The 144179-nt window shown below is 40.0% G+C and overlaps 4 protein-coding genes across 4 annotated transcripts in view; 2 read left to right on the forward strand and 2 right to left on the reverse strand.

Annotated features, from left to right (window-relative positions):
- Positions 1–23426: 23426 nt before the first annotated feature.
- LOC114649106 (protein transport protein Sec24C-like) lies at positions 23427–86844 on the forward strand. Its single transcript, XM_028798544.2, has 21 exons — positions 23427–23647; positions 25427–25676; positions 31744–31859; positions 32311–32385; positions 39625–39736; positions 41071–41198; positions 45246–45384; positions 51987–52120; positions 53434–53549; positions 61864–62055; positions 64739–64832; positions 70237–70344; positions 72446–72613; positions 73144–73234; positions 75055–75203; positions 75303–75441; positions 75581–75702; positions 79717–79896; positions 81434–81619; positions 82058–82147; positions 86688–86844. The coding sequence occupies exons 1-21, from the start codon at positions 23645–23647 to the stop codon at positions 86826–86828; spliced, it is 2733 nt and encodes a 910-aa protein (XP_028654377.2). The 5' UTR covers positions 23427–23644; the 3' UTR covers positions 86829–86844.
- Positions 86845–94818: 7974 nt separating this feature from the next.
- mrps24 (mitochondrial ribosomal protein S24) lies at positions 94819–103294 on the reverse strand. Its single transcript, XM_028798557.2, has 4 exons — positions 103078–103294; positions 102687–102767; positions 95818–95929; positions 94819–95252 (listed from the first exon to the last, which is right to left on the reverse strand). Exons 1-4 carry the CDS (start codon positions 103117–103119, stop codon positions 94969–94971), a joined length of 519 nt encoding a protein of 172 aa, XP_028654390.1. The 5' UTR covers positions 103120–103294; the 3' UTR covers positions 94819–94968.
- A 5130-nt stretch (positions 103295–108424) lies between these two features.
- On the forward strand, positions 108425–133767 carry nudcd3 (NudC domain containing 3). The gene is made up of 6 exons (XM_028798569.2): positions 108425–108759; positions 121174–121502; positions 123937–124069; positions 127941–128084; positions 129579–129767; positions 130283–133767. The coding sequence occupies exons 1-6, from the start codon at positions 108562–108564 to the stop codon at positions 130391–130393; spliced, it is 1104 nt and encodes a 367-aa protein (XP_028654402.1). The 5' UTR covers positions 108425–108561; the 3' UTR covers positions 130394–133767.
- Positions 133768–143556: 9789 nt separating this feature from the next.
- The window catches only part of zgc:65851 (uncharacterized protein LOC321113 homolog), a 30638-nt gene continuing 30015 nt past the window's right edge, over positions 143557–144179 (reverse strand). The window contains exon 4 of the mRNA XM_028798582.2: positions 143557–144179. This exon is cut by the window's right edge and continues 3711 nt beyond it. The gene's annotated coding sequence lies outside the window, so the exon portion shown is untranslated.

Consider the following 144179-nt stretch of genomic DNA (forward strand, 5'->3'; position numbering starts at 1 on the left):
CAAAGCTGTGTAGCATTTGTGTCAATCCAACAGAGCTGCCTAATCTGTGGCTGGATGGCTATTTTTAGAAAGTGATATCAGTCAAAAACTGGATGACAGAATTTCCTTTGGTCATGCTACCTATCATCTTTTAGTTATGTTAAGCTAATTATGACATACAACAAAGTTCCCAAGCTCCTATTTTACATTTTCTGTCATGATTATAAGCACTTGTTAGTTTATCTAGGCTTTTACTTTGCTCTGGTGATTGTAATTACTCTCTGCTCCAGAGGTTGGCGCTGTGTCCTAATGCCTGGTCTTTTCCTCCCTCTGCAGACCAGCTGATTGACGGCTGTAAATCTCTGAAGTCACCTCTGGAACTACTGTTGAAAAGACATTCTTTGCAATTATTGCTTGTATGTCTATTTTTCAATTATATGGGGCCACTATGTGGTGCCTCAACTCTTTATAGTGGTCTGTCTTATCTCTAACAACATATACATTCTAACAGATAATAGCACTTGTTTTTAATGCTTGCTTTATATGTGCAAATTTTTCCCAGAATTCTTTCTATTTGCATAATTGTATCCCAGAATGCAACACTCTTTTAAAACACATTGTTATTCCTGTCAATTTGTTTAGCTGCTGGTTCAAAAGAGGAACCGATCTAACTCCCAATTGGCCCTGGCCCCCTCTCGCTGACTGTTGTGCCTTGTCTTCAGCAGCTTCACCCTCCTGTCTCCTGACAGCAGGATGTCATTAGTCCTTGTGATCTGTGAGCTAACTGTCAGGGCTAATTGTCATATGCCTGCATGTGGTTTTCAATAAACCTTTTTGCAAAACTCTTGTTGAAATCCACTTAATCACAAGTAATATACTGCAGTAGTTTTTCCATGTGAACTCCATAATATAGTTATAGTCTTGGCTCTAATTTTATCCTTATTACAATAGTCTTCTCCAGAAACAATGGACTCAAGGCATTAAAAGCCCTGGACAGGTTGGCAGTCCATTACTGGGCAGATTTACACACAGGAGTCAATTTACATACGGATGTGGGAGAACATGAAAACTCCACATAGACAACAATCAGTCATGGACATCAACACAGAACACCGGATCAAAGATGCAGCTCTGCTACTCAGTGCACCATCATGTAGCCTAAAAGTCACTATAAAAATAAATATAAATATCCTTTTGAGCTCTGGTGATCCTTAGAGCTATATTGTTCCAAGTAGGATTACACCTAGTAAATTAGTTGAAGGGCAGAGGCCAGACAAGACCGACCAGAAACATCGGACAGTGAAGAGTTTGCTTCCAGAACACTTTTGGGTGCATCTTATGAATTTTGGCTTACTGATATCTTTCACAGAGTTTTCCATCAGTCTAATCCATATTACTAACCGAGAATAAACCAGATATGGACGCAGGTACACGGCGATGGGACCATGAGACGTACTGCGCAGGTGCCTACAGCACGCGTCTCATAAACCGCAAGAGAAGTCTTATCCACTGTGAACGAAGGAGTCACGGCCCAAAAACGAAAGAGCTCAAGTAACGTGAATGAGAAATGAAGCAACAACGCGCCCATAGCTAACAACTAACGACACAGACACACAAAAAAGAGGATTCTGCGCTGCACCCCAGAGTCAAACGGAAGAGGCTAAGGAGGCCCCACAGGTCCACAAAGATAGTACGGAAGGCGCGGGAAAGTACGAAAGGCACAGGCGTCCAAAACGCGCTTCTGAATAGGACATGAAGCAACAACGCGCCACGAACTCTTCGTATTAAATGTACGGCATCCTCACACGTCCAAACCATATAGCATATGTGAATCACATTACAGTGATGCATTATTAACAGTACAACCACAGAAAACGCTCCGTATTAACAGTAAGTGCAATTATCCATATTACTAACGGTAGACAATGGATAACTAATGGAGTCACAGTCATGGCTCCAAAACGATCCAGCTCAACTAACAGAGCTACAAAAGCGAGCCCGCATGGATAAAAACAATAGACGTAGGCACCTACAACGCGCATCCGAAACCGCGGAAGCAAAACTGTCTCGGCTCCAAAACCAAACAGCTCCGCATGAACAAATACAATGTACATAGACGCCTACAACGCGCGTCAGAAACTGCGGAAGCAAAGCAGGCACGGGTTCAAAACGAAAGACCACAAATGACGGAGATACAAACACGAGCCCGCCTGGATATAATCAATGAACGCAGGCGCCTACAGCGCGCATCTGAAATGCCGCAAGCAATGCAGGCACATATCGCATACATTCATCAATGTATTTCGGGTTACGCCGACAATAATCTCTTTCAAATCTATTTCGGGTTACCCAAGACCAGGGGTTGGCGAGCGAAGCCCCCTAGTTTTTATCTGAACAAATATACATTAAACATATTAAATTATTGAGACAAGTTTACCACTTATTTGGGGTTTTTTTCAAAACAGTTCCATCTGCTGCAACAGAGTGATTAAAGGTGAAAACATCACCTTTAAAATTTTCTATCATATACCATTTTATTGTAACCACCTATTTTTTTGATTTGATAGAAACACCCAAAGGATTTAAAGAGCGGTGTGGATCTCACAAGGGTCCTGAGTACTGTTGTCATATTTCTCGCTTGCACTCACTACCTCTCTTTCTCACACACACAGAGGTCAGTGTGACTTCATCATGTTAAGTGAGCTATATGGGCCACCCACCTACAGGAGTTCAAAGGTGAACACCACCACCATCACACCTAACAGAAAACTAGCTCCCAGCATACGTCTTGTGGACCTTGTTAAATCAAATTAACAGACAACAACAAGAGCCGGTTTCACTAGACATCTAATTTTTTCAAATGCTTTGTGTCCTGAAATTCTTTGATGATTATGATAGACAGCTTCAAGCTGATCACTAACTTAATTTCAGATTGACTGTATAGAGTAGGATTTTGGAGAAACAATTCTTATTGGATAGATAGATAGATAGATAGATAGATAGATAGATAGATAGATAGATAGATAGATAGATAGATAGATAGATAGATAGATAGATAGATAGATAGATAGATAGATAGATAGATAGATAGATAGATAGATAGATGTACCTGAATGTTTTCCTTAATCTTGGTGTCAGTTGTTTATGGAGACATTTGTCTCAAATATCAAAATCTTTCATCTTCTTGGTTCATATCTTTCACAAAATTTTCCTTCAGTCTAATTTTTATCTGAACAAATACACATTAAACATATTAAATTATTGAGACAAGTTTACCACTTATTTGTTTTTTTCAAAACAGTTCCATCTGCTGCAACAGAGTGATTTTGAAACACTGACAGTAAAGGAGCCAGAATTCAGACTGAACAGAACTGAATAAAGTCTGATTCACTTCTATGCAACCAAACATCTTAGTAGGGTTAATCGGTCTCTCTTTGTCTCTCTTTAGCGTTCAGCAGTGATGTGCAAAATTGAATTGAATTCACAGTGGAACTCAATGTTTCATTTCACTTACAGCCAACTTCAAGCTATTCATACAAGAAGAATGGTGCTTAGCTCCTTTCTGGAAGTGCTATTGTAATAATAATAACAATAATAATAATACATTTGATTTATATAGCGCCTTTCCCATGCTCAAGGCACTTACAGAATATAAGAAAGAATGGCAGGGTATACAGTATATAGCATTGTACAAACCAGATAAATAAATAAAGAAGATTACGACAGTGAATTTAGAGAAAAAAAAAAAAAACAGACAACATAATTGATGGTCTCGCACACACACACACACACACACACAGGTTACATGAGCATCTTGACAGAGAGATAAACTGAGAGAAGGGTAATAAAGTCAGGTAGAGCTAAAAGCCTTCCTGAACAGATGTGTTTTGAGTTGTTTTTTAAAAAAATTCATGGAGTCAGCTGACCTGATTAATTTTGGTAGGTCATTCCAGAGTCTGGGCGCTATACAGCTGAAGGCCCTGTCACCCATGGAGTGTAGATTAGTGAGGGGCACACCAACATTGCCAAAATCAGATGACCTTAGTGATTGGACAGGCACATAGTGATGGAGAAGGTCACTGATGTAGTTTGGCGTGAGGTTATTTAAGGCTTTGTAGGTTATTAGTAGGATTTTATATTCGATTCTGTAGGACACAGGGAGCCAGAGAAGGCGGAACAGGATGGGTGTGACATGCTCGCTGCTGCTGGTTCGAGTAAGGACTCTTGCAGCTGAGTTTTGAATAAGCTGGAGCTGTGATATAAGATTAGAAGGGGCACCTGCCAGTAGGGAATTACAATAATCGATGCGGGATGTGATAAAAGCATGGACAAGTTTCTCAGCATTAGAGAAGGAGAGGAAGGAGTGAACACGGAATATGTTATGGAGGTGAAAGTAAGAAAGTTTCTTAATGTGATTTATGTTGGCGGAATAAGAGAGGAAGGAATCAAAAATGACACCAAGATTCTTTGCAGTAGAGGCAGGTCTGATGAGATCACCGCCAAGATAGACTGGGAACGAGCTCATTTTATTAATTTGCCTTTTAGTCCCATACATCTCCTTGTCATTTAGTATTTAAATAAAGATTTCTAGAAAAAAAATTCACTGAAAGTATGCATGGTTTCATCTAGGATAAGGTGTTTGCTAGGTAGCAATAAGGGGGGTTGTCAGTGGTGACTTTCCGTGTAATGAATTTTCCTTCAAAGAAAGTGCAATAATGTGCACAGTAGTATGTTTAGTTTGTCTTTGTATAGGAAATATCCAGCATTTCATATTTTTTTAAAACGTACAGCACTGTTCCGCGGTGATGTGAATAATAAGCATACATAGAACTGATTTCACCAGTGAGGTATGGATTACATGCTTTATGTAGCCACAGAAACAAATGCAGGCAAACATGGAAGTGTAAACACTTTAGATAGATAGATAGATAGATAGATAGATAGATAGATAGATAGATAGATAGATAGATAGATAGATAGATAGATAGATAGATAGATAGATAGATAGATAGATAGATAGATAGATAGATAGATAGATAGATAGATAGATACTTTAGGAGCCATATTCCTTGTTTGCCATTAAAAAAAAGTTTAAAACCCATTTCACACAATCCCCAAATTGCCTATGAAAACAACTTTAGTGTCAGTTTTTTGAAACTGCATGCAGATCAAAACTTGCTCGTTTCGCTCATCACTACTCTGGAGTTTGCCACAGACTGGATATAGAGACACTCAATATCTTCTAGCTGGGGAACATACAATTGGAAGTTGTATAATTGGGCAAGAGGACCACCTCAATGTGACACGGCAGTGAAGAAAACAGTTTTTGCATGTTTTTGAAAGATTGAATGAAAAAATGTATTTTATAATGTGTGGTGGATTGCCGGTTTCCCATTCCGGCCCTCACCCCCAGGCCACCAGGAGGAGCTCTCCCAACAGCGTAGACGTGCCCCGAATTCCAGCAGGGCCTCATGGACTATGTAGTTTCTACACACAGCCCTGCTGGATAACTTGTGGGCCACCTGGCGTCGCTGTAGGGGGGCTCGTGGGCTCTTATGTGCCCTATAACCTGGGGGTACGTCATCATCACGTGACAGGAAGAAACGACGTGCTCCCAGGTTGAGGAAAAGGACTGTTTATCCTGACCTGGAAGGAATAAGGAACTGTGGACTGTTGGACAGGAACACCTCCGGGTCAGGGTGTATAAAAGGACTGTGGGAAAGCCCAGACACTGAGCTGAGCTGGGAGGTAGGAGGGATAAGTGTCTGGGCGAGGAGGAAAGAGAATTGTATTGAGAGTTTATTGTGTATGAATAGTGTGGTGTGGAGAGTGCTTGGTGCACGTTGTAATTATAATAAAGAGTCTTGGACTTTTACCTGGTGTCTAGAGTGGTACCTGAGGGTTCGAGAGGTGGAGTAATACCTCTACTGCAACAAATGATACAATAGTCTACCAGGAAATGCCTTGATACAGAAAGATGGATCTGAATGTGAATGATGACTTATTATTGCTATTGTAATAACTGTGGTAATTCTCTATTGTCTCTGTTATCAAAAAATAGTTTTTGATTACAATGTTGCTGGTAGTTGTCCTTATTACCAGATCACCTTGGACCAAAGGTTAGTAACTGACTTTGCAGTCATACAACCAGATCTGAGTTCACATCAGCTAGATGTAAAGAGGGGTTCCGAACACTTTAAATGATCTCAAACTTAGGTGGGGCCTGAATTGGAGAGATGGAGTGTTTTCTGGACAGACATGGAACACCCAAACGTGAAGTGATGGTCCCCTCAGTAAAACAACCACATGTCTCTGTTTAACATGATCTCAGTGCTCCAAGCAGAAGACCACTCTGAATGAAGGCTGTCATCAGTCTATATCATGGCAGGCAAAACTGCAGAGAGACATCAAGATAAAGAGAGAAACCTTCGATGCAAGATATGCAGAAGGATCTCTGGATTTGTTTGAAAACTCTTGAATTGAGGTAGTTGGAGTGAGGCTTTTGTGTTTGAAGAGCTTGGTGAGGCCATGGAGAATCATCTTTAGGCAGTCTAGGAGTTTCTGGTAAACCATCTGAAACCTCTGGAAGGGTAGGGGGCATAGTGCCCACAAAAGAATCCTTAAGAGTTGCTGCAGTCAGAGAAAGCTTACCATGTTCACAATCACCAAAACAACTAAATTAAAAGGGGTGAAAACTTAAAACATGAATAAAACAGCTGGACAGTATCCATCCATCCATTTTCGAAACCATCTAACCCATCCACTCATTTTCTGAAGCTTTTTTTTTGGAAGGTATTGCTTTTAGCTAACAAATCTGTAATCATGAACAAAAATAAAAAATAAATACAACACTGTGTTGTGCAGCAAAGGTAGGGGCTGGTAAAGAGAGAGATTAGTTGATGTCACTACAAAGAGCTCCAGTTACAGTGTTCAGAAATGGTCTCTGTCCGACTGACTAATGAAGTTCTCCTATTTGCTCACATCAGCAAGGAGATGGCTTTAAAGCCAGATGTTTCAGGGTCACGAGTGATCACCAGCAGTTCACTACAGTGCAAATCTTCGAACTGAGATGCTTCATGGTGTGAGTCCACATCAATGCACTTGTTAATGAGGATGGGATTTACAATGTGGACTTGTAGAGTGTAATGCTGATGCTACGCAGAAAAAGAGGAGGTTCAGAGAGAGAGAGACAAAAAGAGATCAGCTGATGTCACCAAGAAGTGATCCACTCACATTTTTCAGTAATGGTTTCTGCATAAACGAATATTGGGGTTCTCCTGTTAGCTCATGCTACAAGGAGGTCATTTCTGACCCAGAAGTTGTAGGTTTGCGGCTGACCACCAGCGGTTTACCACAGTTCAGATCTTCAAGCTGAGATGCTTCATGGTGTGAGTACATGACAATTCAAACAACATGCAAAATGTATATATATACTGTATATTGTCACACACGTGCACATGGGAGGCAGCTAAATGGACCAAAAGAAGGTAATTCCACACCAGGGTGGTGGGGTGCATTAAATCTTTCTCTTTTATTTCTGCAGACACGGGAAATTCTGCCTGATTCAGGCCTGATGATGTCACTTCTGGTTCCAGACCCAACAACATCACTTTCCGGTTCTGGCCCCAAGGATGCCACTTCCGTTTGCTCCCCCAAGAACATAACTTCCGGAATCAGGCCTCAATTACATCACTTCCACCTGCCTGCTTTAAATACAACTTCCTCTGTAACTTCAGTTCTGTTTTGGACTCAACTCTATACACATCTGGGCAACCTATTTTGCCTTTTTGATGCCAGGCTTCAAGTATACAGGTGGCTGCCCCAAACCTTTTTTCTGTGTGTTGAGGCTATTTATTTCACAATATAAACAAATTTATTTTAAAAGGCAGTAATAGATCTATAAAATTTAAAACTGATTATATGCTTTGTCTTTAACATTCCAACCAGATAACTAAGGAATCAAACATTCAGCTAACAAAGTACTACAAGATAATTGATAATTTAAAAAAAAAAAAAAAATTATTAAAAAAAAAAAAAAATTATAATTGAAACAGAGAGAGAAGAAAACAAAACTCCCCTTAAAAGTGTGCTTTGAGAAGGTAAACCTCTAAAATTTCAAGATTCTTTACAATAACAAAGACAGAGTCTTAGGTCAAAAGTATATCAACTCCTCTCTAGATATAATCCAATACACTATACTACTGTACATAATGTAATCCACTATTGTCTGAGAATTACATATTGTAAATATCTGGCACTATGTCTGTTAGCACCAGGGACGTGCGGTCAGAGGAGGCAAGTGAGGAAGAGCCTCACCTGTTATCAAGAAAAGTAAAAAAAATACAGAAAATATATTTGTCCACTGGTCTGTGCTATAAATTTGTTTTCTGTATGAGTCTAATAATTTTGATCACTTTTATAGCCACAATCGCTGCATTTGCACATTGCCTGTTCCAATACAGGGGAGAAACGCGAGGTGCAGCAGCAAAGATACGGGCCTCACCTCAGACTGGGCCTCACCTCAGACAGTGCTCTCCCTCACACACGGGGTTGATACTTGAAATTGGCGCATGCCTGTTGCTGTCTTTCTCTGTGTGTGTGTGTGACATATTTAGTGCTGCTGATTGGACATAAAACTGCAGTGAGAAGACACAAGGAGAAGCAGACAGTACCGTGGCGCCCTGAAGGGAGCACATGTGAGCCTAAGAGGTGCTTGTTGCTGCTGCTCTTCTACACAGAGGCTCTCGGCACCAATAAGTTAGCAATATCATCTGTTTATTTTTATTTTTTGTTCCGACTGACTGCCAAAATAGAAGATTGACTTTTAAAACTAAAGGAAAATAAGGTGGACTTTTACAAGAAAATGACTGAGATTTTCGCAGAGAAGGATAGGTGCATGGACTTCATTTATTGCTGTTCTCTTTCCAGTTTTCTGTAGTGGCGATCTATACCACCACCACCACCACCTGATCAAAGCACTGCGCAGTCCCTACATTGATGGATTGAAGGTCAGAGGTCCACATGACCCTCATCATCTAATTCTTCCACGTGAAGCCTGAAAACCATGAGGATTGATTGAAATCATTTATGTCAGGTAGAATACCCAGTAGGGTCTGGGTGGTCTTGTGGCCTCAGAACCCCTGCACATTTTGTTTTTTTTCTCTCCAGCCCTCTGGAGTTTATTTTTTTTTTATTTTCTGCCCTCCCTGGCCATTGGACCTTTCTTTGATATTTTTTCTTTTTTCTTTCTTCATCTTGTAAAGCACTTTGAGCTACATCTTTTGTATGAAAATGTGCTATACAAATAAATATTGTTGTTGAGGTGTAGAAACATCTCAATGATGCTCAATGGAATGAGTTGCACCTGAGCCAGATTTCAAGGGTCATGGGAAAGGATCTAAAAGTTGTGTCAATGGGATATTTCAGCTTTTTATTTTGAATAAATTTGCAAAAACTTCTAAAATACTATTTTTGCTTTGTCTTTATGGGGTACTGAGTATTGCTTGATGAGGAAAAAAATGAATTTAAATGATTTTAGCATAAGGCTGCAACACAGAAAATGTGAAAAAGTGAAGGGGCCTGAATGTTTATGAAGGTATTGTATGAAGGGTAATATAATAATAATAATAGTAATTCAGTACATTTATATAGCGCTTTTCTCAGAACTCAAAGAGCTAAAATGTAGCCTAAGCCTTTCCTAGTAACACAAGGAAGGAAACAACTCTGGACAGAATAAGGCCACATCAGACTTTGCAATACATGTATTTTGCTAGAGAGCCAGTTCTTTGTGTTCGAAATGAAGAGGCCATAGCCCTGACCCCTCTGCCACTGTGTCAGTCACCAATTTTTTCACCTGTATTATTATCATTCTTTAATTTAATATTATTTATTGTATCAGTATGCTGCTGCTGAAGAATGTGAATTTCCCATTCGGATTAATAAAGTATCTATCTATCTATCTATCTATCAATACAATGTCTGCCATATTTAGCAGTGGCCATTATTTGTGAAATTGTGCATTTCATCTCATTTATCCAGAAACATTTTACTGACTTTTATCTATCTATATTATAATTCAGTCAGGAAATCTTCAATGTTTTCAAGACATTCAGTACCTTTGAAAAACCTCCTCATGTCCATTTGAAGCTGCAAGCATGAAAATAAATGGGAACGAATGCCTACAAAAGGCAGTGGGGAATGCCTAGCCTTACAGCAAATTATGAGCCACAGCTGGAGAGTTTTCATTGAAGCTAATTTTTAAGCATATTGAGGAGAAAATTTATTAAATGTAGTATGGGGTTACAGACAACAGGGTGGTATAGAAAATCTTGTGAGAATCTGTCCCTTCATTCCAATCCTGCTAGGATCCCCCAGGATTTTAAAACGTTTTCCACTATTATAGTAAAGCTCAGCCGTGGAAAAGCACAGGGGCTAAATGGAGGGCCAGAGGTTGGAAACAATGTGTGTGCTGCAGGGGTGTGAGCTACTAACCCCCCAATCCTACTCCCCCCCCCCCCATTCCCCCCAGTGAAAGCATACACTTTTTTTTTCCTTTTTTAGCAAGTGGTCTACAGTGTTTGTTCAGCAGCCAACACACAATGGAGTAATCCTCCTTCAGGCTTGGGCACAGGCTTATCCACCCCTGTAGCTCATCTCAGATTTCTCCCAGGGGCCACTTCAGTCTGCCCACTCAGTCACCTCCTGCAGGCTTGGGAGTTAATAGGGCTGAAAGTATGTTTTAATTAGATGTCAGGGTTTAATCTCAGGATCACTGCTCAGCTGAAGTTATATAGAAAGTAGATGGGCCCCATTCGTTTCCTACATGGGTGGGGTCAGTCAGCAGTAGGATTCAAAGAAATGGCAATTTAGACTTTTAATTAAAGAAATTCTCCAGGCATAGCACTTTATGAATGGACAGACATGTACTAATCTGAAACATTTGCTCAATATAATTTGTTCAAAATTGAAAAACCAAAAATATCATTTCAGGGCAGTCACTAGTCATCACCATTTCTGTGAAGTTATGTTTTTTTACAGCCTGCCAACACACTGAATCAAAATTAACTGCTGAGCCTAATAATGAAATTTAATGCTTTGAATTTTCTAATCTCATATGGGAAATAGTCACTTAATAATCAGGGCAGTGATGAACTCTGGTGAGGACTGACAGCTATTACATATTTTGACTTAGTAAAGTACCAATGACAGTCTTATTGGACTGTGCTATAAATTCCACAAAATCCTGTTATAAAGAAAAATGTTATAATTAGTGGCTTTTATAATATAATCAAAGTCCTTTATATGGACAGTAGGGAGCCACTTCAATCACCATCAGCGTGCAGCACCCACCTGGATGATACAACAACAGCCATTCTTGTGTCAGTACGCTCACCGCACATTAGCTAATTGGGTAGTTAGGGGCTGAGAGAGATAGTGAGACCATAAGAGACGGGATGATTAGGGGCCAGAATGACTAAGCCGTGGTAGGCAATGTAGCCAGCACATCGGGGTACACCCTACTTTTTTCAAAAGATGCTCAGGGGTCTTTTATGACCACAGAGAGTCAGGACCTCAGTTTTGTGTTTCATCTGAAGGATGGCATCACATTTTACAGCACTGTGTCCCTGTCACTGCACTCGGGCATTGGAATCCACACCCTGACCAGGTAAGCACACCTGATGGCCTCCCCAACACCTCTTCCAGAAGCAACCCAAACTTTTCCAAGGTGGTCTTCCTGGCTGGAAGCAAATCTGCATAGTTTAGGTGGGCTACCTCTTCTGAAGTGCAGGTGGTATGAACCCTAAAGCTCAATGCATTTACTTAAAATACAGAATTTGACAGTACATACAACAACTCATATTCAGTTGTTGTTACTCTGTGTTCTTCGGAGAGTCTTATTTACTTATATTTACTTTTTTCCAAAGTGATTTACAAACTACAACTTCACAGAGCAACAGCTCATTTAACTCCTGTAATCAGAGATGTCAAGTCAAGTCCATTTATTTTAGTGCAGGCTCAGAGTGTTGTAACAAGTTCATAGACAAAATACGATAACAAATGTTGGCGATTACAAAATTCACATACCTAGAATTACATATTATTTAAAAAAAAAACAGCAATCGATTAATACAAAAAGGGTCTTAACAACACATCTATTGATGTTTTTGTTACGACATGGCCAGTTGACAATGAAGGAGAGGGATTAGAAAACCTCTGATCAGGAGCATCCTTGGAGAAAATAAACCTCTGGAGGGTCCGTGGTGAGTAATAACACAAACAAGAGACAGATGAAGGTATTTGCTCAAAATTTCATAGCATGGCAGTGGCAGGGAGGGAGTGAACTAGCAGGCTAGTCCTTAAGCACTAAGCCACACTGAACATTGTACTCTCCCTCCCACGTTCTCCAACTGCCCATCTGTAGGGATTATGGCTCTATTTTATTTTCAGCATGTTTATTTTTGTTTCTCCAGTGAAAGAGATGAGATAACAGCAAAAAACTGCAACATCTTATATAGTGGGTCTCCTATCCATCTTATAAAATACCTTTTATATCCATTGCAGGAGGAGAACGGGCATCCCGGCTGGGAAGGAGGATAAGTTTCTTTCCCGGACAGGAGATCAGAGTGGGAGGACAGATGGATTAGCCATCAGGACGGAAAAATAACCCGGCCAGTATAATATAGTGGATAGACCAAAGGAAGGTGAGAGTCAAGCTGTTCCACCACTCATATGCCAAGTGGCAGTGGTCCTTGTATGTCAGGACACCCACAAGGGTACTTAGAAGCTGGAGTCCAGAAGTGTAGCCCTGTTGAGGTCCATAGGTACCGATAGAGGACACTGTCGGGGGAGGACCTCCTTACTTTCTTTATGGCCCAGAAAGTGTTTCCAGGGAGACTTGGTATGGTGCCATACGCACTCCCGGGTCCGGCTTAAAAGTGTAAGCAGGCAACACTTAACAAGTGGACGAGAGGAGGAAGAATTTGTGAATTTATTGTGTATTTTGGCTCATTTTTGAATTTTTTAAATAAATATCTTTTATTTGAACCCAAACGTGTGCTGGGCATTGCTGAGTCTGAGGTTTGGGGCTTAGTGGCTCCCCCTGGTGACCAAGGAGGTACACTGAAGTAAGCAAAACATACATTCTCTGAAATGATTTTGCAACCCAACAGTTTAGAATAAATCATAGAAACTGCTTTCACAGCTTGGTAAGAAACGTATTTGTTTTGAAAATTGTCAGGGACATTTACATTTGTGTTTACATATAGTCACTTAACAGACGCTTTTATCCAAAAAGACTTACAAGACAGGTCAACATCATGGAGTAACATGTATCTGGAAACTGTTTGGGAACAAGTGTTACAGGACAATGGTACAAAATTGATTTCTACAAGTAAAAAGCTCAAAACAAAATATAAGCTAGTGTGGAAAGCAGCCCGGACACAGACAGGCAGACACCGAATGTTTCAAACCACACACACGTTTATTGTACATACTACTATTTACAGTGTCCAAAAGTACTGCACACACAACCCAGTGCCCCTGCACCAAGCACCCTCAGTCCAGGCCTCTTCCAAAAATGCCTTTCTCTCTGACCGCCTCCACTCCTCTCCTCCGAGCTCTGTCCTCTTCCGCCTGACTCCAGCTGACGAATGGAGGGAGGTGGCCCCTTTAATGACCTCCCAGACGTGCTCCAGGTGCCTCCCAATGAGCTTCCTGTGGCACTTCCTGGTGTGGTGGAAGTGCCGCACAAGCAGCCGGAAGCACCTGTGGCGGAGGTGCTGACATCCAGGGCTTTTCAGGCATCAGGGCACCCTATAGGGTTGAGCTTCCATGTTCTGTTCCCGTGGTCCCCATACCAACCAGGGCGGCTGCTCTATCATGGTCCGGAGGAGGCGTAGTCCCTCTTCCAGTCCTTCCAGGTGTCCCGGCTGGGTACCACACCCAGCCGCTCACCACACTAGTTAGAATTGCCAGATATACAGTATATAAAACCTAACAATTATCACTTAGAAAAATCACCAAACAAGAGAGTCTTCAAACACTTCTTAACACATTGAGAGAGTCAGCAGTTTGGATGGCAGTGGGCACCTCATTCCATCATACATAAAAAAGAGTCAGGAGTGTGATATGATACCATGCAGAGGTGGCATCACTAGACGTTGTTCATCAGCAGATCTTAGTAGTTGAGGAGGAGCACAGGACCTCACAAGTGTCTCCATACACACGGGACGGTTCTCTTTGTTTTACAGTCCCAAACTTTTGGTCTTCATAGTAAACACTGAACCTTTTTCCATACACCTGTTGCATGATTACCACAAAATTCAAAATTGATAATTATTGCCACTGATATTATAATTGTGAATATTAACATTACAATGAAATACATATTTTGTATTGCCAACTGCATCTACTGTATTTTGTACACACATTAGTACAGTAAAACTTCCATATCCATAATTGTGGCGGAGTGGTGGCTCTGAAGCTAGGGATCTGCACTGGCAATCAGAAGGTTGCCGATTCGAATCCCATAAATGCCAAAAAGGGACTCTGCTCTGTTGGGCCCTTAAGCAAGGCCCTTAACCTGCAATTGCTGAATGCTTTGAGTAGTGAAAAAAGCGCTATATAAATGCAAAGAATTATGAATTATTACAAAGCAGAATACTATTTATAAAAATGTTAATGTGAAATTGTTAAACGTTGAAAAATGTAAAACGGTTGATCATAAAATTAGAAATGTTGCAATGAGAATGGGCCATTCAGCTTGACCATCCTATTCATTTCAATTGTCAAAAATTATATCAAGATGAATGTTGAAGGTCACTAAAATCCTACTCTCCACCATTCTGCTTGGTAATTTATTCCATGTGTTGGTAATTTATTACTAACTGTGAAATCTGGACTAAATAAATGTCTAACCAGGTCCCATGTTATTGTTGAATTTAGCATTTAAAATAATATTTTGTTTTTTAGTTTTTACAGTAAAGATAGAGGACTTCCATCCATCCATCCATTTTCCAACCCGCTGAATCCGAACACAGGGTCACGGGGGTCTGCTGGAGCCAATCCCAGCCAACACAGGGCACAAGGCAGGAAACAATCCTGGGCAGGGTGCCAACCCACCGCAGATAGAGGACTTTTAAATTACAAAAATTATTAAATTACAAAATTATGAAAGAGAATTTAATTATAACATGTCATGCATGTGTGTCAGAGAAACTCCTTGCAGGGTAATCTAAGGTTTGCAATACCCTGCCAGGACAAGAGGGGGTGCTATTGCTAATGCCATTGTCTCTTTCCTCCCACAGCACTGAGAAGACGCCCCTTGAGGTAAAGTGACCCTGCCCATTCCAGCTGGAGAACTCTTAAAACTGGACACATGCAAATGACAGTGTCTCATTTGAACCTGGAGATAACAGGGGATGGAGCTCTGCAAGCCAGACCTGCTCTTAATAGCTAACCTTTTTGAGAAGCCAAGAAGCCAGGAAGGCAATTTGTGTTTTGTTATATTTTTCACACTTGTGTGCCTGATTTATTTAAAAGCTGCCAATACAATTAATAGGGGCGTCCCTAGCTGGCACCCTAATACTTCTCTGGCCTCACCAGGCTCTTAGGGGGCCACCCACAAAACACATGGAAAGTAATACAGGCTCAGATATACCATACAGTACATAAAATGTAAAGAATACTGCAAATTATAAGCAAACAAAATGGAAACAAGTACAAACAAAAGAAATATTATGTAACAAAATCACACATACAAGCATTTGAAACCCAGAAAGAGTAGATAGGACAGGAGCTTAACTATTTAACAGAGCCTTTGAAAATTAATCTTTTATTTTATAAAGATTCTGTGACTCTTTTTGCATCTAGATGGGGGTTTTCATGGTATTTCTCCCTCTAGTGGACATTTTTGGAACTATTTAGGATTTAAGATATTTTTGAGACTCCAAGTTCATAACAAGAGCAACCAAGTGCAAACCAATACTCTAACAGGCTAAGGGATCTAAACCTCTTTAGTTTTGAGCAGAGAGGGGAGTATTGAAGTTATGATTCTGTTTTCTCTTTAACTTTTTATTTTACTTCAAGTTCTTTATGTGGGATATTGAAATACATATATAAGGTGTATTCTATGCTGAAAACAACTGTTAACATATTTAAAGTTTAATCAAAACACAATTGTTTTTTCATGGGTGCTGCATTTTGGACTTAGTTGTTGTTGCTAGTCATGTTGCTATGTAGAACAACCAGAGGTCATGACCTGTGATGCTACCATATTAAGGGTTTAAAGGTAAAAGTCACTCACCTCCTGGAAATCTGAAATTGTAGACAGAAACAACTCATCACTGGTGTTATGTTTCAGCCAGGTTCTGTTCTCTGGATTCTCTTTTTGTTTCTGTTTTATGTCTAATTAGTTTACTTTAAATTATTTTTCATATTTTTATGAGAAATGTATTATGCATTTTCTGTTAATATTGTTATATTTACTTTCTGTGTTTTAGATGCTGTTTTCTTTTGATTCTGATGTTCTGTGGGTGTTAACTGAAGAGGTGGGGCCACCCTGACATCATCACCATTGGCCATTGCTGGCTTATATTGCGCTAGGGAAGAGATCTCAGGAGTGGTTCATGGAAGTTTCCAGGAGTCACTTGTGAGTATTGTTTTTTTTTTCTTTTGGATTTCTTGGGTTTCTGATTATTTCCTGCTCTTGTTTCTGGATTCTGATTATGGACTTGCTTTTTAGAAACTTCTTTATTACTCTTCTAAGCATTTTGCTATAAATAAAAGTGTCATAGTAGTTCTTCAGAGTTATGCCACAGTGGAACTATTTTTGGTTCCCAAAAGAACCATTCACATAAAGATTCCAGAAAGAACCATTATTTATTTGGGTCTGTAATAGGTTGCATAAATAGCCACAAATAGCCAACAACAGATCTATAAAATGCCAAATCATTCTTGATTTTAAGAGGACTGTTGCTACCGATAAGGCAGACTAAGTTCAAGTTTTCCCGATCTGTTAGTTTCATGCTTGGTCGCTTACTATGCTTTAAACATTTATTTTTTATGCACATACTAGGTCAGGTCAGGTTGTGAAGTATGCATAGGTACAGCATGTTGCCGCACCCACCACATGACGAAAGAGTTTGGGGTACTGGTTGGCAACCTCACAGGCGGACACGCAGTCCAGTCCCACCCCCTGGAAATGACCATCTATCTGCTGCAGCCAGGTGTTACATGGGCATCTCCTTGACCTGGTCCTATTGCTCGGTTCCTCAACAATGACAATCCTGTGAGCTGGATAACCCTCTCGGAATCGCGCCACATGGTCATAGTGCCGTAACTGACACGCCTTCATAATGCAGGTAATGTGCCTCATTTGGGACTCTATAAGCAACTGCTGGTTTCACACAAAGTCAAACCAGTGGTACCCAAGGATTCTCTGAAGAGACACAGTACTGAAGGAGTCCAGTCTTCCTCTCAGGTCAGTGGATAGCGTCCATGTCTCACAACTATATAGCAAAACAGGAAGCACCAGAACTTTAAAGACTTGGACCTTCATCCTTTTGTAGATGACCCCTGATGCTCTCCCAATCTGTCTACTGACTTCATAGGAAGAGTCACCAGAGACATGAATGTCACTGCCAAGGTAAGAGTAAGTCTCTCCGCAGACAGACACACTGCTGATGGCTGTGCCCAAGAGGTCATTAAAGGCCTGGATCTTGGTTTTTATCAAGGACACTTGCAAGTCCAGACACTCAGACTCCTTGTTCAGTCTCTCAAGAGCCACGATCAGAGCCTCCATTGACTCCGCGAAGATCACAGCATCATAAGGTTATGATCAGTGAATCTTTCTTCACCAACAGATGCCCCATATATTAGGAATGTCTACAAAGTCCAAAAAACCAACTTCATGTGCAAAGAACCCTTCCCAGGATGAAATGGTTCTTTGTCAAGCAATGGTTTTATGAGGAGCCACACAACCCAGTAAAATGCCATTAAGGAACAGCTATTTTTAAGAGTGTAGCCAAAGGTGGTTTATGTTTTTCTTTACCTTGCCAAGCATTTAAGATATTTTGGAACTTTAAAGTCATTTTGAGCTTTAAAAGCCAGCTTCCCCTTTTGAGGGCCAGGTTAGAGGTGAGGCTGTTTTGGACAGGCCAGTTGAGATACTGGCTTACACTGGTGGTTTACTTGAAGGCCTGACAACCTTTTCACTATGAGCCTGACTCCTAACCATTACAGCTAGTATTAATTATTCAGTCTTCTTGGTTTCAGAAAACACGTGTAACATTATTTCAACTATGTTTTTATGTCTTTGTGTAGTGATTTGGCTGTTAGGAGAGATAGAACCGACTTTCAATTTTCAACCTAGCTTTGTTTATCACTTATATTTCATCTCTCGATCCCCATTTAAAAATTACAGCTTCCTTTTCCTCAGAAGGCATTACAGTGGGGAACTAATCTAGGTCTGCATAATTCCAAAAGATGTCGATAAAGCTGATCTGAATGAATGTTGGATCACATACTTGAGGACAGCAATGGCAATTAAGCAGAAGGGCATTTAGGACTGAAGTCAGGAAGCACTTTTTTTTACATATAAAGTTGTGAGAATCTGACACAAACTACCAAGTCATGTAGCTGATGGAGATTAGATATTGTGACAACTTAACTATTAGCATACCAAACCAGCTTAATGGACTGAATGATCTCATTTTGTTGGAGGCCTTGCTAAAATCAGCTCATATGTAGTTACATAGGGGGAAAACCCCTCAAAATTGAAATTCCTCCCCTAGCTAGAGCTGCAGTATGGAGTAAGGAGCAGCTCCAATCAGGGTATACTACACAAATGGTTTTCAAGTTGGGTGACATGAAATTCTTAAATAAATCATAATTTTTAAACCTTGGCTTGGAATTGCCTCATATAGTTTAAATGAAAATTACAACAAAATGCTCTTCAATTGTTACATAAAACCAGTCCTATATCAATGTAGTTCCTAACTACTGCTGCAAACCTCTACCTGAGCAGTAAGCAATTAGAAGGAACACAAACAATCAATCAATAAATAAATAAATGAGGGAAAAGTGGTTCTTTAAAGGATCGTTGTCTACACAATGGCCGAACCAGAGTTTCCATGCTCAACTGTATTTCAATTCCACAGCTCCGTCTCACATTACTCCTGCTCACACCTATGTCTGTTCAAAGTTTCGCACTGCTCCCATGGAGTCTGAAGTGCCAACTCCCTCTCATTCTCCACGTCTTTAAGCCAGTTCATGCCAGGATCAAGACTGGCTGGGAACCAAGTGCCAAGACCAATGGACTTGTTGTTAAACAGAGCATAGCTGAATGTGGTCTTTCTTAACAATCCTGAGATATACATTTTCTAGAATCTACACAAACTGGAGTTTTCATTTCTTTTCCTCCTCCTCTACCAGATGACCAATGATTAATATACTTATATGTTACCAGTGTATGTACAGTATCTTCTTCTTCTTCTTTCGGCTGCTCCCGTTAGGGATTGCCATAGCGGATAATATAATACAACGAGCTGTATATACCCGGCGTTGCCCGGGGCAGAAGTAACCTAATCGGTCAAACACTTACATATATACCAAAGTAAACCTAATCGGTCAAACAGCTTCATATATACAGAAGCGAACCTAATTGGTCAAACAGTTATGCATGTGCAGAATGATTTTACAAACATTATGCGTGTTAACAATCATTAAAAAGAAAAGATTGAGGAACTGTTCTTCTATATGTGATGAAGCCACTAATAAGACAGATTTTTTTCAGGACCCAGCTGTTTCATAACTAAACTACTGCCACCCCAAAGTAATGCCTAATAGTGGTTTTTGGGGTAGCTGTGGAATAAAAAGGGTGTTTTTTAGTCAGTAAGAATCTGACAGTACCCTTCAGTACGGGCTGAAGGGTGCCTATGTAAGATTTTACATCCTTCCCGTATGGAAAAAAAAACATACTAAACTTTTTTTTATCATTACAGATAATCTCAGTCAAATCGAAGTACGCATTCTCAATTTATTTTTATCTAATTTGTAGTTTTTCACAAAGCCATCCCATGCCAATTTGTATGAATAAACTTTTGCTAGAGAGTTAGCAAAAGTTTATTCATGCACATATTTTAATACGGATAATCTATCTCTAATCAAGGTTCTCATTTTCATTCTAATTTAAAATAATAATAGATACTCATTTTTTTCTTCTGTTTTAGAAAAACCAATCTATGCCACCTACGTCTTCGTCAAGTCAGCTTCATCCAGCTTCATTACATATAGAAGAAGAGTTCCTCAATCTTTTCTTTTTAATGATTGTTAACACGCATAATCTTTGTAAAATTATTCTGCACATGCATAACTGTTTGACCAATTAGGTTCGCTTCTGTATATATGAAGCTGTTTCATCGATTAGGTTTGCTTTTGTATTTATGTAACTGTTTGACCAATTAGGTTTGCTTATGTATATAGATTAGCTGTTTGTCCGATTAGGTTCGCTTCTGTATATATGAAGCTGTTTATCCGATTAGGTTCGCTTTTTTTATATATGTAACTGTTTGACCGATTAGGTTTACTTTGGTACATATGTAAGTGTTTGACCGATTAGGTTACTTCTGCCCCGGGCAACGCCGGGTATATACAGCTCGTTTCATATAAATATAAATTATTAAACAGTAAAATCTTCTTCTGTAATTTGCTACCGTGGCAATTTGTGTGTCTGTCCAGGATTTTAAATGACCTGTAGCTCGCAAACCGTTGCACCTATACACTTGAAATGTGGTACACATATAGTACGTCACGTGTACTATCCGCTTTATGGGTGATGATTGTTTTAGTCTTTTTATCTTTATTTTATTTTATTGTACAATCAAGTCCTATCTGCGCACAGCAGGGCAGCCGTGGGCAGATGCGTATGGTGTATTCACTCGATGTTATCGTGCATTGCGCTGTCAGTGGTATTTTGATAAAAGAATTTGAACAACATATAAGAAGCGTATAAATTATTAAACAGTAAAACATTAACATTTAAGAAGTAAAGTTACATTAAGTACTACTGCAGTGCCTTCAGGTATACCTCATTTTTTGTTTGCCCATTACATGCTTAAATGTATACATTTTTTGGTGCACCTACCCGAGAACACGCGACATATAACCGAGCGTGGGAGAAGCATGGATTTTAAACACGCGTTGAGTTGATGTGCTGGTCTCCCTCGTGAAATAACTGGTAATGTTTGACTAAAATCTACAGCGAGTAAAACGACATTAGCTCCTATTTTTTTTTTTACGATCTCTGAGATGTTGCTTTTTTCGGTTCAAGGCTTCATAAGCTCTTTTATGTTGTATGGTGTACTTATCCCAAACCATCATCTTTGAATGTTGCAAGACTTTCGCCTTGTATGTAGATCGGGGTAATTACATTCATTGCATTCCTAGTCTGAATCACAATGTGATCGTATGGGTGGTTACCTGGCACTGTAGGGTTGCCACCCGTCCTATAAAATACGGAATCGTGCCGCGTTTGAGAATGAAATTGCGCGTCCCGTTTTGAATCAATACTGGACGGGATTTATCCCGTATTTTTTTTATCATTTTTTTTTTAAAGCAGCGTCTCATGCAAATCATCCCACACGCATTTTATGAAGATGCCTCCTTTCCTACTTTTGATTGGGTAATACTTGATGTCATCGTTAGTTTGATTGGTGTTTTTAACTGTCCAGTGAGTAGGGCGTGTCTTTCAACCGTAAGCAGATTTTTTGCACTGGTATCACTGACCTCGACGACGGCGACGTTATACGTCAAAAATAAATTACGATAAATGACGATTTTACCGATACTTTATTACGACGGCGGCTACATAGACACGATCAAATAAAAACAAAAAAATCAAATAATCATTCTACATTTTCAAAACGTCGAAAAAACGACGGAATGAAAAAAAGGCCCACCCGACGACCCACCCATTCCATTTTTATATATAAAGATATATTATAATTTACTTAATTTATTAAGCAGGTTTGAATTAGATGAGAACAGGCCATTCAGCCCAACAAAGCCTGACAGTCCTATTCATTTAATTCTTCCAAAATAAAGTCTAGATTTGAAAAATCCTTAAATTCCTACTGTCCCTCATACTACATGGTAATCCATTCCATGTGACAATGGTTCTCCGAGTAAAGAAAAACGTCTTAATGTTTGTGCAAAATTTACCTTTAACAAGTTTCTAACTGTGTCCCCGTGTTCTTGATGAAATCTTTTTAAAATAACAGTCTCGATCCACTGGACTAATTCCCTTCATAATTGTAAAAACTTTAACCATATTACCTCTTAATCTTCTTTTTACTTAAACTGTACAGACTCAGCTTTTTTCATCTTTCTTCATAATTCATCCCCTGTAGGGAATCAGCCTAGTCGCTCTTCTCTGGACCTTTTCTAGTGCTGCTATGTCCTTTAAGTAGCCTGGAGACCAAAACTGCAGACAGTACTCCAGATGAGGCCTCACCAGTGTGTTATAAAGCTGGAGCAGAACCTCCTGGGACTTGTACTCCACATATCAGGGTGCTATATAACCTGATATTCTGTTAGCCTTCTTAATGGCTTCTGAACACTGTCTGGAAGTTGATAGCATTGAGTCCACTGTGACTCCTAAATCCTTCTCAATTTCAATTTTCAGCGCTCCCACTGTATATTCAAACCTATCATTTTTACTTCATATGTGTAATACTTTACATTTACAGTACTTACATTATTTATGCAACATTATTACTAGTCAAAGTCAAAGTGAACTTTATTGTCATCTCAACCATATACAAGTATACAGATAGACGAAATTGCGAAGCTCAGGGTCCACAGTGTAACAACACGACGTGCAAATAATAAATTAAAAATAGAATTCAAATTTAAAATATTATGAGATTTAAAAATAAATGTGTCCAAAGATATTGGTATGATTACATTTTCAAACCTGTTTAATCAAATTTAGGGTCATGATAAACATGGCACAGTCATGTCAGCACAAGGTACAAAGCAAGCAGTAGCCCTGGACTGTGCGCCATTCCATCACAGGGATTTTGTATAAATATACACTGCACATTTTTATAAACTGTATACAGTATAGTGCAAAAATGCAAAAATTAATTGGTTTAAATTCGTATTGGAGTCTAGAACCTACAGTAGATGATAGCAATACTACCTGTGATCATGTATCTGTGGGAAAAATAAAATTGTAAAAAATGAGTTTAAGATTAGACATTTTTAACAGCTGATATTATCTATATGCTAGAATTGTGTTTGTAACTTTTATTTTGCTTTTGATGGGCTGTAAATGGACTCCGCGGAAGTAATATGCTGCATGTACCGTACCAGTGCATTGGAGACAATAAACACAGGGCAATACAACAGCTCGCCAGTAGAGGCGCTCTTCCATAGTGAGTCGCGCGCTTGATGTCACCAAGCAGGCCAGCACTGCGCCAGTCTGTCACTCGCCTTATGCCAATGGTCAAGGACGGCCGTATTGTGTTGTTTTGTGTTTTTGTTTATTGTACTCATTTTATTTAAGGATTTTATAGAAATGGAGTTTCATTTTAAAAATTGTTATGATTATGCATCGTTAATGGCCAGTCTGCGTCGAAGCTGACATCAGAGCATGTATAAATGAATGGTACGTAATTTTAAACATTTACGTTAGTAAGTTGCATTCGAGTTAAAATGTGAAATGAAATGAGGTCAGGAGGGACGATATGCCAGTATTGAGTCCTGGAAGGTGAATGATTCATTTCAGTTGGCACCTGTAGTTCGCGTTCATCGCGGCACAAGGACACCGAGGTTTCCCTGCATCTTGTCTCGACCTTTAGTCCGTCTGTCTGATGCTCAGCACACGAGTCGGAGCGCATCAAAGACACAGCTTTCGTTTAGAAGCATGGCGATGGTGTGAGTTTTGTAAACTGAAATAAATACATCCGTTCACGGCGTGACTCCAGCACTTTGTATAGCACCCATTCTTCAGTCGTCGTGATTGAGCGTGTATGAGAGAAATCAGAATTCGCGAAAACGGACCTTTCGTGTTGTGTTTAGCGCACTGTCTTCAAGGCAGAGCGAACACCACCAGGGCTGAGAGTTACCATTACATCAATCGATTACTGAACACAGGAAATCACCATGAAATGTTGCCTTCAGGTAAACTGTGAAGATTTTTCTTGAAATTAAAGCCGGTCTGCGTAGCATGCTTACGCTTAAAAATATGTCCATTTAATTTGCTCCTAGTGAAGGCTGCATTTTGGAAAGATGATTTCCTTGCGAGAATCAGAGTTTGATACCAGTGCCACCTAGTGTAGTAACGGGCTCACTTGGATAATCTAGGTATACTTAACTGGTAGGCATCTGCTTGGAAATCTCACCCCATAATTCGTTTTCTCCAATAACCATTTACACACGCGTTTAATGTTTTTCAAGTTTAGTTTATTCCAACTGAGCCCAGTGGGGAATCAAAGCCATACTGAGAGCACTGAGCTCATAGAAGGAAGCAAGTGGCAGGCAGCTGGATATGGTGTCACCTGTCTGTTTGGTGAATCTGCCAAATCTGATTTTTCAGAATCAGTGGGAGTCAAGATCACTCCTCTCCAGGAGCAAAGCACAGCATAAAGTAGCAGCGCATCACTTGCTGTCCTCATTTGGGTTGTATGGAGGTGGTGGGGCCTATGTTGGCAACAATTAGCACCAGGCAGGAAACCCACCATGGATGAATATCACAGAGTAAAGGACAATTCTATATTAACATTGTAGCATCCCTTCATTTCCTATCCCAGAGCACTGCACACAATTAAAAAATAATATTAGTACAAAACTTGGTACTTTTCTATTATCATGATGCAAATTGTATTATCGTTTTTATGATTAGGCACCCAAAGGGGACATTAACATTAGGGACCTATAGGTAACTATGCTCCATCCCCACTAACTTTACGGTTAGTATTTGTGTTTGGGATAGACCAGTCTAATAATTTAAAATCCGAAAATGAAGTAACTGGGGCAGCGGCCCCACCGATTTGCGTCACAATAATAGAAAAGTACCCAAAACTCTATTTGGAAGAAAGCACAACAACAAAATGCTTAGTATAAAAACACCATGCAGTTTTTACATGAAAATATAGAAGAATATGCTTTTTTTAAGAAGATTGCATTTTGGTTTGAGTGTATGATGGGGTAGATGTTAACTAGTTCTGCATGGTGAATTTAACAACTTTATATATTATTGAGGCACATGAAAAGCTGGGAGCAGATAATGTGCATTTTGGGGGTTTGTATCAATTGCAAGTTTTAAGTTTCCTTTTTAATAAATTATAATGCTTTTCATTGTGATTGGTTCTTTCCTGCCTCATAAACTGTTATGACTATTAGTCACATTATACATTAAAATATACTTTATTACATTTATTTTCAGACCAGTCTGTATCACCCTTGTGTAGAAATGAGTGACCTACCCCAACAATATCTCCAAAACCAGCAACCATACAGCCATGGTGCCTTTTCACCTCCTTTGCAGCCGATGAACTATGCAATTGAACTTAAAGAAGCCGTGCCCTGGGTGCAGAGTTGGCAAGGTGGACTGACTACACTTTCACCTTCTGGCTACTCACGTCAGGATATGCACACAAATCTCACTTATGACACCAGACCACTCACTGCAAATGGTAAGTTACAGGGTTTTTTTCTAATGTTTCTCTCTATTATATAAAAAAATGTTGGGACGAGACTTTTTCAGAGAGACGAGACATGACATTCTCAGAGAGACACTTTCATGTCCTGCAAGACTAGACTTTGTGCCAAGACGTTTAACCACACCCGGTGCCCGAAATAAAAGACAACGAGTCGATGATAAAGTAGAACGTAAAGATTTAAAAAATGCTGGCGCGATACACATGCAGAGCAGGTTAGAGATAATGGAAGTACAAAAAGTCTTAAAAAAAATTATAGTAAAGATCGCATAACGCAAGCAAACAGAAATTATTACTCAGTGAAATAACGGAACAGTAAAAAGAGATTGAATATATTGTTGGGATTTAAACTTTTGAATACTTGTAGATCATCAAATTCATGTGACCATCAGGGAAAAGTAGTGTTTCTTCTTAATGTAGAGGCATGTCTGGGAGAATTAAAAGATTTGTTGGTTGGTGAAAGTGAAATCCACATACGCCGTCAAATACTTGGGCCACAGAGTTGCACAGATACACAGGAGAATTTAGAGACAGAAACGTAATTCAGACACTTCAAACAAACATAAGTCTCTTTCAGGAGTGAATCGAGCTCCGTGTGTAGATGATAGTTCTATGTCTCAATTAAAAGAACAGAAAATCTTCCTCTTCATAGGGGCGCGCCTCGGGAGCGGGACCCCCAACAGGAGCAGAGGATGTCTGAGGGAGAAGAGAGACAAGGCAGTGAGACAAAAGGACAGCTGCTGTACAGGCTTTTAAATGTTTGAAGCGCTGGAAGAGATGCAGCAGTAGCAGATCGAGCAAACAGGAGGTAAAAAAACCTGTTTGTTTCCCATTGTATTGCCATTTAAGAGGGGGTTTCGGAAGAGTGACCGTGTCTCCTTTGGGATGCGTTCATCCCCCCTTTTCACAACGCGAGCGGCAGAGACGTGAAGTGGCTGGCACGTAGCGCAGGCCGGGGGTGGAGGGGTTGCCGAGCAAAGCAAGCAGAGGGAGAAGCCCCCTAGTTTATGTATACATTTATCTTGTGGAACCACTTATTATGTGCTGTGGACTTTAGGGGTACTCAAGAGCTTATTTCTGAATCCACATGATAACCAAGGACCAAACCGAAGTAACAATAAAAGGGAATTTATTAACAAACAAAGGAATAATTACAAAAGGGAAGGAATTATGAAATACAGCAAGGCAAAAATAACAAAACTTAAGCCTTCCAGGCCTATCTGAGCATTGGAGGATTGAATAATTGAGTGCTTTGCACAAATGGAGCTAGAGTCCATTCTTTGCATGGCTGCCTTCCACTCCTTTTATGAAATGTTAAATGAAAGATCCTTTCTCCATTGTGCCCTGGAATCTTAGAAAGGAAAGGCCTTTAAAATGTTTTTATAAATTGTGGAGATGCTATCTGAGTCTTCGAGACTGATCAATTTTTCTTCTGGAATAGAAATTAGATGGGGCTTTTTAAGGTGAGAGTCAGAATCACTTCAAAGTCATTTAAAGCCCAGATGGAGCCTCTGAGCCGCTCCTCGTGTTCTTCAATGTTTCTCTTATGACGGTGTTGTACTGGGGAAAAGATATGTTGTTACACATGTCAGGTTCAGGATGAGAACTGTACTAATGCATCCCTTCTTGGCCTCAGCCTCACAATGTATTAGCCATTTAACAACACCATTACTAAGAACATATTGTCGATGGATATTTTATAAATCTACAAACCATTATCTACAAACCATTATGTAACATTTCAGCCCAAATACAAAACATTGCCATTGTGTATTTGTTTACATTTCAAGTCAAATGCAAAAGGTTATCAGCCTCATATTGTAACATTGTGACCAAATGCAACAAAATGTCATTTTCTTATCATGTAAAATAGAGAAAAGCCAAGCAAAATGGCACCTTTTATTGGCTAACTAAAAAGATTACAATATGCAAGCTTTCGAGTTGCCTGAAGAAGGGGCCTGAGTTGCTGCGAAAGCTTGCATATTGTAATCTTTTTAGTTAGCCAATAAAAGGTGTCATTTTGCTTGGCTTTTCTCTACATTCATAATTGCTAACACAGTACAACACCCTAGTACTTATCATGTAAAACAAATGTAACAAATAACAAAGTCCTATTTTACTCCACTAATTAACCCAGAATCCACCACTTAGCTTGTGCAGTTTTGAAGTCATTAATGACATCCACAAAACTCACTTGACGTGTGAGCTCCCTTTCAGTGGATAAGATCTCAAAACTGCTTGGCCTTTCTTAGTGTGTTGTTACTTGTTTTCGCATTCAAATGTTAATATAATTTTGACTCACCCAGTATATTCAAGTTCAACCTAAGTAGACAATGGAAAATTTAACATTAACATTAGCTTAAAGGATTTGGCTCCTACAGTGACTGTGGCAGGCAGAGGGACCCTAGTAGCAGGGAGCTAATTTGTATAATGACCCACTCAGGTCAAGTCATCATGCTTTACCATCTTCTGTAGCCACACACAGTTGTTTCTGCCACTCTTGCCAATATTGTTACAATGAATGTCTGTACAGACTGTAATGGGCCTCTGACAAGCCCAGGGCCCCAGACAAGTGCTCCTGTTTATCTCTGCATTGGTGCCCCTGTCAACTGACCAGATTGATTGTGTTCCCCAGTGGGGTTTGGCACACATTGCTTTCTAGAGGTTAGAGGAATTATTATATTACTAACAGCAATATCATGTATTCTTGAGTCTTGTCTGAGTCAAGTCAGCAGTTACCAAAACGGATGCTGCTACCCTTTGAGAAAATGCCATAAAAATAGGAGACTTCATACCATCACATCAGACATTCCACATCTTTTTGTGGCCACTTTGTTCTTATCGTGCTCATGTATTATTTTTTGAGAAGTTTGAATGGAGGTATATCTGGGTGTGATTGTAATCAAGAGCAAAACCCATCAAGACCCCAAAGCATTCCAGGAGTAATGAGGTTATGTAACCAAAAACACAGGGCAAGGGATAACAAAGGAAGAACACACGGACAAAAAGACTGAGGAAGACAAACTCGGCTGCGCCACTGAACCTTGGTACATCCTAACTAGTAAAATGAAAATAAATGCCATATTGTTTAACCTTTCAACTCTTTTCGTTTTTCACTTTGATTTTTAAGTCACTCATCTACCCTGCCAGTTGAGTTTTTTTTTTTGCCCAATTCCCCACTGACTACAGGCTTACTAGCAATGAGCACCTCTTATAGGCCCTTTAACATGTTTTGGAGTTAGGGATGGCTCTAAAATGACCAAGGGTCACCAGACTTCTTCTGGCAGTTACAGAGTAATCATTTTGAATCCCTTCAAAACTACTGGGCCTATTCCACCCGTCCTTGAAGGAGCTCCTCTGATAAATGAAGAGGAAGCCTAGTCTTGCTTCTTACCAGTCATCCTTGTTTTTTCTTGTATTCTAAGTTGCTGCTTATGGTGGTCTCCATTTACCCACACTGGCACCTGGTTAAGCACCCCGTTTGCTATTATGGTTGCCATGGCCTTAAGCTGTTCCAACCCAATTTAAAGGGTCACTCCAATAAAAAAATGATATATTTTAATGTGTTATTTATCTAGTGTAGTTTGTAATGATTACAGAGAAAAAATTTTATTCTCACGTTTTCATGCATAAAGGAAATAACAAGCTTTCTGATATAATAGGCATTGTTGAAGGCCAGCGCAGGACAACAGAAAACAATATCAAGAAGTTCCTGAAAATATTTCATGATATTCATGTCACATAATCCACATGTCAAGTTCTTTGCTCTTAATCTCACAATGTCCAAAACACGTGTATTTTTTACTAAAATAAAATAAAACCTCCTGAAACTGAATGCACTCAGATGTGGATGAGCATTTCAATTGCAGACCTGCCTAATGTCATTTCATTTATATTTTTAAAAAAGTGAGCCGCAACTGGAGTACCTCGAGATTATTTAGCAACTGTACATTTAAACTGCCCTTCTGCTTGTTGAAGCATCTCGGTTTGCACAAGCCTGAGGCGTATCCTCTTCCAGATAATATTGTCACTCACTTTTCTTTAACTTTTGATCTTTAGTTTTACATGTCTCTCAATTCCTGTTTTTTGTTGATGAAACACAGTGTTAGGAAATGAATAAGCTGTTACAATTCAAATGCTCGGACGCGTTTGAACTTATTCTATTTTCTTTCACCAGAGTTTTCTAGAAGTGGTTTATTTAAGAATATTTTGGGGCATTGTGAGCATGTGACTGGATGACTTGACATGTGGATTATGAGACACCAGTAACATATTTTTTCTTGGAATTTTTGTTATTGTTCTGTTTGCTGTTGTCTAATGTTGGTCACCATGGACCCCTATTATATTAGAAACTTGGCTATCTCCATTCTACATGAAACCCTTAGATTAGACATTTTTTTGGACATCAATGCAAACTATATGGGGAAAGTAACATATAAAAAAATACTGTATTATGTTTGGGTGAAGTGTTTTTTAAAGCTGCGTCAGCCAGACAGAAAAATCCATTACATAAGCTACACATGCAGGGTGTAACACACTTCTGTTTTATTTTTTATTTTTCACTCAACCACAGATATTTTTGTTAACAGACAGCCTCTTTAGATTATATTAGATATATTATACTATGTTTATCCTTAAAATATTGTTGAATTAATGTTTCTCAATGTGCACATTACAGATGCCACATGTTGACACTGCTGTGTACTGCACTGTCACTTCATTTTAGTTCCAGTTCTGAAGCCTTTCCACCTTATTTTTATCCTCACTTTGGATTTTCACCCTCTCCATCCTAGGACAAGCTGCCTCTCCAATACGGTTGTGATTGCAGTGCTACCAGCCGAGTATAAGAATATTTAATATATTCTCAAAGCCTCCTACGTTCTCATATGTGACATCTCTCAAGTTCACATCTTGCCCATAAGATAGTTGAGATGAGCCCATGCTTGGGTCTTCGATGATAGCTGTCAGAAGTATGACAAAGAGTTACACAAAACAAAGGTTTGGGGCAGCCACCCGTATATTGTTCCTGGTTGCAATTGGATAGATTCAAGGTACAGATTTATACAGGTTGGAGTCCACAACGGAACTGATTTGCTGGCACAAAGATGGCAGGCTTTAAGGGAGACTGGAGGAAGTGACGTCAATAGAGGGGGCCGGAACCAGAAGTGGTATCATTGGGCCCGAGGCCGAAAGTGACATCATCGGGGGGGCTGGGACCGAAAGTGGTATCATTGAAGCCGGAACCGGAAGTGACATTGTCGGGGCCAGGCAGAATTTCCCATAACTGATCTGCAGAGAAGTGAGAGAAAGTGCTAGTGCACACCGCCGCCCCCTGGTCTGGCATGGAATTACTTTCATTAAAGCCCTTTAGCTTCCTCCCATGTGCACGTGTGTGACACAGCATATCTTTAATATCTTCAATTTAAAAATCCATTTGAAAACTCATAGGAATAAGCCAGGTGCCAAATCTTAACATTAATAATATTAATAATTAAAAAAAAAAGAAAAAGAAAAGAAAGTTAGGTAAGAGAGCTTCTGTAAAAGGCTGCTGCCTGGCAGTATGTGGAGATGATCCCGATGCTATGTGACACGAGTGATGCCTCATCGGCTGTGCTGTGTGCAGTGTTCATTTTCAAATATTAAAAGAAAGTCTGCAGATGTGTAACTAGAATGAAATCAGCACCTTTCCTGGTGAGGATCACAGCAACAGCATATTGAGCTGGACGGACCAGGTCTCCATATCCTCTCTGACTTCTTCCTACACCTTCTGGGTAATTCTGAGATGTTCCCAGGTCATTTGAACAACACACATTTTTAAATAAATTTAAAAATGATAAGAAATTTTCAATAAATAAATCATAGAATATACAGTTATAAACCAAGAAGGCAACAAAGTATAAAATGAAGACCACAACAGTAAGTTGATGGCCACCTTGCATTAAATGAATCAGATCAAAACCTGGCTTTTACCAGAAGGCATTAGAAATTAGAAATTAGACCGGGTGCTGGTTTGAGGACTACTGGTGCTTATTTTCTTTTTTAGGTAATTATGAGCCGTTGCAGGGAACATCCCCAGAGATCCGTGACCATAAGTATGCAGTAAAGGAAAATATTCTACATGGCACCAGTTCAGAACAAGGGGTCATCTGCTCCCAGCAGGTAGGAGAATGGGAAAGTTTTGTGGCAAATCTTACAAATATGTACATGATGATTTCCAAGTGAAGTCGGCAGACATAGAAAACTTTAATTGGACTTCTCAAGGTCTGCTCTTCAAGCTTGTTAATGCTAATGAATTAGGAAAGTTTAGAGCGAAGCTGCTAGACCCTTATAAAGATGAAGAGTCAGTGTGAGACAATAAATGAGCTGAGTTCTATTCAGTCTTAGCAAATAAAGTCTAGTATATAGAACTGTGTTTTTAATGAAAATTAAAAAAAAAAACATTCCAACAGCCTATTTTAAGTTATGTGATTCTAAAAGAGTGGCTTTCCAAGTTTAAGAATATCTAGGGAGGGGTACAATTCTCATTTTGACTCGAATCAGCTTTGAAGTAAATGTGACTGTCATTGCATTTTTTTAAACACATATGGCCGCTGATTCATTTCTGTCCTAGGCTTCTCAACACCAGAGCATTAGCTGTGGTCCCACCTCCAAATATGGTCTGGATCCAGACACAATTCCTGATGTGGTAAGTTGAAGTACCTTTATAATGAAGTGGTTCTTGTAGGTGGTACGTTAGTTAAATTAAAAACAGGATAAGGTCTGTCTGATTTGAGAATTGAGTCTTAGATACACTACAACTTCATTGATTAGGACAAAAGTGTGAACGTTTGATGAATATACTGATGAATGGTAGCAGAAAGTGGAAGAGTTAAAGGTTTATGCGTACATCCAACAGGCGTGAGATGGAACAATTTAAGAAACTACTAATATGACAAATAAAAGTGAAGTTGGTAAGAGGAACCAGGTGGTAGGTATTTCAAACCCTAAGGTTGTGGGTTCAAATCCTGCTACTGACACTGTATGATCACAAGCAAGTCGCTTGACCTACCTGTGCCCCAATTGGAAAACCAAAAGAAATTAAACCAATTGTATCATAAATGTTGTAAGTCACCTTGGATAAAGGCATGAGCCAAATAAGTTAATGTAATGTAATGTAATTTTGGCACTGTGAATAGAATCCAAGAAGAATTATTCCAGGATTGAATCTGGAAATTATATCTGAATGGCTGAAAAATTCATTTAAACCAGTTTCCCAGCCAGATAGGCAGTAGCACCCATATGCAGCTGGATTAGTTAAGAGTCCTTGTGGTGTCTGTCGGAGTTTGTAGCTCCTATTGACCACTCAAGTGGTACTTTTATCAGGGGAAACAAAAGGGAGCTTCGTGGAGGTGGTCCTGCTACTTTCATAGGGCTACGGATGACCAGGAGGTACTTCCTCATTAAATAAGTGTGCCACCAGAAATAGTGCTGGCTCAGGCCTTAACACAATCTGGTGTCTGATATAGGGGAGCTTGGAGTTAGGAGGAAAAGGAGACCAGAGCTCCACAGTGGAGAAGGAGAAGGATGAGGAGAAGGAAGGGGACCAGACATTTGGAAACAGATTTAGAGAAAAGGCTTTAGGCATGTGGACTTTTGTGGCATAAAAAGCACTGCAAATAATGTCAGAAAGGGCACAATATCTGTACAATCAGGGCCAAAGGGACACAGAGTTTATTGTTTTGAATTGTGTTTTCCCATTTGTATTATGTTATCCTCTTTCTTCTTCTTGCAGAACCTGTTTTCCCAATAAATTGTTAGTTTCTGGACCATGTCCAAAGCTCAGAAGTACTCTGTGGAAAAGTCATTCCGCTCTTAGAGTAGACTCAAAGCCAAAACAATGACACAATTACCACAACAACAACCAATCACAACATGAAGTCATTACACACTGGGAAAATTCCGAAGGACAAAACAATGGCAAATATTATGCCGTTACATGAAAAGGGTAATTGGGCAGATCCAAGCAACTATAGGCCAGTAGCTTAACACACATCACAGGTAATCGCATCTTTTGAATATATTGTTGTGAAGCTACTTTCCTCCCCTCCTGTGCTGCTGTTGTTAGTTTATCACCCTCCCAAATCTGTGGTGAATTATCTGTCTGAATCTAATTAACTTCTCACTGTAATCTCATCTCTTTGCCCTCCTGTAATTGTACTTGGTGACATTAATATCCATGTTGATATCAAGTGCTGTCTCACAGCTGAGTTCTTCTCAACTTTGGAATGTTTTAACTTGACACAGCATGTTGATTTCCCCAGTCACACTCAGGGTCATATTCTTGATTTGCTTTGTTCAAATGGTTTGAGTACTGTCTCTGTCTCATGTTCACTTTCTGGTAATTCTGATCATAAGCTCATCGAAAGTAACTTTAGCATCATTACCACTACTTCTGTTGAGAAAAAGGCTGTCTCTTTTTGCTACATTAGGTCTGTTAATTCCGATTTGTTAGCTGCTTCCCTTCTGTCTTCGTCTCTTTCTGGCCTGCATAGTCTTTCCTCTCCTGACAGTATAGTTTCTGTTGATCAAATCTATCACAGTTTCCCCTCTACACCTCAATCACTCACTCATTCTAATCTGCCATCTCCATCATCAAGACTCACTTGTTTCTCACCTGTTCACTCTCTCACCATCTCTGAACTTATTAATAAGTCTAATTCCTCCTCCTGTCTTCTTGATCCTGCCCCCACTACTCTGCTTAGGACATGCTCATCCATAATTAGTATTCCTGTTGCCTCATTGCAAGTTTCGTTTCAGGTTCTGTCCCTACTGCCCTCAAAACTGCTGCAGTTACCCCAATCCTTAAAAACCTGATTTGAATCCTTCTTCTCTCTAATCTCTAATCTCCCGTTTTTGGCTAAGGTGATGGAACACATGGTTGCTACACCACTTCACGCCTTTCTTCTAGACGATACACTGTATGAGCCTTTTCAGTCTGGTTTTTGTACACAGCACATCACTGAGACAGCTCTTTTCCATGTAGTTAATGATCTTCTCCGGTCTGCAGATTGCAGTTCACTTGACCCTTAAACCGCTGGAACCGGCCATAGTCAGTTCCTAATGCAATTTGCCAGCATGCCAGCCAAGTATATTCGGCAATGTACCTTCGTTGAACGCCGCAACTGGCTATAGACGGTTCCCAGTGCAATTTGCCAGCACGCTGGAGCTGATCAGTCAATGCCGCACATTCGTTGAGCAGCCAGCTCATGATCACTGCCGCCCCCTGCAGCATCACTGTCCCTGGGATTCAGCCAATGCACTAGACTAGCCTGCAAGCATCAGCATTGGGCTCTGTCTGCTTGTGTGCAGCCAGTTCAAGCACAGTTGGCTCAGTTATTTACGGAATTTCATCAATGACGTCAGTTGCACCTTGTACAGGTACATATAATAAAAGATTGTTGCAGTAGTTTTTTTTATAGTTTTTATAGTTCATTGGCAGTGTGAAAAATGATCAGTGTTGCAGTAATTGTGATGCTCTTTGTATGAAGAAAATATGCGTTCCATTAAAATTTAACATTTTCTTGGTGAATTGTAACATTTCCTTAAAAAGTGTAGCAAAAAAGTATTTAGCGCCCAGGGTGCATTAACCCTCAAGTATGTGGCAGTTTAAGGGTTAATATTCTCCTCCTTCTTGACTTAAGTGCAGCATTTGACACTGTTAATCATGAAGTCCTCCTCTCATGTCTTTCCACTGTAGGGATCCCTGGCTTACCCCGTCAATGGTTCACATCATATCTTCCTAATAGGCAACAGTTTATCACACTCAGCAGATATAAATCCTTCACCTCACCTGTGTTGCATGGTGTCCCTCAGGATTCAGTCCTTGGGCCATTACTCTTTCTACTTTATATATCCTTCCTTTGGTTCAGATTATTCGTAGACATGGCCTTAACTTCCACTGCTATTTAGACGATATACAGTTATAGAGTATCTTATGCTGCTTTGCAGTAAGGAGACTGTGGAAGATTGTGGGTTCACTTCCTGGTTCCTCCCTGTGTGGATAGCGCTTTGAGTACTGAGAAAAGCGCTATATAAATGTAATGAATTATTATTATCATTATTACACATTCCACTACAGATTCACCTCCCAGGTACACTTGTCAAACCTGCTCCCGTTGTCAGAAATATTGCTGTTTTGTTTGATTCATCACTTTGAGCTACACATTAGGTCTCTTTCCAAAATTCAAGATTCTGCTTCTCACCTTCAAAGCCCTACATAACCTTGCCCCTCTCTACCTCACTCAGCTTCTAGCTCCATACACTTCTTGTCGCTTTCTCAGGTCCTCGAGCAGTAATCTCCTTACTGTGCCACGCACCAGACTCTCCACCCTGGGAGGCAGGTCCTTCAGTGAAACTCTCTTCCTCAGTCTCTCTGAGATCACTCCTCTTTCTCCACCTTTAAATCTCCTCTTCGATGAACTTTTGTCTTCTGTGTGATCTCTCTTTGTTTTTCCTCCCCCTGTGTATGTAAAGTGACCTTGGATTTGTGAAAGGTGCTCTATAAATGCAACTTATTATTATTATTAAAAAGACTGAGCAACAAATGGCAAGAATAGGAGTGTTAGTGAAGCATCAACATAGATTCAAAAGGGGGAATAGGTTGTATTTTACTTACATACCAGAATTTTTGAGGAGGCAACAAAAAGATGAGATCAGAGTATTGTACATGATATTATTTAGCTTGATTTTTAGAATGCATTTTATAAGATAGCATATGAGAGTTTCTGAATGAACCTAAAATAAGTGGGAGTTCATGGTGCTTTTTGTAGATGGATACAGAATTGGCTAAAACATAAGATGCAGTGGGTGATGGTGTAAGGAACCTTATCAGAATTGGTTTATGTTAAGAGTGGTGTCCCTCAGGGGTCAGTGCTAGGGCCACTACTGTTTTTTCTTGTACAGAATGGATCACTCGATCCTAACCAAGCTGGCTCCAACAGGAACCACTCTACTGAGACAGCTCCACTGACTGTTATCAACCAGCCACAGTTACCTAGAGCTATCAAGATGTCGTCAGTGCTGATCTTTTAAGACCTCCCTCTAACCTTGTCATCACCAGGACTGCTTTCAGATGGTTTGAGTCCTACATCTTGGGCAGCTCCCACCTTGTGTCCTGACGAGAAGTGATGTGGAGGACATGCACAGAGGCAACCCAAGGATCAATTCCGGGTCCTCTACTCTTGTCTTTCTGCACCACCTCACTGGGCCCCATTGGTTTCTCATATCAATGCTATGCTGATGATACACAGCTATACCTGTTATTCCTTCCTAAGGACAATGTGGTATCGGCTTGAGTATCTTCATGTCTTGCTAATATTTATATCTGAATGAAGGACCACCGTCTACAGCGCAACCTGGCAAAGACAAAGCTTCTTGTTATCCTGGCCAGACTGTCTGTTTACATCTCCATCTCTGTACAGTGTGGCTCATTGTCACCAATACCTGCTAACTTAGTACAAAACCTTTGGGAGGAGATTGATGAGCACCCATTTTTCTCTTAACACATTTCAACTGTTTCATGTAAATTCACTCAGTATAACATCTGCTGACTCAGACCTTATCTGAATGAGTGTGCAACACAATTCTGGTCCAGGCTTTGGTCTTGTCACGTCTAGATTACTGCAAATCACTACTACAGGAAGACCTGCATGTGTTATCAAGCCACTGGGTATGGTCCAAAATGCAGCAGCCCATTTTGTATTCAACCAGCCAAGATGGATGCCTGCCACTCCTCACTTCACATTGCTAAACTGGCTCCCTATAGCAGCACATATTAAGCTCAAATCCTTGACGCTTGCCCACAGAGTAGTCAATAGGTCAGAACCTGTGTATATGGAAACACTGGTGAGGCGCTGTGCATCTTCTTGCCCACTCAGGTCTGCCAGTGAACAGCATCTGGCAATGCAATTCATGTGTGGTATCAAATCTCAATCCATACTCTTTTCATTTGTAGCTCCTAGTTTGTAGAACAGGCTGCCCACCTACATCTGAAATGCTGACTCCCTCAGTGTGTTAAGAAGCAATTGAAAACCCTACTGCTCCGTGAATTTCTTTCAAATCTCTATATATAAAATTCAACGTCCATCTGTCTGTATGTCTGTCTGCTTTTCACGAGAGAACTACTTAACTTATTTAGATCTGTTTTTTTTTTCTATTATAATTTGCTTGAACATTTCAGTTGATTTTGCGATTTCTCTCATAGTGCTAAGTATTATAGTTGGGTTGTGACACCAATTTAGTCACACGAATCTGAGAGACAGGCTGTGGGCCGAGGAGAGGGGGAGGCAGGACCTCAGGAGTAGAGAGCCGGGCGAGGCCATCCTCACTCACGCTCCAGCCTCCGTTCGAGTCGCTCTACCTCTCGCTACGTGGTGGAGCGTACCTTGCCTCCACTTAGTTAGCGATACCTGTTTGTTCAGCAGACATTATCATCTAGAGATTGTTAAAGAGTAACATTTGACGTTTTTGAGAGAGAGATCACAGCTACGTATGTTTTATTAGATGGTAGCTGCTCATTGGCATTGGCAGAAATATCACGGCCACGTGCTCTTCTCCCCACGCAGGGGACGCTCTCCCATAAGAGCTGAACACGATCAGATACAGTGGCAATGTTTGAAATTGGAGCGTACCTACCTTCCGCTTGGCCAAAGATACCTTGCCAACTATTTACATTTTTGGCAAAGAGATCACAGCTACATTCTCTCCCCTGATAGCAAAACCAAGAATATTGTATATCAGGTGGTCTTTGTGTGAATCACAATGCCCCAGTGCAGTGACGGAGACACTTTTTTTTTATAAGTATGGCACTGCCCTTTAGATACAATGTAAATATGGTCATAAAAGATCCCTGGACATCTTTTGAAAAAGTCGTGTTTTTCCTAATTTCCAGGCTAAATTGCTCATCATGGCCTCATTCACTCCAGTCCCCTAATCATCCCCTGTCTTAATAATTGACTGTCTCTCTCTCTCACTCGTTCACCACCTAATAACTAATGTGTGATGAGCATACTGGTGGGTGCTACACACTGGTGCTGGTTAAAGTGGTTCCCCTTTAACTATGTAGTGAGAAAAGCACTGTATAAATGTAACTAATTATCCATCCATCCATCCATTATCCAACCCGCTATATCCTAACTACAGGGTCACGGGGGTCTGTTGGAGCCAATCCCAGCCAACACAAACCCCGGGCAGGGTGCCAGCCCACCGCAGAACTAATTATTATTATTATTATTATTATTATTAGGTGATGAAAAGTCAATACATGCAAAAATCATGTGCATCATTCATTAGTCAGGTCTTAATCTTAGTTTAATTTTTATGTGCAATATATGTGATAACATAAATATTATGGTAACTGCTATATTTTTATTTATTTATACAAAATACACCTTTGATAGCTGTGTTCTTAGTTGATGTATTGTTTTTAATGTTACATTGTCTTTCTTTAAAACCTGCTGACAAGCAAATTTCCCTTTGGGGACTACAAACTTGAATTCATTTGAATTGAATTGAGTGCTTTAAAAACTAATTGTATTAAATATAGGGATAATTTAGCCAACATAACAAATAGGATGAACTGAACACTCTCATTTTATGGGGAGAATGTACATTTATTTATTAATCCAAAGCAACTTACAACATTTGAGGTGTAATTGGTTACATTTCTTTTCATTTTTTATAATTGGAGTACAGGTAGGTCAAATGACTTGCTCAGGGTCACACAGTGTCAGGATCTGAAACCACAACCTCAAAGTCTGAAGTCCAAAGCCTTAACCACTGGGCCACACTGCCTGCCACTTGGTAGAGAATGTTTCATTGTAATGTTTCTATAAGCTTCCCTGTTGCTGTGCTCTTTATAATTTCTTGATCTCTTTTTCTCCTGTAGGTTCAGGTGTTGGAAAATGACCAAGCAAATTGGGCAACACAGGTGTTCCTGACCAAAGACAGGGGTGCGCTGCCTCCTCTCTCTAGTACAGACTGCACCATTGAGGACGGAGGTATTTAAAAAACAAAAAAAAAAAATTGATTGCCTGAAAATCTCTGAAAGCGCCACTTGGTGGTGCTAACCGTTTGTTTAAAGGATTTGTCACAGCAGACAGTAGGAAAAGCTCTACTCACCCTTTACATTCCATTTCCTCCTCCTGTTTTCCAAGCTTTTCCATACATATATATGATTACATCTTGCCTGAAGAAGGGGCCTAAGTTGCCTCGAAAGCTTTCATACTGTAATCTTTTTAGTTAGCCAATAAAAGGTGTCCTTTTGCTTGACTTCTCACTACATTGACTTGCTATTAAAGTTTCAGACCTCTTAATTATTTCTTTTTTTCCTTAATTAGCAACCAAACAATAATTGGATACAAAACAAGCTAACACATGACTAGATAATGTACATCCATAATATAATATCAGAAAATTAAGAAAGATAAAGATATCGGTAATGTTGATCTGCCCAAAATATTTTGACGGTGCTCTTAGAAAAAAGAAAATGAACAGTTTTTGTAAAAGTCTGGTGTGGCAGAATGAGATCAGTAACAAGCCATGAAATTAAATCCCAGGTTGAATTAACATGTCGAATCAGCTTCTGATTAAGAAACTGGTTGCACTGAAATTCGTTGGATTTGAGGCCGTGACATAGCTGGTCATCTGTTGGCTTCACATCTCATTTTTGTTTGGCTGCCTTTTTGTTTTGTCTTAAACAATTATGCAATTAAAAAAAAATAAAGTGAAATAAGGGCAGCATGGTGGCACAGTGGTAGCGCTGCTGCCTCGCAGTAAGGAGTCCTGGGTTCGCTTCCCGGGTCCTCCCAGCATGGAGTTTGCATGTTCTCCCCGTGTCTGTGTGGGTTTCCTCCAGGTGCTCCGGTTTCCTCCCACAAACCAAAGACATGCAGGTTAGGTGCATTGGCGATCCTAAATTGTCCCTGGTGTGTGTCTTGTGGTGGGCTGGCGTCCTGCCCGGGATTTGTTGGCTGGGATTGGCTCCAGCAGACCCCCATGACCCTGTAGTTAGGTTATAGCGGGATGGATAAGGTGAAATAAGTCTATTAACAGCAGAAATATGGTCACTGAAAGAGAATGTACAGTAAGAACATAGCAGGAAGGAAAACCTGTAGCCACTACAGCTCTCCAGTACTGGAACTGGACACCCCAGTTTAGATAAATCTTAAAATGTTTGTTCTTCTTTGATTGAAATAGTACAAGTAACATAGAATATATTTATAGATGGTATTTTCTTTTACTTTTCCGCTGTATGTTTCTCTCTTTGATTCTTTTACCTATTGGAGGCATAATTACTCACATCAATGTACCGTTCCTTTCATTTATTTCCCAGGTAATGCCAGTCCCCGCTTCATGCGCGTCTCAACTTACACCTTTCCCAGCACCCCTGAAGCAGCCAGAATGGCTCATCTGCCGTTGGCTGCCATAATAAAGCCATTTGCAAGAGTGCCCTTTGGTGAGGTAAGCAAAGACAAAGTTTGTAGTTCAGTTTCACATTCTGTCAATTTATAAATGAAGGACCTGAGCACCTATTTGTATTTTTTACTACATCAATGCTAGTTATGTAAACTCTTAGGTGTTCTACGGAATTTTCTAGCAAAGGCTGGCACATTGTGTTTCATTTTAGATTTATACCCAAATATTACAAGTAAAGCATTCTGAGATTGTAAGGATGTTTCAATGTACCACTCATTTTAAAAAAGCAAAACAATGTGATTAATATACAAATACAAGCATAATAAATTAAATCGTATTTTAAAAGGAACACTGAACAGGGTACCATTGCGGAGCATTATAGTCAAATACCCATATCCACCTTAATAAAAGGATAAGAGTCTGTGTGTCCGTCTGTGTGTCCAGCCATCACAGACTTTAATAGTAAAATTCATTGCAGTTGTCATTACAACAGATGGTGCATCACAAACATTTATACTGCTTTTATAAATCCCATACCCAATGGCATATAACAGAGACATATGCATTGTATGGTGCACTGCAAACATTAATGCTGAGTTGTACGTTGATTATGTATATTTCAACCTGTCTTGAATGAGTAGCACAACTAGCTCACTCATATTAGCCTAATTTAAAGTCACCAAATAACTTAACATGCAGCTGTTTGTAGGTTGGGAGTAAACTGAGATTCCCAGAGAAAATCCACTCAGGTATGGGGAAAACATACAAACACCGCAGAGACAGTGACCTGACCGAAATTCAGACCATTCACCCTGTGGTGTGGGGCAACAGCTTTGAACATTGCATCATCATGCCATCCCAGATGTTATTTTATTGTCTTTCTACTTAAAAATAGCCTCTTATTTCCCTTTAATTCTAGATCAAAGGTTAACCTCTCATCTGTCTTTACAAAGATCTGGCTACTATATAATAGTATTAGTTTGTGACCCTAAAGAGAGGGCAGTCATTTAGTTATTTTATAAGATTTTGGGGGAGCTAACAGCTTAGATTGTTCTTTCTCTCTCTGTCATTCCGAAATTCCCTCTTTCCTTAACAGGAGTCTCCTTGACTTCACCTGGTATCTGAGGGATTAGCAGTACAACAAGCTCTGTAATAAAATATTACACGTAGAATGGATGGCTGGGTGGTTGTGTTTTTTTGCCAAGACTACTGGACTACAAAGTCTCTGGGTGGACTGAATGTTTCCTTATTTGGGTACCTGATGTCTCTTACGTCCTTGGATGTTGCTCTGTTAAAATACTGAGATGAAAACAGTGCTATATCATATAAATAGTAGTTCCCTACTGGGAATAATTTCCTAAGTGTTGCACAAGCTGCAACTCAACATCTCACATTCAGTTCTTTTCAACATTAAAATGCAATGTGCTACGTTGAATTAATAATAATAATAATAATAATAATAATAATAATAATAATAATAATAATAAATTTTATTTATATAGCACCTAGAGTTTCTTGACCAGATATGAGAGATTGTTTACATCTCTCTGACTGACCCTGACAGCTTGACTACAGATCCACATTGTATGGAAAACTCATCAAAATCTTCAAAAGACTTTGTTGGACAGTTATCTTATCAAAAGATCTTGACTATACATTGTTCTCCTCTCCTTCTAAAATTTGGCAGCTAAATGAACCTTAGGCTGGAGAGGTCTGTTAATTTTTTACACTGAAGCGGATCCACTTAAAGGTTTTCCAATGTTGTTATTTGTCCTAGTGTGTATATAAACAAAGGGAACTCCAGTTTCTCTATTACAAACTGCCTGAAGAAGGGGCCTGAGTTGGCTCGAAATCTTGCATATTGTAATCTTTTTATTTAGCCAATAAAAGGTGTAATTTTTGCTTGACTTCTCACCGACTTGTTCTTAAAAAAATCTGTATTTGTCCCATATAACACACAAAAAAAAAAATATATTAAATCCCATTTACAATAAGTAATTTATACCTACATTACACTCTACAAATTACTGCACATAGATCATTGTCAGCTGTAGATTAGTGCAATATTTTTAATTAGCAGTCATGTCAGTTCTAATCAAAACAGACACGAGCTGTAACCAGTCAGATGTCCTGTTATTGTGAAGTTCATGCCTCTGACAAAGTAGCTTCCTTTTCGCAGTGTGGCGAACACTCACCCAGGGGATACTCCAAGTGTTTTAAATATGGCCCTCAGGCAGAGAATGACCTGCTCAGTATCCCCATATAAGAAAGAAGATATTTAAATTCTGCTTTTGTAACATATAGTCTAGCTGTCAATGACACAGATACAAACATTTCTGACTGGTTTTGATTTAAATTTGAGACCTCACCACTGTCACACTTCCCTCGTACATATCCTGTACAACTCTTATGTACTTCTCTGCCACTCCTGACTTCCTCATACAATACCACAACTCCTCTCGAGGCACCCTGTCATATGCTTTCTCCAAGTCCACAAAGACGCAATGCAACTCCTTCTGGCCTTCTCTATACTTCTCCATCAACACCCTCAGGACAAACATCGCATCTGTGGTGCTCTTTCTTGGCATGAACCCATACTGCTGCTCACTAATCATCACCTCACTTCTTAACCTAGCTTCCACTACTCTTTCCCATAACTTCATTCTGTGGCTCGTAAATTGTATCCCTCTGTAGTTACTGCAGTCCTTCACATCCCCCTTATTCTTAAATATCGGTACCAGTACACTTCTTCTCCACTCTTCAGGCATCCTTTCACTTTCAAAGATCCATTAAACAATCTGGTTAAAAACTCCACTGCCATCTCTCCTAAACACCTCCATGCTTCCACAGGTATGTTATCTGGACCAATGGCCTTTCCATTCTTCATCCTCTTCATTGCTGTCCTTACTTCCTCCTTGCTAATCCGTCGCACTTCCTGATTCACTATCTCCACATCATCCAACCTCTTCTCTCTCTTGTTCTCTTCATTCATCAACCTCTCAGAGTACTCTTTCCATCTGCTCAACACACTCTCCTCGCTTGTGAGTATGTTTCCATCTTTATCCTTTATCACTCTAACATGCTGCACGTTTTTCCCAGCTTGGTCCCTCTGTCTAGCCAATCGGTACAGGTCCTTTTCTCCCTCCTTAGTGTCCAACCTTTCATACAACTCATCATACGCCTTTTCTTTAGCCTTCGTCTACAGTATATAATTTGAGTAGCAATGTGGACTTGATGCTGTGGAGATGTCATATGCATGGCAAGTGGTAATCCAGGTGAAGGCAGTAGGTGTCCAGTCTAACACCAGCAATATAGCAGAGAATGTGAAAATATTTTTAAAAATGAATTACAAGAATGAATCCTTATTTAAATCACCATCTCAATCCTGTTTTAGTTCTGGAAGGATCTGGTAATTCTACTGTTATCTGAGTAGAAGTCATTCGACAACCTAGGTGATTCCTCTGTGTAAGAAGTTTTACCTTCCTGTTTCTTCTGTTTCTCCATGTGAGTTTGGTTGCATAGTGGTTAGCATCTCATAGACCTAGATTTTTGGATTCAGAATACTGTTTGAGTAGTGTTTGCATGTTCTCCCGTTGTCCACTCGGAGTTTTCTCTGGGATATCCTTTTCTTCCATGCCCCATACACACATTAGGTTAATTGGCAATGTTTTCCCTTTTCTCCAAATGGAATGGCTCTCCATCCAGGGTTGGTTCCAAAGTAGTGCTTGGTCCTGCTTAGGTAAGCTTCCAGTAACCCTGAAATAGACAAATCAGCTTTGGATGGATGGATGGATGGATGTCATCACTCCACTGTAGTTGCTTCCATTCCTTTAACCGAGAGGGTCGGGATAAATTCCAGCACCAGATCACTTCCTTTCCTTGTATTATCAGAAGCTCTATCCTCTTTTAGGTATTTAAGACATTTGCAAGTTGACTTCAGTAGTATCTGTACTACCTTCCACCAGGATCTACTATAGTTATGCTGCCACAGACCCATAATATGAAGTCACTCATTTAATTTTTTCCATCATGAAGGTGCTGCTTGAATATACTTGACATGTTTGTTTTAGATTCTCTTTCTGTCCTCTGCAGGCACCTCCTGCATTGCTGGTCTCCAGAGAATGGGGTCCTGTGTGCTGCAGTAATTGTGGAGCTGTCATCTGCCCATTCTTTGAGTTTCAAGATTGTGGCCAGAGATTCAGATGCCCCTTTTGCACCTGTATCACCGAAGGTCGGTATGAAATTAATAGTTTTAAATATTTTGCTAATGGAAAGGAAGAGCAAATTAGAAAATTGTGCTTGGGAAAAATAATCAGAATCCTCTGAAAGTGTAAAAATACAGTACATCAATCTCTTATTTATGTTTAAGGTGAAATGGCAGTGAATCAAGAAATGTCTGAAACAGCAAAAGGCAAATACAATGACCATTCTCATATACTTGTGCAGCCGGTGGACAGCAGAAACATTTTTTGTTTATAGCAGTCAGGATGGCTCTTGTAAATTTATTCAGAATTGTTTATTTTATATAACACCTTTCAGGTAATGCACAATAAAACACCATCTCACAGTGCAAAAATAAAGTCAACACAAGAATGAACTGAGCAAAAGGAACGAAGCATGATATTTTTTTTGATAGAATTTATTAATCCTAGAGGGAAAATTGTCTTTTCACGTCACCTTTTAAGGGTCAGAGCACAGAATCAGCCATTGTACTCTGTACAGCATCCCGGAGCAATTTTCAGGTTAAGAGCCTTGCTCAAGGGCCCTGCAGAGTAAGATAGCTTTTGGCAGTAACTGGAACTGAACTGGCAACCTTTCAGATACCAGTGCAGATCCTTAGCCACAGATCCACCACCCCACCCTTGGTGGGCAACCACTCCGCCATATACTAGATAGATAGATAGATAGATAGATAGATAGATAGATAGATAGATAGATAGATAGATAGATAGATAGATAGATAGATAGATAGATAGATAGATAGATAGATAGATAGATAGATAGATAGATAGATAGATAGATATGTATGGAAAACATCACATGACAGTTACCTGAATAAAAAAAAAATAGCTGGACCTGTTTAACATGTTTAGGCTATGTAGACCTAGCATTGTTTCCATGTTCATAAAACAAATTCTCTGAACATTCATATATGAGCTTAAATTTAAAACTTCAGTATTACAGGGTTGTATAAGAAGGCTATTTAATTTATTGAAATAACAAAAAATAAATAAATAAGGGGACTAACAGACTGATTGACCAGCTGACTACATAAGTGGCCTATCTTACAGACAATGCACTTCAAAAAAAACCTTACAGGACTTTCTCTAGTGATGATTATCTTAGCTCTACATTTTATTAGTTCATTGTTCTCTTCTTTCAGGGTTAATTCATCTAAGGTTTATTAATGTTGCTAACATTTGAACAAAAAGGTTGTTAAGATGAAAGAAGAAAATCACTTTGTTGTCCCAATATAAGCTAGAGTATTTTTCAGTTTCTTTGTTTCTTTGACTCTGTACAGAGGAGGGGACACTGGCGCAGGCATGCTGTTGCCGCTCCTCCCTGTTAACAACACTTTTCGTAAAAATTCACCTTAATCCTGCACTTTTTTCCGCTTGTTTTATTTCTTTATTGTACATATAGTACGTGGATGCAGCTGACTCGAATTGTATAGATTTTGATTAATTTTTCCGGACTTTATGGACTTTACCTTGACTGGCAACAACTGAATCTGTGGATCATGGGACGAGACCTACAAACATTTCTTTGTACCTTGGCGATCTAGGAGCCTGGGATGATCTGTCTCCTTGATTATAGTTGCTATGCTGGTTTGCTCTCGATTCATTTTATTGTGCTTTATGACTAAGAACTGATCTGATGTTCACACCCAGCTGGCTTGTGGCTTGTGGGTGATCACTCCTTGAATACCCAGCGTTACTTGTTTGTGGCTGCTTTGTTATTTCCGCTCATCTGTTCCACCCGCCTGTCTCACCGGCTCCGCTGTGCTGTGCTGCTTCTCCACTATCAGATAGGTATAGCTCAGTATCATGCTAAAATACTCTCGTGACAAACTCCTTCATATTAAACAGTTTGTCCAGAGCAAATGGTCTGACAGGAATATCCTAAAAGACACTGGGATTTTGCGGCACCTAAAATATGTACATCGCGGGTCTGCTCAGGAATACGCCGTCCTACTCATGGCCCTGGAAATAGAAGTGTCAGTGTGCCAAATTTACAGTATGTGAAAATAAACTCTGGTCACGGCTCTGTACTAAAAGAAGTCTCATCAACTAATATTGCATTGTTTAATTTGAGAAATCTTAATGGCAAAGCATTGGTGCTGTCAGAATTCATCATTGACACCAAACTTGATATGCTGTGTTTAACGGAGACTTGGCAAAAACTGAATGAATTTACGTCTCTCATGGAGGCGACACCACCTGGTTACACTTTCCTCACAGAGCCTCGTAGCTCAAGACAAGGCAGAGGACTTGTAGTAATTATCAGAGTGGATTTAAACATAAAAAGAATCCCAATTGATTGTCAGTGTTCAGCTCCTTGGTATAATTCAGACTCTATGAAAGCAGCTGGCTGACGCTTTGAGAGAATGTCATGTAAGACTGGCCTCACCGTGTACATCCAGGCATTCTCTGACCACCAAAGAGCTTACAGAGAAGCACTAACTGCTGCCAAGAACACCCATTACGGCAGAATAATAGAAAGTGGCCACGATAACCCAAGGGTTCTGTTCTCTGTAGTTAATAAACTACTCGAACCCGCATCTGGCCCAACTACCTCTTCTACTGAAGTCTGTGAGAAATTCCTCCACTTTTTCCGTAACAAAATTAAAGATCTAAATAATTCATCTAACATAAATACATCATCTGTTTATATCTTTCCCTGTTCCTTCTCTAAGTTCTCACCAGTCACATCTGCATTTGTTAATAACCTGCTTTGTAAGATGAGACTGACTACTTATCTACTGGACCTCATCCCCACCACACTACATAAATCCTGCCTTCATGCCATAATCCCGATAAACTCATCCCTTGACACTGGCTTTGTGCCTCTCACTTTTAAAATCGCTTCTGTAACCCCAATGTTAAAAAAGTCTGGTCTTAATGCTGACAATCTTATCAATTTTCGGCCTATTTTCCACTTACCTTTTCTGTCAAAAGTTCTTGAGCGTGTTGTAGCCTCCCAGCTCACCAACTACTTAACCTCTAATAATTTGATGGAACCCTTTCAGTCTGGTTTCAGGGCGCAGCACAGCTGTGAAACTGCTCTGCTACGGGTAACCAATGATTTGCTTATGGCAGCAGACTCTGGACAAACCAGCATATTAATTCTATTAATTCTATTAGACCTCAGTGAAGCATTTGACACTGTCAGACATGATATTCAACTGTCCAGAATAGAGAACATGCTGGGTATCTCTGGCACTGCCCTCCAGTGGTTCAAGTCCTATCTGACTCATAGGCAAGAGTTTGTTAGTCTTGGCAACAGCAGGTCCATCACAGCACTAGTCATACAAGGAGTTCCACAGGGCTCTGTCCTCTGTCCTCTGCTTTTCTGTATTTATATGCTTCCCCTTGGCCATATTATTCGTAGCTTTTGACTGGGTTATCATTTTATGCAGATGATACTCAACACTAATTCAATGTGGAAGTGGAACTTCATCAGAGGTTTCTCAGCTCACATCTTGCCTCAGTGAAGTTAAAACCTGGATGGAGCAGAACTCTTTAAATTTAAATTGCAACAAAACTGAACTCCTGCAAATTGGCACTAAAGTGCAACTTAAGAAAATGAGCTCCTTTTCAGTCAGTCTTGGTGGTGATCTCATCAGACCTGCCTCTACTGCAAAGAATCTTGGTGTCATTTTTGATTCCCACATAAATCACATTAAGAAACATTCTTACATTCACCTCTGTAACATATCCCGTGTTCGCTTCTTTCTCTCCTTTTCTAATGCTGAGAAACTTGTCCATGCTTTTATCACATCCCGCATCGATTATTGTAACTCTCTGCTGGCAGGTGCCCCTTCTAATCTTATATTACAGCTCCAGCTTATTCGAAACTCGGCTGCAAGAGTCCTTACTCGAACCAGCAACAGCGAGCACATCACACCCATCCTGCTCCGTCTTCACTGGCTTCCTGTGTCTTACAGAATTGAATATAAAATTCTACTAATAACCTGCAAAGCCTTAAAATGCCATTGCGCCAAACTACATCAGTGACCTTCTCCATCACTATGTGCCTGCTTGCCCACTAAGGTCCTCTGATTCTGGCAATCTTGTTGTGCCCCACACTAATCTACACTCAGAGGGTGACAGGGCCTTCATCTGTATAGCACCCAGACTCTGGAATGACCTGCCGAAATTAATCAGGTCAGCTGACTCCATGAATTCTTTTAAAAAACAACTCAAAACTCATCTGTTCTGTTGACTTTATTCCCCTTCTTTCAGTTTGCCTCTATGTCAAGATGCTCATGTAACCTGTATGTGTGTGCGAGACCATCAATTATGTTGTCTGTTAGGCTTTTTTTGAATTACTGTCTTACTCTTCTTTATTTATTAATTTGGTTTAGTACAATGCTATATACTGTATACCCTTCTGTTCATTCTTAAACTCTGTGAAGTGCCTTGAGCATGGGAAAGGTGCCATATAAATAAAATTTATTATTATTATTATTATTATTATTTGTTACACCTTGTCTGATGAAGGGGCCTTAGCTGTCTCGAAAGCTTGCATTTGTAATCTATTTAATTGGCCAATAAAAGGTGTAATTTCACCTTACTTTCTCCTGTATCAATCTATGACTAACATGGTACAACTTCTTCTTCTTTCAGCTGCTCCCGTTAGGGGACGCCACAGCGGATCATATCTTTCTGTTCTGCATCTTGTTCTGTTACACTCATCACCTGCATGTCCTCTCTCACCACATACATAAACCTTCTCCTAAGCCTTCCTCTTTTCCTCTTCCCTGGCAGCTCTATCCTTAGCATCCTTCTCCCAATATACTCAGCATCTCTCGTCTGCACATGTCCAAACCAAAGCAATCTCGCCTCTCTGACTTTGTCTCCCAACCGTCCAACTTGAGCTGACCCTCTAATGTACTCATTTCTAATCCTATCCATCCTTGTCACACCCAATGCAAATCTTAGCATCTTTAACTCTGCTATCTCCAGTTCTGTCTCCTGCTTTCTGGTCAGTACCACCGTCTCCAATCCATGTAACATAGCTGGTCTCACTACCGTCCTGTAGACCTTCCCTTTCACTCTTGCTGATACCCGTCTGTCACTCCTGACACTCTTCTCCACCCATTCCATCCTGCCTGCACTCTCTTTTTCACCTCTCTTCCACAATCCCCATTACTCTGTACTGTTGATCCCAAGTATTTAAACTCATCCACCTTCACCTTCTCTACTCCCTACATCCTCACCATTCCACTGACCTCCCTCTCATTTACACACATGTATTCTGTCTTGTTCCTACTGACCTTCATTCCTCTCCTCTCTAGAGCATATCTCCACCTCTCCAGGGTCTCCTCAACCTGCTCCCTACTATCGCTACAGATCACAATGTCATCAGCAAACATCATAGTCCATGGGGACTCCTGTCTAATCTCGTCTGTCAACCTGTCCATCACCATTGCAAATAAGAAAGGGCTCAGAGCCGATCCCTGATGTAATCCCACCTCTACCTTGAATGCATCTGTCACTCCTACCGCAGACCTCACCACTGTCACACTTCCCTCGTACATATTCTGTACCACTCTTACATACTTCTCTGGCACTCCCGACTTCCTCATACAATACCACAGCTCCTCTCGAGGCACCCTGCCATGTGCTTTCTTCAGGTCCACAAAGACACAATGCAACTCCTTCTGGCCTTCTCTAAATCTCTCCATCAACATCCTCAGAGCAAACATTGCATCTGTGGTGCTCTTTCTTGGCATGAAATCATACTGCTGCTCACTAATCATCACCTCACTTCTTAACCTAGCTTCCACTACTCTTTCCCATAATGTATGCTGTGGCTCATCAATTTTATTCCCCTGTAGTTACTGCAGTCCTGCACATCCCCCTTATTCTTAAATATCGGCACCAGTACACTTCTTCTCCACTCCTCAGGCATCCTCTCACTTTCCAAGATTCCATTAAAAAATCTGGTTAAAATCTCCACTGCCATCTCTCCTAAACACCTCTATGCTTCCATAGGTATGGCATCTAGACCAACGGCCTTTCCACTTTTCATCCTCTTCATAGCTGTCCTTACTTCCTCCTTGCTAATCTGTTGCACTTCCTGATTCACTATCTCCACATCATCCAACCTCTTCTCTGTCTCGTACTCTTCATTCATCAGCCTCTCAAAGTACTCTTTCCATCTGCTCCTTACATGAAGAGTAACAAGAGTAACAGTGCACAAAAATGCATCTGGCATGTTTCTTGGAATTGAAGTGCAAGTGATGCCTCCTTGTTAGATAAGGAAACATCTAGAGTCAGTCTGTCTGTATCATTCTGTTTTCTGCTGGTCTTGAGTGTTACTGTTACATTGGATTTCATGTAGACTTGGTCCAGGATGCTTGGTAGGTGAACCATTCTATAACAAGATAGCACTGCTTCATTATGTGCTCAATGGTGTCCTCTGCTGGTCACTGTTCTGGAATCAGAAAAATCAAGATTGTACCTAGTGGGAATAAAGGGACTGTGATAGAATGTTAAATTAGTAGTAAAAATAGAAACATAAAATGTACTTTTCAAAAAAGACATAAAGCACACACTCTACAGTTATTCTCTGAGTGTCTCAACTTTCTGTTTGGTATTTCTGTAGTTCCATGGCAGTATTACAAACATCTGGACAAAAGTGGAAAACGTGTGGATGCACAGATTCGGCCAGAGCTCTGTCATGGGTCTTATGAGTTCTTGGAATCCCCTTCTAATAGACAGTTGAACTCATTTTCTGGGGTAATGTATCTCAAAGAAACCAAGTGAGGAAGATGAGAGAATGTTATTCTGCATAGTGATAACCAATTCAGTCTGTGGCCTGATTTAGTGCTGAACCCAAGCATAGATTTTATTGGCACATTTGGTTTAAGAAAGTCATAAATTCATATTCTTTTTTGGAAGTACAATTGTGGAACATAGCAAATTGAACTGGAGGCACTGAGTGGGGAGCCAAAAAGAAGACTGGTGGGTCCATTTGTGAAGGTCCCACTTAGGTCCCTTTATGAGTAACTCAGTCAACACATGTTCAAGTGTGGACAGCAAGAATAATTAAAGCTGAGCTTATCAGCATTAGTGAGAACAAAGTGTTTGTCTTACTATGTGGAAGCAGAAGCCCACAGCCAGTCATCTGTTGGAATACCGTATTTATTATGTTCAGGAAACCTCAGTTACTACTTTCCATGGCTTCATAGGTTTTATCTTAAACTTTGAAAATGCTTTGCCATGAAGCCCAATTAGGTCACTGGTGCACTGGGTACTTTTGAGCACATGTTTTGGTGATGCCCCTTGACACTTTTTGGTAGAAGTCTCATCTACCCTCTACCAGGTCTTACTAAATGTAAATGCTGTGTGCTCCCCATTTGCTGATTTCCAGGTACCTCTGAGTTATCCTTTTAACTTATTTCAAAAGATATTGTTTCTGCTAATTAACTGACAATATATTTTTAGGTATTTTTTTGAGCTTCAAGTCCCCAGAACAATTCATAATGGGGTACAAATAGACTTAACAACCTGGCTCATCTGTTAGGATTAACAATGTCTCCATTACAGCATTTTTTGTCTGCTTGTAGATATTTTATATTACCGAATGAATGACCTTTTTATCTGATTGAAGTTTTTAAAATTTTTATTCTTTTTTGTTATTCATTGCCATGTTTGATGTGATCCTTTTGATTTACTTGTCTTTGTATATTTGTATTTTGACCGGTCTGAAGTTTTTTCTGTTATCTTCCTGCACAGCAGGACAAGAATATTTGGGATTTTTGGAGAAAGAACAGGTTGGCTGTGGGACTGTAATAGTTTCATCTTGATTTACCTGTTCATGTATTGCTTTGATAGCCAAGAGGCTGCCATTATATTATTTGAATAATTGTTGTTTATATAAAATAGAAATATTTTCAAAGATTAATATTTTTTTTATATTATCTTTTAATAAATTCTTATTGATAAAAATAATTACAAACATGCTGTATCACAAGGTAGTTGAAAGAGAGTAATTGCATCAAATTAAAATGCCGTCCTTCCCTAAAATATGTGTTTTTTTTTTTTGACAGAATTTTGGCACACCTGCTTTTATTTTTATGATCGATGTTTCACTGAAGCCAATCAGAGATGGGACGGTTTACCGAATATGCCAGGAGCTCAGGTCAATACTGGACATGTTACCGAGGTACCATTGCTTTGGAAAGTTAGGTGTCCATTTCTGTGCTCATTGTATTGAGTAGTAAATGGTGTCCCTTCTATAACTGATCCACTGCAAAAGGTTTAACTGTTTGTGGTAACTGTAGAAGTAACTCACTGTAGTGCTAGAAGATCAGCTATGTCAAAAGAGCCAAAAGCAGTGCCGCACCTAGCCAAACTAGGGCCCTAAGCAAAATCTTTTTGGGACCCCAACTTACCTTTCCCTGAATCCATTGATTTAGTGTCTCTTATAACAAACAGCTTTAATTTGAACAATATAAATAATAAATAAGCAAAGATGCACACATCACAAATGTAACTGTAATTTTTAAGCGAACGAGAGAACTACTTAACAGATTTAGATCGGGTTTTTTTCTATAAGTTGCTTGAACATTCCAGTTGATTTTGCGACTTCTCTCATCACACTAAGAATGATCCCATAGTTGACCTGATAGATTGCTTGCAGGAGCGATATATATAATCACACTAATCTGAGACAGAGGCTGCGGGCCAAGTCGAGGCGGAAGTGTGACGTCAGGAGTGGGGAGCCAGGCAAGGTCCTCCTCACTGTCCTGTTTCACTACTACGTGGGTGCAGCCTCGGGGCATGGCTAGTTAGTAATAATAATAATAATGGTCAACGGTATTGATGTGCTGTTGATATTTGTTACATAGTAATACTACAAAGTATCTATCTATCTATCTATCTATCTATCTATCTATCTATCTATCTATCTATCTATCTATCTATCTATCTATCTATCTATCTATCTATCTATCTATCTATCTATCTATCTATCTATCTATCTATCTATCTATCTATCTATCTACTATGATTTCTAATAATAAATAAATACTAATAGTAAAAATAATAGTAATAAAATAACAACTACTAATACTACTACTGAACATGCTTAATAAAGTTATTTATTGCAGCATGTACATGTATAGAAACACTAGTTGGCTGGCACCTTGGCTGGGGTGGATGGTTCTTTACCCAGCCAGGAAGCTGTCTTCCCAAACAGGTTGGTTAGTGGTACATTTTGTGGCCATTATAAGGGACGGATAGAGGTAGACTGCTGTGTGTCCTCCTAGTATACTGGGTGGTGTTATCACTCTGGTATGACTCCTGTTGGGCACCCACAGGTCTACATGGAAGTAGCAGTTTTGCTGGGCAGCCCTGTTGGGGTTCTCGGGTGCTGCTAGGGAGAGCTGCAGGGGCCAGGCTTCCCTGTTGCAGAAAGGTTCCCGTGGACCCTGGAGTGCTTCCAGCTTTTGCACCAGAGGTACTCCAGTGATCAAGTTGAAAAGTAGATGCTCTTCCTCATCTGAGGGTCAGAGTCCTGAGAAGGCTTGCTCAGAGGAGAGTGGAGGTGAAAAAGGAAAGAAAAGGAATTGTAACTGATTTACCAAGTGATAAAAACCTGTAAAAGGTATTTTGTTTAATATAACTATCTTTCCTTGAATGTGTGACATGCTTGTGTCTGGGTGTATAAGGGTACAGATGCACCCCTTACAGGTCACAAGGGTCAAAATGAAGCTGAATATTTTGATATTAAGAAATAAACATGAAAATTGATTGCCTGCACTATTATATATCTAAACTTCGTTTTGTCCTTCTAATGACAACAGATAGCAATAACACATCTCTCTGTTATATAAAAAAATCTTGGGATGAGACGAGACTTTTTCTGAGAGATAATTTCACATACCGTGAGACAACACTTTGTGCCAAAAGAAGAATTGAAAACCTTACATGTTCAAGCAGGGGTGGAAATAAAAGCCAAACAGTAAAAGAAGAAAAGACAAAGAGTAGAAGACAAAGTAGAATGTCGTAAAGAGTTTCAAAAACGTTGGCACGATACACATGCAGAGCAGGTTAGAGATTATGAAAGTACTAAAATTCGAAACTCTTGAAAAACTGATAGTAAAGATCGCATTAGCACTCACACACGGAAATTATTACTCGGTAAAATAATGGAACAGCGAAAAGAGACCAAATATATGGACGTAGGTGATATGACAGAGCTACTACAAGTTTAATTTCAAAGAATCCACAATTCAATTAGGTTTATATTTATGATCACGGAGAAGTGATGTAACATAGAATCAAAAGAGTTAAATGATAACGGAAGTATTAGAAATTCTACAGCCAATAATGGATACAAATCCATACGTCCAAAAGTATCGCACTTTACATGAAATTTATCTGAAAAACACGGACAAAGAAGTTTTCTTGGATTTCTATATGAATCTGAAAGATCACGTCTGCATATATAATAAACCAACATGTGACGAATTGTCAGCGATAATAGTTTTGAAAGACAGAGATTTCAAAGATAGAGTTGATATTCATGTTTATTCAAAAGCACAGTATGATTTGTCGCAAACGACAGATTCAGGAAATGAGTAGTGCGTAGGTCCCGCAAGGGGGTTGGCCAGCGAAGCAACCAGGGGGCAAAGCCCCCTAGTTAACTAATAAGTAAGGTTAGCTACCAATAAAATTAACCAACAGCTGAAGTTCATCAAAGCTGATTGTTCTTTTTGTATGTCAAAGATGCTCAAATGGTGCTTTTCTACAATTCCACTAATTATGAACTAGTAAGTAAGATGAGCCTGTGTGTTGGTGAAATTTACAAACATATTCAATACAACATCACTCATATGTCAGCTAATGTTAGCAGCCTTGAACAACGTGTAGAGGTTTTGTCAGCTAAGCACTGTAATATCAGATAATATCTGTTAAACACCTGATGTCAAAATTATTACTCATAATGCTATTGTTACTTCATTATTACTCCAGTAAACCACTAACTTTAGTTTAGTGCCACTTGATGTAACATTAGCTATCTTACTGGAAGTTGGACAAATTTAGGTTTCTAAAACACACTTGCAAATGCAGCATAAGTTGCTTCTTCATGCTTTCATTTTTTTCTTTTCTGTGTTTCTGACTGGTGTTGACATGAAGCGATCTCTCTGGTTATTAATGGAAAATTATCACAACAGGTGACTTGTCATTGATGTTAATTTGATAATTCATAAAGCAGTAATAATATCATTAGGCACATCTCCATTGATCATTTGATCATGGGCCCCACGAGCAGCATGTGATGTGTGTATAGGGAGGGGCGGCTCTGACTGAAACTGAAAAGAATGGCAACCTGTGATTGTCACACATTAGCTAAAATGAATGATAATGAATGAATGATAAGTAACATAGGGAAGTTCCTCCAGTTACATCTTTACTGGAATTATCACCTAAGTAGGGTGTGACAAAAATGTAGGTGACACTATATAGTTACATTTTAACCCCAGCACCAAGTCCAGTAACAGATGGAACTGGCAGAAGAATCGCTTTCTCGGTTGCATTTCAGCAATAGCACAAACCTACACTATGCTGAAAATGAAATAAATATCATTGGGAATTCCTTCCAGGTGGCCTTCAAACAGAGTAGTGAGGTCAGCAGTCAATAAAAGGACAGAGAAAACACATCATGTTTACAAGATAGACATACCAATACATACTGAAAACGTCTTCTAGTTATACTGTAATCAGAGTAATCCTACACATAGTATTGGTACCAGCCACTAACCCTGTTTAATTGTGAAGTTGGAAAAAGGTGAAAAAAAGTCTACATGTAGGTGCAAAAATACAGCTTTGTACTGCCAAAAAAAAAGTTACTTCTGAGTCTGACCACCATCTTCCTCAGATGCAGGTCCTGAATGAATACCCACTTCTGGCGACTTCTTAATCTTTACAGTGCTGATCCAGATGGGGCAGGGCTTCATTAGAGGAAGCAAAAACTAAGTTGCTCGTCATCCAGTGGGAAAGTCTCTGAAGTGTGGTTGAAAAGGAGATAATGTTAATGATAGCACCCCTCCTCTACTTGGGGTGGAATTGCCAACCTTTTCAGAGACTTGAAGATGTCCCCTAAGCATTCATGCTTGACATCAACTATGGGTGATAACATCAGAAGAAATCATTCCTAGCTACATGATGACCAGACTGGTAAATCAAGCCGAAGAAAATACTGATAGAAGATCCTCTCACATATACTCCATGACCAGAGCTCTCAGCTCAGCTATAGATAAATAAATTACAATATTAGAGCTATCTAGATGAGAACAGACCATTCAGCTCAACAAAAAAAAATCAAGAGTTTTGAAAGTCCCTAAAGTCCTACTGTCTACCACATTATTTGGTAGCTTATTCCAAGTGTCTATAGTTCTCTGTGTAAAGAAAAACTTCGTAATGTTTGTGTGAACTTTACCTTTAACAAGTTTCCAACTGTCCCCCTTGATGAATTCTTTTTAAAATAACAGTCTCGATCCACTGGACTAATTTCCTTCATAATTTTAAACACCTCAGTCATGTCACCTCTTAATCTTCTTTTACTTAAACTGTATAGGCTCAGCTTTTTTCATCTTTTTTCATAATTCATCCCCTGTAGCCCCGGAATCAGTCTAGTCGCCCTTCTCTGGACCTTTTCTAGTGCTGCTATGTCCTTTTTGTAGCCTGGAGACCAAAACTGCACACAGTACTCCAGGTGAGGCCTCACCAGTGCATTGTAAAGCTTGAGCAGAACCTCCTTGGACTTGTACTGTAGACATCGTGCTATATAATCTAACATTCTGTTAGAGTTCTTAATGGCATCTGAATAATGTGTATTCTCGATTTTCAGACCTCCCATTGTGTATTCAACCCCTAACATTTTTACTTCCTATGTGTAATACTTTACATTTACTGACATTAAATCTCATCTCCCACAAATCTGCCTAAGTCTGTATGCTAACCAAGTCCTTCTTTAATGATTTAATGGATGCCAGATTATCTGCCAATCCACCTATCTTGGTATGAATGGCAAACTTAACCAGCTTGTTACTTATATTCCTATCCAAATCATTTATATTGTGCCGTGTGAGTCTCTGTCTTGCACCCCAAAAATAAGGATGAGTCTCAGTCCTTTGGCAAAACTAGCTTCATTCAACAGAAACAGCACAGTTATTTATTTTTGTGGGATCTACCACTCTCCTAAACACAGACACAGCAAATTGGCAGGGTCGTGACCAGGTTTGTGACCAGGTGATACTGTTCCCTGTATTTATAATGTTCCTTGCATGACCCATCAGCGACAGGTGCTTATAGCGCAATCTCAATCTGCTCGTAGTTTTTTCTGCGGCGCAATGCTGTGACGCTGCAAACCTGTGGTGGCCTCAGTGATGGACAAGCAGTCCTCCACAGAAGCAGCAATCACTGTTTGGTGCATTGTCCCATTGGGTTGTCCCAAAAGAGTTCATAAGCATCATAATATATATTAAAAATAGCAGCGGCCCTAGCACTGACCCCTGTGTAACATCACTCTTTACATCAGCCAATTCTGATAAGGTTCCTCTGCTTCTTGTGCCTGAGCCAATTCTGCTCCCACTTCTTTTAGTTTGATGCCCAACCTCTCATGTGGCACCTTATTAAATGCTTTCTGAAAGTCAACATAAATAATATCATAAGCTCCACTTTGATCGTATCCTTTTGTTGCTTCCTCATAGAATTCCAGCATGTTAGTAAAACATGACCTCCCTTTTCTGAACCCATGCTGACTGTTCAGAATAACTCCTGTTCTTGCCGTGCGCTGCTCAATCTCATCCTTAATAGATAGATAGATAGATAGATAGATAGATAGATAGATAGATAGATAGATAGATAGATAGATAGATAGATAGATAGATAGATAGATAGATAGATAGATAGATAGATAGATAGATACTTTATTAATCCCAAGGGGAAATTCACAAATAATAATAATAATTCCTTCCATTAATTTTCCTGTGATGCACATTAAGCTTACTGGCCTATAGTTGCTTGGATCTGCCCGGTCATCCTTTTTATATAATGGGATAATATTTGCCATTTTCCAGTCCTTCAGAATCTCCCCAGTGTGCAGTGACTTCCTAAAAATATGTGTCAAGGGTTTATATTTGTACTCACTAGCCTGTAAACTTGCCTTTTTAATACTATCAAAAAAGACATGTGTTGCAATTATTGTCTGCATTGAGTAGTCTATAACATATTCCTAAAATAAGGCCTATTTCCCTATTGCTTTCCACATGTTCTCACTAAGATGGGATTCATCATTCAACTGAAGATAACTTGCATTTAAGTTTTGTTTGAAATAAACAGCATTCACACCTCCTTTACTGTTCTGTCTATCCTTCCTAAAAATGTGTATCCCTCAATGTTATACTCATCCCTGTCTTTGTTATTTAGCCAGGTTTCCATTATTGCTATAATATCATTATGCTCTTTTACATATAACTCCAACTCACTTGCCTTATTTTTGATACTTCTAACATTAAAGCAAGCTGTTTTTAATGTATTACTCCTTTTAAATGTAAACGTTGGGTTAGAATTTGCATTACTATACATTTTTATTTTTAAACTTTTGTTTGTTCCTCCATGTATAGTTACATTATATGTACAGTATATTAGAAAAATGTTGATGAGAACAGGCCATTCAGCCCATCAATCACCTAGGCTCTCCAAAATAACATCTAGTGGAGTTTTGCAGGTCCCTAAAGTCCTACTCTTTACCATGTTGCCTGATAATTTATTGGAAGTGTCTATGGTTCTTTGTGTGAAAAGAAAAAAAAAACTTTCTAACATTGGAATTTACACTTAACAAGTTTTCAATTGTGCCCTCGTGTTCTCAATGAAGAATAGAGGAGTCAGATGAACCTCCTCCCAGTTCCACGTCATGTATAGAATGTCATACGAAGTGCCTTGGTAACAAATGAAAAAAAATCTAAAAACCATTTATTCTAATTAAAAGTCACGAGGAGATGTAGTCGAAGCTGGTGTTCTACCAAAGAGGAAACATGACAGGCTTAAAGATGAAGAGTGCAGGAGACGGATCCATTTTCGAAAAACAAACCAAATGTCTGCATTGAAAAATAAATAAATTGAGTTGACAAAAGCAAAACACTAAATTAAATCATTGTCAGAAAGTCACAAGCAAAAGATCTAAAGCCAGAAAACGAAGTCGCAAAGGCACGCTAAAAGATTTTTGAATATCCGCAATCTTGGACAACCAGAAAGTGCACAATGCTCATATATCATGTACTTTCAGTCATTCTCATCCTTTCCAGTTGGAATTGCAAACAAATGGATGTCAAAACTGTGGCTCCCATATTAGAAAATACAATAGGGAAATAAAATCAAGATGAGAAAATAATGTAACTCATTCAGATCAAAACCAAAAGTAAAAATAAAGAGCAAAATCTATGTTATTAAAAATAATACCCTAAATGAGATACAAACAAAGAGAAACATGAAAAATTTTAAAACCCTGCCTGATCATAACAAAAAGCAGCACTAGACACAAGGCAGGAAAGGATGCCAGTCTGTCGCAGGGACCAATTACACACACACATACACACACAGAGCCAGTGACATTCACACAAGTGTCAATTTGGAATTGCCCTTTAATGTAATGAGGGTACAAAGACTAGAGTGCTGGAAGAAAAACCCATATAAAGTCAGGGAGAACATGTAAATTCCTTACAAACATCAACTGGGCACATGATTCAAATCCAGAATACTGGATCCATGAATTGGTTGCACCACCTTGCTGTCCCAGGAGAAAGCAAAATTTTAAATCTGCAGGAGCCTTTATGTAGGAATCTCAGGTTTCTCCGTACTCTGCAAAGTTACTTATCATTTCCAGTATTGTTTGAAGAAGCAGTAGGAGACAGTCCAATGACACCACAACATTCTTTCCTTCCTATTTTCATATGCTAATATTGTATCATGTGATCACATGTCCATTCATCCATCCACTAAATTAATTTTTAGGGATTCGAGGAGTCAAATATCCCAGCATCATCTGGTACACAGTAAGAAAATAGACATCAATCACACAAAGGGCACCAGTTAATTGCAGGGTACACTCAGGCTGGGCAAATGTAAAGTCTCATCTGATGAATACATCTTTAGGATGTGAGAGGAAGAGGTAAAGAAATGTGTCCAATACAGACTGAGATACAGTATGAGTGCAACATGCAGTGTAATTGTTAGCCATTTATGCTATCTGATTAGTTCTCTTACTCAACGCTACCATTGCTTAAAGAAAGTCTAATATGATGTTCTCTCCTGATTAGGCAAACAGTGGAGCACAAAAGCAAGGAGGATCCTCATGTGATATATATGTGGTTTTGAAAATACTGAGGTGGCAATTGAAATACAAACCTGCTCATAAGTCAAACTTTGCCTACCAGAGATGTCATGGATTCTCTTTTCCTGATTCCCCTAAGGGATGCTGGAACGGAAGATTCTGCAGTGAGGGTGGGGTTTGTGACCTATGACAGAGCTCTTCACTTGTACAGCCTCAACCCGAGCCAGTACCAGCCACACATGCTGGTGATCAGTGATCTTGAAGACCTGGAGCTGCCCCTGGTGGAAGGGTTGCTGGTACATCTCGACAAATGTCGAGATGCTATTAACAGGTAGGCCCCTCTCAGATGTCAGTTTCTCTGCCATGTAAAATATCTTTCTGATTTTGAGTGATTCATAATTTATTAGCCACAAGAAAACCAATGAAAGAAGTGATTGGTCTAGTTTAGGGGTGGGCAAACTACGGCCCGCAGGCCACATCCGGCCCATTGGTCTTTTTAATCCGGCCTGCTGAAGACTGGTACAAAATTGCCCAAATCAAATCATATCATAATTGTGACTGCATTCATTTGACCTTGTCCTGTAATGCCTGGCGTTCCACCAGGTGGCGCATTAGGCACAGTGATACATTGACTTGATTTTGCAGAGCCCGGGTTACTCTCTGTTATTACTCTGCTACTGCTCTGAACTCATCTGCAACAATGAGTGGGCCAAAGAAAAGAAAAATCGGCAGTGAGTGCCGAGTGTTTAATAAGGAATAGACAACTAAATACTTTTTCACTGAAGTCCGGTCAAAGGCTGTATGTCTTATTTACCAAGAAACCGTTGCGGTTTTAAAGGAATACAACATCTGCTGTCACTTTTCCACCAAGCACGCTAATTATGCTAACAACCAGTCAACGCAAGAACGGACGGCTGCTGCTCAGAGGTTAGCAGCTAGTTTGCAGGCTCAGCAAAACACCTTTATCCCACAAACTGCCATCCAAGAATCAAGCAAGATGGTAAGTTATGTGCTGGCATTCAAATTAGCAAAGACCAGCAAGCCTTTCTCCGAAGGGGAGTTTCTCAAAGAGTGCATGGTAGAGACAGCAGGTATCTTGTGTCCTGAAAGCAAGAACAAATTTGAAAAAATTAGCTTATCACGCAGGACAGTGACTCGCCATGTTGAGCTAATTGACGAAGACTTAGCTAGCAAGTTAAACAAAAAAGTGGAGTTATTTACATTATATTCCTTGTCACTGGACGAAAGTAATGACATAAAGGACACCGCTCAGCTTTTAATTTTTTATCAGAGGGATTAATGACAATTTTGAGATAATGGAAGAGTTTTTGGCCATGGAATCCCTAAAGGGGAAAATGCGGGGAGAGGACTTGAGAACCCTGAGCAGGAGGTAATTTTCTTACGCTGCCTAATCCACCAAGAAGCACTGTGTAAATCCGTTGTAAAATGAGGACAAAAGAGACAAAAAAGGTTTGGGGTTTTCCGGCCCCGTATACTGTACACTCTTCAAAAGTATAGTACAAGTAGGTCCAGGGAATCATAATACATTCAACACAAGACAAAGGAAAACAAAAAATGGGGTTATTTATAGAGGGGGACCGGAAGTGCCAGAGAAATGCTGGGAATTGTCGGTGAATTGGATGCTGGGAGCCATGATGTCATCAGAGGGAAGGACTAGGAGTGAGTGAGAAGGCGTGGTCATGGATTTATGGATTCAGGGTCGCGACGCTTCCTTCTTTCTGGGAAAACAAAGAGAGAGATTAGTGCTCCGCCACTCCCTCTTGGCACGAGGTTGCACGTTACGTCTTGGGTCCTTCCGCGGCTCCCTAAGCGCGCGTGCATGACACCGTATTGCAGCTTGACTACGTAGTGAAGCCAGTTGTAAAACTCATTAACTTTATTCGAGCGAGGGGACTTCAGCATCATCAGTTTATTACGTTTCTTGAAGAAATTGACGCTGATCACCAGGGAATTGCTTTACCACTCCAGTGTCCGCTGGTTAAATTTGGGGAAAGTATGTCGACGAGTGTGGGAGCTCAAACAGGAGATTATCTCATTTTTGGAGCTACTTGAGAAAGCTGACGATTTTCCTGAGCTGAGTGACACAGATTGGCTTTGTGATTTAGCTTTTGCTGTGGACATACTGATACACATGAATGAGCTGAACGTGAAGCTACAAGAGAAAGACCAGTTTGTGCATGAAATGTACACAAACGTCAGAGCCTTCAAACCAAGCTAGCTTTATTCTCAAAGCAAATGTTAAACAACTCATTTGCTCATTTCCCCACACTGGCTACACTGAAAGAGGCCCCTCGACTTGTGAAAAAATACAGGAAATCACTGGACGACCTGCATGGAGAATTCTGCCGTCAGTTCTCTGATTTTGGAAAAATTTACAAGTCACTTCAGCTGGTGTCATGTCCCTTCACACAGGACCCTGAAAAGGTGCCACAGGAGTTGCAGTTGGAACTGATTGATCTCCAATGTGACACCGTCTTAAAGGAGAAGTTCAACTCTCTTAAACTGGATGAGTTTTATGCTTCATTAAGCGCAGCCAAATTTCCAAACATCCAGAAAATGGCACAGAGGATCCTGGTGTTGTTTGGCTCTACGTATGTGTGTGAACAGACTTTTAGTGTGATGAACACCAACAAAGCACCCCACAGATCCCAGTTGAGCAATGAACACATCAGTTCTGCTGAGAATTGCCACAACAAAACTAACACCAGACTTCGATGCACTGGCAAAAAAGGGTGATCAACAACACTGTTCCCACTAAAAGTGAATGTAAATATTAACACTGTAATGCTTTTTTTATGTTTATGTTTGATATGTATGCATCTAGTGCTGGCCCGGCCCGTCTGTCAAATTTTAAAAGTCAATGTGGCCCCTGAGCCAAAAAGTTTGCCCACCCCTGGTCTAGTTCCTTTAGGCACCTAGAACAGAATTTTCCTATTGTAAAAAAAGGGATAATTTCACTATGAATGTAAATTTTTTTTGTACTTTTTTTTTAGTCTCCTGGATAAAATCCCTAAAATATTTGTGGAGACGGAGGAATCTGAAGTAGTCTTGGAGCCTGTTATACAGGCTGGCTTACTGATGCTGAAGGTAGGAGCACACTTGTCAGGACTGACCTCATCAACCATCTGGTTTGGTAACACTGTTAAATCAGACATATTTTAGAAGTGAATCTTTATCCTTCTCCTATGATGTAAACAAAGAAACAGCATTTATTTGAAAGAGTACCTTTTTATGGAAAGACCATAGGCTTGCATTACAGCAAATTCTTAGAGTGAACTTAAATGAACAGTAAACTTAAATGAACAGTAGTAGAAGTAATTGTAGTACTGCCACATATGCAAAGTACATTAGAATTCTTGTTTGCATGTCTGACCAACATGCAATAACAGTATCCAACAAGAATGTACAGTTAATACAGTGCCGATAGATAGATAGATAGATAGATAGATAGATAGATAGATAGATAGATAGATAGATAGATAGATAGATAGATAGATAGATAGATACACGCACACACACACACACACACACACTATGGTCTGAACACACACCAGAATGAATAAAAAGGAAAAAAAATTAAAAGAAAGCATATTTCTGACTTTTTAGTCACAGTCACAGTGAGGCATTTTGTGGCCATATTGCCACTGATATAAAGAAGTCCCAATAGCATTTCTTGACATACTGTACATTCAACACCTTGGAAGTTTTAACATTCTATTATTATAGATTAATCACAAATGATAAAACACAAAATAATTGATTGCACAAGTATTCACTCCCTTCAAGACAGTATTTAGCAGATGCTCCTTTGATAGCCATGAAAGCCTTGAGTCTGTTTGCAGAGGTCTCTATCAGTTTTGCACACTGCACTTTTCCTCATTCTTCTTTACATAACTGCTGAAACTGTCCAGCCACAAATATTCAATTAAATTGAAATCTGGACTCAATTCAGGACATGAACCTTGTTGTTTAATTAGTTATTGTGTATTATTAAATTAAGAGAAGAGTAGTGACATCTGTTGAGCGTGAGGCAAAGTGCAGATGACTACTTGAGACAAAGAATGATGCATAGTGGCACTCACATACTGCTGGGCCTGGAACCTTCATCTTGGGAGGACCAGAAGTCCACATGTTTCCTAGTTTCTTAATGATTTTACTGGACTCCAAGGCAAATTCAGTGACTTGGATATTTTCTTGTCTCCATTTCCTCACTTGTGCTTTTCAATCCCTTTTTCATGGAGTTGCTTGGAGTGTTCTTTTCCCTTCATTGTGTAGGTTAGCCCTTCATAGAGACTCACCACAAGTGAACCTTCCAGATAAGGTGCATCAATTGAAATTTTGTGACAGTGCTGACAGGTGGTCTCCATTGAACTAATTCTGTTACTTTTCAAACCAAAAGGCTGCCCAACTGATAATTTTGGTGTGTCAAATTAAAAGGGTGACTGCTTGAGGTTTATATAGTCCTCCCTGCGTGGAGTTTGCATGTTCTCCCCGCGTCTGCGTGGGTTTCCTCTGGGTGCTCCGGTTTCCTCCCACAGTCCAAAGACATGCAGGTTAGGTGCATTGGCGATCCTAAATTGTCCCATGTGTACTTGGTGTGTGTGTGTGTGTGTGTGTGTGTTTGTGTGTGTGTGTGTGTGCGCGTGTGTGTGTGTGTGTGTGTGTGCGCCCTGTGGTGGGCTGGCGCCCTGCCTGGGGTTTATTTCCTGCCTTGCGCCCTGTGTTGGCTGGGATTGGCTCCAGCAGATCCCCATGACACTGTAGTTAGAATATAGAGGGTTGGATAATGGATGGATGGATGGATATTTGTAATTAATTTGGATTACTTTGCAGATAGCTGTTTTTCCTTTGACATTAAAGAGTCTTTTTCTCTTAATCAATGGCAAAAAAACCCAAATTAAATCCACAGAGAATTAATTAAAAAGGATTAGCAATAAAATGTGAGAACTTCCAAGGGGTGAATACTTACTTTAGGTGTTGTACCTAATTTCACTTTATTTAATAGAAAACCCAAATTAACCTACTTGATGTACTCCTTTCTTTTCTTATAGTGAAAATCCAATGTCAACTTATATTTCAGAACAAAAACAGAAAAGAAGGTTAGAGACCAAATGTTTCAGCTACTTTTTCCAGTGTGGGAATAACCTTTACTTTTTGTGTATATTACAAATGCACATTTAATGTATCCATTCACAAATTTTTATTTATATTTTTTGGTAGAAATCAACATCGTAATTAAAGGAAGAAACTTTCCCTCTAACAGGACAACTGAGTAATCAGGCAGGAGAAAAGCTGTTCATTGTATCTTTTAATTTCTCCTCGGCAAAATGCCTTAGATGGAGCGTTCTTCAAAAGCAGTCTGTTACAGCATGGTCAGAATGATCAGAGAATAAAAGCAGAAGCTCATACTTAATGACAACTGAATTTACGTAACAGTGGTGATTAATACTCCGATTGTTAAAAGACATGAGGTGTTTAGCACGACCAGCCTAAACAAAAGTCTTTCTCCATTGTGTCTCTGTTCTTCAATATCTCTTAGTTTAGATATTACCCTTGAAATCTCCGTGTATGTGACAACTGTCCAGTTTTATTGCTTAGAGCACATCTGCTGATCTCTTAATCACACATTTACAGTAGTGTATTACATCAACCTGCTCCTGGTACACTTGACCTTTCTCTAGTTTCCTGATATGCCTGAACAGGTTTCTGACATGTATTAGCTCTTTTTGCTATTTCTTTAAGATGAATTCTATGTTACCCTAAAATTATTCTTCCACAATTTCCAAATATATCATACCATTAATGATAAAATATAGTGACAAGTTCTTGCATTAAAATAAGCTGTTTTTTTTACCTTTCCCTGTAAACTGTTAAAGTGTAGTGAATTGTCATGGCCTCACACCATGAATGCATCTCAGATTTGCACTGTGGTGAACTGCTGGTAGTAGGTCGTGAACCAGAAGTGATCTCTTTGCAGTTTGAGCGTATAGGAGTCAGGTGTGTAGAGACCATTTTAAACACTGTGAGTGCAGCAATTCCTGGTGACGTCATCTGAGCTCTCTTTCTGTCACCCCCCACGCTGCACAGCGTCACCACTACACAGCATCCATCCATAGTGCAAATCCTATCCTTGTAGCCAAGCAAAATGCCATGCAGTCAGATGACAGAGTATCTCAGTTCAAAGTCTCCCACTGTGGAAATTAACATCAGGACCAGAATAGATCCTTGTGGTACACCATACACGATTTCATAGATCCTCAAACTACAACCATCAAAGCTAACAAACAATTTTTTCCTGTTGTTTAGGACTGACAACTAGTTTAAGACACTACCAGAGATGCCCACCCATTGTCTAGGGTGATTTATTAGAAAGTTGTGGTCTATGGTGTCAAATGCTGCACTCAGGTCAAAGAAAACATGAATAGATACATTACCTCTGTCAGCTTTAACTCTCAAATCATTTACTATTTTAACCAATGCTGTTTCCATTTTGATTTCTTCTAAAACCTTAAAGAAACATCAAAAATAAAATGTTTCTTCAAGTAATCATCTAATTGCTGAAAAACTGTTTTTTTCTAGAGTTTCACTTAAAAAAGCCAGGTTAGAAATAAGCCTAAAGTTGTCAATGACAGAGCAGTTTATGGTAGGTTATTTTCCTGGAGCAGGGGTTTAAAAATCTGGGAAGTCCCTCATATCTAATAATCAAATAACTATGTCAGGTATACGGTCAGTTAACACATCGGACACTTCTATGAGAAAGCCTGTTGGGACTGGACCAAGATCACAAGCAGAGGGTTTATGTGAGCAATTCTTCTGCAGGATTTAGGTAAACCTGTTTTAGTGAAGAAATTTGATTAACTGACATGATCCCACTGAGATTTAACAGAATTAACTCGGGGATTTACTTTATTTTGTAATTAAGAAAAGCAGCAAAAGCTTCACAAATTTTGCTTGAAGTTTTCAGGAGTATTTCCATGGATTGAGCTGGTTGTAGAAGACAATCAATAGCTGCAATTAAAACTCTGTGATTTTCGTTTATAATTTTAGAAAAAAAGGCTGCCTCTCAAGACGGACTGATTTGTTATGTTCAGTTATATGTGCCTTCACTATTTCATAGTCGACTGCTGTTAGTTTGGTTTTCCACCATTTAACCTTGGCTTTTTGGCAGAATATTAGTAAACCTACAAATCTCCGTGTCATCAAAATAACATTTTTTGCTCTTTAGCTCTAGTCACTAATATTACTATGTAAAATAAAATGCAGAAATGGTCATATATACTAAAATCCATGACCTACCTCATGTCAATATTTAGTCCTTTTGAAATGACTAAATCCAGTGTGTGTCCTCCCGTATGTGTTGTCTGGCTGACATGCTGGCGAATATAAAAAGAGTGCAGTAAGTTAATACATTTTCTTGCTTTCGGGTCACATAGGTTATTAACGTGAACACTGAAATTGCCTACTGTTAGGCAATTTCAATAATAATTGGTTATTATTTTGCAGTAGATACAAAGTCTGAGAATTTCTAAATGAAAAACGTATTATATTTTGGAGGTTGATAAACGGCTAACACAAGAGACTATAACACTCCTTGAATAACTAAGGCAAGATACTCAAAAGATGAGAAAGTAGCAAAACGGGAATCCGACAACCTTGTGCTTTACATTTCAAAGATTTAGCTACTAGAAAGACCCACTTCCTGGCTAGATAGATGGACTTGTTCATTCATTTGTTAGCACTGCTATGGAAATATATCTACATAAATATTTACTTGATATTTTTATTTACAATCACACACTGGATAATTAGAATACAGTATGCACAGAAATTATAATGTGCAATATGATTAAGCACTTATTGTAATTAAGCACTTGTTTTACTATGTGATTCTCTACCTTCTAAGACTTTATTATTCTTAAAGTATATTGTAATCTCACATCTATTGTTTAAGCACTATTAAGCACTGAATTGCACTGAGCCTAATACATTGGAATGCACTGATATGCACCGTGTTTTACATGTAACCACTCCAGCAATGTAAAATGACACCCTGCAAGCCGAAGCCAAAGACTTGGTGGAGGATTAGCAATAAGGGGGTATGGCTGAAAAGTATACCAGACAAAGATGGCAAATAGCCACACAGGGCTATTAATAATATTATAATGAATAATGAACATGAAAGGGCATAAGTTAATGAAGTGGGTATGACTGAAGGGTGATCGCACAAAGGTGGTTAAGTACCATTAGGTGTTACCCATTCGCATAGCATATCAGGAGTGTCAAGGTGTCCTAACTATGTTAAGCTATGTATAAAAATGTCTTCACGCTCAGGAACAGCAGCTTTCTCCGTTAACAGAGCACGGCTGCTTATCTAAATTGAAACCAGAAGGCTTTTGGACGCGAGTTGATTTCATGGCTGTGGATATTATTGGTTTGAGATTTCATTCTACTACACTGCCAGCATTAACCTCTACCTCTATCTCAATTTTAGAATTCAGGATGCTCAGGTAAACTCTTCATTTTTCATACAACTCAACCAACAGGAGATAAGCTGATTGACAAAATGGATGTCAGTATCTTCAGTGCCATGAAAGAAAAGGTACAGCGTTACTTTTGCTGTTTTTATCATCATAAGTTGTAGAAGGAACATGCATTCTTGCTGGTATTCTAAAATTGGCCCCATAGGAGTGAGTCTAGGTGTGTATGGACTTGTGTCCTCACTAGGGTGGGTTCCTGTTATGAGGTTTGTGTTGCTATGATTAGCACAGATTTCCACCAACCTTTACCTGGATGCCTGGGTTAGACAATCAATGGATGGGATTGTCCTTTTGGGTGTAAAGTAGTGAAGTACTTTGCAGCTCCAGTGATGTGTCAAACATGGGAAAATTTGTTAGTACCCTTACAGCTCAATGTAAAAGTGCTGTATTCCTCCTGAAAGTAATTAAATGAAAGTGGCTGTTCCCTGTATACCTACATGCCTTTGACATGTCGTTGAATGAAACAAAGCAAGAGTGAAAAGAGATAAAATATTACTTATTCTACAGATATTCTAAAATGGCCTGGACACATTTGTTGGTACCCCTACAAAAGATCATAAATAATTGGATTAGAGTGATTTTTCAAACTAGCTATTTTCTTTAGTTAGTATTACACATGTCTCCAATCATGCTATCAGTCATTCAACCTATTTAAATGGAGAAAAGTAGTCACTCTGTTGTTTGGTATCATCGTGTGTCCCACACTGAACATGGATGAGAGAAAGCAAAGGAGAGACTTGTCTGAGGAGATCAGAAGATGAATTATACAGTAGACAAGCATGTTAAAGGCAAAGGCTGTAAGACCATCTTCAAGCAGCTTGATGTTCCAGTAACAACAGTTGCAAATAAGGTTTAAGGTCCATGAGACTGTAGCCAACGTGAGGAAAATTGACGCCAAAACAGGGAGGATAGTGAGAACTGCAGACAAAAAGCCAAGGACAACTTCCAAAGAGATACAAGCTGAATTCCAAGTTCAAGGTCCATCAATGTCTGATCACACCATCCTTTGGTTTTTGAGTGACAGTGGGCTCAATAGAAGAAGACCCATGAGGACTCCACTGTTGAAAGAAAAACATAAAAAAAGCCAGACGGGAATTTGCTAAAATGTATATTGGCAAGCCACAATGTTTCTGGGAAAATGTCCTTTGTACAGATGAGACAAAACTGCAGCTTTTGGCAAGTCACATCAGTTCTATGTCAACAAACAGAAAAATCAAGCTTTCAAAAAATAAAACACTATGCCTACATTGAAACATAGAGTTTTGTTTTGTGGCTGCTTTGCTGCATCGGGCATGGGGTGCCTTGAGTCTGTGCAGGAAACAATTAAATCTCAAGACTATCAAGACTTTCTGGAGCGAAACATAATATCCAGTGTTAGAAAGCTCTGTCTTAGTTGTAGGTTATGGATCCTCCATCAGGATAATGACCTAAAACGTAGCTGAAAGCACCCAAGCATGTCTTAAGATCAAAACATTGGGCTATTCTGAAATGGTATTCTGTAAGCCCTAATTTGAATCCCATCGAACATCTATGAAATGAACTGAAACATGCAGTCTGGAGAAAGCAACCTTCAAACCTGACACAGCTGGAGCAGTTTGCTCAGGAAGAGTGGGCCAAACTACCTGTGGATGGGTGCAGAAGTCTCATTGAGAGCTCCAGGAGGTGATTGGAGGTGATTTCCTCTAAAGGATGTGCTACAGAATATTGGGTTAAGGGTTCCATCATTTTCACCCATGCCATATTTGTGTTATTATTTAAAATATTCTGTGGAATCAAAACTCTAAAGCTTAGTCTAATTTTGTTAAGTATGGAATAAACAATGATGGGTGCTAATTACATTAGTCACTTTTAAGTTATTTCAGAGACAACTGTGGGTTCATCTTTTTTTGGGAAGGGGTACCAATAAATTTTTCCAAGTCATTCAGTATGTACATTCATCAGTTTCGTGTTATATTAACTGGCACCCCAAAACTGGCTCACTGTCAATGTCTGCATTTGCTGGTGTGAGCATATCCTGTGACAGTCTGGCTCCCCATTTCTGCCTGGCTCTCTTTACCCTTTTATTGGGTAAAATGAGCTCAGGAGATGCCTCAGTGAAAATGGTCTTTTCCTATAGTTATCTGAACCTTCTTCTCACAGACACATTATTCTTTATTGTTGCAGTCTTTGTTTCAGCCACAAGATGCCTGCCTCCCCTTGGTGCAGAGGTCTGTAGCTCAGGGCTGTGGTTTGGACTTCTTTCTCTTTTCACATGACATGATAGGCATGGCCACACTAGGACAGGCCTCGCTGCTTACTGGGGGGAGCCTCTACATGTACAGCTCATTGGTGGTAAGTCTTCTATATGTTCTACATACCTGAGAAAATTAAGATATGGAGGTTGTTGCTTACTAGGAGTGTTTTTTGTGAGGACATAAAGGTAGATGGTTCATGGTGGCACATTTTCAGAACTCTGAGATCACATTCCAGTTAAGTGTGTGAAGTTTTCATCTTCATCCCCATGTCTGTGTGAGTGTTTCAACAATAGTACTAAAGTTTTTTCCCCACATCCAAAAGGCATGAAATGTATTGGATTAACAGACAATCTTAACCGGACTTTCATTCGTGAATATGGCTGTGTCTCTGTGTGAAATTTGTTCCTTTTAAGGAACTGTTCCTGATTTTAATCCAGTGCTGCTAGGATAGACTCCAGCCCACTATGACCCAGTAGCAGAGGGAATGAGTCTGAAAATCGATAGACAGATTCTCTTCATGGGTTCTAATGAGAACAAATTAAAAATAAAAGACAATTTGAATGTACAATCTGTTGTTGTGCCTGTGCTGACTTGACAAACTAACTAAACTTTCTGTTTTCAATATAGGATGAAGGTGAACAATTTCAAATGGATCTCAGACACAATGTTCAGAGACATATTGGATTCAATGGCACACTAAAAGTGTTTGTTAGCAAAGGTATCAACAATAAGTAGACAGATTTGCTGGTTCTGAAATGAGAATCTTTGTGATGGGTGTTGGTGGTTTTGATGTGAGAACATTTGGGATGGGTGTTGGTGGTCCTCCACAGTTCTAACTCAAAGTGATAATTTGTAGGGTATGGACTCTCTCATGGGAGCACCTGAAGCTACTGAATGTGATTTTTCGTAAGCTTTGAGAGGTTTGCCGGGCTCACCTATAAATCTACTTAAATGCGTGGCCTGGAGAACCCAAAGTTGGGACTATAGATCTACTCTGGAAAATTACTGTATTGATGCAGATGACACAAAATTAAAATATATATTAATTGTTTAATTGCTAATTCAAACAAAACAAAAAAGTCATACTAAAAATGTAAAAAATGTCATTTGAAAAAGCATATGCAAGAAGTGAATTAAGTATGTAAGTAACAAAGTCTAACAATTCCAACAGAGAGCAGAAGACCTGGTCATCTTACCCATGTCCCATACCTTCTCTTATAGAGGAAAATAGCCACTGTATGGTGACATTTTGACACCCGTGGAAACACCCACTCTGTCATATTGAGGTCACAATATCATGACCTTCTATGTAAACAATGGATGATCAGCAGTCCAAACAAACAACTTGTCATATTCAACAGAAACATCTCTAGTGCCCACCTCTGAAACTAGTAATGGTAATTGATAGGACATTTTGGTAGTCTGCAGGAGCAAGCTATAAATTTACTAAAGTTGATGATCAAGATGCTTTAGATCAGTGTTTCTCAACCTTTCCACTCCCATTAAAATGTCTTTACAAGCATCCAAGGGAGGGGGTTTCCCTTTGTGAATTGAGCGCAATCATTAGAGCGGTCCTCCATGGTGAATTGAGTGTGACCGTTAGAGCCAAGGTAAATCAAGCGTGATCGTCATATGGGTGGGGGAGGGTATCCTTTGGTGAATTAAGCTTGACCATCAGAGTGCAAGGGGCATTCCTGTTGGTGATTTGAGTGCGAACATCATACTGAGGGAAAGTCAAGCAGTATCAGAGGAACAGAGACCCGATGAGCAACCCACTTGTGACTCACTGTGTCCCTACTTTGAACAACAGCAACCTGCAAACCACTCAAAAGTGGATCACAAATTAGTGGTTGAGAAACACTGCCTTAGATGGTCCCGTGTCAAAATGTAAACATTTTGTGGGAAACTTTGGTGTGTCTTTATGTGTCTCACTCATTCCCAAGAATGGTAGCCTGACGTGTTCAGTACTATTGCTAATAGGCAGAAGGAGTTTGGTGGTTCTCTGAATTGAGCTCTAAAGCTTCTGAGAATGATAGCCAAGGCCGGGTTTGGTTAATTAATAGGACATTTTAGGAATCCTGGACCAGATTACAAACTTACAGAAGCTGTTTGCCAGTGTTATGATTGCTATCCCTTTTTTTTGTTTTTCTAAACTTTACCTCATGTTTTTTCATTATGTTTTAAATAAGAAAGATTCTGAAAATATAGTTATTTTCTGTGTAAACTTTGTTGTCACTTAGATGGAATTTTTTATCATCTTAGGTGCACATAATGCAAAAGCCTATGTCTGCCTGTTTGTTCCATGTAGGAATTAGACCAGGCTACTTAGAGTGTGCAGTTCCTTAGTCCCACTGGGCTATAGTCGAGATTGTGGATAAAAAGGATCTGAATCATTGTTTACACAGTGGCATTTTAGATAAAGGATAGACAAGAAATGGTGAGCACTCAATATTATGAACTTTAAGGAAATTTATGACAAACCACCACCACCCATCTTATTGCATTGTTTGCTGACTTTTGATACTTATAATTTTTCAGGTCTAAAAGTGTCAGCCTGCTTTGGCTCACTGCAGAGCAGTTCTATTCCAGGGGAATACAAATTGGCTACGGTGAACGCTGATAATACATTTGTTGTTGAGTTCACACATATCGGCCAAGTAGATGAAGACAGAGGTGTGGCCATTCAGGTAAGAATAACAGAGCAGTGTATCACGGATATAGAAAGGCTATGTTGAAGGGTGTCTGTTATTGAATAATAGAGATTGTGTTTGTTTTGGGCTCCACAGTGTGTTTTATCCTACACTTCAGCCAGTGGCCAGAGAAGGACACGTGTTCACAACATGACCCTAAACAGCTCATCCCACTTGGTGGAAACATTTAGGAACAGCCAGGCTGAAACCTTGCTTACTTATTTTTGCAAGAAAGGTATGTATCTACAGATGTGTAGGAAGGACAATGTATGAAACCCTTAACAATGTACAATAATAAGCTGTCCATTCTGAGATACTAAAATCAAGTACCTTTAGGTAAATAATTAAATTGTGTTTTGTTATTTAATCTATAGCCTACTGTGAATTGCTGACTACTCCAGGTAAGACCCTAAGGGACAGTCTGGTTATAGAGTTGACAGAGATGTTGGCATGCTATCGAAAGCACTGCTCTTCTACGAAGGTTTCACCTGGACAGGTGAGTCTGTTTCTGTTCACAGGCTTATAAGCTTAATGTGCATCACAGTTACATTTATGGAAGCAATTATTGAGAAAAATATCAAGCATCACATGGAAGAAACAATTTGAACCGTCATGGGTTTAGATGAGGAAAGATTGTGTTCCACCAGTAAGATGGAATTATATGAGGAAGCAACAGAAACGTACCATCTGAGAGGTGCATATGATATTATTATTTATCTTGATTTTGGCAATACTTTTGATAAGGTCTTATATGAGAGATAATGGATCAAACTCAAAGAAGTTTCAGTGCACTACGGGTGCAAAATTGGCTTAGATACTGAGCATAAAAATTATGGTAAGAGGAACTTCTTCAAATTTAGGTGATATTAAAAGTGGTGTCCCTCAGGGGCCAGTACTAGGGCTGTTTTTAATATACACAAATGATCTGAATAAAAAGATCAACCACAAGCTGGTCACATTAAATTAATGGGAAGAGGAAGATAATGTAGAATCTGCTAAACCTCTACAGAGAGTCTTGGGCTGATTTGTGGCAGATAAAATTTAATGCAGGTAATTGTATTAATTACACATGCAGTCATGTGAAAATATCAGTACACAACATGGAAATAGTTGATATTTTCAACATATTTGAACAGACAATCATTACATCATCTTGCGAACAGTGCTACAGATAAAGGTGGTATACAGTGTTTGAACAAATGACATATAAAATTGACATGGTGTATTCATTCTCATTCTTTAAATTAATACAAATATAGATTTCGCACATGGAAAAAGAAAGTACACCCCTACATTTATCACCACTTTAAATCCATAAACTTAGAATCAGGTTTCTCAGATTAGGTGCCAATGAATAAAACCTCCTTAGGGAGTATGCGGGTTTGAGCCACAAATATCTTGGGTCTGGTGTTCTCTTTGCTACTGACATGTATGGTGTCATCATCCCAAAATGAAAAGAGCTCTCTAATGCCGTTAGAAAGAAGGCTGTGGATGCCTAGGAGTCTGGCAAGGGATTTTAAAAAAAAATCACCAAATTATTTGAAATCAATCATGCCACACATTTGTAAAATCATCCATGAGTAGTGCAGTGTGGTGCAGTGGGTCCACGGCTCAAGTCTAAAGAGGCCACACCCCTGCTTCTCCCGTCCAGGCTACGCACCAGGAGAGCCACCTTACCTGTAGCTGGCCTCCTCTCTGCATTCTCCTGCTGGTTTGTTCGCCTCGCCGATCCCTGGCTCCAGTAGGCTTAACCAGACCGTGACTTGGGCTTCCCAGCAACCAGGGCGCTCATGCTGGGGCTTTCACATTCCAAGTCCCGACTCCCGCTGCCTTCTTGGCCTTATGCGGCGAGCCATCCTCTTTCCGGTCACTCCCGCTCTTCACAAAATGCTCAGCAGGAACAACCACAATCGACTGCTCCTCGGGTGCCAGCCAAACACCCAGGCTCACTGCTCAGCTGCCCACGAGCCTGCGCGCGCTCGTTATTCTCTCTCTCTTGCACCGGCTTTCCTCTCCCTGCTTCCTGCTGCCTTCTTCTGCAACCTCTGTTCCTTTCCTTTCCTGTTTTCATCCCCCCTAGCTGTCTTGCGCTTCTATTTATTATGGACACTTGGATCAGATGTGGCAATTAGCAGCTCCCGGGAACAATTACGGATGCGGACAACTCCTCACTTGTGCACATAAGCGAGGATCACCCGCAGTAATACTTCCCCGGGAACCGATCCGCCACACTACCACGGCCCCTTTCTAAGCCGCGATGGCGGCGATTATTTATTTAAAAAGTGACCTCTTTAGACTTGAGCCATGGACCTGCTACACCACATGCAGATTTCAAACAACTGCTCATTTGTTCAGGACTAGCTGGCCCAACAAATTTAGCACAAGAGTTGACTCATTGGATACTAAAAGAAGTCTCCAAGAACTCAAAAATGTCATCAAGGGATCTGCAGGTAACTCTTTTATCTATAATCAGAGATTGCACAGTTTTGACCTCCATGTAAGGTGTGAAAAGGAAATGTCTTTGCTGTTCAAAAAGAACATTAAAGTGAGACTACGGTTTGTCATTGAAGACCAGGCCTTGTGCAGCAATTCGCTCTGGACAAATGAATCAAAAATAGATTTGTCTGGCCACAGTAACAGTAGTCATGTTTGACGCAAACTGAATATAGCATCTTAGGAGAAGTACCTCATACTAACTGTGAAGCATGGTGGTGGACATGTTATAGTTTGGGGTTGCTTTGCTGCCTCAGGATTTGGGCAGTTTGCAGTCATTGAGTCAACTGTGAATTGTGCATCATATCAACGTGTGCTTGAGCAGAATAAGAGATCATCTGTCTTAAAGTTGAAGTCGAACCAGACATGGACCTTTGAACATGACTTTGATCAGATGTACACTGGCAAATACAACAAAAAGTGACTCAAAAAGAACAAATGGAGGGTTATGGACTGGTTTAGTCAAAGCCCAGATTTGAATCTCATTGAAATGTTATGGAGGGATTTGAAAGTGGTAGCGCACACAAGGAAACCCACAATTATCCTGCAACTGAAGGAATTTTGCATTTCACAATGTCAGAGACTGGTGGGCACATATGCAATTTACCCATTTGTACTAAAGGGGGCAATACCAGCCAAGGGTGGACTTACTTGTTTCCAAGTAGACTATTACATCTAGTGATATTTTTGTTGAATAAATGTGTATGCATATCACCTTTATCTGTAGGCACTGTTTGCATGAAGATCTGTTACTTGCCTAATCAAATATGTCAAAAAAGGCAGTGGTTTCCATGAGGTGTACTTACTTTTTTACTGTAGAACAGGGGTGTTGAATTCCAGGCCTGGAGGGCCACAATGGCTGCAGGTTTTCATTCTAACCATCTTCTTAATCAGTGACCAGTTTTTGCTGCTAATAAACTTGTTCTGCCTTAGTTTTAATTAACTTGACTCAGACCCCCTTAGTTCTTTCTTTTACCTTAATTAGCAGCCAAACAATAATGAGACACAAAACGAGCAAACAGGTGACCAGCTAACCACATTATCTGAACATAAAGAAAGGTGATGGCCTCGGTAAGGTTGATCTCTCAGGTATATAATCAGAAACAGAAAATCAATAATTTGGGAAATCTCTACTGTAACAGAATAAGGGCAGCAGCAAGCCGTGGAATTAAGTAATGGGTTTAATTAACAGCAAGAATGGGCTTCTCATTAAGGAACTGGTTGTAGTTTGAAACCCCCATTAAGCTGGTCATCTGTTGGCTCGTTTCATGTCTCGTTTCTGTTTGGCTGCCATTTAATGAAGAAAAGAATCAATTCAGAGGACTGAATCCTTAAAAACAGGGCTATTAAAATGAAGGGAAAAGCAGTTAATTAGCAGTGAAAACAGGTCACTGATTAGGAAAAGGGTTAGAATGAAAACCTGCAGCCACTGCGGCCCTCCAGGCCTGGAGTTCAACACCCGTGCTGTAGAAGGTCAAAATGTTACACAATAGGAAAATTGAAACTTGAAAGTTTAACTTGGACCTTGATGCTGTCAACATCCTGATAGTATATTGAAGCCATCCAGAAAGCTAACAGGAAGTTAGTTTAAATATCACAATGTTTAGAGTACAAGTCGAAGGAGATTGTGCTGAAGTTATATAACACACTGGTAAGCCTTCACCCTTTCAGTTTTGGTTTCTGCGTTACAAAAAAGACACAGCAGCACTATAAAAATTCCAGAGTCTAGGTTGATTGCAAGACTTCTGTGTTTGAGTTATGAAGCTAGATAGAAGGAATTGAATCTCTTCAGTTCAAGCAAATGCAAATTAAGAGATGGTGTGATTGAAATATTTTATTACAAAAGGAATTAGTATGGCTGATCCCAGTTGTTACTTTAAATTTTTCAAAAAGAATATGGGATACAGATGGAAACTTGCTAAGGGAAGATTTTGCACTAAAATGCATGCCAGTAAGCAAGTCAAGATAAAATGTTGGCTTTAAGAGCTGTGTAACACCGTGATTCTGTCACTTACAGCTGGTGATGCCCCAGTTTCTGAAGATTCTACCAGTTTATTTGAATTGCCTGCGGAAAAGTGAAGTACTGCTGCCAAGTGGGCATAATTCAGTGAATGAGAGGGCATACATGCGTTGCTGGGGGTTATCAATGGATACAAAAGAAACGGCGCGCTACTTCTACCCTCGCATTGTGCAACTGGTAAGACAATTTTTCCCAATAGGAGGTAAAAAGTGTAACTGCTCAGAGGACATTAAAGGCATATTACGGACGCGCACGCCTGTATTACCGCCAGAGAAAATTAAAGGTATATTATGGACGTACAAGACGGTATCCTTCAATAAGGGCGCGCACAAAAAGGCGAGCCTCAAAAGGGCGACCTCAATTGGGCACAGCGAATAAAGGCACGCGTAAGTAAAGATCTGCACCTTTGTTGCTCTTCACATATTCCAGAGCCATTTGAACTAAATTATCTATGAACGCCTTTATTCGCCGCGCTCAATTGAGGTCGCCCTTTTAAAGCTCGCCTTTTTGTGCGCGCCCTTATTGAATAGAGCCGTACAAGACAGTATTACTGTCACAGAAAATTAAAGACACACAATACACGGCGGCAGCCCACAAAGAACGGTCAGCTCAGCAAGTAAACATCAACAAAAGAAAGGCTGAAAGAAAGAAAAATACGACCAACAAAAAGAATGAGGTCAAAGTCCCTTGCCATTTAATATAGACTGTTCCTACTAATGTTTATGCACTACTGTTCTAGCGCCCGTTATTGTAACGGGCTAAATGACTAGTAATAGAATAAATCACAAAAACAGATGTTTGCAATAAAACTGTAAGAGAAAATTTAAAGGTGAATTTTGTGATCAGAATGCCAAAATGCATAAGATAAGCCCAAAAGCCTTCAGGAAGCAAAATCTTCATTGTTCAGTGTTGTCAGTCTGTGTAAGTTATTAGGGATTCCCAGACTTGCTCAATATAATTAACTTTTTTTTTCCAAATCAAACTTGATGGACTGAGTTTTTAAAAATGTCATTAATTCATTCTTTGTCTAAATCTACTTGATCAAGTAAAAGGCCTGTGTGAAGCTAAAGTCTTTCTTAGTATACAACCACCAAATTAAGAAGCATGCATTACAACCTTAAAATGTGTTGTAATAAAACACCTTAATAAAATAACAAGTATCCATGTATCTGTGAGCTTGTCAGGGGCTATATTTCTGTTATATGCCATTTGGTATAGGATTTTGTAAAAGCAATGCTAATGTTTGTGGTGCACCATCTGTTGGAAAGAAAAATGCAAAAATTTTATTAGTACATGTATTACAAAATATATTCCAATAGAAGGTGCACGGTAAACACTGAATATGCAGAGGTTGACGTTGATTACTTAGATTTTAACTCGTCTTAGACTGGTAACACAGCTAGTACAATATAGTGACCCCAGAATCTAGTGATTCAATTTATTAAGTCTACCAAAGCTAGAAGAGGTTCTAAAACTCAAGAAAAAGTTCAAGAAAAGTTTAACAGCTGAATGAATTTATACTCACCAAACAACGTAACCTGCACTCCCTGGGAATGACGATGAAACGTGAGAGGTACAAAAAGAACATCAAGACTCCATGCGGTCAGTGAGCAGACTAGTAATTGATCTCTGATGTATGTAGCAGTGAGGCAGCAGCACTAACTACTTTGCCTTTCTCAAATGCACACTAACAAATGCAGTTTCTTCTTTTTAGTCTGCAGTGAGTGAAGGGAAGCCATTATCAGCAGTGCGGTGCTCAGCGAGGAGCCTCTCCTCACATGGCGTCTATTTAGCAGACAACACTCAAACTCTGTTCCTGTGGGTGGGGAAGGCCGCACCTCCGGAGTTAGCCCAGTCTATTTTCAACATGCCCTCATTCAACAATGTACAGTCTGGGAAGGTATGAAGCAAAGGCTGAATGTGTTGTGGTTTTATGGAGTTGCATCCTTGTCAAGTTGTGCTTTTCTGCATGTGTTGTAAAAAGTGATTCTGGATGACGTTTAGCATGAAAGATGCTAATTAAAGACCGAATAAGATGAAGCTTTGTGATGCACAAAGAGAATTATTCTCCATGTTAAAGTTAGTAGTGCAAATACCAGTTCTAGTGAAATGCATTCTGAGTGTCCTAAAAGCAACTTTTGAAACAGAAGCAGATTATTAAAAGGAACTCATGACCATTTATGTCTAAGCAGCATCCAGTCACCTCAGGTGGAGGATATTCCTTTAGTTTAATACGCATGCTTTACATTCTGTATCTTCTTTGATAAAATGCTATGTGATTGTGAATTCTGGGAAAGGTGCCACACCAAATAAGCTTTGATTGATTGCATTTCCGCAGTGTGTCCTTCCCAACCTGAATAATTCCATTTCACAGACAGTAAGAGATGAGATTGAGAGGCTTCGTCATCAACGATCACGAGACATGCAGGTACTGTAATGTTTTATTTTGTGTGACTGCCACTCTGTATACATAGCAGATCTGATATTCTTGTACGGCAATGTAGGAGTAACCTCAAAGATCAAGTGTGGCTGAGTTAACCACAAAGTTCCTGGCTGAATTTCTATCATGAAAGGACAAATTCATTTCAAAAGAACCAGAGACATTATCAGTTAAAGGATAGGTTTGTTTTTTTTTTCAAGCTGAAGTTATTTCTTCACAAACATTTTATATATTGTGAAAGGTGCTATATTGGAGCCGGACCCGGCACAAAGAGACAGGGAAGCACTCATAAAAATAAAACAAAGATTTATTGTCTTCAGCTGTGGGGCACGTGTCCCACAGGCACAGCACAGTCCCACAAAGCACAAAACAACAACAAAAGGCACACTATTCTTCTTCCACCACTCCTCCCAGGCAACCTCGTCCTCCTCCTCCTGACCCTGGCTCCTTGAGTGGTGGCTGCTGGCCCCTTTTATCAGGCACCCGGAAGTGCTCCAGGTGGTTGATTGCCGAGTTCCGGCTGCACTTCCAGGTGTGGCGAAACGACTGCCCAAAAGGGCTCAGGAGTCCCAGCTGCAGCACCCCCTGGTGGCACCTGCGGGACTGCACCCAACTTCAATTTCCATGGAGCCCTGTGGGAAACCGAGGCACCGCTCCAAACCAGGTGGGTTGCCATCTAGCGTCCAGGGTAAGGTATCGCACAGTCCATGGCTACTCCCCCTGAATATATAGTGAAGGGGTGTCCTGGCCAGGCATGGACCCCGGACGTTCGCCATAATATGAATTTGCCACACAAAATTGTATTCAAAAGTTAAACACTTTCTATAAATAAAAAAAAAAATATCTTGCCCGCACTGGTGCTTTACATTGTAGTCTATGGGGCATGAATGGAAAGCCTAAAAACTTACAAAATGTGTCCATTTGTCAAGCCAAGACGGTTCTCGAGTATTGATCCATGCTTTCTGTGTTTACGATGTGTTTGTGAAATAATCATTTTTCTCATGGTAAAGATACATTTTCTATTCACTTTGAGTTCTCACATAAACACAGAAGTAAATCAAACCAAAACCAACCACGTGGCATGAAACTGCTCACCGAGCTTTGGTCTTTCAAGAGGAAACCACCCACCAAGGGCGTGAAAGGTTGTTGTGCAACGGGACGGTCTGGATTGGCTCCATGTCCTCTGGCAGCTTGAACCCAGAGCCGTCGATAGTCATGAACTGAGATGGGCCGTGACAAATGAGGACACAAGCAGTCTGCGAGACTGAGTATGGTGCAAAGTGCTTCAGTGCTTTTATTTACAGTATATAGCGTTCTAATAGTGTAGTGCTCCATCAATAAATAAATAAGTAAATAAACCTTAAAAACAGGTGCTCTTCCATGACAGTTAAAAATCACAATAAAATCTCGTAAAATATGTGCAGAACTCAGACTTCTTTCTCTTTTTTTCTTATCCTTCCCAAGCCCAACGCATCTTCCACTATCGTCTCCTCAACTTCCCCTAGTCAGGTCTTGCAGATGGCTTTTAACTTTAACAGAAGAGCACCTGTTCTTATGGATTATTTAACTATTTATTAATTGATGGAGCACAGCACATCTGGAACACTAGTTGTTTTAAATAAAGACACAGAAGCACATAAGACTGCACTTTTTAATACGTCACTCAACGGAGTAGTGGCTTTGTGGCTAAGGATCTAAACTGGTAATCAGAAAGTTGACCCCATATAAAAATGGGAAATGCTAAGGAAGAAGATGAAGAAGAATAATTTATATGCTGCACTCAGCTACGATTAACAATTCATATTCTTATAGACCCTGCATCGAATAAATCATATAATTTGTGTAAACAATCAAAATATGCAATACTACACGCCGGACATTTAGGAGCTCTTTAGAGTACTGTCTTTGTGGTCCTCTCAGTGTTATATCATTAGTACTGTATTATTACTGGTGTACAAAATTTTAATATTTATATTAACGATGCATTAATTGTGGCGGAGTTTATGCTCCAGTCGAATGAAGCACTTGTCCTCAGAAGCATGAAGAGGTGTAAAGTAGTCGTTTGAGTCGCCAGGCTAAGACCTTTTCTGTTAGCCGAGCGGTTTTGCGTACCCATTGAGGATGGCTCGCAACCTCGCAGCAAGTACAAAGAGTTTATCCTGGTGAAGCTTTTTTTTTTATATATGATAAATATTTTTTGCACACACGTTCAGTTTTCCACCATTACTATAATAGTACATTTAGCACAAAAGTGTACAGCAAACACGGGGGTGGGGGCGTGGAAAGTGGGTGGAGTCAAAAGAGATGTGGCTGACAAGGGTGTCATCTTACAGGCCTCAGAATGTCTCAGGTCGCCGGATCTGTCCGAGGCCTAAAACTGTCCTGACTGCAGCTGGACTCTATTGAAATAAAATGTAGTCTGATGTTTTCATGCAGAAATCTCATAGAACTATGGTGACAAACGCTGGACAACGGCAAACAATATCAAAACTGTCCATGAAAAAAATCTTGCATAATAATAATCTTCCATAAAATCTTGCAAAAATTACCTTGCATAATCTACATGTAAATTTGTCCAGTCATATACTTACAATAGTGCTAACTAAACCACTTCTAGAAAACTTTTATTTTTTAACTTAAAAAGTCTACATGTGTTTTGTGGACTTGGAAAAGGCGTTCGACCCTGTCCCTCGGGGAATCCTGTGGGGGGTACTCCGAGAGTATGGGGTACCGGCCCCCCTGATAAGGGCTGTTCGGTCCCTGTACGATCGGTGCCAGAGCTTGGTCCGCATTGCCGGCAGTAAGTCGAACCCGTTTCCAGTGAGAGTTGGACTCCGCCAGGGCTGCCCTTTGTCACCGATTCTGTTCATAACTTTTATGGACAGAATTTCTAGGTGCAGCCAGGGTGTTGAGGGGGTCCGGTTTGGTGGGCTCAGGATTGGGTCACTGCTTTTTGCAGATGATGTTGTCCTGTTTGCTTCATCAGGCCGTGATCTTCAGCTCTCTCTGGATCGGTTCGCAGCCGAGTGTGAAGCGGCTGGGATGAGAATCAGCACCTCCAAATCCAAGACCATGGTCCTCAGCCGGAAAAGGGTGGAGTGCCCTCTCAGGGTTGGTAGCGAGATCCTGCCCCAAGTGGAGGAGTTCAAGTATCTCGGGGTCTTGTTCACGAGTGAGGGAAGAATGGAGCGTGAGATCGACAGGCTGATCGGTGCGGCATCCGCAGTAATGCGGGCGCTGCATCGGTCTGTCGTTGTGAAAAAGCAGCTGAGCCGCAAGGCGAAGCTCTCAATTTACCAGTCGATCTATGTTCCTACCCTCACCTATGGTCATGAGCTATGGGTAGTGACCGAAAGAACGAGATCGCGAATACAAGCGGCTGAAATGAGTTTCCTCCGCAGGGTGTCTGGGCTCTCCCTTAAAGATAGGGTGAGAAGCTCAGTCATCCGGGAGGGGCTCAGAGTAGAGCCGCTGCTCCTCCGCATCGAGAGGAGTCAGATGAGGTGGCTCGGGCATCTGATCAGGATGCCTCCTGGACGCCTCCCTGGTGAGGTGTTCCGGGCACGTCTAACCGGGAGGAGACCCAGGACACGCTGGAGGGACCATGTCTCTCGACTGGCCTGGGAACGCACTGGGATTCTCCCGGAAGAGCTAGAAGAAGTGGCCGGGGAGAGGGAAGTCTGGGCATCTCTGCTCAAGCTGCTGCCCCCGCGACCCGACCTCGGATAAGCGGGAGACAATGGATGGATGGATGGATAGAATGTATTCAAATGCGGCCGAACACTTAAATTGAAGACCCGCCTCCCCCCTCATTCATTGGTTGCAAGCCCACCAACAGCCTATTCATAGGCTAAAATTGCATTTCACGAGGTAGCAACAATACAAAGTTCACAGAGAAATGTACACAACTAAATATTAAAATTTAAAGAAAAGTGAGTGAAAACATTATCAGGTAGAGAGTAAGCCTCACACTTGTTCATATCGGAGATACTTCAAAAAGCAGAAGGTCAGTACACCCGTGCAGTTTCACCGACTGCCGCTGAATAATCCCAAGCTACTCCGGATGTGGATATGAATATAAATGTAATGACAGGAGGCAAGTCTACAATACAAATGCTCGGTGTTTTCTAGAGTTGTTCATTCAACAATATTTAAGCAAAATTACACAAGTTTGTGATGTTGTGAGCATATAACTGGAGGATTATGGGATTTAAGTAATGTGACATTTTTTCCATGATCGGTTATTGTTTGCCATTGTCCAGCCTTGGTCACCACAGAATAGGTGCCTATCAGAAACTTTATCATCTCCTTTCTGCATGAAAATGATTAAAAAACAATTCTCGACCATCACTATAAATTACATAAGGTTGAGTATTCCTTTAAAAATTCCAGTGTACCTGCCAGATTTATTAGTGAGATCTTTCATTTCAACCAAACTATTTATCAATAGTGCTGCTTCAAAAATAGGTGGCACAACAAAACATCTTCTGAAAATCCCATCTTTACTTTTTTATTTTTTCTGTTTCAGCTACTGCTGGTAAAACAAGATGAAGAATCTGAGAATCGTTTTAAGCACCTCTTAGTAGAAGACAGAAGTCCCAATGGCGGAGCATCCTACCCTGATTTTCTATATCATGTTCACGTATCTGCCATGCAACTGCTCAAATAAACCCCCCAAAGCTAAATCTGTGAAATTGTGTTTTTGTTCCCAAACATAAATCTAGAATACACGACAAATATTCAGTCACAATGAAAAGCGTATTTGAGATGCACCCACACAGTACAAACACATTTAGATCAGCACTCGCGTACCTGACAGGGCCCTGCGTATGCCCAGTGATAGAATGGTGCCCTCTTAAGGACTGCTAATTTTCTACCAATGCTATCAAAATGGGCTTTGACTGTCCACTCCTCTGCACTGAATTACCTGCATGTGATGAAGGATGTTCTGTCCAAATGAACATCAGTAATAGATTGGAAAGCTGCATGGTCATGCAATAGTGGGAAGCTCCTGCTTCTTCAGCTTTGCATTTAAGACAACAGTTTTGAACTGAAAGCATAAAATGTATGTTCAGAATGACAGAGAGTTAGAGCCTGTCTCTGTAGCCTGGGTGGCACATTCACATTATTTAATACAAAGTGATTTTACATTCACCATATATGTTGGGATTGTGGCCTGCAGACGCAGGCAGACACAAGTTTTGTCTGTGGGAAACACTTGCCAAATTGTTTCCCACCTTCTCAACACAGTACAATAATAAGGCACACAAAGCACTTCTTTGTCTCTGACCTACTCTCGGTCTCGTTCTGCCTCCACTCCTCCATCAAGCTTCATCTGCCCCTCCTGACTCTGGTCCCGTGGGCAGTGGCAGCGGTCCTCTTTTATCCAACACCCAGGAGCACTTCCAGATGAGGTGGAAGCCCAACCAAGTAGGGCTCCAAAGTCTCCGTAGCAACCCCTGGCGGCACCCACGAAACCTAACAGGGCTGTGCCAAACTCCAACTCCCATGAAGCCCTGTGGAAATCAGAGGCACCACTGCAACCCACGAGGGCTACCATCTAACATTCTAGGGCCGGTAATGCCCTCTTACTGTTTTCTCCTCCGGTCCTTCCTTTATGAAGGTGTCCTGACTAGGTAATGGTTCTGTTCTTTGAACTTTGAGCAAATGCAATGTTCTTCATAATTGATTAATAGAAGGTTTTATAGTATTAACATGACCAGCCAACAATAAACCATCGTGATGAAGTTGAACTCAGTACAGTCTAGTGTGGTGATAGAGCCTAGCAAGCCATCAGCATAAGACAGAAGCAGGATTCATCTCTGGTTATCCAGACTGCTTGAGTCCAGCATAAGTTGAAAGGTGGTAGATCAATGTGAATAGTCACCTTCAGATGTCATAATGGACCACGTAAATAGAGATCTACTCCTGTGAGCCATGTGTCCCTACATGGTCCATGGAGGACACTGTGATAGAAAGCACTTGCACAAGTAATGTGGTGGTCTCATACATGCCCTGCTGATCTTCCAGTGTTGCTGTTACTTTGGGCCTTCCTGGTTCATCCTGAAACCTGCAAACATTTTCCAGGTCTTACAGGCCAACATATACCACAGTCCATGTGACCAAACAGCCTCAAAATGGCCGATTTACTCAAGTCACTACAAGATTTGTTCAATTGCTCTACCAGTGCTAAGGTATTCTAGGTGTACTGTAATAAGAGGACAAGCGTGCTCATCAAGCCTGCCATAATTAGGTGATGCCCTCTAGCCAAGAGGACATGAACAGTACATTTATAAATTACTCCTCCCTTTTTAACACATTTTGTCGTGTAGCAGGAATGCTTTACAATTATTTAAATTCAATTTTCCCTCGTCAAGCAAAACAACACCAGAATGACAAGGTGAAAATGTGAGTTTTAGAAATTTTTTTCAAATTAAAATGAGAAACTGAAACATTAAATTGACATAAATATTCAGAATTTAGTTGAAACGCTTTGGCAACGATAACGAGCTGGAGTCTTCCTGGGTTGGACTTGAAAAGCTTCACACTCCTCGATTGTTGGATTTTCTATCATTCTTCAATGCTTTCTCTCTCAAACTCTGTCAGGTTGGACGGAGAGCATCAGTGGACAAATGGGCTCTTGCTGGGCAACTCAAGGACATTCAGAGTTGTCCTTAAGCAACTCCTTTGTGCCATTAAACTTAGAACTTTCAGCCAAAATTACTCTGAAGCAAGTTTTCATTAAGGAGATCCCAGTACTTTTCTCCATTAGGTGGCTACCAGTGCCTTCTGCTGAAAAACAACCCCATAGCATAATACGGCCACCACCACGCTTCACTGTTGAAATTTTACCACACAGGTGATGAGCGGTGCCTGGTTCTCTCCAGACATGACACCCAGAATGAAGGGCATAACGTTCAATCTTTGTTTTATCATTGTCGCAGTCAGAGTCCTTTAGGTGTCCAAGTGGGCTTTTATGTGTCTTTGCTGAGGAGGGACTTCCATCTGACCACTTTTCCATAAAGCCCAGATCAGTGGAATGCTGTAGTGATAGCTGCCCTGATACTTTTCCCCATCTCCACATAGGTTCTCTGGAGTTCACACAGAGTAACTATTGGGGTTTTAGTCACCTCCCTCACCAAAATCCTTCTGCCCCATTTACGCAGTTTGGCCGGGCAGCCGGCTGTAGGAAAAGATGAGTAGTCCATTGTGGAGGCAACGGTGTCATTTGCAACCTTCAATGTGGCAGACATTTTTTTGTAGCCTTCTCCACACAATCCTGTCGATAAGCCCTGCAGACAATTCCTTCTATCTCATGGCTTGTTTTAGTCTCAACTGTCGGGCAAGTGTGTGCCTTTCCTGATTATGTCCAGTCAATAGAATTGACCCCAGGTGGACTCCAAACAAGGTGTGGAAACATCTCATTGATGATCAATAGAATGGCACAATCCTGAGCCAGATTTCACGTGCCATAGCAAAGGATCTGTATACTTGGGTCAATAAGTTCAGTTTATTATTTTTAATAAACTTGCAAAAATGTCTAAAATCTTTTCATTTTGTACTTCTGGTATACTGAGTATTGCTTGATAAAGGAAAAAATAAACAATTTTAAATGCAAGATTGGAAAATAAAAATGTCCCAAAAGTAAAGAAGTCTGAATGCACTGTACACATGACCTTAAAACCAAATCATTTTTATACTTTGCCACTTTTCTTATCTTTGTCAGCAGTTTTCATGTAAACTACAGCCTTGCTTCCAAATGTCTCTGTATTAGGAGTCACACTTATTTAAAGCCTGCAAGATTAAAAGAATGGACAGAGGCCTATCTAAGCAACAACTGCACTTGCCCAGGCCATTCCAAGGCATGAGTACAGATATTTTATCAAACAAGCTCATGCACAGTTGGGGTCAGGAGTGGCCAGACTATACATATATGCTGCATGTCTCCAAGATGGTGGAGGGGACAGCTCTTCCCACAAATAAAAAAAAAATCACATGAACATACACAGTAGACAAAGAGAGCGCTCAATAAAAGATTTCACATTAAAATTTTGAAGCAGTGAGGTACCAGTGCTAATTAACGTACCACCTTGTCATCCTGCTTCTCCTTTATCCATTCACTGAAACCCTCTCTTTAATTTAAAGGTCACTGGAAGACAATCTTTTCAGTCAGCAACAGGCACACGTTAAGAACACTGGATTGGACACCATTCAAAGATCACAATCACACACACATTCGTTTCATTTCATTTTGGGACAATTTAGAGTTGCAAATCAATCTAAACTCAACTTTGAGATGTGGCAGGAAAAATAAAAAGGGACAAGGAGAGACCCGCAAGCTGCACACAGTGACCGTACAGAGCGTCAGTTCCAGCTGCCTCCACGTCATCATATTTTTCAATCAAATGTAGTTGCCTTTCATCCAGTCTGCATTACTGCAATCCTACTTGGAATTTACAGATATGGATATGGGACATTGTGTTTAACAGCGAGTTAACAATTGCTTATTTTGTAAATTTAGATACACAAAGTGCACATATTAGTGCTGTTGTATTGAGATGTTCCCATCAGAAAAAGCCAGAATCCTGCCATAGACAGGAATCAAACACAGTCACACACAGGGGTAATTTAAAAGTCAGCAGAGGAATTCATCAAAAAATGAAACATGCCAACTCTATCTTAAAAGTACCTGTGGGGACCAAGTGTGGCACCGCCTGGTAATACACTACCAATATAACTTTCAGCAAAAAGAAAAAGGAATGCATGACTGGCAGTAATTAAACAAATATATATTTTCAGAATACCACAGGAGTAAAGTATTCTAGATGGTGGAGGAAGTATTATGGCATGATCATGCATGGCTGCAAATGGACGCCAGTCACTGGTGTTTACGGAGGATATGACTTTTGGATGAAGTAGCAGGATGATCTCTGAAGTACAGTATATAGGGCTATACTGTCTGCTCAGATTCAGCCAAATGCCGCAAAACTGATAGGACAATGCTTCAGAGTACAGACAATAAGTCAAAACATACAATCACAGCAAACCAAGTGCTTTTCAATGCCAAGTAGAGAAATACTAGGGGGCTCTGCCCCCAGCTCGCCAACCCCTGGTGTTGGGGCATGACAAAGAGTGAGATGTATGAATGAGATATAGAATAGTGTGAAGGTGTGGATGATGCATATAGAAAGCAAACAATAAAGTGCTTGGCACAGTGTAATGGTTTATTGGAATATTTCTTTGTACACAACATTAGTAGTAAAGATGGTGTCTTGTCCTTGAATGAGTCTTCCTTGGCATGGAGCATTTATAACTTTAACGTCAGATGAACGACGAACACGTGAGAAGGCAACATAAAGTTGTCCATGTCCAAAAACGGGTTCAGAGAGGTAGATGCCAACCTTGTCCATGGTTTGTCCTTGTGATTTGTTGATGGTCATGGCAAATGCAGGTTTAATGGGGAACTGTCGGCATTTCAATGTAAAAGGTAATTCCAGGTCAGAACTTGTAAGGTCAATTCTAGGAATCAGAACAGTATTGTTAGCATGTGATCCTGTAAAAACTGTCGCTTGAATAACATTGTGTGTCATGGTGTTGACGACTAAACGTGTGCCATTGCATAAACCCTGTTTAGTGTTAAGGTTTCTTAATAGCATGATTATTGTTCCGTTTTTAAGGCTAAGATTGTGTTGTGGTAATCCGGCTGGGTTAATAGTGTTCAAATATTCTAAGGGTAAATTAAGATGGTCATTGTCGTCATCAAAGTCAAGTTTGTCAGAGTTTAGAAAGAGCCGTGCCTCTCCAGGAAGTAATGAAATGACCTGGTTATTAATGTGATTAACATTAATATTTTTTGGACATAATATAGTCCATTGTGTTAAAAGGGGTATTTGGTCTAATGAGATTACTGTTCCAAATATCTCCGTAAGTAAGTCGTCGCAGATAAAGGGTTGAGGAATTGTAATAATATCTGGGTGAAGTACATCTGTATTGGTGAGTGTGCCATCTCCCAGTTGTAATAAGCAATTGTTATATTCGGGATCTGGACATCGCATGTTTTGTACTAAGTGTATATTTTGAAAGCAATGCCAATTGTCCGCGTAACATTTTTTTGAAGCGCGTTGTAGGTTCCCGACGTGAATTTTTTTTTTGTTTTTGATGCGGGTGCGTGTTTGTGGTCCTGTTACTCGAGCCGTCTAGTTTTGTACCCGTGATCGTATCGTTAGGAATATGGATAAGTAATAAGGAGGATCGCACTCACTGTTAATATGCGGACTGTTCGTTTCTTCGTATTATCACCAATCAGGTCTCGCGCCTGTATATGTATTGTAGTTCGCTCTCTTGTTGTTTATGTATGACGTCGTCGCGTATTTTAAGGTGGACTGAATAATAGCTGAGCACATGGCATGTGGAGCAATAGCTAAGCACTGTCTAAAATCTCCTCCTAATAAAAGTACCTTTCCTCCAAAGTGAAAATTATTATTCATCAACGCAATGCCAATTGTCCGCGTATTTTAAGGTGGACTGAAAAATAGCTGAGAGCATTGGATGTGGAGCAATAGTTAAGCACCGTCTAAAATCTCCTCCTAATAACAGTACCTTTCCTCCAAAGGGAATAGTGTATTATTATTTATCAACCTTTGTAGAAGTTTATCAATGGTGTTGAGTAAGTGAGTGGATGCCATTGTAAATTCATCTATAATTAATAGTGTGGCAAGATGGATGTCACGTGCATTGTTACTGTTCATTTTCATAGTGGACACCGATGTTTCTGTGATTGGGTCCGGTATATTGCCTTTTGGTGGCCTGATATTTACTTCGGTATATGCAAAAGCAAACGAACTATTGTAGGATCTAATACAGTTCGTAAAGTTTTTACTTTCAGGATATGAATGTAAAGGAGGCAGTCTAATTTGACCCTTTTGACAACAACGTGTAAATTCATTACTTGTATTGCCAGTTGTTTCTTCAGGGAAGTTAAGTGAATGACAATGACTGCAAATGACATTCATTAATCCCAATGAATTTTCATGAATAGTGGACTCATTGTTGAACGTGTTGTCAGCTAACTGGCGCAATCGTTTAGCATGTGTCTGTCGTCGATGTCCTTGACGTGTATCTTTTGCTTGTGCCGTTTGAGAGGCGCGTCGTTGTATGTCCAGGATTTGGGACGTGCTATTCTGGAGCTGTAATCGATTTGCCTGTGCTGTAGTTTTGAACCCTTGCTTATTTGAGCTTTGCGTTTTTGGAGCCGAGACATTTTTTCTTGGCACGTAGCCTCACTTTTTTTTATCTCTGTTAGTGGAGGGGGTGTTTGTGTGTGGTGGGTCTGAATTGTCTTTTTTGTGTGCGTACCGTTTCGTGTGCTATGTGGCACTTGCGTCTGACTCCTTTCTTTTTGGTTTTCTAGGGGCGCGTCGCCTCATTTCTTATTTCAGTTACTGGAGGGGGGCTTTGTGTGTCGTGGGCGTCTGAGGAGGGGGTGGTGGGATTGGTGGGGCGCGAGCAGCTTCTTTTTTTTGTGTGCTACGGGCTTGTTGAATCCTCCTCTTTGTGTGTGTCCCGTCCGTTGCTTGTAGGGGGGTGGGGTTGGGATTGGTGGGGCGCAAGCGGCTTCTTTTTTTTGTGTGCTAGGGGCTTGTGGAATCCTCCTCTTTGTATGTGTGTCCCGTTTCGTGTGGCGCCGGTGTCTGACTCCTTTTTTCTGTGGTCGCGGCGCCTCATTTCTTGGGGCGCCTGCGCAGTACGTCTTTTGCGTCCACGGCCCATGGCCAGATGTCCCTGCGTCCATCCGGTTTACCATTCTCGATTAGTAATGTGGATTCTTGAAATGCCAAGTCAATTAACTGACCTCAACCCAACTGGAAATGCATTTCACTTGCTGAAGACAAAACTGATGGTAGAAAATCCAACAAACAAGCAGCAACTGAAGACAGGCCTGGCAAAGTATTACTAGGGTGGAAACCCAGCAATAGGAGAAGGCCATGGGTTCCAGACTTCAGGCAGTCATTGACTGTAAAGCTTTTTAACCAAATATTGAAAATGATCATTATATTTATGGTTATGTTAGTTTGTCCCAATACTTTTGAGCCTCTGAAAATAGGGGGACCATGCATAAATATGTCTGTCTTTTCTAAATATCTCATACAATATTTTTGTTAAACCCCTTGAATTAAAGCACTAAGTGTATAATCAAATCTTGATTGCTTTGTTTCTAATCCAGTGTGGAGGTGTACAGGGCCAAAATTATGAAAACCGTGTGTCTGCCCAAATACTTATGAACCTGACTGTAGTTATACACAGTGTACAATGGATATAAAAAGTCTACGCACCACACTAATGAAAGTAGGCTTCTATACAATTTATTTTTTCAAACAGTTTCTGATTTGTCTTTGCTTTCCATGTATAGACTGCAATTTTGCAATACATGTGGAATAAGTTCTGTCAGGATTTATCTTGGCTTCATTTTTTTATTACACAAAACTTGCAATTTTGGTAGGTGTGTGTAAACCTTTTATACCCACTGTATGTTAAGAGGTGAAAAAACAATGTGGCCCGGAAGGGAATGGTAATTAAAAACTACACGGTGTTGAAATAAGGCCCATGAGCCTTTCTGCCACCCACTGTTTTTGCAGCATAAAGGCAGGGTTTTGAAAAAGTATGATTTTGTAGTTTATTTTTAATCACAATGTTGCTAATACAGCCATTTTTCTTTTCAGTGCTGAATTTAACACTTTGACATCACAATCAACAGTTCACAAGCTTCACTACATTTCATGTCACTTTTCCATCCATCTTAAGAGTTTTGTTTATAGGTACTTGTAAACTACCTTCTCCTGCAAAGTCTGCACCTCCATTTTGACAGGGCACTTATAAAAATGTGATAGCAAAGTCTCAGTGTAACCTATTAAAAAGTAGTACTTCTGAGGAGACAGATTTTGAAGAAAAAAAGCACAAATGATGATAGCATTGCCTCGACGCTTAATGACGATTTCATTGGCTAGGCAGCTATGGAAGGTACCAAAGATAAATTTGCGAATGAAGACATCCTCAATAATCCTTTCTGCAGCTCCCTGCTCATTATCAAGGTTACCTGGCATAAAAAAAAAAAAAAATTAATAAGAAAACAGTAATGGTCATATTTTATTTTTAAACTGAATACAAGATCTAGCAGTTAAAAAGACACACATTCAATTGGCAGGCACATTGGTTAGATGGTCAGGCAATGTGGCATTGCGGTAAAGGCTTTGGACTTCAAACCCTGAGGCTGTGGTATCATACCCCACTACTGACCCTGTGTGACCATGAGCAAGTCACTTCACCTGCCTGCGCTCCAACTGGAAAAACAAAAGAAATGTAACCAATTGTATCTCAAATGTTGTAAGCTGCCTTAAATTAGGGCATCAGCAAAATAACTGTAAAAGTTAATTAGGTACCTTTACCAACAAACAAATAAGTAAAATGTTTCAATCCTACATGTTAATATGAACATAACACATTTCATATTGCATCAAAATCTCAAAAGTAAACATACCATGTCTAACAAAATATGCTCCATAAAATGTATTTCTAATCTGTTAAACTATGTGATCTAGTCACTTCACATTCAGCAGAAACACAAACATGAGAAAATGCCCAACTTCTATAATAGCACTTACTTGTATTTTGGGTCAGCCAGCCTTTGCGATGACCAATATAATGTGGTGGAAGAGCTTGCTCATAAGTCACAGGTTTATTTCCCTTCCCAACTCGAACTCTAGCTGCTTGATTCTGAAAGCACATTCTTTAAATTACAAAAAAAATCCAGGCATTGAAATAAAGCACAATTAATTCAAATAAAACAGAGCCATAAAAATTTTAACAAACACCAACTCTTCTTTTGAGTGTTATTAATAGAAAATGTTCACTATTTTTATCAAATGGATTACACTAATCCTGGTAACTTTATAATTACTTGCTGCCATTGCAGTGAAGACTAGACTAAACAGTAGCTGGCATTGCTACCACACAGAACCAGAATCCTGAATGCTAATTCTTGCCATTTTTCACTCAGGTCCTCCAGTTTTCCCATCGACATTCCAAAATGCATATGTGTTACTTTAACTGGGGTTTCTCAATTGTGTGCATAAATAGCCCTGTGATAGACCGGTATCATGCATAGTGTGAGTCTTTGTATTGTATCCAGTACTTCCTGGAGAGAAACAAGCCCAAGACCCTGACAATAGTGGTTAATGCCGATGTTGTCCAGGGGGTCAGGTCAGCTTTTACTGAATAAGTTAGTGTGATATTTTTTTTTTTTATTTATGTACAAATGTGCTTTTACTCAAACTTTATTTATTAACAAAACACATAACTTTACTACCAACAGTAACTTATAGAATATGCAGAAATAACAATGTACTTTTACGATTTAAAGAAACTTTGCTACATTTGTAGTTTAGAAAAACAGTGCAAATTTATACTGATAACACTGTAGTTCAGGTACTGCAAAAATGCACCTATTAGTCATTTACTCTAATGTGACAAGACCATAACAAATACATCTTCTGGTCTTCATAACACTTAAAAATAAATAAATAAATAAACACCAGAAGATAGCCAAGTCATCTCTTAAAAATAAATAAATAAATAAACACCAGAAGATAGCCAAGTCATCTCTGTGCAGTTTGGCATATTGGCATGATGGTAAAATTACTTTTTATTATATGGGATTCACAGCTCTAATACCCAATATGTAGTATCTAGAGAAGTGTGTCTTAGTTAAGCCACCTCAGACCACTCCAAAGAGACGTTTTCTTAGCAGGTCACATTGCAGAGATGAGTAAACACTTTACCAGTGCTCTGGAAGTGTTATGAAGAACAGTGCAGTGTATTTATTTCCTAAGGCAACTGTTCCAAAAAAATGTGAAGTGTAATTAGGTGCAGAAAGTGTCCAGTCCTTGCTTGGAAAAATGTTATCTAGTGAATTCAACTTTCAATAATTTGTAAAACTTGTGGAGAGTGGACATAAGTTCTTTTATCCTCAATGGTCTAGCCTGGTAGTGCTGGTAATGGGATATTTATTGCTGTAGTTTTTGTTACATCTACTCAATTTTTAAATTAACATTTTACTTGCTACTGTTATAATAAATTGTTCCAATCCAGAGTGCTGTGATTGCTCTAAATCATCATTAAAAGTCTGTCATTAAAAATCAAAAAAGTAGTGGTTACAGCTTTGTACTTCAAACCCTAAGGTTGTGGGTTCAAATCGCCCTACTGACACTATGTGACCATGAGCAAGTCTATTGACCTGCCTGTGTACCAACTGGAAAACCAAAAGAAATGTAACCAATTGTATCATTAACGTTGTAAGCTGTTCTAGATGTCGGCCAAATAAGTAAACACAAATGATATAATCTGTCGTTGACAAAAATTACTTGTGCCCTACACAAAATAGATGTTTTAAACGATATGCCACATTTATGGTATAAAAATCTGTGAAGGAGTTATAAAGAATTCACCTTAAGCGTATATGTAAACTTCTGACTTCAACTGTACTATACTATACACACACATCTTAACTTTGTAATTGTTACAAGCTTTTATTCTTAAAAAATTCAACTGATATTGAATGTCTTCCAATACCCACAACTGCTGTTGCTCTTTTATTCCTCTTAACACCATTTTCTGTTATCAAGTGCTATAAAACTCTGCATTATTTGAAAAGATATTGCATTTTCATAAATCTATATATTACGTGTAAATGTGTTAAATTTTCAGACAGATGTGTATATATTGGGTGAGCTACACTCAGGCAACAATCTTTTTTCTGGCTATGACAACACATAAGAATAATAAAAAACACAAAATAAGAAAAGCTCCAGAATGAGGAAAGAAAGTGAACTGTGTGGAGTCAAAGAGTAAGCTGCTTGACAGATACTGAAGGAAATTTATGATTGCCAGTAATGGGACTAAGGACACCGGATAGAAGCCACTGAATAAGAGTAACAAATGGAACGTTCATAGTGTGCAAGGCTGTGAAGTTGGAAGCAATTATTGGATTACTGAGTTGGAAAAAACGAACTGACTAAAATGACTCTGACTAAATGTAAATTTTAATAAAGTATGTTAAAATTTCCGATTTCATATACATTAATTCAAATAAACTTTTTCTTCTAGCCTTTTACCCTGTTTTTTTGGTTTTGTCTTTTGTTACTTCTTTAACAAATAATATAAAAAAGCCACAACAGCATTTCTACAGCCTTCAAACCCAAACCTGAACAGGTTAGAGTGCTAAAGGTTGCCTGATGATTATTGTTTGCAATGATAAAAAGTTTTATATCTGGTATGCTATGTGCTATCAGTCAACATAAGCCACGTTTCCAACTAACCTCCTTAATGCGCATTTTGAAATTATGAAACAAAAAACTAGTAATGGAAACATGTGAATTGCAAAAAAAAAAAAAAAAAACTCAAAAAACTTTACATATTCACTTGAGGCAATTTTTCAGGTAATGTGGCAAAGTAATACTTCGCAAAACTGCAATGCAAAAACTTTTTTCATATATAGGTTACATGACATGATCTAAATTTTCAAATACCTGTGCAAATGTGATGTGGCGAATACAGCAGCATCATGAGCACTATGGGACGACCCAATACAAATGCCCCTGACCATTTATCGGTCATCAACAAACTCCTGCAGAACAACAGATGCCCAGCCTTTCCTGTTAACATAATCCGGATATCCATCATTTGATGCACAAATAGGGATGTGAGCCATCGATTGCACCGTACATCTGAGGTATTTTGTGCGCCTCGTAATTGCACTGTGAACTCTGCCGTACCTCTTCCACATCAGGTACAGTGATATATTACCTCATTAGTTTGGAGCATATGGCCTGACACACCCCAATTACGGTGGTTTTGCTCACAACTAAAGTTTCAGCAAAACAACCCTGTACTCCGCACAGGTAGCCAGTTTATAAAGTGTGATTGCTATGAGCTTTTTTGGTCGGGACTGGCTCCATCATGCATGCTATGGCAGGGAACACAAGAGGGCCCATTGCGCTGCATAATTCCATTAATTTTGAGCTGCTCATCCTAAAAGTTTGTACCCACAGCTCATCAGCAAAACCACTGCGGACAATTTCAGAAAATCCCTAATATGTGGCCTCTGCCAAGTATAGGGAGTTTGGTTCCCTTTATTGTATTCACTTGCTCTCGTTGCCTCCAGTTAAAAATAAAGGTGGTGACTGTAGACACAATTGAAATAACTGAACCAACACACATCATATCAATTGCCATTTTTAATTTCACTAATGGAAACATAACTCGCATTTGTGTTTTATGGAGTTTTCAGAAGTGTCGCTTATATTTGGTACATAACTGCAAAGGAAATATAATAATAATAAATGCAGCTTAAATACACTGCCGATCAAAAGCCTGGAGTCACCCAGAACTTCTCATATTTTTGAGAGAAATTCTACCTTTTTTATCTAGTGTCGCAGGTGGCTGGGGGGGGGCGACCCTGCCAAAAAAAAAAATTTATAAAAAAAGTAAATATTTTGAAAGGGCTGATGCTTTTCTATACGAACTGTAAATTACAAACAGAGGAGTCGGAGTCAGTGGTACCATAAATTGAGAAGCTGAAGTCAAAGGTTTTGTGTACCAACTCCTGACAGCTTATAGTGAGAAAATAGGAGAATAAAGTTGTAAATCTGCAAAAGACGCAGCCTCAGAAACACTGAAAAGTTTCGAAAGTGGAGCCAAACAGTAATTAAATGCAAAGCATGCCAACATATGAACAGAATAACTAAGATCCCATCCATATTACTAACCGAGAATGGTAAACCGGATATGGACGCAGGGACCTGCCCGTGGACGCAGGAGACATAGTGCGCAGGCGCCACACAAAGCCCCCCTCCCCAGAGTGAAACAGGAGAGACTACGAATGTGCGCAGGCACCACACAAAGCCCCCCCCAGCGACCCCCCCCCAGAGCGAAACGGGAAAGACTACGAACCGTCTGACATGCCGCAAGCAGGATAAAGCGAGGTCAGAAATAAAAGACAGAGTAGGAAACAAAGTAAAACGTCATAAAGAGGTTAAAGAACGGGGCCAAACACATGGAGAGCAGGTTACAGGAGTCAGACCCACGCCCCAGAGTGAAACGGGACAGACTACGGAGTACACACACTAACATAAATAAGAAATGAGGCAACGCGCCCATAAACTCAAAAACGAAACAGCGCGATCCACCAAGATCGCAGGAGTAATGGCTCAAAAACATCACAGCTCAACTAACGCGCGATCCACCAAGAACGAAGGAGTTACGGCTCAAAAACGACACAGCTCCACTAACAGAAATAAGACATGAGGCAACGCGCCCATAGCACACAAAAAAGAGGAGTCAGACCCACGCCCCAGAGTGAAACGGGACAGACTACGGAGTACACACACTAACATAAATAAGAAATGAGGCAACGCGCCCATAGGCAATGACACCACCACACAAAACACAGGAGTCAGCCCCCCGACCCAGAGTAAAACGGTACAGACTATGGACTCCACAAAGGTTGACAAATCAAGCCCGAGATAGTACAGAAAGCGAATTGCAGTACGGAAATGAAACGGGACAGACTATGGAGTCCACAAAGGTTCACAAATCAAGCCCGACATAGTACGGAAAACGAATTGTACTATGGAAATCGCCAGATACTACGAAAGGCGTATTCGCCTACAACGCGTGACTGAAATAAACGTACACACTACACAGTAGAATCCACGCGCTTCTAAAAAAATGGCAAGCAAACACCCGACATCATACAGAAACCCCACAAATACGGACAAAACAACATATTTGAATCACATTATCCCTGCCCCAGAGTGAAATGAGACAGACTACGGAGTCCACATAGGTTCACAAATCAAGCCCGAGATAGTACGGAAAGTGAATTGTAGTACGGAAATCGCCAGATACTACGAAAGGTGTATTAGCCTACAACGCACAACTGAAATAAACGTCCACACTACACAGCGGAATCCACGCACTTCTAAGGAACCGCAAGCAAACACCCAATATCATACAGAAACCCGACAAATACGGACAAAACAACATATTTGAATCACATTACAGTAATACAATATTAACAGTACAACCACAGATAACACAGGCGCAACACCTGATGGGTAATAAGAATAAACGAACGATCCGTATTACACGTACGTCATCCTCACACATACAAACTATACAGCATAGGTGAATCTCATTACAGTGATGCATTATTAACAGTACAGACACAGAAAACGCTCCATATTAACAGTAAGTGCAATCATCCATATTACTTACCCATATTACTAACGGTAAACAGCAGGCACGGGTTCAAAACGCCGGGGGTAGGCGAAAGACAGAGTAGACAACAAAGTAAAACGTCATAAAGAGGTTATAATGCAAGGAGGCCAAACACATGCAGAGCAGGTTACAGATAATGAAAACTGGAATTCAAAAGACTCAAACAAAAACGTGGGCACGAAACACATTCAGAGCAAGATACATAAAATGAAAGCAGAAATAAATGACAGTGTCAAACAAAGAATGTAAACATTGCATTAGCGCAAAAAAAGAGAAATTATTACTCTAAGAAATAACTAAACGGCGAATAGTGATCGAATATATGGACACAGGTGATATGTCAGATGTATGTAAATATTGTAAGGCTGTTTTACCTCACATGCATTTATTGCTTACTTTCCAAAACAAATTGATAACTACTGATGATGTGGATCGCTTTGTCTGTGCTGGAATTCCAAAACCTATCCTGAATTATGGTACACAGTCATTAAACACATGTCTCGCGGACCTGATTTAAAGGATTCAGCACATAGGGACTCAAAGGGTTCCAAATATTGTTTTTACGTAAGTTCTGAAATAAAAGTGAAATTAATGAAATAGCAACAATCTTAAAGGTGTGTATCCGGAACACCAAACACAGGGGGTTGGCGAGCGAAGAGAGCAGGGGGCGAAGCCCCCTAGTTTACAACTAATGCATGTCTTTCTACAAGAGGTCTCAATAAAATATTTGAAAACAAAAAAGACAAAGGTCACAGAAAACAATGATTTTCTGTGGTCTGCAAGGCATTTGATCTCAGAAAAAAAAAAAGAATCACTTTTACAAATGACTGGGGTGACAGAATAAGAGCATGAAGAAGTGAATTAAATTGCAGGCTTCATTAAAATTTAAAGAGGAGATTGGTTGGGGTGAAAACGGTGGTATGAAACCTCTACGTTAGCTGGTTGTTTGCTGGCTTGCTTTGGCAATCGTTAAAAAAAATGAAACAATTATTACTGAAGTCAAATAAAATCAGGGCAAAACAGGTCTGTTAAATTGGCAGCATTGATGGGTTACTGATTAAAGTTGTGGCTGCAGTCCTCCAGGAACTTAGTTTGACAACCATGGTGTACATACAGGATACCCATTACGTCCAAACTGGACCTCTAACAAAAATAAGGATACATTACTGTTATTATCATGTAGTATTATTATTACCTTTAAACAAACGGCGGTGGTATGAAGGCTACGACTTCCAGACGTAAGCAGCTGCAGACCATTCACTCCGTCAAGTAAACCCTGCCAATTTAAATTTAAAGACTGTAACAACACTCCCAAAATCAAAACAGAAACAATGACACTGTAAAACTTCAAAGTAATCTGCATGTTCAGAGAAATGAGCACAAGTAGTTACAGAATACGATATTTTGCATTTGTATACAGCATTTAGCGTTAAGAGTTTACATTAACATTTATCGTCCTTATAAATACACAAGTCTTATATGCTACGCAATGCCATTCGGCTCGGTAGCACTCAGTGCGCAATTACAATTTAATTATATTTAGAAATCAATAAAGAGATATCGATCAAGTTAATTGAAACTTCTACCTTTAGGGAGGTGCGTTTCCCTGCAGACAGCAATATCGCCATTTCTATTGAAGGAATGGTTTTCAAAGATTTACTATATTGCAAATACAACAGAACACATCCCTTAAAGCTCAACGTATAACTACTATTGCACTGTAAAGTCTTCAGCACGGTAACACACAGTGGTTTGAAGCAGCATCCAGACACTCTATAAGTAACATGCCGTCCTTGACTTGTGCAACGTAAAAATCATTCCTCCCATCCATTTCACTTCCGGTTTACGGGGTACACAATTCAGATCCCGCCAGATTTAAAATGTAGGGACTGCGGCTCCTGATCTCAGGGGCCCAGCCCCCGTTTCCTTTCGTTTAGCCTTCTGACGTGCATATACGACTACATAAAAACCAAAGGGGGACCCCATAACCGCTTTTCTATCATTCATTTCATACTTGTAGGACTAACGGCATTCTCAGAGGGAAGCTGACGCCCCTAATAAGTGCTAAATGCTCACCGAGATGATCACGTCTCGACCCAAGATTTTTTTATATAATAGATAGACTAGGGGGTTGATGTTGATGGCGTTCTCATTGCCAGACACTTGGACATAAATCCAGCATATGCAAACTTAAGAAGAACATGTTCGTAATAAATAAACTGTACACCCAATACCTCCCCCCTCCTGATCACACTGACTTAGCCACCTCCCCCACCCCATGTAATTTTTTGCTATACAGTATATTGCCTTTGATTCCTGTAAGTCTAAACATTATCCTCTGATGAAGACCCCTGGCAGGGGTTGAAAGCTCAGGAATAAAAACTGCTTTCTGATACGTGATTCATTTTTTCTCCCTTTGTGGATCTCCAGCTGCAAATATGCAAACCGTATCACAGACCTTCTCTTCCATATATATATATATACAGTATACATATATATGTAATTACCCCGATCTACATGCTGTCAAATAAACGAACCACACGCCGTGGCGCAACGTTAGGGGCATCGCCTCTGGCGCCGAGGTTCGATTCCCGAGAGGGAGTGCAGTGGAGTGTGTACACCTGATGAGCCCAGAATGAGGGCGAAACACGTGTCGCGTACTCTTTGCATTTATTTGACAGTAAACTATTTCAACCATTCTATGATCTGCTCCTCACAAACTGAGGGCACCGTGGCGGATGTTAGCAGATTGCTGGCCAACCACAAGCGTTACCTGATAGGTAACCACCCATACAATCAGATTGTGACACAGACTTCGAATGCCGTGAATATATATATATATATATATATATATATATATATATATATATATATATATATATATATATATATATATAAAATACTCATAAGCATCAATAACAACATTTATTTATATAGCACATTTTCATACATGAAAGTAGCTCAAAGTGTTTTACAGTAATAATAGCTAAGCAGAATTACAAAAATGGAATAAAAACAAAAAGAACAGTTATTTATAACAGTATAGAATCATGATGGCCAAAATTATAACAAATTATGGTTAGTTGGTTAGGGAAGAAAGGAAAATATGAACTCCAGTTGGCAGAAATGTACAGATAGATAAACAGATATAGATATTTACATTTATACAAAGAAAGTATTGTGACAAGCTAAAAATTCTCAATGGATATAATCTGTATAGGCAGTCCTGGTCATGTTTTGGCCATTTATGGAGAGATATCTGCCTGCTCATGTGCTTATCGGGTTCTGAGTCCTTGGACACCATAACTCAAATACAAATCCGAATGAATTTTGACACTGCTTCATGCACTATAAATACCTAATCCTACTATTCTGAGCAAAAATCACGCTAGTAGCTTTTCTTCTTCTGACTTAGTGATTTTTTATTTTTCCACACTTCTGTGCCCCAACTGCATTCTTAAAAAATAGTTATTCTAAAATTGTTCTTTAATGGGTTTTGCTTGATAAAAAAAAATTAATTCTGTGAAGGAGTCTTTGCATATGAAATTGGTTCGTTGGGCTTTAAAAAGGTTCCTAAAATGTGAACAAAACAGAAATATGTACTGTATCGTGGGATAACTAGTAAGATATTGACAGATCAAGAAAAGCTGAACCTGGTCTGTGTTATGTATTTTATGCAGCAAGAGTCCTTAAAATCATGAGGCCATTGCCATTTCACAAATCTGTTATCATCTGTCTATGGCTATTTATGGAGTCTGTTACAGATCTAATGGTACTTTAAATTATTAGACTGACCTACACCAATCACAAATACTAACCTTAACGTTAGTGGGGGTGGAGCATAGTTGCCTATAGGTCCCTAATGTTAATGTCCCCTTTGGGTGCCTAATGTTAAAAACTAAAATAGAAAAGGGTACTAGCCATCCGTGCCGTCCGTTTAGTACACAAATACCGATCTAATCTTAATAAATAAGGGTCCTTTCTGGATCCTTCATGTAGATAAGGGGTGGGCAAAGTCATTCCTGGTGGGCCGCAGTGGCTGCAGGATTTATACCAACCTAATTGCTTAATAAGAACCACTCATTACTCAAGTAACACTTCTGCTTCATTTTAGTTGTCTTGCCTGCTAGGATTTTGAACCCTTATTGCTTATTTTAGTTTTAAACAGCTGTATTCTCAGTTTTAATTACTCCTTATTAGTAAAAAGTTGCAAATGTCAAAAGAGAGCAGCACTTCTCCATTTAGCTTGTTTCCATTTACACCTGTGTGTGTTTATCATGCACTATTTGGTTTAATTTAATACTTGGAAGGAAACTGAAGAGAAAAAAGTGAAGGACTGAGAATTTGACTTCAAATCATTTGGATGATGTCCTTAGAAAGAAAAAAAAATCTAGGATATGAGAATGACCTGACATGGCAGAGTTAAAGCACTAACAAGCCATGAAATGTAATTATTGGCAAGGATTGTTTTCTAATTAAGCAAATGGGTTGGAACAAAAACCTGCAGCCATCCAGGGCTGACTTTGCCCACCCCTGATGTAGATGATTCTTGTGCAAACCAAAAATGCTTCCCCTGTGACATTGCTCTGAAGAGCCACTTGGCACCTCCATTTTTAAGAGCATGCAGCACTACTGATAAGGAAGAATATAATAATAAAACCAGATAGAACCAATGGGGCCACTGTCAAAACAGAACACACCATGGCTCATCAAAATATTATTAGGCTCTGGTGGCTACCATAACCATCAATAACATCTATGTATTTGGCAGTAATTGGAAGGGCCTCCCTTTAAGCCTCCATTCTTAACAAGAGAGTTTAAAACAGTGAGAGGAAGGCTCAATGCCACTAGGACAAGCAGACCACCCATCACCAACCCCAACTCACTAACCCACCATTCCCAACCAATTTAACTGTGATGAAGTGGGTTTAGAAAATCAATGGATAAATGGAGAAAAAAGAACATTGAAAGTGATTAATTTTTAGAAAAACACACCTTGTAAAAATATTAAATTTAAACAGAAGTCATACATATAGAGGGATCTGGGTCTGGTTTATACCATTTGAAAAAATAGGGCTGAAGAAATTAAGTGCTATAAGATGGTTGAGTAGCATGTTGAATATTTAAAAATGAATTATTAATTAAATAAATATTTGTACTGTGTTGATACTGAAGCTATCTACTGGGACTGTTAACTTATTTTTCTAGATTTTACTAAACTGAGGGACCCCCTCCCCCAGTAAATGGTATGAACCCTGCGTCTCTAGAAAAATCACTGTTAGATATGCACTCCTTCCAGTCCCAAAATGATATACAAATGTAGGTCGAGTTCCTTACTTTCAGTTGTGTTTACTAATATCAAGCGATCACTGCAATTGTTATATAATTATGCGTACTTTTCATATTCTGTATAAATCATTAGTGTTTTAGCTTACTTTCTGAAACGTTTCAGCTGATCATTATTTTCCTATGTTACACACTGTACATTTACCTTTAAACTTGTGATGATAAATATGATACTACATGATTAATGCATGACTCATTGAACATTTGTTTGATGTTAGCAAGTTTAGAAATTGTATGAATAAATTTCAGGCTGATATTTCAATAATTTAATGTAAACTAACTAGCCTCAAGTGGTCTGTCAAAATCTTTTAATTTTCAGTATTTGAAACTGAATATGTTCCTTTATTCCAAAAGACATGAAGTTCATTTTGACTGCCCCAGTGTGTGTCTTAGTGTGTAGATAAGTGGACCTTGGGATGAGCTGGTGACCAGTCCAGGCCTGAGACCTGCACTGTGCCTGTTAGGGCTCGGGATAGGCTGGGGCTTGACAAAACAGGAGAATGGATTAAGCTAATTTAAGAGTATTTAGATATATGTGAAGTATATTTTTAAATACACCCCAATAATTAGCTCCCCAAATGTCTCCATACTTAGACATTCATCCTGTTTGTTCAGAGCATATAGAGAACATGGGACATCAACGTAGAGTCTGGTTAGGTAAATGAACTCAAGTCTCTGGAGCTTGTCATACAGTAATGTAGACCATTGTGCCATATATATATATATATATATATACACACACATTTTTGTTGTATTGTGTTGCACACTGTATTGTACTTAATGCTGATGTGTTAGCAGTGATAGTGCAGTCCGCGTCATTGTTTTATTTCTACTATATCAAAGTGTTGTAATGGTGTCAGTAGTGTATACTACGTTCAAGTTCAAGTTTTAGGATTCAGTGCCCAGTGTTCAAACCATACCTTGTTGTTGTCTAAATGGATTTTCCCCTCCTTCTTTCTGCATATTTTTTCACACATCCTCAAAAGATGCAGTTTAAATAGTTAGAAATTCTGGAGTGTAAATGGGTACTACGATGGGCTGGCGTCCCGTCCACAGTTGGTTCCTTTCTTGCTGCAGTAATTGATACTGAGCTCCAGTGAACCGTGAAATTTGATTAATAATCTTTATATTTTGTTAATATATTAATGCAATCATTTATATTAACAAAGCATCTGTAAGTGTAGTTATTGTTTATTTTGTGCCCTATAGTAATATTTTTCCGGATGTTCCTATAGAAGCTATAGAAAACAGAGAGCCCGTGCTGTTCCCCAGCGGAACGCATTAGCTGGGTTAGGATTTGTTTCACGATCTTCGGATGGCACATACAAATCGTTATGTATTTTTGCTGTAGAGAAACAAGGTTGAAGCAAACAGTTCTTTCCTGGTGTATGTTTTTTTTCTTTATTCCCTCTAATTGTATTATTTCAGTCTAAAGATTTGAATGAATTGGTGGTTCTCAGTGGAGCAACACAAGTGAATGAATGTGCTCCGCAGTAAATTGCCGCCCCATGGTAGGAGGCTCCTGTTTATACGGGTATTAAAACAGTTTCCGCGGAACTAAGGGTTTGTGCTTATCTTTGTTCTACACGGACACCGTAGTGCGGCGCTCAAGGGAGAAACAGTTTTTTTTTATGATTACTGTTTTTACCTTTATGTTTGCTTACATTTTTGAAAGAAACTCCATTATTTTGTACGGCTGATCGGAGCCAGGGCAGATCGGGACGATGTCGGACCATTTGGAAATGACGGACTTGTACGATCAAGCATTACTCGGGATTCTACAGCACGTCGGCGACATTCAGAGCTTTCTGCATGTTTACTTCGGTTTTCTCTACAGAAAAACAGACTTTTTCAGACTGTTAGTCGGCCCCCAGGACAAGATGGGCTTCCCGCCGGGGGTCGCCGAAAAAATGATCCTGAAGGTATGTGTGGGGAATACCGTGACGGTTGAACTCTGGAGTGGATGGTGTCAAGTGGTTTTCTAGTCTAAACGGTTCCGACATTAAAAGTCTGACTTTTAAGCATCAGAAACTTGATGGAAGTACTTATGCGTCAAACGAATGCCCGTTTTTTGGGTTGAGGGGGGCTGTGACAAAGAAGTTGGAAATAAGGTTAGGTGTATTGTCACCGAGACCCAGGCCACAGGTCAACCACCATCGATCAACAAGGGAGTGTAACCCCCGCTGTTTAAGAATTTTAACATGTCATTTTGCCTGCACATTCTATTACACAGTTACTATTTATTTGATGAGTTAACAGTCTGAATGATGTATGTGTAAACGTTTGGTCCCCCATGTCAGTCATTGCACCTAGTAAGATACGTCCTTATTCCCACTGGCAGAAATTAAAGCTTCCAAAACTTACCTGGGGCCAGCCTGCAGATTTCTATTGTTGATTTACGATTTCCCCCGTATTTAATTTTCACACTTTTCAAGCTCAAAGTTATTCTTTTCTCTTCTTGCATGTCGCACATTTTTGAGGTTTTTCCACTGATTTTCTGTGATATGCAAGTCTACGGGCAATGACTAACCGAGTAACTATGAATAACTCAGATTTTGGCACTTTTAGTTATACACACTGTACAAGAAGTACTGAAATGCTTAGTTGCTAAAATTCAAGATTGTTCATTATGTAGAAGGGAAAGGACAAATAATAAAGCAAGACTTTATAAATATCAAAGTCATTATGTTAAAATGATGATAATAATAGTAAGCATTATATTAAAATTAGGAATAATATAAGAGAATTAACAATATGTATCTCTAGGTACTGCCCTTATTTAGGATGCAGATAGACTGCATGGAAGCGTCTCTCTGAACTGGTCATCAGGCATTGGTAATGTTTCACTAATCGCAACACAGACAACAAGCCAATGTTGTATGGCTGGTATCACTAAACATTTTCTCCTTCTTGGTTCGATGGTGGCTTGGTATAGTTGTACTCAAAGTTAAGGAGTGCACACTGAGTGAAGTATGCAACTAACCTCACCACACTGCAGGGCCTTGAAGTTCTCTCCCGTGATGTTTACAAACCAGGCAGTAGCATTTCCTGTCAGGATGCTTTCAGTGGTGGTTTTATAGAATTTCTTTGGAATCTGGGGGGCTGCCTGAAATGCTTGAGGCATCTGAGGTGGGGTAAACAACAACTTCTTCATCCTTTTCATCATTACCCACTTCTAGATGGGGGTTGATGTGCTTGATTTAACCATTTCCATACAGCAAGGTCCGGCACCTCCTCCTCAATCAAGCCTTTTTCCTTCAAATCTTCTTTACTTTAGCCTTCTGCCTTCACTTTCACACACCCCCTTGCTTTCTATTAGCCTGTTCTTCCATTCCCATCACTCATTTTCCCATTCATATGTTCATTGTCTCTGCATGTCACATATCCATACCACTTTAACCTACTTTCCTGTACTTTTTTTAAAATATCTCTCCTACTTTTGTTAACTTGCTTAACTTCTTCTGTGCTGTTTTTACTGCCCACGTCTTAGCCCCATACATTATTACTGGTCTTAAACAGTCTTAAAAACCTTGGAATGCAGGGTGACAGTTTCTCCAAAATATCCGTTCTAAAGGACACGGGTAACCAATGTACCGATTCTAAGACTGGTTAAATTTCCTTTCTGGTTAAGATTCTTGGTTCTGTGTTCTGCACTAAGCACAACTGATTTCATGTCTTTCTTAGGTAGTCTTATTAGGAATGCGTTACAGTAATTTAGCCAACTAACAACAAAAGTGTAAATTAATTTCTTAGAATCATGCATTGTTAAAAGATGTCTTGACATTTTTAATGTTCCTTAAATGGTAGATTGCAGTCTTAATAATGTGGATAATGAACACTGTAGAGTTTAGGTCAATGGATAATGTGCACTGTAGAGTTTAGGTCAGAGTCACTGATTACACTTAAATTCTTTGACTTTTAATGCAAAGGATAAAGTTTATTTCTAAAACTTTCACTATTTCCATTTTTGCTAACAACTAAGATTTTTGTTTCTTTATTGTTTAGGTTGAGGAAATGCTACTCAGGCATTCAGAAATACAATTAAGACATTGTATCAGAGGGCACAGAGTGTCAGGGTCATCGGGTGCTATAGATAAGTAAAGCACGATTCTCGCAGCTGGTGTCCCAAACCCCCCCCAAACCCCCTAATGACTTTTATAAGGGCTGTGATGTCAGTCTTCAGGATGTCCCACTTTCAACTGTTGTTGACACCGGCATGTAATACAGTTGTCCCAATAGTCCAGCTCTTGTGCTTCTCAAGGACTGTCCGACTGTTCTTTGTATGTCTTTAACTCATGAACCAGGAATACAAGACACAGTAGTTAGATGGTGTAAAGCTGACTCTTCCTGGGGTACGAGCAGCACGGTGTGGAGTAGAAATAATCCATTTGATTCCAGGGCCATGAAGTCTTTAAAAGGCAAGCATTCTTTTCACTGAGATACTTTCATCTCACAACATGCTGTAGCTCATTGCTGGCTGTCTTGACACATCAACAGTATAGATGTTAATGTGCTTGGAGTAGTTTATGTCCTTTGTGATGTGGACACTGAGGTATCTAAAACTGCCCATCTTCTTCACTTGAGTGTTATTAATTCTGAGGGGGCCGGTAGTACCCCTATTTTTTTTCTCCTAAGTCTACAATCAACTCCTCTTTCTTGCTGACATTCATGGGAAGATTATTGTCCTGACAGCAGTGTGACAGACCGATTGTTACCTACCATCACCACCTTAGCTTTGTCCAGGTTTGTTTTAATCCCCATCTTTCTTTGTCTGTTTTTCCATTTAGGAAATTTTTGATTAATTTGTCCTTACTATAGGCAATTAAAACTAAATTCTATGTATATATCTGTAAGAGTTCCATTGGTAGTTCTCATCTTATTTCTCCAGTTACTGCTTCCATTACTGTGGCACTATTGTACATGGAGATGACCACTTTTTAAAACTATTCCTCCACTCCCATATACCACATTGCCCTTCTCATCAAGTCAGAGCTTCTATTAACTGTACTTTATTAGCCACTTATACCACCAGCATTCCATGTTGCATACAATATCGTTTGATGAGTTTTAATCTGAATTCTTTTGTTTATTGTTTCAGTGGATTTATTTCTCGAAGCAAACCAATTCCAGAGGCTGCAATAAACCGTGTTGCTGATGAGTAATTCTCTTTATGATTTTGCTGGACCTCCTGATTAAATTACTTTAATATATATTATCTAGAGATGGTAGAGTTCTTCCAAGGATAGTTTGGGCAGTTCTCACCACCTGCTGTAAAGATTTGCGATCATGCACAGAGCAATTCCTAAACCAAACTGTAATAGCACTGGTGAAGATGGTCTTGACACCTGTAAAAATTGCTGAGGAAACTTGCTAAAACAGGGGTGCCCAACTCCAGTCCTGGAGGGCCGCAGTGGCTGCAGGTTTTCATTCTAACCCTTTTCTTAATTTGTGATCTTTTTTGCTACTAATGAACTTCTTTTGAATTAATTTAATTGACTTGGTTTTTAAGAAATGTTTCCCTGAATTTCTTCATCATTCCTCTGAATTGCTTCATTTCTTTCCTTAAATTGTACCCAAACAGAAATGAAATGTGAAGTGAGTGAGCCAACTGAAGACCAACTAAGTCAAGGCCTCAATCTCCAATCAATTTCACTCCAACCAGCTGTTTAATGAGGCGTGGAGTCTTGTCGTTAATTAAACCCGTTCTTTAATTCCATGGCTTGTCTGCTATTGCACAATGAGAGCAACAACATTTCCGAAATTGTGAATTTTCTCTTTTCTAAGAGCAGATCAGCATTCCCGAGACCTTCACCTTTCTTTATTTTCAGATATTGTATGATGGTCACAGTTTGCTGGTCCTGTTTTGGCCCATTTTGTTTCTCATTATTGTTTGGCTGCTAATTAAAGAAAAAGAAACAATTGAGGGGTCCGAGTCTTCAAGAGCAAGTCAATTAAAATGAATTCAAAAGAAGTTAATTAGCAGCAAAAACAGGTCACTAATTAAGAAAAGGGTTAGAATAAAAACCTGCAGCCACTGCGGCCCTCCAGGACTGGAGTTGGGCACCCCTATGCTAAAATATTGTACCAAATTTCCTTAACCTTCTCAAGAAGTACGGATGTTGTTGGTATTTCTTAACCAACTGGATAGTGGTGTGATACTATGTAAAGTCCTCACTGAAGCAAATGCCACATAAATTGAAGATGTTAACACACTCTCCTTCTACCTCTGTCTTGCCAATATGCAATGTTTTGTTTCTCCATCCTCTTCCCTAGGCCTGCAATCATCTCCTTTGTCTTATTGACATTTAGTGAGAGACTGTTGACTTGGCACTATACCACCAGAGCCTCCCTCTTGTAGGTAGTCTCAGCCTTCCCAGTAATCAGACCAATGACTGTGGTATGTTCAACAGATTTAATGATACTGGTGTTTTCCTGGTTTGCAACACAGCTGTAAGTTTAAAAAAAAAAAAAAAAAAAAGAGGATAAGATGTGCTACACAGCCCAGCTGAATCCCATTACTTTTCATTCGTATGCTAGAATTGTGAGTTCCTGTTCAAAAAGACTGAGTTTGTTAGAAAATCCAGTATCCATTTGCAAAGTATGTCAGGCGCACTAAGGAAAAGGAGCTTGTCACCCAGTGTACTGTATGCAATGGTCATACTAACGGCATTCTCCATAGACCGGTTACGTCGATAAGCATTGTGATGGAAACCGGGGTGACGGCGTGCCCGAAACACTAACACACAGTGAGTCCTGGGTTCAAATAAAGGTTGGTTTTTATACTCTTCCAACCAGTAACAAAAGTACAAAAACAGGTTTTCTTTCTCCACAATTCACACCACTACAATTTCTCTCACCACTGCACTATCCTGAGGATGATGTTAAACTGCATCTGGCCCTGCAAGCGGTCCTACAACTTGCAGGGTAATCATGGGGGTTGGTGGCAGGATTGGCACTCCAGCCACCGTAAAAAAAACTTCACAAAGCTCTGAGACTACAGAAAGGACTCATTTTTGCTCTCTGTGGGAGAAGCTCTGCTACAGCCGCCCATAGGAAGGCTGCACGCATCATGAAGGGGATGGGGGAAAGCCCTCGGGAGCCCCATCCCCAGAAGAGTCGAAACCGTTGGAAAGCCAATAGGGTCAGGTCTGTTGGGGATCGGAACTGGCGTGCTGAGGTATCGCCCGCTGTACGGCAGCACTCAGATCACAATTTGAGGCGGCTCATATAGGTAGGCGCATGAAAAGCCTTGTCTCTCCAGCAAGATGATCATCTTCCTCTGCTGTCAGAGGAGCTGCGTAAACTCCACATTTCAGTGGCGGCACTCTCTGAGGTGTGCAGACCGGGGACTGGCCAGATCTGTGTAGGTGGATACACTTTATTGGTCTGGTCGGTCAGATGGCTGTCATACTCGGGGAGTAGCTGTTGCTGTAGCGGAATGGCTTCTTCCGATGGTGTCCGATGTCACTCCTTTCAATGAGCGTATTATGAGATTCGGATTACGGCACTCTCTGGGTGCCTTGTCTGTTGTCTCAGTGTATGCTCCGACCGCGGTGAGTGATGTCTCAGTGAGGGAGACATTTTATTCACGGCTTCACTTGGTGGTTGATGGGTGCCCACGAGGTGACACTCCTCTGGTCATGGGTGACTTCAGTGCATCCACTGGCACTGACAGGGCTGGCTCTGTGGATTGTCTCGGTTCCCATGGGTCTGGTGACCGCGGTGAAAGTGGCTCCATGTTCCTTGACTTTGCAAAACTTCAGGGACTGTGAATCGCTGGGTCCTGGTTCCAGCGCCCTGAACCGCATTGTTGGAGTTGGTACTCCAATACTGGTAGTGCGGTGAAGGAGATCGATCACATCTTCGTGGGCAGACGCTGGAGGCTTTTGCAAAACTGCAGGGTCTACAGAAGTGCCCAGTTTGTGAATTCTGACCACAGATTTGTTGTTGCTACTCTGAAGATCCAGCTTAGGTCCAGTAGTAGGTTACCACCTACTAGGAAAATGAGCCTGGACTTGGCCAGACTCCAAGGCCAGATTGTTTCTAATGAGTTTGCACACAGTTTGTGTGAGGAACTTTCAGATTTGGGTATGACTGCCGATCCTAATATGATGTGGGAGACCTTCCGTGACAAGACCCTGAAGGTTGCTGAGGGTTATGTTGGTGTTACGGGTGTTCCCAGAAGGAGGTGTTTTATCTCGCAGGGCACCCTGGATATCATTGAGAGGAGTCACATTGAACGGCTCAGTGGCACCTCCGGTCTGTACAGGGACCTGAGAGGGATGACTGTGAGGGCACTGAGGGCAGATAAAGAGGCGTTTGTTAGAGGAATCTGTGAGCAAGTGACACACCATCTGTGGTCTAGCGACCCACGTCCTGCTTACAGAGGAATCGAAGCATTACTCACATCTGAATCTGTTCCTCGGAGATTCACAGTCAGGGCAGCTGATAGAATGGTTCTTACGGATGACACTGCAGTTGTGACCTGCTGGGCTGGCTACTTTGAGCAGTTGTTCAAAGCTGATCCTCCGGCTAGGACATTGGATATGTTTGGGTCCACGGTTCTTGAGGCTGATCCTCTAATTAGCTGTGAACCACCCAATCTCACTGAGATTGCACAGGTGTTGAACCAGCTGAGGGGAAGGGGAAGGGGAGGGGGGGGATGGCGCTGCAGGGATCTGTGGTAGCCGGGGTGAACTTCTCCAAGCTGGTGGTAAAGTTGTCCTCCTGGTATTGCAAGCAATCTTTGCTTCCATTTGGGAGACTGGCATCATCCCAACTGACTGGAAAACGGGACTTGTTGTCACTATCAGGAAAGAGAAGGGTGATCGCCTGGATTGCAGCAACTACAGGGGGATAACATTGCTCTCAGTGCCAGGTAAGGTCCTTGCTAGGGTCATCCTCAGTAGGACCTGTGATCACTTGCTCACCTACCAGCGACCGGAACAGTCTGGTTTTACGCCTAAGAAGTCTACCATTGACCGCTTCCTGGCACTGAGGGTTCTCATGGAGCGCAAACGCGAATATTGGAAGTTTCTTTGCAGCCTTTGTTGATTTTCGCAAAGCGTTCGACTCAGTTGATCGAGCTGCCCTGTGGGACATCCTGAGGATTCGCGGGATCCCCTCGAGGTTGCTGGATATCATGGCCGGCCTGTACACTGGTACTGTGAGTGCTGTGCAGAGTGGAGGCAGGACCTCTGTGTTTTTCCCAGTTGATTCTGGGGTTGGTCAGGTGTGTGTTCTGCTCCTACTCTGTTCAATGCTTGTATGGACTGGGTGTTGGGCAAGTTCGTGGGGTCCAGCGGCTGTGGGGCATCTGTTGGTGAAGAAAGGGTCACGGATCTTGACTTTGCTGACGATGCTGTGATCTTCGCGGAGTCAATGGAGGCTCTGATCGGGGAGCTTGAGAGACTGAGTGAGGAGTCAAAGTGTCTGGGCTTGCGAGTGTCATGGATAAAAACCAAGATCCAGGCCTTTAATGACCTCTTAGGCACAGCCATCAGCAGTGTCTCTGTTTGCGGAGAGAGTGTTGACCTTGTTGAGAGGTTTACTTACCTTGGCAGTGATGTTCATGTCTCTGGTGACTCTTCCTATGAAGTCAGTAGACGGATTGGGAGAGCATAGGGGGTCACGAGGTCGCTGGAAAGGGGTGTGTGCCGCTTCCGATATCTATGCAAAAGGACGAAGGTCCAAATCTTTAGAATACTGATGCTTCCTGTCTTGTTATATGGTTGCGAGACATGGACACTATCCAGTGACCTGAGACGAAGACTGGACTCCTTTGGTACTGTGTCTCTCCGGAAAATCCTTGGGTACCGTTGATTTGACTTTGTGTCGAAAGAGCGGTTGCTCATGGAGTCCCGAATGAGGCACATTACCTGCATTTTGAGGGAGCGTCATTTACGGCACTACGGCCATATGGCGCATTTCCCCGAGGATGATCCAGTTTGTAAGTTCCTCATTGTTGGGGACCCGAGTGGCTGGACCAGACCAAGGGGTCGCCCACAACACCTGGCTGTGGCAGATAGAGGGTCATTTCCAGAGGGTGGGACTGGACCGCGTGTCTGCCTGGGGGGTTGCAAACCGGGATCCCGAGTTGTTTCATTGTGTAGTGGGTGCAGCAACGCACTGTACCAGTGCATGCTCCCCAACTTGATTTGACTGCACTGCCCTCCTCCAGTCAAATGTTGCCTCTACCTCCCAGCTCGCCTGGATAAGGGAGTGCGGTCCCTTTTATTAGGTACCCAGAAATACTTCTGGTGCCAGGGTGATTACCCAATGGAAGCACTTCCAAGTTTCACGGAAGTTCCTTATAACAGGGAGCCTGTCTCCCTGCAGCACCCTCTTGCAGCACTCAGTGACCCCAGCAGGGATGCCCTGCCAGACTACATTTCCCGGCATGCCCTGCTGGCTTTCTACTCGCCATGGATATCCGGATCTGCTGCCATGTAGTGTGCTGGAGGAGAATAAAAGCCCCCAACGGCATCTTTCCTTTTCAGTGGGCTGTCTGTCCATCTCTTCTGGTCCTTCCTTCTGGATGTGATCCCTTTCTCCTCCCCAACTGGGATTCCCATGTTCCTGTTAGGAGCATATTGGAAGTGAACCAACATATCTGGATGTGCATCCTGATGATTATTTCAAAGCATTTCATCACAATAAGAGTTAGGAGTTTCAGCTATCAGCCTGTTGCACTAAGCATAAGTATTTTTTTTTCTTTAAAAAGGGTTCTCTTGCTGTTTTCCAAATGTGTCTTTTGAGGCTGTTCTTAGAAAGTTCAGTTTCTTTTTCATCAGTGCACAACAAATTTGATATAGCAAAGCTACTAGTTTATCTGAATACTGTTTTGATAATGCTTTTATCAAAAACTGACGTGATGATGAGGTTGTAGCAAAGGTTTCCTCGTTAGAATTCTTCCATACAAATCATTTGTGTATTGAGCACTACTCTGGTGACCATTAAACGTTTCTGCGGGTTCTTTATTATTATATGCAGGTTTTGCATTTGCATGTTTAACAAGACTAAAAGTAGTTCTGCCAGAAACATTCCTAGGTTCTACAAATTTGGTCTTGTATTTAATGAGTTTCCTTAACTTCCATTTTTGATGCTTCTGACAGTGGAAAGTTCATGTTGGATGTCCCTTTCTAGTCTTCTTCTGCCGTATATTATTTTCTAGTTCTCATTCATCTGTTTACAGGACATTTGTTACTCGGAGAAGGCAACTCATATTAAGAAGTTTGAACATTAAGATTCAACTCTGGATTGATCTTCCCTTGATTTTATTTAAGGCCTAATAAATCAAATCAAAAAGTGTTAACTAAAAAGCCTAATTTTTGCACATTGAGAACAGTATTATTTTTTAGTTTGTTAGAAGAAGAGTGTTGTACCGTGTTAGCTATAGATTGATACAGGAGAAAATAGGGTGAAATGACACCTTTTATTGGCTAACTAAACAGAATACAAATGCAAGCTGTGAAAGGGTGCGTCCCGGACACAGGCAGGCAGACACGTTTTCCTCCATCACCACACATTTATTTACACTACTCACTACTATATACAAAGTACTTAAGTGAACCACACCAAACCCCCCCCCCCCCCCCCCCAGTCTCTCACAAGTCCTGGCTCCTTCAGCCTTCTCTTCCTCTTCACACAACACACCGGGCCTCTCCTCGCCCCCTCTGCACCGGCCTTGTCCACTTCCTACCTGACTCCAGCCTTGATTGCAGGGCAGCGGCTCCTTAAGTAGGCGGCTGATTGCGGGCCGCTCCCAGCCACCTGCGACAGGACTCCCCCGCTAGCTGAGACCTCCAGGGACCAGCGGACCGTTCCGCGAGGACGTGAACCCCTCGGCGGCAAGCCGACACTCCGTAGCCTAGGGCCCGATCCTAGAAACAAAACAGAAAAACAAGGGCGGAGGCATTGCCCTGACGCAGCCCCACGGCTCGTCCTAAGTTGGGCCAATGCTCTCGGCCCCCCCGATGCTCCTTTTTCCAGCCTCCACCTCGGCGCCTTCTTCGATCCCCGCCACGGGACCACCAGTGGGATCACGCTTCGTTTCCACCTCCCAAGCTGCGGTTTTCTCCTCTGCCTCCGCAGAGGACGGCCCTTCACGGGATGTGCGCACCCAGCAGCACGTCCTCCCATATCGGAGGAACTGGCTTCCCCAAGCCGCTTCCTCCATTTACTTCGGGACGCCGCGACGGTTCGGATCTGCCCATTGTAAGAGGGCAGACCCAGCCCCGCTGGCGTCCGGAGCTTCACGGGGTCGGTCTCTGTTACCTTCCCCGCTGTGCCTCTCCGTCCAGGAGCTCCTGCAGCGCGCCGATCCTCTTGCCTGTGGCTCTCGATCCGACGCCACTGCCATCCCTCCTGACTCCAGCGTCTCCGCCCGGAGGGCACATCGCTCGGCCAGCAGTGATAGCACAAGGCGCAGCTGTTCTTGCAGCTCCTGTAAAACCGCTGCCAAGGAGAGAGAAGCAGCCAGCGGTGGGCTTACCTTGCCAGTAGTTCCACTTACCGACTGCTCTCTATGGGCGCTTTCCTGCAGCCCACTCAGGTTTCTTTGAAGCACGGGATGGACATTCCCTGCTCTCGCCTCCGACCAATCACTGGCGAGAGAACAGGACACGCTGTCCAATCCCGTGCCTGTTAGGAGGAGGGACTTCTGGTCGACCATCTCGCTCTCCTCTCTCACTGGAGAGTGATTCTCCGGGCAGCTCCGCTGCTGCTGCGGCTTCCCCAGCTGCAGCCTCTCCTACTCGGCAGCCTCCTTCTTGGCCACCGCGTCGGTGAGCCACCCCTGAAACACAAAGTCCAAGCACAGACCTCCACTAGTCCGCGATACCGTGTTTCCCTGCGGGGTTGGGTGCACGCCGCCCTTGCGGCACGTGGTTGAGGTTGCCTGCGGTGCCGGGCCTTTCACAAACTTTTCCATGAATGCAGGTCCCCATCTTGACCCAGGTGGAGCATCCTGCCGGCTACGCCACTGTGAAAGGGTGCGTCCCAGACACAGGCAGGCAGACACGTTTTCTTCCATCACCACACCTTTATTTACACTACTATATACAAAGTCCTTAAGTGCACCACACCAAATCCCCCACAGTCTCTCAAGTCCTGGCTCCTTCAGCTTTCTCTTCCTCTCCACACAACACACAGGGCCTCTCCTCACCCTCTCTGTACCAGCCTTGTCCACCTCCTACCCGACTCCAGCCTTGATTGCAGGGCGGCGGCTCCTTAAGTAGGCGGCTGATTGCGGGCCACACCCAGCCACCTGCGACACAAGCTTTCGAAGCAGCTAAGGCCCCTTCATCAGGCAAGGTGTAACAAAAAAATCTGAAAAATACTCTAGCTTGTATTGGGACAGCAAAGTGATTTTTTTTTCTTTCATCTTAACAACCCTTTTTGTTCAAATGTTAACAAAATTAATAAACCTTAGATGACTTAACCCTGAAAGAAGAGAACAATGAACTAATAAAATGTAGAGATAAGATAACCATCACTAGAAAAAGTCCTGTAAGGTTTTTTTGAAGTGCATTGTCTGTAAGATAGGCCACTGATGTAGTCAGCTGGTCAAGTCACTCTATTAGTCCACATATCTGGTCATAAAACTCTTGTCTCTATTTAGACCAGTTTGTATTCCCCTTCTCTCCGCTCCTGTTGGGTCTTGAAATTACCCATAAGCACAGTGAACCTCAGATCCTTTATGCTGTGGCCATTACTGTTAAAGTGTGCTGCCACCAGAAGATCAATACTGTTATGATTAATATGAAATCTATGTGAGTTCATTCGCTGGCGCAGTGTCTGACCAGTTTCCCCCACATACAATCCAGTGTTGGGGCACCTTATGCACATGATTAGGTAGACCACATTAGCAGATTTGCATGTGAACGGACCCTTTATTTTATGCTCCTGCTGGCAATGTGGTATAACTACCTGATCTGTTGTGTAGATATGTGCACAGGTGCCACACCTGTTCTGTAGGCAGGGAGATGTGCCAAGTTTGTTAGAGTGAGTAAATAGTAATTGTGTGCTAAAATGTGCAGAGTGATTTTTTTATTTTATTTTAAGTTTACATCCAGAAGAAGAGTTTTAAAAGTATTTTAACACAAGATTTAGTGAAACGTACTGCGAATAGGGCTTCACATAAGATTGTAATCTTGCAACACTGATGTCAGTGCTAATGCTTTTAGCCAAAATAATACATTCAACACTACCATTGCTAGTGTTAAGTCTTTATTATGCTAATTTAATCACAAAATAGTTTATTTTGTGTGATCTATATAAAAATGAGATGCACTGCTTCTTTCTTTAGACATCTTTTCCTTCTTTCTCAAAACTAGACATTTAAGACCTTTGAGCGAATTGGCCTGCAGGATCATGAAAGGAGAATGAAGGAAATGGAGGAGAAGATTAAAAAGGCAGCACAGGAGGAAGAGGCCAGGAGGACATTACCACCAGCTACCCAGGAAGTTGTGGTTGAGTCAGTGTCAGAAGAAGTGCCTGCAGTGCAGTCAGAGGAAGAATGCTCAGCACAGTCAGAATCTCAAGAACAGCCCAGTCCTGCAGACGTGACTACAGGTGACAAGGAAAGTGTCAGCGAGGAGTCACCTAAGGTTCCAGTTAATGCTGCAGCTGGAAATGACAACTTGGAGGAGGGTGATTTGGAGAAGTAAGTACATGTCCTTATTAAAATGACAAATATTTTGATAGGAATCCCTGTTTTTAAATTGCTCCTTTTACAATGGAGACCATGTCAGAAGTTGGACATGTGACTGGTTTTCAAACTTTCTGATCCAAAATAATAGGCAAACAATGGATGTATGGAATATTTGCTCTAGTTCAAAGTTGAAGGGAGCCAAATTCCATCTCATTTGTGCAGGCTGCAATGATGAACATGACTCCTGTTGGGCTAACAATTCACTGCAGGGCACAGTCATGTGTTACAATTTACAATCACCAGTTGGGTTAACGCGCGTACCTTTTGGAGTGTAGGTGGAAATCAAGATACTTGGAGTAAAACCTGTTACATATTTAGTGGAAATATGTAAACTTGACTTCAAAAATGTCAACGCTGAGATGTGTTGTTAATATTAATATACTAAGGGGCTCCTCCCCCTGCTCGCTTCACTCGCCCACCCCCTTGGTTTGGTTAACTGGATATGTAATTTAAAGAGATTGTAACAATTCCCTTGAAAAATAACATACTCTTTCGATTCTATGTTGCATCGCTTCTCCATGATCATAAATATACACCTGACCGAATTGTGGTTTCGAAATTTGTCGTAGCTTTAATTGTTGCGGGACCACAGATTCTCATAGCGTATGGTTCATTATTGTGTAAATCTACGTTTTGAGCATTGAATGATGCAAAGGCGAAAAGATTATTGCATACTCAGATAATTTGCCTGTAGTGTTTGTGGATTTCACTTTCACCAAACAACAAATCTTTTAATTCTCACGGATACGCCTCTTCATTGGGAAGCAACACTACTTTTCCCTGATGGCAACACGAATTAGACGATCTACAAGTCTCAGACTCTTCTTTCATATCACCTATGTCCATATATTCGATCTCTTTTTGCTGTTCCGTTATTTCACTGAATAATAATTTCTGTTTGTTTGTACTAATGCGATCCTTACATTCTTTTTTTTTGATACTTTCGAATTTTACTACTTTCATATTCTCTAACCTGCTCTGCATGTGTATTGCGCCAACATTTTTGAATGTCTTTATGAAGTCTCTTATTTCTGACCCCGATTGGACCTACAAGGTTTTCAGTTCCACTTGGTCAGGGCTGATTATAACTTTCCTTATTTTCAGAATTTGCACATAGATTATTATTGTTCTTTTTTGCCTTCTTTTCTCTCCAACTTGTTTGGGTCTCTTTTCAACGCGCTGCTGTTTCTTCTTTGCTTAGTTGTTGATGTGCCATCTAGAACGTATAAAATTTTTAAGAGCACATGAAGTGTGTCTGTCAAAAGCATTCCAACAACTGAGAGGTTAGATGTCCGTGATCTTGTTTTAAATTGGTTGTTCTCGCAGGACGTCAAAGTGTCTTTCCGAGAAAGTCACCTATCGACCCAAAAGTTTTTTTTTTAATAGAGAGATACATTTGTGAATGCATTTTTCACTTACTACAGATCTCATGAAAAAAGAACGAAAGACTGATAGCTTACATTATAAAGCACTAACTGCTTCTGAAAGACAATACAGTATGTGCTGCGTGTTCCTTGGACATGCAAGAAAGCGCTCTTTTGAGCTGGTTCTTATATATACATATACAAACATACATTCTGTACATGCAAATGTATAAAATATATATGCACGCACACAGAGTGTTTGTTTGGTCCATAGGCATTTGGACATTGATAAAATGATGATAAGTTTAACTTGTACCAAAAAAATATTGGAGTTGAAGCTATATGATGAATGCTTGCTGAAATTGCAGATTGTCTGCATTAACGTCAGGGTATTTGCATCCAAATCGGGTGAATGCTTTAGAAATGACAGTACTTTTCTATGTTATGGCCTTAACAAGTGACCAGAAGTAATTAGGCAATTGACTGGCAAGCTGTTCCATGGCAATGTGTGGGCAGTTCCTTCATTAATTCATTAAGAATTAAGTAGATAAAATGTATGGAATTTGCATTTGGAAGCTGTTGCTGTAAACTCTCAATATGAGGTCTAAAGAGCTGTCCTTGAAAGAAAAGCAGACCATCATTAGGCTGAGAAAACGAAACAAAGTCATCAGAGAGAGAGCAGAAACATTAGGAGTGACTAGATTGGTAATTTCGTACATTTGGCTCGTATGATATTTTTGTTAAACCCCTTAAATTAAAGCTGACAGTGTACACTTCAATCACGTCTTGGTTGCTTCATTTCAAATCCATTATGGTGATATGCAGAGACAAAATTATGAAAATGATGTCACTGTCCAGATACATATGGACCAAACTAAATACACACCCAAATATATTATTTCTGTATCAGTAAGCACTTTGCAAAATAGTGTTATATTTTTGAAGGTGTTTTATAAAATATATGAGTGTGTGTACATTGGTAATTTTTAATGTTGTGTTATCTGTTCTTTGTGTTGTGCTAGAGTGCAGGCGATGTTCCAGGCAAACCCTGACAGCTACAATGGTGCTGTAAGAGAAAACTACATCTGGTCTCAAGACTACACAGATCTGGAGATTAAGGTGCCCGTGCCAGTTACCATTACTAAGGGCCGACAGGTAAATGCAAATTATCCTAACTGGAAGCACTTTGTTTTTGCTTTAAGAGGGAATCATATTTAAAGTAAGATTCACTGAAATAAGCAAAAATTTTTTTTTTTTTTTTTTTTATATAATGTCAATCTTTAAACTCAGTGGTTGTATTTAATTTTTAGATGGTGGCACAATTCATTTACAACATGGAACCCCAAATTAGTTTTTGACTGCCTCCATGCTTGCGTTTTGTGTTAATTTTGTCTATTATAGTGACTTTGTTGAAGATCAGATCACATTTTATGAATAATATAATGGAGAAGAAATACAGATAATATCAAAGGATTTACAAACATTTTCTAGCAACTGTGTACTGAGAAAAGCGCTATATAAATGTAATGAATTATTATTATTTATTATTATTATTATATATGAAAAACAACATGTTTACATAGTCAAAGGCTCAAATGTAAACCACAGCTAAATGGAGTAAGTTATTAGTGTTTGAGGACAGTTGTGGGAGTGACAGTCTTAATTAATACACACAAATTCAATTCTACACACTTGAGAGGCCGTATTACCCTTAGAACTGAGTCAAGGAATGTCACGAGATTGTTGTACAGTGTCAGTAATCGGTAGCTTGATGAGGAGATCCCAGGAAACTGGATTCTTTCTGAGCAATACTTGGAAACTGCTTTAAATATGTAATGATACGTATAAGCCAGGTGTTGATTTGTTCAATAAAGTCATTGTAAGGTGATAAGCAAAACTGTATAAAACATTAGTTAACAATACTGTGACCTAGAACCTCTAATTTCAGAGATTTACATTTTGTCACTTATTAGCTGCTTTTATCCAAAGCATCTTACAAAACAGTTTTGAGTAAATGCCAGTCTTATGGGTTGTTCTGGAACAAGGGTTAAAATACAAGATTAGAACATTGACCATCACAAGCGAGGAACTTTAAACTAAGGTGAACAATACAAGAGATGTGGAGTGTTGAATGTTTCCAAGAAAACCAGTGCTATGTAGCACATTATACTATGAAAATTACTTTATATTGTCATTATAATTCATCAATTTAGACTACTTGATTAATAAAAAATCTTCTTAATATATAATAGTAAAATTTTATTTTGATGTTACACAGCCATGGGAAATATACAGTATTTCTTTTACATTTATTCTTACCAAAATACAGTTATGCATGTCTGTGCGAACAGTAAGTCCTGATATTAAATAATTCTGTGAAGTTTTGTTTTTCACTTAGATGAACTTGGTCTAATTATGTTTTTGGATTCAATGTGTGCTTTTGTTTACGTGGTTTAATACAGATTCAGTTTGCTAAAAGCCCTCTGTAGGATTGCCTAGTAATAATGTACACATCCAAAACAAAAGCTAATTTTAAATAGTAGCAAGCAAATACACACCAGAGAATTGCCCTTATTAAGGTTCAGGAGAAAAATAATAAAAATCATCTTAGCTGATGACAGCCAAATATTTATAAGCAGAGCCTAAATTCAGTAAATTGGGAAGATTAGTTTCCTTCATGACTCACACCAAGGGTTTTCTTACAGTGCTATGTCTTGAAATCACCTATAAAAACATTGTGCGAGTAGAGAGGGTCTGCAGCTGCATGGTCTATTGATCTCGATGAGGCCTTTGAATCTTCGGTAGTCCTGTCATTTTCTAATCCACTTAATCCAGACTATGGTGGCAGATGTTGCTGGAGCCTATCCTAGCTGTCACAAGGCAAGAACAAACCCTGGTCAGGGTGAGTGTGCACACAAACACACACACATCCCAAAATACACTAATGTCATTTTAGTGTTGCCAGTTCTGTGGACAGAGAGAGGAAACCGGAGCACCCTAGTAGCACATGGGGAGAACATGCAAACTCCACATAGGGAGTGCTCCATTGCACCACCGTGCCACCCAAATACCTTAAATAATAGTTACCCAAGGAGTGTTTTATTGATATTCTTTTTTTAATTAATGTTTTATTTATGTCATGTTTATTTTATCATTATATCTAGGTTTTAATCTCTTTTTTTATGTGGCTACAGCTTTAAAGACATATGCCATATTCAGTTATGCAACCATAATTAAATAAAACTTAATTGTATAACAGTAGTGTTGATCAAGTGCACACTTGCAGGTTAATATTAAACCTTTAGAGTTAATTTCAAATAGTTATTATTATAGTGAAATAGGAAGGCAGTATTAAAAATGGCTGAGGTAGCAAACAAAGAAACATAATCAATCTGCTGGGTTGATCACTGCCTTGGTTTTGTATATACTGAATATATATAAACTACTGCTACTTATCCAAGGCAGCTTACAACATTTGAGATGCAATTGGTTACATTTTTTTTCCAACTGAGTACAGGCAGGTGAAGTGACTTGCCTTTTGTCACACAATGTCTATAGCAGGATTTGAACCTCTAACTCCCTTTGAACTCCAAATTCTTAAACACTATGCCACACAGCCGACCATATAAAGCACGATGTGTGATGCATGTGGGGTACACTAGTGCACATACAGTGCATCCGGAAAGTATTCACAGCACATCACTTTTTCCACATTTTGTTATGTTACAGCCTTATTCCAAAATGGATTAAATTCATTTTTTTCCTCAGAATTCTACACACAACACCCCATAATGACAATGTGAAAAAAAATTTACTTGAGGTAAAATTCAGATGCACTGTACTGTAGGCTCAACAAATGAATAATTGATTTCCACAAACATTCAGATCACCGAAACATACCAGACATCAAAACCATAAAATGTTTAATAGCATATTATATAGATGGAACTAAAATGTAGCTGCATTTCCTTGATGTTTCTTAACTGTACAGCTACTCAGCTGAGAAAAGTTCAAGCTTTTAGTAAGATGCGTATCACAAGAAATTCCATAGCCTAGTCATCTTCGTTTCAGTCTTTTTAGTGAAATTCAAAGTAAAAACAGTACATACAAGCAGAAAATTTCATAACACATGTGTAAAATGGTTTCTTACCCAGTAATGTTTCAGTTTCAGTTCTCTTAGAAATCTTTCAGCCTAAGCTTGTTACAAACTGTAGCAAAATATTCACTGCCGCTGATAAAAATGAATTGAGAAAAAAGTCAGATATGTGTTTATTTAACACAGATTGACAAAGGAGAAAAAAAAAATACCTATGCATGACCTGCCCCAAACCAAAATCCAAAAGCTTTAACTTATTAACAGGTTGGCACAAAAAAGATTATAGCTTTTTAAGTAGAATTGTATTTATTTATTTTTTTCCTGGCTTTTCCTGCTGCTGGCTCCAGAGACTGAGTCCAGCATTCCACCTTTGACTTTTGGATAAATAAATGGAAAAGCCCGTGTACTTGTAGTTAGCATTGGTTCTTTTTTTTTTTTTCTTCCTGTCATCTTGCATAAATGAGTTACATGGTCTTCCTTTTAAAGACTGCACCTCTCAGACCAAGTTCTTCCCCATTTTCTCTGCTGTATGACGCTAAAGTTTAACAACATTTAGTTTTGTAGTGGACTTTTTTTTTCTTCCAATGCAGTGCTTCATTGCTTTGTTGGATGAAATATATCATTCAGAATTTGTATATTACATAATAAAATTATTTAGGAGTTTTTCAGTAAATAGATACAAATATGTCTGAATTTTCGGTTCTCGGTCTTGCACAATGATGATGCCAAAGTTGTATCTTCTGCCTGGCTTTGTTCTTGCAGCCAAGACGCTGGAATAATTAATTCAAAGAAGTGTCACAACATTAAGTGACTGAGACTACAGTGTTTTGAATCATAGCTCTTCTGTTCAGAAAGTCCTTTAGTGTGTAAATAGGCACTTATAAATTCTTTTTTGATAAACATTGATTTTATTGGCATTTATGATTTCAGGTATCAGTAAATCTTCAAAGCAATTCAATTCGTGTGGCTGTGCTGGAAGGAGGGAGTGAAAGGATACTTATGGAAGGCAAACTCGCTCACAAGATCAACACTGAGAACTCACTCTGGAGTCTTGAGCCTGGCAAGTGCATCCTGGTATGTTTTTTTTTTTTTTTTGGCGAGTGTGCTTTTAATGATAAGATGAATAATTTGAAAAGTATGGCCACGTCCACAGTACTGTATTTTCTTTTAAAAGTGCAAACATTACTCTCTGTTTCTAAATTTCGTCCCCTCTACCCCAGTGTTTTCAACTCATGAAAATGGATACTTTTAAAAACGCTCTCCAGAGCTATAAACTTCTTAAAATGGAGCCTCACCCTTGTAATGTGGGCAGGCAAATACATTTTTTTTCAAAAGTGTAGACTCTAGCTGTGCTCTTATTGGTCCGTGCCTGTTACATGGCCCTTTCCTGATTGGATCCTGCTCATTACAACATCTCATTACCTGATTGATCTCCCTTCACGGAAGAAAACCATATTTCAACATAGCAGGCTTAGAAGAGATTGTCCTGGTTGTATGGGTTACCTGTATCCATTTAAATTGCATTATGTATAGTTTGAATGTTGTAATCGTACACAAAAGGCAAACAATTTCCTGTTTACTTCAGTTTTGCAATAAATCCCGTGTCTGGGGGCATTGCCATACCTTAAAGGATTTTTTCTCTAATGCCCTATGTAGGTTAAACATCAGGGTCACGTGCATTTCTGTCTTTTTGGTGTGGATGGAGCTACTTTTGTGAATGATGTGAAAATGCTAATATGGAGAGAAGCCATTTTAGTTTTAAAAAACTGTAGTGCGGACGTAGCCTGGGGCAAAAAGTAGTCCGATTTATAAAAAAAAAAAAAAAAAAAAGCCACCCAACACAGTACAGTTATCAATCCATTTCTAACCCATTTATCCAATGCACAGGAAGTCAATGGCTATTCTTTCAGTAGTCCTGGACAGACCAGCAGTCCATTGCAAGGCATACTCCTGCATTTATGCCCACTTTGTCATACTTTCACATGGCAAAGTGAAAAGACCTTCTGTAACATGGCAGCTGTCTTCAACCTCTGTGTGAAGTCTTTAACGTAGGACTTGTTCTGTGTTTACTGGCTCAGCAATTTAATTCTTTTAAACACACTGGCCAAGGGAGCTGCCTGAAAAGTGGATGTGTAACACGTGACACATTAATGTACTTGCAGTAAACAATTATTTTGTTGGGAAATTATCTATATTACTAAACGAAGGTTGTATATATGCATGGATGCCAGAGGCCAGAAGCACCGAAAGCACACACACACTGCGCCTCAGCACCCCAGAGTCAAACGTGGCACCCAAACAATACAACACAACCTGTAAACTAAACTTCAGGTCACAATACAACTGCCGCCCGAACGCGCACACCACCACACATACATCCTTCATTTAGTAATGTCTGTATATATGCAAGGATTGCAGAGGCCAGAAGCACCGAAAGTGCACGTGCACTGCGCCTCAGCACCCCAGAAAGTGATTGCCATTCTTGGATTTGCGATTCTTTCGAGAATTGGGGGTTTGCTGGTAATTGGAGAATCTGCAGTTAAAATGTTATTTTTGCCTTTATATCAGGTGAACTTGAATAAAAATGGAGAATACTGGTGGCAAGCTGTACTAGAGGGTGAGCAGGCAATTGACATTAATAAGATCAACCGTGAGCGTTCCATGGCTACAGTGGATGAAGAAGAGCACGCAGTGCTGGACCGCCTTACCTTTGATTACCATCGTAAGCTGCAAGGCAAGCCACAGAGCCATGAAATGGTAGGTAGAATTGACTGACAACTGAGGATAAGTTGCTGACAAGCACTTTTAAAGTCTGAGCTAAGTGCATGCATGATGGTAGTATTTGTTGCTGAAGATTAGATTAAAGGCAGAAAGAGGTTAAGCCCATAGAAACACAGGATAATATGCGACAGTGACAAAATGTCATTGATTTGGAGGTTTCAAGGTGACATTTGGCCATGAAGTGATGGCAGGAGTGTAGGGCAAACCACAATGCTGTTATTGATAACATGTAAAGGTCTGGTGCATTAGCCTGAAAGATAAACCAGGATGTGGGTAGAACAAGCATTGGTTTCTGGAGTTGGGCACTATATACAGTGTATGACAAACAAGACATAACAACTGCATTTTTTTGCTTGACCTTTCATTTTTATAGGCAGCACTATTGCACAAGGCAGTAAAAAATGTTACTTTTAAATGTAGGATATGAACAGTATATATGTCATTTGTATGATCCATTAAATTATATGCTAATGTTCCTTGCTATTTTTCAGAAGGTGCATGAAATGTTGAAGAGAGGCTGGGATGCAGAAGGTTCCCCATTCAGAGGCCAACAGTTTGACCCCACCATGTTTGACATTTCCCCTGGAGCTGTGCAGTTCTGATAGACGCTGAGACGGCAGTGAGAATGCTGCCAGTCAGCTGCTTGTCTAAAAACTGTTCTGATTTATTAGGACACCCAAGACCTCACACAGGAGCTGTTCAGCTAACTTCAAGGCAAATGCCAGAATGCTCCATTTTTAAGGCTTTTTATGCTTGATTGCACATTACATTGCTGAGATTAACAGGGTTCTGTACCGAGATTCTACACATGGCCATTTTCTTGACCTGTTCAATACCTAAAAATACACAAAGCCAGGGAAGAGCTGAGGTGGATACACAGTTATAATTTATTGATGGATTAAAAAAACAGTTGGTATGTGAACGCGTTCAGAAACTGCCTTGTAAAGACGACTTTTGTTCTCTTCAACTGTAAGCTTTCAGTACAGATATTCTAGGGCAGTGTGTTTTTTATGAGCGTGCAAACCAAGAAAGATGCCTCTGATGTGACCGCTGGCCAGATGCATGGAGTGCCTAATGGTGACCACAGATTTTACTGGTAACATTCACTTCTGCCTTGTAAATGCAACACGACTACTTTGCAAGTCTTGGTGAAGGGAAAGCAGCACTTTGGATTTTTTTTCCCTTTTTTTTTATCAACTATTTGTGTGATTTTCTGTAGTTTCTGGGTTTGCAAATACATTTATATTGTGTTTTGGAATGAGATTTTAATTATGCTCCACAGCCAGTTCTGTATTTTTGTGACTTATTTTATTGATAATTTGTTTTGCTATTCAAGCAGCACTCCAGTGCCTCATGAAAAATGAGGCTGAATACCTGAATTGTAACCTTAATTTCCATAATGAAAGTTAACGTGTTTCAGTGCTCTCGGTACCTGGTCTGACTGGGAACAGGAGGCCTCCCACAGAAGCTGTTTGAAATTCATGGTGGTGGGATTTATTTATAGCAGATGGTGTTAAATGCTCTTTTTAACTGTTTGTGTGTTTTAAACAATTTGGGGGCCTGGCCTTCACAATTGAGAACTGGCAAAAGTACGTCCTAGAGAGTGCACAACCACTGTGTGTTTATCACAAAAATGAAAGAACATAATAAATATTTATCCACTTGTCTTGGTGAAATGATAATGTACCAAAATTTAAAGTAAGAGGAAAAAGAAAATACATTATATCTGTGAAAGCACGCTGGGCAAGTTTTTATTTACTTGGTTGTTAGTAGAATGGCTCAGATGAGTGCATTTGCATGCACTTTAATAACCTGCTTTTAAAAATGCCATGTATATCTTTATTCTTGTTAGAGGAACTGGGATATTGGTCTCTTGAGAAACACATGTAGATGATTTTATAGTCTTAGTCTGTGTATTTCCTTGCTTTGCATACACATCCCACAGCCATAGGTAGAAAACAGTGCAATCATACGCAAAGATACATTTTCGGAGGCAAATGCTCGTATAATCACATTATTCCTTCTTTGGGTTGAAGTAATCTGTCTCAGTATTTCAGGAATTGCTAAACTTACGCTTACGTTGATAAGCTGAACGTACAGTGCTAAGCTCAGCAGCATGATCTCAGGAGACACAGGCTCCATGCTTGTTTTTGGAATCACGGCTACCGTTGATGTTTAATTTCTCATTCTCACGTTTTTATGTCATTGGAGTATTTTGCTAAAGGTGAGCGCCATGAGTGGACTAGTGCATGTGAACGGGGGGTTTAAGAAACATGTTTTCTGCCTTAGCCGGATTACTCATTTTACTCCTGTTTGTGTGTGCATGTAAACGCACTCAGTGATGCGGTTGGTGGGACTAGTAATACTGTTCACACAGGCAGCAAAATATACCGTGCATTCAGTTAGAAGCATGACAAAGAGGCTAGGGCTCATGTCCTCCTTGTATGGAGTTAGCATGTTCTCCCCATGTACACTTGGATTTCCTCTGGGTGCTCTGGTTTCCACCCACAGTCCAAAGACATGCAGGTTAGGTGGACTGGTGATGCTAAATTGGCCCGTGATGTGTGTTCACCCTGCAGTGTTCTGGTGCTGTGTCCAGGGATTATTCCTGCCTTGTGCCTGATGTGTATGGAGATAGGCTCCAGCTTTCCTGCAACCCTGCTCTGGATATAGTGGTTTGGAAGATGAAAGAACCGAAAAATTGGGTGAATAGGATTTGGCTTGTTGAGCTGAACGACCTGTTCTTGAACAAATTGTTGTTGATGAACTTTATATCAGTTTCTGACCACAAGTGATCTGCAGCATGCAGGAACAGCTGCAAGGAAAACCTGACTATCTATGTTGCCAAAACCAAATGCTGTTTCTAGAGATTTACTTGCAGGTTTTGTACTTTTTTTTTCTTTCTGTAGTAGAGATCACTAGGGGAAAAAAGAAAATGAATGAAGTTCTGCTTGAAAAAACACGACATCTTCTCTGCAGTTTTTCACTTTGTCCGATTTCTATCTCAAGTGAGAATTGGACTGTCTCTTTACAGAAGGAAATTGCTTGATTTTGGGCTGTATTTCGGCTTCTTCCCTGTTCCAGTTCATTCTCAAATGACACACAATCCTTTTTTTTAAATTGCGCCACCAGATTATAATTATAATAAAAATTATGATTGTGACGTTTAAAGGCTAAATTCCTGATTTAGATAAAGCAAATGAAGTTGTAAATTACAGAATTATGAGATTTTTGACCTGAAGGTTAAATTGGAGCAGGATTAAAAAATAAAATAAAATTTGTATGTGAGAAGGCCAACTAGCGTATCTGTCAGAGGTGTAGAATTTGTCAATTTGTGTTCAATGTATGCAAAATTTCTTTAAAAAAGAAAAGTAAGCAACTTGAATATATCACTTTTATCCATATCATATGAAAAGTCCAAATATGTTTAAACTAGTCTGTTGCAGTGAATTTTCAAGTTTTTTTCACCTTTTTTAATTCTGTGTTCTGAAAAGAATCTCCTCTCTGATGCACTTTTTATCTGAGAGTCTAACGCATCACACCATTGCTTTGCAGTGCTGACAGTTTTGCTTTTAATGTGATGTTTCCAGTATGGCCAGACTCTGCACTAGCAAGTGACTTTTGTTTTCATTCTGAGCAGCCTGAACACTGGAAATCCAGGATAGTCAGTGCTTTACTTGAAAGGGTAATTCTTATTAAGTTAATAATGCAGTTGACAGTGTTTTGATTACAGCCACTTTTTAACGTTTTCCATTTTATTGCTTCAAATAATTTGCAATGCATATTTAATGTAGTTTCTGCATTTTGTGAGTTTAAACAGGCAGTGATTTCCTGACACCACACCTCTTTGTAACTAAAATACATTTTTCTGATATTATTTTCTTTTCTTTCCTGTGAGTAAATACATAAGAAGCATATTGGAGTGTCTGATTTTATATTTAAAATTTCATCATTAGTAAAAGTGAGTGCAAGTAAACCATTGTGTCTTGTATTTTATTTCTAGAATGTTACGGTAATGCAGTGGTAGAGCTGCTGCCTCACAGCAAAGAGACTGGGGCTCTCCCACAGGCCAAAGACATGTAGGTTAGTTGGTTTGGAGATGCTAAATTGGCCTAAGTGTGTGTGTGTGTGTGTGTGTGTGTGTGTGTGTGTGTGTGTGTGTGTGTGTGTGTGTGTGTGTGTGTGTGCGTGCGTTTGCCATCCTCTCAAATGATTGTTCCAGCCTTGTGCACAATGCTTGCTGGGATGGGCTCCAGCTTCTCTGCGACCCTACCCTAGCTGAGGAGGTTAGATCTTGATATTTGCTGTTAGGCCTGAAATGTACAACAAAATCCCAAGGCCATTTTCTGTCTTTCACTTTTCCTGTAATTTCTTTATTTTTAATTCTTCTACTCTACTTTGCAGAAAAATGTAGGCAAACCCACATTCTGCTGACGTACATAGTGGATGTGCAAAGGTGGATGCATCTTACATCTTTTTATTTATTTAGTTTTTTAAGGTGCTTTAATGCAGCAGCCATGTCTTTCAGTCTGACTGCATGGGACAACTCAGCTCCCAGAGGAGTGATTTTTGTTAAAATTTGGCACATTTATTCTTCATTGAAATTTTGTGAGACAGTTCCATTTTCAGTGAGATAGCTCAAATACAGCATGTGCTGTACACATTATTAAACTGAAAAAATTGGTGATTTTGCAAGCTTGACATTCTTTAGTTTTGAATTAGTTTGCTGTTTTTTTTAATTTGATCTTGAAAACAGTTACGTCTACGCGTGTGTGCATATATGTATATAAAAAATATCTCTATTTATAATTAAAAAAAAAAAATCCTGAGATGAGACGTGACTTTTTCAGAGAGACACTTTCACGGCCCGAGAGACGAGACTTTGAAGAAATTTAACCACACCCAGGGCTGGAAATAAAGGACAAAGAGTAGATGACAAAGTAGAACATCGTAAAGAATTCAAAAACGTTGGCGCAAAACACATGCAGAGCAAGTTAGAGATAATGGAAGTACGAAAATTTGAAAGTCTCAAAAAAATGATAGTAAAGATCGCATTAGCGATAACACAGAAATTATTACAGAACAGCAAAAAGATGTTCATAAATGATGTACATAAACCCCAGTCAGCGTGAAAATTCACGCACAAACACGTGCCTGAAAAAGCACGAAATGTCAACTTTAATCTCGAAATTTCCACTTTTAATCACATAGTTTATTTTGTCATTAAAGTAGAACATCATAAACTTCACCTCAAAATTGTTTAATTTACTAGTTTCTCAAATCCCATTGTAACTAAAGTAGCACGTTAAATGCTTTGTTTTGTATTTGATCTTCTGTGTGGGTGAATCACTACATGGTTTCGGGCTTTCTCTTCTTCTGACAGGACACAGAATCAATTACGGTCGTAATATTACAGCTCTCTGAATAATTAAAATACTGAGAAGTATACGTGATATTTTCATGATGATAGGAGTTAAAGCGTGTTATTAAACATGGGAACACAGTGGCGCAGTGAGTGTTCATGTCTCACGCAAGATGTTTGCTGCGCCATGCGCGACCTTCGATGAAAGACTTTATTACAGAAGTACTGTCTCTTTCAAACGTACCAACCCCCAATTTCTGTCCTTACTTTGCTTTCTCCAAATACCCAATCGCCACACAATCAGCTTTGTAATGGATGTTAAGCCATCTGTAAGCTTAGAACGCCAATTCTTCAAAACTTTTAAGGAACATTGAAATATTTTTGTAGTACATGTTTAATTATTCTATCCATCTATCCTTCCAGTGTCGCGCCAGCCACAGCAAGAATACAGCGCGAGGCAGGAACAAACTGAACGAAGCTCCAGCTCCTCACTAGCATTGCGGCACCGTGTAGTTAAAGTTTTATCTGTATAATATAATAAACATATTTTGCTGCATTTCATCTTAAAAATTATATCTTCATCATATGTAAATATGTGCTTTATAAAGTGGCTCAGGTTGTGCAATATTATAACTGTAGTGCAAGTTTACAGTGAGGTAATTGTACTTATAAGTACAAACAGTTCTACAAGGAGCACTTGATGGACTGATTGAGTGCGTGTATAGTTCAAATAGCAGTTCAAATAGACAGCATGTCTGAGGCAGCATGTGCTTGATGCTGCATACCGATAATTCTCTTTCCGATCAGCTGCTGTAGAGCTGTGATTCACACTCGGATACAGCGATATAAATACTCGTGAGTGGTGCAGTGAGAGTAAAATGGAAAAAGATGATCCACTGTGGCAACCCCTAATGGGAGCAGCTGAAAGAAGAAGAAGATGCAGTGAGAGTAACAATGCTAAAGCAGCTATGGTATTTAGAATAGTTTGACCATTCCGTGGACCATTATATTGTTACAGGTTAATTACAATTAGATGCATTAAGCTAATAAACAATATGCGGTTAATTTCAGTGTATTTATAAAGCCGCGTCAGGGATGTGGATCTGAAAAAGAAAAGATAACCACACAGGAACATTAGCACTGCTTTGACGCTGGGTGCCACCAGTCTGCAAAACCGAGCAAAGAACTTGCGTACGACAGGGTATGAGCTACTGTGGAAATGTGCGTGGCTTTACGCCAAGTTTAGGTTTTATACATTGGAATTTGAACGTGGAAACGTTCTTGCACAACATTTTTGTGTGTACTCACCATTTATACATGAGGCCCCTGGTCCGTGGTGATTATTTTCCCTTTTTCGAGTAAAAATTTCCTTCTGATTGTGCTACAGGGGTCTTTAATTTCTTTTTTTTTTTTTTATACTTTCTTATTTTCCTACCTTCATATTCTTTAACATACTCCACGTGTATCACACCAACTTTTTTTTTTTTTTTTTTTTTTTGGAGCCTTTCGATTCCACAGCTTTCATAATCTCTAACCTGCTCTGAATGTGTATAGTGCCAACGTTTGTGAACGTCTTTATGAAGTTCTACCTTGTCTTTTACTCTCTGTCTTTTAAATTCTGAGCCCGATTGGACGTGATTTTTTTTTTCAATTCCACTTGTTCCGGGCTGATACTTTCGTTATTTTCTGAATTTGCACCTAGATTATATTTTTTTCTTTTTTTGCTCATTTTCCTCTCCAACGCTTTTGAGTCTCTTTTCTCCAGACTGCTTTCTTCTTCGCTTAGTCGTCGACGTTTCATTTATAACGTATTGTCCTTATACGCTTTATATGCGCTTAGACCCTGGATCTGTGTGTGCTCAAATCCTTTACATGACTGAGTGTTTGGCTGCCCATGGTCTTATTTGATATTGGCTGTAAGTAGGGCGTGTCTTGCAAGAATCTCATGTTCTACATCATCGCGAGACGGTCCTGGATCAATCTCTTGGAACAAAGTCTCATGTTTAAGGTCCCCGAGAGACACTCTGTGGCCATTCTCTTTCGTCTCACTGGTCTTTTAAGTGTATTCCGTGATCTTAACGTGAAGATCACGTCTCGTCTCCCATCTCCCAGGATTTTTTTTTATAATAGAGAGATAGCTCAGTTACAAAAATATAATCCCCTCCAAAAATATTTGAACAGCACCATCAATTCATTGTTTTGCTATTCACAGAAGATGTTTGAGTTTGAGATCAGATCAAAAGAAGATGAGAGTTCAGAATTTCAGCTCTTGTTTCCTGGTATTGGTATCTAGAGATGTTAAACAGTATAAAAGAGAGCACCTTTTGCAGCATACCTCCCAATTTTTTAAATGAGCAAAAATATTGAAACGGATACTCTTAAAATGAATAACACTTAATATTTGGTTGTGTAACTCTTTCTTGTAATAACTTCATCAAGCCTGCAACTCATTGATAAAACGGTTGGGTTTCTTCTTTTGTTGTGCTGTTCCACCACTTTTTCCTCCTTTGTTCAGTTGGTCGTGTGTTTGGCGTCATTGCCTTACTGAATGTTGAAGTTCCTCCCAATTAGTTTGGTTGCATTAGTCTGTAAATTGGCAGAAAAAATGTTTCTGTAGACTTCTGAATTCCTTCTGCTGCTACTGTAATGAGTTACATTCTCAAATAAGATTACTGAGCCTGTTCTACAGTCAACCAAGCAAGCCCAAGCCAGGCCATTACCTCCACCATGCTTGACAGGTGAGCTCATACTCTTTGGATTAATGAGCAGATCCTGTTTTCCTCAACACATTGATCTGTCCATCTCTTTGGCTGAGGTGAATCTTGGTCTTATCAGTCCATAAAACTTTGCTCCTGTACTTTTGTGGCTCATCTCTGTACGTGTTTGTACATTCTAATGTGGCTTTCTCTGTACTTCTTTCACGTGAAACCTGAAAACCATAAGGACTGCTTTAGATCATTTATGTTAGGTAGAATGCCCAGTTGGGGCTGGGTGGTCTCATGGCCTTGGAACCCTTGCAGATTTTGTTTATTTTTCTCCAGCCCAACTGAAGTTGTTTTTTTTCTGTCGTCCCGGCCATCAGACCTTACTTTATTCTTTGTTACATAGTTTTGAAGCCTAGTCTTATTTTTGTCTCATATAATCTTTTATTTCTTCATCTTGTAAAGCACTTTAAGCTACACCATTTGTATGAAAATGTACATTATAAATAAATGTTGTTGGCTTTCTCTGTACATTTCTCTAAATTCCAATATGGCTTTCTGATTCATACTACTGATAAGTGGTTTTCATCTTGTAGTATGGCCTTAATATTTCTGCTCTCGAAGTCTTCTTCAAATGGTGGATTGTGATACCTTCACCTTGAAAGTTGTTGGTGATGTCACTGACTGTTGGTTGTTTTTGGTTTTTTTATTTCTTTTTTTCTTCAGAGTTCTCACAATGCTGGTCGTTAACGGCTGTTGTTGTGCTCCTTGGCTAACCTGTTCCATGTCTATTCCTCAGTACACCAGTGGTTTCTTTACTTTCCAGAACATTCCAGATTGTTCTATTGGTTATGCCTAGTGTTTGTACCATGCCTCTGATTGATTTTTTCCCTCTTTTCTCAACTGCAAAATGATTTGCTTGTCTCCCGTAGACAGCTCTCTGGTCTTCATGTTAGCTTATCCTTTTTAATCACAAATGCAGTCCTCACTCCAAGGCTAAAACTAAAAGTTCACATTCAGAGCTCTTTATTGCTTAAGTATTTTTAACAGGACACAACTGGGGGACAAGAAACCCCTCTAAGTCCCATGTTCCTATACTTTTGCTTGCTGAAAAACTGTGTGGTTAGTTACAAAAGGTGCTATCTTACATATTGTTTAACAAATCTAGATGTCAATATCAGGAAATAAAGGCCGAAATTCCGAACTGTCCCCTCATACTCATCTTTCGATCTCAAACCCAAATGTCTTCAGCAAATAGTAAAAATAAATGAACTGGCCCTGTCATTCCACTTTCAGAGCAGGCTGTCTTTCTTTATATATTATAGCGCTACCGCTATTTTAAATCACCTGTAACTCGCAAACCGTTTGAACTATTGACGTGAAATTTGGCACACATATACTACGTGACCTCTACTGTTGGCTTTCGGGGTGATGATTGACTTCCAAGGTTATTACTCTTTTTATTTTTATTTTATTGTAGAATCAAATCTCGACAGCAGGGTGCCGTTCTCATTCCCTGACACCTTCGCCATTACTTCCCATACCTCTTCATATCTTAAATCATGCTTGAGGCGGATTGAAGACTTAAGTGCCAGCTTAAGTGAAAAATTAAGGAAAACATAATAAGTAATTGCAACACAAACACTGACTTAATCAGTTTTAACATGAAAAGATACTGACAAAAGAAGAGAAGAAGCGGGCCGCTAGGGTGGAGAAAAGACAAGCTGCTCAGGAAGCAGCAAGCGCATCAACCTCTGATAAATGAATGGTAAACGTACAGAGAAAGGGGATGAAAACTAGGAATGCTCAGGTCAAGTGTATTCACTGCACGTAATCGTGCAATGCGCTGTTACTGGTATGTAATAAAATTGGGATAATGACTCTTAGATGAAGTGACTAGAAAGTTTTTAAAATGCTCCAAAGTTGAAACCACATAACCACATCTTCATTCGCTCCTGAATGTTTACACCTAAATTTTCCTACTTGTTTTTTTCTGTTTTCTTGCAAAAGATGACAGATTTAAATAATGCATTACTGATTTGCTTCTGCATTTTTAGTGAAATTTAAAAATGAGCAAACCTTTAGTTAATATTGCAATGTTCATAGTTTATTTGGCTCAAGGCTGGAGGATTAGGACCCCCATAGGCCCCTGGGTGACTTAGCAGAGAGTTTATTATACTTTTACTAGCTGTGTAAGCCTGTGCTGTAAAAAGCCTGAAGTCCTAGAAACTATTGAAATTGTCAGAAAAAAATGGACATGTAGAGATGTCAGGCATCCCTCTCCTAGGAGGATTTGTTTTGCCAACATGCTTGCATCACTTGTGCATTAGCGGTGGGAGAAAAAGTAAAAGGGATACCGTTTTGCCAATGTTAGCGGCTAGTTGACTTTGTCTTGGCGGCACGGTGGCGCAGTGGGTAGCGCTGCTGCCTCGCAGTTGGGAGACCTGGGGACCTGGGTTCGCCTCCCGGGTCCTCCCTGCGTGGAGTTTGCATGTTCTCCCCGTGTCTGCGTGGGTTTCCTCCGGGCGCTCCGGTTTCCTCCCACAGTCCAAAGACATGCAGGTTAGGTGGATTGGCGATTCTAAATTGGCCCTAGTGTGTGCTTGGTGTGTGGGTGTGTTTGTGTGTGTCCTGCGGTGGGTTGGCACCCTGCCCAGGATTGGTTCCCTGCCTTGTGCCCTGTGTTGGCTGGGATTGGCTCCGGCAGACCCCCGTGACCCTGTGTTCGGATTCAGCGGGTTGGAAAATGGATGGATGGATGACTTTGTCTTTCTTCTGAGGTTTCGTTTTGCTGACGTGCTGGGCTCGCTTGTGTTATTAGAGGCTAAGTGAGTTTTCTTACCCCGACTCCACCTCTCACTTCCAGGCCGGACAGACACACACACACACTTCCACGCATAGACGTTTACTGTATATTTAAGATTAATGCAGCATATGGACACCATGTCATTTAATGCAGTGCAGTATTTCTTACTCTTGATTGCAGCACAAGACTTGATGCTCGTCCCCCTTGATCATTTCTGCCCATAAGACACTACCTTGTCTCATTGAGCGTGGGATTAGATAAAAGGCCTCTTGCTGTCACGGGCCCCTAGGCATACACCCAGAATGCCCTGGTGGTAGATACATTTTCCTGTAAGATTCTAAGTAATACCACTTGCACTTCTCAGCAGGTCATCCACCTGAAGCTAAGCATGTTTGGAGCCGGCCAGTACTTGGATGGGAGACCATCTAGGAAAAGCTTGGGTTCCTGCCAAAAGAGGTGTTGGTGAGGCCTGCAGGCGGCGCTTACCCTGTCGTCTGAATGTGGATCCCAATGCCCCACTGCAGGGGACACCGTGTGTAAAAATGGCGCTGTTCTTCGGATGAGATGGAACATCCAAGACCTGACTTTCTGTCATCATTGAAGATACCTGGGCATCCTTTGTAAAGAGTAGGGTGAATACCAATGTATAGGCTAAATAATAATAATACATTTTATTTATATAGCACCTTTCCCATGCTTAAGGTGCTTTTTCAATTCACAGCCTAGTCAGCCTGGCCTTTAATTACTTCCTGTCTCTAATTAGTTGTCCCTCTCTCGCCACTTCACCACCTAATAATTAATGTGTGGTGAGCATACCGGCGCAATAATGGCTGCCGTCACATCATCCAGGAAGATGCTGCACATTGATGATGATGGAAGTGGCTCCCCACTCATATGTGAAGCACTTTGATTAGTAAGAAAAGCACTATATAAATGTAAAGAATTATTATGATTATTATTATTACTGTTGTCATGTAGTGTAATGAGCAAATGTTTTAATCAAAGCATTCCAAAGATGTTTGTGTTGGGTAGCTGGGGCCTTTAAGCTGGCCCTGTATTGGGGTGAACACTGTGGGGGACTGGCATTGGTTTCAGCCTTGTGTCCATTCTGCCTGAATAGACAATGGCCCCCTGAGTCTGTCTCTTGGTTTATCTGGGTTTAAGTGTCTAATGTGATCCTTTTTATCTATTTAAGGGATTTTATGTGTGAAATAAAGGATGCATGTTGCTGCTTTGACCTTAACTGTCCTGCTGTTCCCTCACTCACTAACTTAATAGCCTTTTCAGCAAGAAGTTTCCATCAGACAGATAGGCTATGAAAGTTGGTAAACTTTCCCCCACTGGCCATACTCTAGGCCATGTACAAATTCAATATGGCAGAATGTAGTTAATGTTCACTGAAATTCGCAAGTGAAACGTACAAATGACAAATTTACTCTACAGGTAATTTCATGCTAGCAAAAATTGACAGTACTGGCTTTTCCTTGAATAGATTTACAAATACAAACCTGCAGTTGTTGTAGATCCCATTTGAGGGATCCAGGATCAAACTGATTCACTTACAAAACTCTGATCTAAGGAATGGGCAATACAGAGGGTAGCAGAGATGTGGATTTGAGTAACAACTTAGTCTCCTGTGATCGGTGACTGAGACTGACATACTGCTGTGCTGACGTCATTCTTGCAATTGGAAACAAGTAGATATTACTACAGCTCCGAGTAAAATAAGCCTGACAGGCGGGCATGATAATCCATTAAATCATTTCTAATTTCAACCAAGAGTAGTGCATATGATATTATTTATCTTGACTTTTAGTGCTTTTAGGACTGCTGGCACAGACTTTTTTGTGGGTCAGATATATGCAGTACCATACCATCTGCATATAGTGCTATTTTCTGTTCAAGTTCTTCTCTGATAATCCTCTTTATCTCTGATGCATTTTGAAAGTAAACAGCTAATGGTTCAATGGCTATTGCAAAGAGCAGTGGTGATAGGTGGTATCCATGTCGAGTTTGAAGTAGTCTGAAATAATGTTAATACAAACTGAGGCTTCTGGACTAGTATAGAGTAGTTTGAACCATGCACATATGTTTGGGCTGAACCCAAATTTGTGCAATGTGGTGAATAGGTAGTCCCATTCAACCATCTCAAATGCTTTTTCTGCATCTGAAGATAATAAGATTTCTGGGGTGTAAGATTTAATGAGTGAATATATTAAAGAATGAATATATTATATTAAAGACACATCGAAGGTTAGAAGTTAAGTGTCTGCATGTAATAAATCCGGATTGGTCTTGGTTCTGGCTAAAACTTTGAAGAGTATCTTATGTAACATCAGTATTCTGGAATGAGATTGTTCTTTATGATGCACATTGTAGAAGGTCCTTAGTTTTCTTAGGAAAGATGGTGATTAATGCTTGGCAAAAAGTTTCAGGTAGAATTTTATAGTCTTTAGCTTCTATAAACGTTGCTAATAATAATGGAGCTAACTTATTTTTTTATAAAATTCCACTGGGTTGCCATCAGTGTTCTAACTTCGGCTTCAACTCAACAAAATCAAAAATGACTTGCAGCTTGACTTGGGCTTTAACATCAAAGACTTCCACTTGAATTTCGACTTCTGTCTTTAGAAAACTCAAGATCCAGCCCAAATTTCTCATATTGTCAGTGTTCAAATAAAGGTAGAGAAAAAGTGCTGGAAACAGGCTTCCACAGATTATACGATTTTTGTTCAGAAATGCAAGAATGAATTGTCCAGTACTCTGCACATTTGGCTGTGTTACTACATCAGTACAGGCACTGAACCATGCTATAGGTCACATAATGGAGGAGAAGTTACACTTTTAAAAAAATGAGGCTGTTCTAAAGAGGCCAACTGAGGAGAACACACACTGTTTAGGACAACAGTTCTTTATTAGCTTCAGCACATAGAATAGTGAACACTTCAAGCCCCAATCTGGCCAAACTAGTCCAAAAGCATCCCTAATCCATTATGAAGAATTCGGTTCAGATCAGGTAGAATGTAGCTGATGCTCTTCCTTTCCATCTAGACCTGGAATTCTAAACAGGGGAAGACATGGTTGGTCAGCAATAGAGTTGTTGTCTCATCGACTCATTGTTTGTGTGGACTTTACACATTTCCCTCTTATCTGTGTGGGTTTTCCTCCCACGACCCCATAGGTGTGCATGAGAGTAGGCCCTATGGTAGGCTGGCGTTCTCTCCAGGGTTAAGTTCCTGCTTTGTACCAAATGCTGTCTTAATATACTATAGCCCCATGCAACCTTGAATTGGATTAAGTGGGTTTGAGAATATTACGTTATTGATCTGGCCAGAGTTCTGGCACTGGGCTTGGTGTCAGGGCAGGAAATATTACATAATGGCATTATTCTAAAGGGCCAGAATAGGTACAGCAGATATCCCCTAGTCCAATTTTTTTGCATTATTGCATATTTTTCCACATTGAATTTCACTAGATCTTTTATAGCTTTTTACTGAATTTGGAAGAGAGTCTAATGG

Source organism: Erpetoichthys calabaricus, chromosome 1 (genome assembly GCF_900747795.2).
Source record: "Erpetoichthys calabaricus chromosome 1, fErpCal1.3, whole genome shotgun sequence".
Lineage (NCBI taxonomy): Eukaryota > Metazoa > Chordata > Cladistia > Polypteriformes > Polypteridae > Erpetoichthys > Erpetoichthys calabaricus.

Excerpts from the sequence above, each read along its gene's own strand:
- nudcd3 (XM_028798569.2), top strand. The coding sequence starts at position 108,562 with ATGTCGGACCATTTGGAAATGACGGACTTGTACGATCAAGCATTACTC. Across the intron at positions 108,760-121,173 it reads CCGAAAAAATGATCCTGAAG|ACATTTAAGACCTTTGAGCG; the intron begins GTATGTGTGGGG and ends TCTCAAAACTAG. Across the intron at positions 129,768-130,282 it reads AGCCACAGAGCCATGAAATG|AAGGTGCATGAAATGTTGAA; the intron begins GTAGGTAGAATT and ends GCTATTTTTCAG.
- LOC114649106 (XM_028798544.2), top strand. Across the intron at positions 64,833-70,236 it reads CTGGCTTACTGATGCTGAAG|AATTCAGGATGCTCAGGTAA; the intron begins GTAGGAGCACAC and ends TCTCAATTTTAG. Across the intron at positions 79,897-81,433 it reads ACCCTCGCATTGTGCAACTG|TCTGCAGTGAGTGAAGGGAA; the intron begins GTAAGACAATTT and ends TCTTCTTTTTAG.
- mrps24 (XM_028798557.2), bottom strand. The coding sequence starts at position 103,119 with ATGGCGATATTGCTGTCTGCAGGGAAACGCACCTCCCTAAAG. Across the intron at positions 102,768-103,077 it reads GGAAACGCACCTCCCTAAAG|GGTTTACTTGACGGAGTGAA; the intron begins GTAGAAGTTTCA and ends TTAAATTGGCAG. Across the intron at positions 95,930-102,686 it reads CCACCGCCGTTTGTTTAAAG|AATCAAGCAGCTAGAGTTCG; the intron begins GTAATAATAATA and ends ATGTGCTTTCAG.